Source organism: Trematomus bernacchii, unplaced genomic scaffold (assembly GCF_902827165.1).
Source record: "Trematomus bernacchii unplaced genomic scaffold, fTreBer1.1, whole genome shotgun sequence".
Taxonomy (NCBI): domain Eukaryota; kingdom Metazoa; phylum Chordata; class Actinopteri; order Perciformes; family Nototheniidae; genus Trematomus; species Trematomus bernacchii.
Window position 1 is genome coordinate 3665174 of NW_022987966.1, and position 130014 is coordinate 3795187.

The 130014-nt window shown below is 41.3% G+C and overlaps 2 protein-coding genes across 2 annotated transcripts; both read left to right on the forward strand.

The window, feature by feature from the left end:
- Positions 1–8402: 8402 nt before the first annotated feature.
- Positions 8403–114371, forward strand: fat3a (FAT atypical cadherin 3a). The gene is given in 31 exon segments (XM_034115808.1): positions 8403–11712; positions 31552–31875; positions 47511–47572; positions 55982–56296; positions 56832–57042; positions 59023–59091; positions 63392–63531; positions 71251–71526; positions 72975–73185; positions 73307–76035; positions 76151–77522; positions 81002–81198; positions 81413–81566; positions 82139–82372; positions 82974–83366; positions 88864–89078; positions 92590–92727; positions 95625–95768; positions 96554–96751; positions 97740–98541; positions 102063–102197; positions 102477–102631; positions 103337–103576; positions 104982–105228; positions 106267–106281; positions 106284–106419; positions 107239–107939; positions 108188–108301; positions 109334–109393; positions 110469–110504; positions 112763–114371. Coding segments are annotated over 31 exon segments (13965 nt in total). The 3' UTR covers positions 113395–114371.
- Positions 114372–118956: 4585 nt separating this feature from the next.
- Positions 118957–121298, forward strand: LOC117471056 (keratin-associated protein 5-1-like). The gene is made up of 3 exons (XM_034115834.1): positions 118957–119030; positions 119850–120439; positions 121021–121298. The coding sequence occupies exons 1-3, from the start codon at positions 118957–118959 to the stop codon at positions 121296–121298; spliced, it is 942 nt and encodes a 313-aa protein (XP_033971725.1).
- The last annotated feature ends 8716 nt before the right edge of the window (positions 121299–130014 follow it).

Here is a 130014-nt window from a genome sequence, read left to right on the forward strand (position 1 = left end):
TAATCATGGTGCAGCTGTACTCTCTGCTCTCTCATTTATTATACACGACCACTTGTTTTTGTCACCATTACTCCGGGGCTACATCCACCTGATAGCATATTAGGCGAGAGCTGTGTGTGCATGTTGTCCACTGTCAGTCTAATTAAGGAAGCGTCATTTTCATTTCCTTAGACCATAAAGGACGAAAAGCCATTATAAGACGTAGCGTTACATCCACAAACACATTGAGTACTAAGGCTTTACTTAGCTTAAATGGAGGAAAAAAGGCTCATTCTTCCCTGTTGTCTCTCTGGTACCAAGGAAGTTCAAAAAGCATTGCATTAGGTCCTGCAGAGCCTTTTTCTGTCAGAAAGGTGCTGGCAGGGTGCTGGGGAGAGCATCCTTCCATGGAAAACCCTCCTCGTGCTTATTTTATTGCTTTTATTTTGATATTTTGACTATGTGTCACAACGGTTGTGTGCCACTTGCAATGTCCTCATGGCTTTTACTATCTGTTTATGCCACTATATATTAGTTTGACATGGTTTTTTCACCATTACAACCCACCAAAAGAGTCTTGCTCTCACACTTTGATGAGCTAGTCAGCGCTCAATCTGCAACATCTAGTGTCCACCAAGGAAATCCGCTCAAACAAATTGGCCTTTTGGTCTTTGTTATAATAGTTTGAAAGATTCTCCACTCATTTAAAACATGTTTTTAAAAAGACGCTGGCACACAAGAAGAGGCACTTTGGGGACATAGGCCCATAGTAAGGTCCAATATTTTACACTAACACCAATATTCATTTTCAAGTTGTTGTATATTTCTCATTATGTCATATTGGCCAGTGTTTTTTTTTACATGAACACATTTTTCATAAGGATCTTTGATTATGTCATTAAATAATTATGACATTTGACAGTTGTAATATTAACTTAGCAGTGCTCTCTACAGCCAATCATATTGTGGGCGGTGGTGGCGAAGTCGATAGGGACTTGGCTTGGCAACTGGAAGGTCACCAGTTCGAGTCCCGGCAAGACCAAGTGCTACCGAGGTGTCCCTGAGCAAGGCACCGTTCCCTACACTGCTCCCCGGGCGCCGTCCACGGCAGCACACTGCTCCTAACACTAGGATGGGTCAAATGCAGAGGAACAATTTCGTTACATAGTACCTGTACTGTGAAATGACAATAAGAGCAATTTATTTTATTATTTATTATTTTTATTGGTAATGTCCATGTGTACAAAAGGCTTGGAATCATTTGGAAGTCTGTTCTATAGAATAACCAACCCAAAAGAAACATGGTGGACTAACATAAACAAAGCAAACCATTTCCCCATCATCTTTGAAATCCCTTCACAACCTGACATCTCTTCAACCTGAAAGACCAAGCTCTGTGAGACTCTGTGCCCTCTTATATCCATCTACTGCGGTGGTGAAATGCTCTGTAAATGCCCGAAAGAGCTGGCGGCCTTCTTAGTAATGGTCTCGTTTAATTTAATTGGTAATTATCCAAATGTGCAAGCACTAATGATGAGAGCAGATTTGAGGTGGCAGCATATGGGTTGGGTTATGCTGGAAAATAACTTATTTTAGGTGGGTTATCAGACACATTCATAGTGTTTTACTCTGATGTACACGTTAAAAGTGTTGGAAAAGTGTAAACAAGAGTCTTTTCCCTTATTCTGACATTGGAAAGGTGTAAGGGTTCCAACCATCCAACATGCTGTTGATGGTACCTTCAGGGATATCTGATATGACTTAATATGTTTATCTTAATCTGTACAATTAAAAACAACTTTTTATGACTCAATCTTCCCCTTACCTTTACATTTTTTGATTTTGCGGCTAAACATTATGGGTTGTTTCCGGACCCACTCCGATTCTGTGCTGGTTGTTGAGACTTCTCCCAAATTGCACCCAACTCTTCTGCTACTTTCTATATTGAACAATCAGGATTGTATTACTAAATATGCATAATGCACAACCATTCTATTTATTTGACTTTAAAGCAAAGTAAAGGCAGTAAAAAACTGAGTATGGGGTGGGAGCTATGCAACTATACTGAACATTACATTACATTACATTACATTGCATTTAGCTGACGCTTTTATCCAAAGCGACTTACAATAAGTGCATTCGACCAAGAAGATACAAACTTGAAGAAAACAGAATCATATAAGTACATCAGGTTTCATAGAGCCAAAACATTTCAGGTGCTATTCAACAGGCTTTAGATAAGCCAGTCCTTTATTAGTATATAAGTGCTTTGTTAGTAATTGTATTGCTCTAAGTGGAGTCGAAAGAGATGATTTTTAGTCTGCGCCGGAAGATGTGTAAGCTTTCTGCTGTCCTGATGTCAATGGGGAGCTCATTCCACCATTTTGGAGCCAGGATATCAAACCCACGTGTTTTTGCTGATGGGAACTTGGGTCCCCCTCGCAGTGCGGGTGCAGCGAGCCGTTTGGCTGATGCCGAGCGGAGTGCACGTGCTGGGGTGTATGGTTTAACCATGTCCTGGATGTAGGAAGGGCCAGATCCATTCACAGCATGGTACGCTAGTACCAGTGTCTTGAAGTGGATTCTAGCAGTTACTGGAAGCCAGTGAAGGGAGCGGAGTGAACTATAGTGTTATTGGCTGACATCCATGAATAACAGTACTTCTAATATCCCACAAACTAGGTGTGATTTAAAGATTTAGTAGGTATAATGTGAAATGAGAACAAGATAAATTAAGTACTGCAAATAAATTAAGCTTAAAGACTTGCAGAGACCAAACCATATCGAAAACAAATGTGCTACATCATTGCAAGAAGAAGCCGTTTAATGTCTTATGAATAAAGCATGGGTCCACAATTATGTGAAACTGAATGGGTTACAGGACATTTAATGTTATTGATACATCTTCCAAACCAATGCAATAATGTCCTTACATTTAGCACTGAGCTTTACAGTAACCATTATCTACCTATCTCTCCATAATACTACATTACACTTTCATTGAGCGTCCATCCAAAAAAGCGACTTACAATAAGTCCTTTCAACCATGAAGATCCAGACTCAATGAGCTAAACCATTGTAAGTGCTGCTGCATTATATTCAAGTGCTAAGTACACAAGTGAGACCTTTTATTTGATTTATTCTTTTTATTGGCCAAGGTGCAGTGGAAACAGGTGGATGTTCAATCTGCGATGGAAGATGTGTAAACTTTCTGCTGTCCTGATATAAATGGGGAGATTGTCCCCCCATCCTTAAGCCAGACACGGTTTTTGTGGTATTTCTGTCCCACATTTGTTATCAAGTGTACTAGTATTGCAAGTTACCATATCCTACTGCGGACACACACTTGTAAATAGATATGTACTAAATCAATTCAGTTATTGCTTTCTAACACCAACTATCATCTGTTGTCTGATGCATTTTTAAGCGATATCTTTTGAAATGGTAGCAGAAATGGATCATGGCTAAATGAGGTTCTCTGGCCCAATGGATGCCCTTCTGCTGATTGATGCGTTAACCGGAGTGGACAGCAGTGAATGTGGGCACCATTGTGCTGTATTTCTCTGTATGGGTGAGATAATGCACCCTCCCCATCTCTCTTCCTGGCTCTCCTCCTCCTGTCTTGTTGTGCTGTTTGTTTCCTCCTCCACCTCTCATGTTCTCCGTTTCAGCTCGTCTGCCAGTCTGCCTTTCTGTCTCTTGCTACTCTCCTTCCAGAAAGAGGACACTGTAATTATCACAGTAGGATAGAAAGCAGACCTAGTGTTTTGCTGCATAGAAGGATTTGGCGGTACGGCCTCTTAAGACAAATGAAATAAAAATAACTCAATTTGTGTTAGGAACTTCAATTTTGTAAAAGCATCAGGGCATACACCACACATGACAAGACAAACAAGGAGTTGGCAACGAAGAAGTGCAGCGTAAAACAAGGGCTTGACTAAAGCTTCACAATTCTTTCTTGGGTTGTGTATGATTCTGTGTCAGGTCATGGTGTTTATGCGTCAATCACATTTGACTTTCAACTCGTTCAGATCGAATGTGTATGTGAATCTCATCCCTTTTCCATCAATGCGATTTCAGGTTCGGTTCAGAGTTTGTGACCAATTGCAAACAAGTTTTCTGTTCTTCCACTGTAGAGGAATGCGTTCACGAACACTAGTTCGACTTGAGGCTGCAGCAAAGCAGCAACAGTTTGCGGCAACTGTAGACATTTGTGGCAGAATCAGTAGTGCCAAAATCACAATGTAGCAAGAAAGCGATTAAACACGATATATATAACCGCAATAATCACCACGCTTTCGTGTGGTATATTATTTATTATTCACCAAACAGTTGCGACATTGAGATATATATTATGTGTGATTATGTTTTCAATTAAACACGACACAAAACAAAGTATTATTTTGGTTTTATGGCTCTAAATCTTGTTATTGATTAGTCGGACTGGGTTCGGTGGCGAGGCTAACATCCATGTAATACAAGAGAAATGTTACATATTTAAATCCTTATTTATGGTGTTATGGTGCCAAACAGCCAATTAAAACTGAAGAACATATATATTTACAGTATGGGGTAATAAGCATCTGTCCAACTGTGAAACAAACCAGCCCGAACGAGGCACTAGAACCAAACTCATTTGAGTGGAAAAGGGGTTACAGTGATTTTATCTTCAGAGGACATTTCCTGTCAGTCAGCAGCATTTTCAACAAAGTCACCAGCCCCATCTGGAATCAGACATGAATATAGATATGAAGATAGATATTGTGGCAGGTGGATATTGTGCCCATTAACATTATTGGAGCTTCCCTACAGAGGTTTATTGTAATCGTGTTGTATTCACATGCTCTCTGTTAGCTGTGGGTCATTATGTTGGTGGCTAAAGAGCCGTTTTCAGCCTCCTGCTATACATTATTCTGCTGCATGTGTCAGCCCCTCACAAGGTGTATGCTGCTTCGTCAGCAGGTGAGCTGGTAGCTAAGAGAGAATAGCTGCTAACATATAGCTGTGTATTAGCAAGGTCAGAGCCAGCGGTGTGTCGGGGGTGTGGAGGCTGCCGGCTGCTGTTTGCCACACAATTCAAGGCCAATTAGCCTGCGATGAAAAGCTAATGAGAGGGTGTTTAGAGCTGACAGTAAGTAGGGCTTCTCTGTGGAGAATGATAGTGTTTTTGTGTGTCGCTTTCCCTTGTGGTGTGTGTGTGTCTGCGTGTGCAAACATTTAGCAGACACAGGCTTGTGGGGTTTCCTTGTATAGAACAACATGGCAATTATGCACTTAAGACACATTTAAATGATGTGAATTCCCAGGGATGCGACTGTCGAAAGAACATAACTTTTAGAGATACATTTAACAACACTTTAATTTGTCTGGAACCAAAAAGAGTGTCTATCATCACACCCTTGTAGTAGTATTGTATTGCTCAAACATTATTAAACCACATACAACTTTACTCCGAGTTATTATAGGCATCTTAAAGGTTCCAGTGACTCTGTATATGTCAGTTTGACTTAATTACCTCATTACACTCCACTTTTTCCCACCGTATAACATGGGGAATGTAAGAGAAATGTCAAGGACATTTCAGACAAAGACTTGGGTTTTTTATGAAATGTTATGTATTTAAAGTGTGGTATACATTTTGTGTTTGGCTTCATGTCGGTTAAAAGCTTATCATTTTTGTTTGATTATATGTATGTGTGTTGGACTGTATGTGTCCAGGAAGAATAGCCAGTGCTCATGCTAATGGAGATCCTATGATTTTGCTATTTTATGTTTGTTTCGTACAGTATCACTTCTCAGCTATATGCTATACCTTTTCTATAAATAGTTCAAAGATGAATTCAATAGTCTATCATTCATTTATTTCAAATGCGAACTAAACCCCCTCTCCAGAGCAAAGGAGCGCAACAAAATCAAGCATCAGGATTTGTAATGATGTGCAGCACAATGACAGTTTTCTATACACTCACACACATTTATAACACTATGGTGTGCTTTGAAAATGACAGGCAAACAAGAGAAAATATGATTTGGCCTAAAATATGCAATTATGCAAACAGTACTGGTGTCTACAATCCCACCAGAAATAACTCAATTAAGATTCAAAACATGTAAGTTACAAGTCACACAGACGCACACATTGGATTCAAACTGTAAAACATTTGCTGCAGAGTGTGATGTGGATAGATCCAGCTGCCCATGGCTTCTCTCTCTAGTAGATAGTCCTTGTGAACACTGTCTCTGATCTCAATTCTAGTATCTAAAGGGGAGAGCCACGTACCATGTACATGTGGTGCACGTCAACGTCACTGCACACTGCCCTACAACCAGCCCTCAGAGCAAACTGCTACATATGGGGACAGGAATAAACTCCGATGGCCACAAGTATGTGTTTGTTTGTGTTTGTATATGTGTGGTGTCAAACATAGCACAGAACACTTTTCCCAGACGCGTGTTTACGGTTCCTCCAAATTTGGAAGCCTCCCGGGTAATGTTGGATTGTATCAATTGAAAATAATAGCCGGCTAAATTCAATCTGCACAGTTGTAACAGCAGTGTTGCCGCAAGCTACTACAGTATAATGAGCATTTTCCAGACATATGCCATTTCTTCCAGCAAACACGTAATAAGAAGCACCATAAGGGAGTAGGTGGACTTTGACTTGTTGGTTTGAAGCAATCTTTAAGACTTAGCTCAAATACATTGTGGAGTACACAGTAGTCATTTGGCGGTTAAGGCTCTGATGTTAGGCCAATGGGGTTTTATGCAAACGTAACATCCACTACAAATACACATGAGACAAAGGGTGATCAAGTTTGATTTACCCACATCTGTTTATCAGGAAAACACAAAAAATGCAATGAATAAAGATATTTCTTCCTTAATATAAACCCCAATAATCTGGTAAATGTCCCAAAAAAAACATTTGTTCGAGATCTAATTAAAAACATAATGCCAGTCCCATTGCTCTAGAAATACACATTCTTTGCAGCACTTTTAAACCTTGGAGAGCATAAGATTTCTAGCAGTAGCCGTGGCTATAAAATGACTGACCCTAATGGAAATAAGAAACGGCTAGCACTCGAACAGTACCATCCTTTGCAGCATGGATATAAAGGCCAATGACCTCAATTATTTTCAATCCAAGACATATAGAGCATGTGTTATGTTTTTGATTGAATAGTGAAAAACTGAACAAAATCACAAAGTGGATTCAAAGGGTTAACGCAGTGTTTTTGCATCATTACTGTGCCTCCCCGCTGGCTCTAGATTTCCAAAGGAGAGTTGTACTAACCCAGATGACTGAAACTGCTCTCAGAGACTCCCAGCAGGAAAGTCCTCGAAACCCCCACAGTGCCAAAGCCCCACATCCACCCTCGCTGACTGAAGTTGACAATAAGATGACAGTTTAAGGTCAGACGAAAACTGAAGTGTTGTTTTTGGCATTTCACTGGTTTGGGTTCTAGCCTTTCTTCCCTGAATGACTGTTGAATTGCAGGCTCAGGCATCGGTTTGCATTGTTTCAGATACGGTGGTTTTTGGTCACACTTTCAGAGCCAAACTTTTTTTTATCTTCAGTTAGAGGTTAAGACTGGATCAGTTCCTGTTTGAAACAAAACAAGTGTGTACTCTTGCAGGAGCTGTGTGCATGTGATTGTAAAGTTGAAATGTGTAGATATCTTTCTTCACTTCAGCAGTGTGTTATTATCTGTGTACTCACACACAGTCTGCCTGTTCCCGCCCCATCCCTACGTGGTGGAAAGTGCAGAGTCATCAACATGTAGACCACTGTGGCCACAACATGGCTTTTACCGGATCAGGCTTTTCTCCCAAAGCCCAAAATGGCACATATTTGTGGCAGCTTACTTTCAGAACACATTTATTTTCTTCCTGAAAAAGAGAACACAATCTCAATACAGCAGCTACTTGAGTTCCATTTCAAAACCATAACTGGTTTGCGTCTCGAGATATTACATGGTTTTAAAACACAGGGCTGCAGTTTTCATGTATTTCAGGATACGGGTTATGATAGGGTCATGGTACGACGGCCCATCATTTTTCCCTTTGCACTTTCTTTTTAGTGTTTGTTTTGGTGATGTTACCCTGCTCTTCCTAGCCATACAATTATTTTGTTCCTTCTCAAACCACCGCTGGTTTTTCTGAAACTTGCAATTGACTGCTGACACTTATCTTAGTGTCCAGAGGCCACACAAGGATGATGTCAGCCTTCATTTTGGTTGCCTGGTAACTGTAGACCACCCCCCTCCCCCTCCCCCTCCCCTCCCTACTTCCAATCAATGTCGATAGTCCAATGGACAAGAAAAGGGTAAAATAAGTAGCCTGTTAATATGTTATGTCCTTCTCCCTGTTGCTAACCTTTTTCCCCCCTGTTTCTGTCTCCCTCAGGATGGACTGATGATGGGATGGATGTGAATATGGGCCAGAGGGCAGGCATGCGAGCCCCTCTCCTTGGCCTGGTCCTGTTGCTGCCGTTGCTGCTTTTCAAGCCACCACCCTGCTGCGGCCAGAATACCCAGGGGGGCCTTCAGGATGGACCTCACTTTGGCTTCACTCAGGCTGTCTACCACGCTATGGTTTACGAAAACTCAGCAGCACGCACCTATACCATGAGTAAAGTTAAAATGGGCATCCACCTGGCCCAGCGCTCCTGGGATGTGCGTTACAGAATCACTTCTGGTGATGACGAAGGGTTTTTCAAGGCAGAGGAGTATGTGCTGGGAGACTTCTGCTTCTTACGCATGAGGACTAAAGGTGGCAATGCAGCAATCTTGAACAGAGAGATTCAGGATAATTATGTATTGACGGTAAAGGCGTCTGTCAAGGGAGAACCCCTCCTTGAGACCTGGACTAAAGTCAGTATCCAGGTCATGGATATGAATGACTTGCGACCCCTGTTTTCACCCACCACTTACTCCGTCACTATTGCAGAAAGCACTCCTCTCAGGACTAGCATAGCACAAGTTACCGCCACAGATGCAGACATTGGCTCCAACGGGGAGTTTTACTATTTTTTCAAGGATAAAATGGAGCTGTTTGCCGTACACCCAACCAGTGGAGTGGTTTCTCTCAGTGGAACGCTCAATATTGATGAGCAGAACCGCTACGACTTAGAAATCCTAGCTGTGGACCGCGGCATGAAGCTCTATGGAAATAATGGGGTCAGCAGCACAGCCAAGCTTTTCGTCCACGTAGAGCGCGTGAATGAGCATGCCCCTGTCATGAGTGTTGTCACCCATAGCCCCTCGTGGCTTGATAAAAACCCTGTGTATGCCATGGTCACTGTTGAGGACCTAGATGAAGGTTTAAATGGGGAAGTAGACTCAGTGGTCATTGTTGGTGGAGATCCTTTAGAGCAGTTTTTCATAGAAAGGTTTGTGGAGGGTGAGTTTGCCATCAAGGCCTCTGAGTCAGTCAATTGGGAGACTTACCCTTATGGCTGTAACCTGACTTTGCAGGCTAAAGATAAAGGAGTCCCACAGAAGTTCTCTGCCGTCAAGGTTGTTCACATTATGGTCAAGAAACGGCAGACAGTGGAAGCTACTTTTGAGAAAGACTTGTACGATGTAAGCCTCAGTCAAATTTCACCACCAGGAACAACCGTAGAGGCTGTTAAAATCAAGCCAGAGCCCGATGATGCAGAATATATCCTGACACCTTCTGCAGACTCAGCCTTTTTTCAAATGAACACCCTAACAGGTGTAATCTCCACCACTCACTGGTTCACTCAGCTGACCCAGGATGCCTTTCATCTTGAGGTAATGGAGATAGATAGTGAGCTCAAAGTTAAAGTGAGGGTTAATATTGAGGATGCCAATGACAACACACCAACATTTGAGCAGTCTTCTTATGAGGTTTTGGTCAATGAAAGTGTACTAGTTGGGACCAATGTATTAACAGTCTCCGCAGTGGATGTGGATAAAGGAGAAAATGGATACATTACTTACAGCATTTCCAGCCTTCAGCCATTACCCTTCCAGATCAATCAGTTTTCTGGTATCATCAGCACCACTAAAGAGTTGGACTTTGAATCTTCATCAGAGAGCTATGTGTTTGTTGTCAGAGCCTCTGACTGGGGGTCCCCTTACAGGCGAGAGAGTGAAGTAAATGTAACGATCCACCTGGAAAATGTAAATGACAACCGGCCATTGTTTGAGAAGGTCGCATGCCAGGGGGTGATCTCCAGGGATTTCCCAGTGGGTGATGTGATAACCACAATGTCTGCCATTGATATCGATGAGTTGGAGCTAGTCAAATACAAGATCATTTCAGGGAATGAATGGGGTTACTTCGACCTCAACGCAGATTCAGGGGTCCTCTCATTGCAACATTCCCTCGACGCAGCCAGTCCAAAGAACGGTCTGTTTAACCTCAAAATAACTGCTACAGATGGCGAGAACTTTTCTGATCCTATGTTTGTTAACATCTCGGTATCTCATGGGAAATCTCCTCCCAAAAGTTTCAATTGCAGAGAGACAAGGGTAGCCCAAAAGTTAGCAGAAAAGTTACTCAAAAAGTCAAAAGCTAGCATGAAGCCCAAAATCGAGGAAGGATTTATTGACCTTTTCTCTGTCAATCGGCAAACACCCCAATTCGACAAAGCTTTTCCGACAGATATTGCTGTGCGGGAAGACCTAATGATAGGTTCCAGTGTTTTTAAGGTCAATGCATATGATGGGGACACAGGTTTCAATGGTCAGATTCTATTCTCTATTTCAGATGGAAACACTGACAACTGTTTCAACATCGACATGGAGACTGGCCTTATCAGTGTCTTCTTGCCTATGGACAGAGAAAAAAGGGATCGATATCTCCTCAACCTTACTATTTATGACCTTGGCCTGCCACAGAAAACTGCCTGGCGTTTGCTTACTGTTTACATTGAGGATGCTAATGATAATGCACCCCAATTTTTGCAAGAAGGAGGCTATACAATTGTCATACCTGAGAATACTGCTATAGGAACGGATGTCATCCAGGTTGAGGCCACTGACAAAGATCTTGGACCCAATGGGGAGATTGTGTACTCTGTTTTGTCCAGCACCACCCAGTTTGGTATCAACTCTACTAACGGGATAGTGTATGTTGCTGGCCAACTCGACAGGGAGTTTGTTCCGGTATTCAACCTAAAGATCGAGGCCCGGGACAAGGCAGAGAAAGGGAGCCAGAAGTTTTCAGCGATCACTTTAAAAGTAATATTAGAGGATGTGAATGACTGTCCCCCACTATTCATCCCCAATGTCTACAAAGCCAGGGCTCTAGAGGATCTTCCAGTAGGAACTGTTGTGGCCTGGTTAGACACCCAGGACCCAGATCTGGGGTTGGGAGGCCAGGTCCGTTACTCACTAGCCAACGATTATAATGAATGGTTTGAGGTAGACAGGGCCAGCGGGGCTATTCGACTGACAAAAGAGCTAGACTACGAGACTCGGCAGTTCTACAACCTTACTGTGAAGGCCAAAGACAAGGGAAGGCCTGTTTCTCTTCTTTCTGTCACCTCTGTGGAGGTAGAGGTCGTAGATGTGAACGAAAACCTCTATGCTCCATACTTTTCCCACTTTGCCTTGACGGTACCAGTTAAAGAGAATGCCCGGATTGGAACTACCTTACTTCAAGTCACAGCCGAAGATGAGGACACTGGCAGAGACGGAGAAATCCAGTACTCCATTCGTGATGGGAGTGGGCTTGGACGATTTGCCATTGATGAAGAGACAGGTACGTTCATTCTTTAAATGTCATATGAATCATGTTGTTAATAAGTATTGCACTGGGGTCGTCACATATATATGTGTTACATATGTGTACTTTTCTACATATGTGTACTCTTCTAACTGTAACAGTTGGATGTTAAGGTACTTGTTAGGTTTTTTTCTTTAAAGTAAGTCTCAAGGCTCTATGTCCAGAAAGGTGACACTCTGCACTTGACTGATATTATGTCAAAGATACATGTTCTAAATGTAGGGGTGCAATGGTCGATATGGTACAACATACAAAATATGCAGAACAATGCAATTCAAATTAAATATGACGTCATTATGGCTTATGGTTCAAATAAGCATTAATATATCTCAGCATAAAAAAAGCTTTTATTTATTTGAATCACTGATTTAGCACACAGCGAGCGTTCTTAGTGACCCAAATCAAACACATCAAAGATGTTGCAAAACAACAGGTGCATGCTGAGTCTCAGGAGCAGAGAGACAGAGTAGCTGAGTGGACTGGTGATGCTATGCATTGAGAATGAATGAGCAGAGAAAAACATCCTGAACTTGAGGTTCAATTTGCATAATGTGTGTAACTCAGTGAACAGGGAAGGATGCCCACATCGGCATTGCCTTGAAACCCAGCCTTTTGATTTAATGTGTGTATATTTGGGTTGTGTATTTGTGTGTGAAGTTAATATCATTTACACTTCTCCCTGTTGGCTGCCTTGGCCAAGCTTCATTTGGCTGTTAAAGTGGCAACACATTTATTTTCTTTAGTCTAATGCTTGTCTATGGCTCTATACCTTAATTTTAAGTCATAATGTGGTCAATAATAGTCCACGTTTTGTCTTGGTCTTTTCTGGTTAACTAACTTAAGTGAGAAAGGTGAACATACAGTATATTTATATTGGATAATCAGTTGTATTCACACTTGTTTCACTAGTTTATACATTGACATGTTAAATATAATTGCTCTTTATTTTGTACCTCAAGGGTGCTCTTTGATGGAATACTTCATTATAAAACATTATCACCACCATGTGGGAAAAGTGAAGCCAAAGCAGATTTGTTGTTTTGGCTTGAATTTTCCATGCCTTTACGTTGTGATCACTGGTTTTATATAGTGACTTTGGTGTTCATATGTTTAAAACTCTATACTATACCATATACACCATCCCACCAAACCAACAATCTTGCCTTACAAAAGACTACTTGCTAGACTATAGCAGCAGCACACTACATCCTGTTGCATCCACCTAGCCAAGTGTATCGCTGTGACACGTTCAAGTCATGGCCAGTGAAATTGACTGAAGACAAAATACCTAGCCACTCAACTCCCTCCCCCCCTCCCTCCCTTTTGCCAGCCCAGGCTGAATCCCTCACCTGTCCCCGATTGAAAGACTGAAGGTGGCCAATAGGAAATGTTTGACTTATTATATATCACACACACACACACACACACACACACACACACACACACACACACACACACACACACACACACACACACAGTCGTTAACCCAGCGTGGCTGTCCCAAGGTGATGAACAGGAGCAGAGTGGGGGGGGAGGATTTATGGCCCTTGTTAGGCTAGCCTTGGCAAGCCCCATAAATCAACCCCAAGCTGCTGAGAAACACTACAAACACAATTACGACTTAAAGATAATTACTCTGGCCTTCACACCCACTCATATGTACACACACTCACAAATGCACTCACACCCTGACCAGCTCTGTAAACCATAATGTTGAACATTTATGTTAATGAGGAGTCAAAACTTGTTAATAGGGGCGGGGCTTGGTAGGACAGGGTGGAGCAAGCAAGTGAAAACCACCATGGCACTGTGTGAAAGGCTACAATAGCTGTCAATCAGACAAACAATCCTCAACCTCAGTCAAAATGACCGATGATGTAACCACATCACATTTCACTTAAAATAATTGGACCTTGCATATTGGTAATACTCGCGCATATTAAAAAAGCTAGCAACATAACACTGATTGGTACTTAATTATGTGTATTTAGCCTGATATCCAAAGCAGACTGAGCACATTATAACTAAATCTCGGTAATTGATAGTCCTGCATACCAATGTAAGATTTGACTGGCTTCTATATAGTCTTGGCTGGTAGAATGTGCTTCTTCTTATTGGCCAGCTGAAAGAAAGATTGTTTAGAATTGTATACCTTCTGCAACGGGGAGGAAATGTAGTGAAGCATTGCCGTATGTGAAAACTTAAAGTGGACCTATCATGCTATATTTGAATAATATAGTGTAGGACCATACCTATATAAGCCATATTTATACTTTTTTTTTTTCAAAATACCAAACAGATCATGCATTTTAGCCATGCCTCATTTTGCTCAATTTTACATTTTTTAGCTCTGGGCAGATTCAGTGAGAACAGCACCATCTACTGGCCTGGCATATGTACTACAGCGTCTCCAGCGCTTTCGAACGGCAATGGCCGTGGCTGTCTCCTCCTGATTGGTGGAGTTGGCCCAATAGCCGTAGCGCCACTGTCCTGACGTCAGGAAAGTGTTCAAATCTGGATCAGTTTTTATCAGATCCATTGCAGCCCCTTTTTTAGAGATTTGGGTATGGAGGAAAATAGAGAGGGTTGTGTTTTCTGACACTTGGTGAGTTCCCTGGAACACCGGGGACACATATTCATGTATAAAAGACGTGCAAAAGTGCATTTTGCATGATAGGTCCCCTTTAAGGATGTTAAACACCAGAAGCACGGCAGGATTAAGACCTGCATTTGCCTCTTTATAAACTCTAGGCACTTTATTTTCCTAACCCCAAGTTGCCTATCCATAACCATACTGTAATTGCATTGCAACAGATACTGTAGAATGCAGACATTTAGATATATGCAATATTGGTGTACTTCTTGGATGATTTGATTTTGGCAGGAGATGATAGGATCTCTGGATGATCCCTTGGTCTGCATGCCTAGAAAGGAACGGGGAGATACAAATCTGTCATTCACAGTTTCTGTGATGTTTTTTGTCTGTGTAAGAATCACCACAGTTTTGCAGATGGTGATGAACAGGTCTCTGTGTGAGCCTTGAAAGTGCACAGGGTAGGTCTTGTCCAAGGATCGGCTATGGTTCTGGAGCTTTAATGGGTTGGTGGTTCGATCCCTAGCCCCAGAAGTCAATATGTCGATGTTAGGCAAAAACTCAAACGTAAATTGCTCCCAATGTGTAACGGTGTCTGATTGTGTGTGAACGTTAGTCTCCTTGTTAGGCACCTCTGTATGTTATCCGTGTGAACAGGTGAATGCTATCTTGGATATGTAAAAGCACTTTAAGGGGTTGCAAAGACTAGAAAAGCAATTTATAAATGCAGTCCATTTACTGTCCGTGTCAGAATCACCAAAGTATTGCCAAAGGTGATGGGCATGTCTTGGGTTAAGCACACAGGCGAAGTCTTGTCCAAGTTGTACAAGAACTGTCCAAGTGAGAATTACCACACAGCTTAGGTGGTGCCTTGACTTCCAGACGGCGCCATCTGCCTAAGTGTGATGCGTTCCTTAAGCTCTTGTGTTGTTGCGAATGGATACTGGGTACTATAGCAGTGGCAGCCAAGTTCAATATGCCATGGACCACTTGCAGGGATTTAAAGAAAGTGAACACTATTTGCAGCCGCAGAACAAATATCCCAGTGCCAGCCTCCAAACGGTTTAACTGCATCGATCGTCTTGCTGCGGATCCACCTGGTCCCCCCCGCCTTGAGCTGAAAACGTCTTTATTTGGTGTTGAAGTGTGTTTGCTCACTCGTGTAGGCGTTTTTTCTCTGATGTTTCGCAACCGAAAATAATGAGGTGGTGGGCGACTTAATGCTGTTGTTATGTGGGTTAATATAGATGTGTTGTAGTCTGCCAGTATCTTCTGTTACTGAATAGGCTTAACATTAGACACCCGCCTTTACTTCCCACACACAGATACACACACTTACCTTGAAAGACTAACCTTTCCATATTGTTCTCCTTCCCGCTGTGTTCAGCAGGAAGCTCTTCACATCAAGACTCTTAATCACAGTGTCACCTCTCCCTGGGAAGTGCCTGTGTTTTGGGAGAGAAGCAAAGGAACGAGAAGGAGCTGGAGGAGAATTTGTGGCTCCCAATTCTACAGTGATTCATTTCTAACAGGCAGGGAGGCCCGCAGCTTTGTTTTCCAACGAAAAGAGCATTGTGAAGAGCCTCAAATGTGCAGCAAGGAGTTAACATGGAGGCAGATAGATGTGGGCACACACACTCACACACACACACACACTCACACACACACACACACACACTCACACACACACACACAGACACAATGATTGAAATGCATTTGGTTGAAGATGTCAGTGAATGTAGCAGTCGTACTGCTCTTCAGTGAACTCTTTTCAGTGATGCCTGTGGAGGATTGATACATTTAAAAAAGACGGGTTCTTTATTATTTCATATACTGCCTGACTTACTGAATCCATGTCGACATTACATAATTAATTAAAATATTATAGGGACATTCTGTGAATATGCTATAAACTGTAAATAAAGTGACAACTGCACATAACAGCCCAGTGTTTGAAGAGTTCAATTATACAAACTCTTCAATAGGAGCCATCACTCTATTGAATTCAATTGTGTGGTTCAATTGACTGCACTGAGAGCACTGCCAAACATATCCCTCTTTTAATGGTCTACATTGTTATGAGCACTCCCAAAATGCAACTTGCCTGAAGGTGCTGGAGCATTGTGAGGTGCTCAGGGATGCCTTTTCACTTTTTGGCAGGTAAGGTCACTTCATTATAGTAATTAAAGGGAAGTGTTTAAAGTTTCCTGTCTTTATAGTCGAAAACAATCACTTTGCAGATTCATGTTAGGTATGCAAACACAATGTTATGGTTTTTGAGGATTCTAATGCAAGAAAAACCCTTGAAAACAATTGGAAAACCAAACCATGTTCCAAATTGATGTGTCTGAAAACAGCCTTCCTTCCAGCCAGAGCTTGTTTCTCAGTGTCAGCCAGTGAAAGGTTCTTTAAAGAGTGCAGCATGATGTTTGACCATCAGCACACACTAATCACACACTCTGAACATTACCCAGAGCTGCTCTCCTTCTGTTGCCATGATTAGTGAATTAATGACTGCATTTATCATAATTGCCATCTGAGAAGGAGTGTCTTTTTGAGTGCTCTGCTACAAAGAGTTGTCCGCTGGGATATGGCTAGGGCCTCTGCGTATTGTATTGTATTGTATTGTGAGTGTGTATTAAATCAAGAAAATGATTCCAAAATGTAGCCTTGGGATTAAAAATAACAACCGAAAACACACACTCACGTGGACTTTCTTGAAGATGGAGATGTTTAATGTCAGTAGTAGTTGCCATTGGTGATGCTGTAACTTTCTGACACTTTCTCCTCAGCCTTTGGCCATGGTGGGTGCTGCTTGACGCTAATATGGTTTAATGGGCTTGACACACAGTGGTGTCAAAAACGGATGAAACGGTCCTGTGGGAATGGGCAACAATTCTAGCAAAGAAATAAGAAAATAACCTGATTTGAAAACAACACATACCTGTACTGTATGCACTGTATATAGATGCCTGGGTATGCTCACCAGACTATGGCATATATAGGACACAAATAGAGGTTATGTTTGATAAATAGGTGAACGTTTAAGTTCCCAACGTCCAATAATAAATAGAAACACTGGATGTAATACCAGGGCGGATCACCAGAAATAAGATCAAGCACTCATGCATTTAGCTTTGATTTCCTCTGACTATCAGTTAAAACTATTATTATATTTAACCAGGAAGTGGCTTTCCTTTTTATTTTAACCAATGCTGTATATCTTCACTCCATCTCTTGCTTCTTTTGGGCTGAGGTTAGCCTGCCTGTGGAGAACAGGGCCGGGCCTCTGGCTGAACAAAACACACACACACACACACGCACACACACACACACACACACACACACACACACACACACACACACACACACACACACACACACACACACACACACACACACACACACACACACACACACACACACACACGCACACACACACACTCCTGCGCTGAGGAGAAACATAACATTGGTAATGATAGCATGTGGTTGCCCTCACTGCAGGGGCAGCCAACACATACGTACACTGGTCCCGGTGGTGTATAATTTCAGTGACAGAGCAATGCGGCTTGGAAAGCAATTAGGATTAAACCTGTGTGAAAAGCCTACACACCTCTTGCTCATCACAAAAGACACACACACACAAAACAAGCATGCATTCATACACACACACATTCAGAATGTATCGTCAACACTGCCCTACAACGCTGCGTCCTTACTTCACCCACAGAACAAACAATACTCACACACACACACACACACACACACACACACACACACACACACACACACACACACACACACACACACACACACACACACACACACACACACACGCTTATTATATCATTGTGTTCCTGCCATCAGACACAAACCTTCGGGTATGGTAATATGAATCAGGGAGCTTGAGACGTGTGTGTCCTAGTTTAGAGTTACATAACAAAATAACAAACTGTTGTGATTCCCCGTTGTACTCTGTGGACTCTAAACTCATTAAGTGTAAGATCTAATGAAGCAAGTATTTCGAGAGTAGCTCTGAGCTAAACAAAACAACATGGAAGATCTTTGACACAAATATCCTTTTTTTATTATGGAATATGGGTTGCTTTTTAAGGTCATCCTTTGATCGGTCTATTGGTGTGTTTAAGGAAAGGAAAGGGAGCACAGTTTCATGGAATCTGCTTCCTGTATGGTGGGTCCTTTTTATTAAGGATGTAGTAATCTACAGTATGTTATCTTTTTCTGCTTCCAGACTAAAAGAGCTGATTTCATTTAGAGTTATTTAGGCCCTGGTTTTCATCAACTATGACAGTGTTATCTTGACAACACATCACCGCTTGTGTAAAACAGACTAGCTTCGCCCCCATGCCTTTAATCCATCTACTTGAACTACTTTATAATGTTTGACATTGTTGTTTCACCATGAACACAAAGCGGAAGATTCTTGCTCTCACACTTTGTATGGATGAGCTCGTCACCCATCAGTTTGACATAGAACTCGAAGAAATGGGCTTTTAGGTGTTGTTGTTATGATTCTGAAACCCACTGCAAAAAAACAGCTACTCCTCCAAAGTCTCCAGTGACGCCATTAGCGCAATTCTGAAAATGTAAAAACATGTATTAAACTCGAAGCACTTGGAAGGCCACGCAAAATAAAGACAGAGCACTCAGAAGAAATCACCGGGTGCAGCGTTTTTTCATCAAGATGTCCGCCTACGACATGTGCTCTGAAATAATTTGAAACAATTAAAAGAACATGCTGGCACCCAAAGAAGTACTCTATGTGGATCCAGGCCCTTACAGACACCAATAGGTCTGGAAAATGCTTGCAGTCAATGTTGTTTAGGAAAGACGTGAAAATCCATGTCAGCAAACTAGTTTGAGTTACACATAATGAGCATCAAGGCCTATCAGATGCCCAACCCTGTTAGAATACTGGGAGACGTAAGAAGAGACATTTACCCACGGAGTGTTAACAAACTATTCTGATCTTAATTTGTCAGGTAAACAGGTCAAAATGCTGCGTTTACTTTAAAAAGTGACCTTTAAGGAAGGTGTTCTTGCACATTATTTCATTGGCTGCTGCTGCCATTTGGATGGATTCAGGGATATATACCACTCTCTGTCCCTCTCAGACCCTGAAGACGGACAGGTGTACTTTACCATCATCGTTAAAGGCTGTCTGTCAGCCTGAATCACAGGGGTTGGGGCTGGCCAGCTGGAAAGTAGCCAGGAATTGGCTAGCTGTGAAAACACGTTGTAAGGAGGCCTCAGAATAAAAAAATAAATGTAAAACAGGTTACCCCTATATTCCCAAATGATGTGCTGTGATTTCACTAATGCTAATGCTTCTACTTGCTGCTCTGCAAACAATCAATGTGCCCAGCCGATTGGACCCGTGCTCTAAAGCCGAGAGATCAGATGAAGGACAAAGGCTCATTTCTCTCCTGCTCCCCTCTTAAATGCTCTCTCTGTTGCTCTCCATCACTGTCAGTGTTAACACACACACTGCAGCCACTTTCATCTTTCATCTCATCCATTCTGATGGCCGCTCTAACGTCTATTAACTTTCTTCCACAAATGTGTGAGTTAGATTTTGTCAAGGCCATCTCAGTCTGCCTGTACTGGGAATTCATTCAGCCAGATGCTGTGTCTCAATTCTGACCTTTTCTTTATTACATTTCATGCTCTTAACACTTGGGCAGTGCGTACATTTTGACCGGGCAGTGTGAAATCAAAACGGTGGCTGTGGCATTATCTGAATGGACGATTCCGTTGTTAGCTCGTACGTTTTTTAACTAGTGAAAAAAACCCACATAAAACCTTTATTAATAATAATAATAATTTCAATTTGTATAGCGCCTTTCAAGAGACCCAAGGACGCGTATTGGTAGGGTTTTGTTCACTGGAGCAAGTACTTCTTTTCTCTGGTCGCCATGATGTGGGAGAACATCGGTTAGGAATCACAACCTTTCAATAGGAAGCCCAACAGGGAGCCCACGGTGCAAACAAGTCCCACAGGGGAGCTTATTACTCAGACATGGAGGTACTGGAGGGTATCTATGCTGCAGTGAGGTGGGGTCAGAGGTTAGAATCAGGTGCAGGGCAGATGTCTTATGCCCAGCGGTTATCAGGGTACCGACAAGGTGTTACCTTTTAAGCAGATAGGAAATGAAAGAGAAAGCTGGAACTGAAATAACAATGATTTCTTGGAATTTTAACAGAACTAGAAATATTTGAGGATATTTTTGGTTTCTTGCCATTTTATTTGTCAAGTTATCATTCTATAATGTTAAATTACAAGTATAGAATGTTGAGCTTACATTTTTTAATTATTGTGTTATAAATCTGGAATGTCAAATTAAAATTCTAGAATGTTGATTTTCATTTTTCAGAATGTAACATTTCTGTCATACTGAACAAACAAACTGTACATTCTGATTTGTACTTATGTCAAAGTACAAATCTTAGGATTTATATTAAAATTAGTTCCTTCCTTAATTACGAAATAAAACAATATTTCTGTTGAAGATAAAAGTGATAGTAGCACAGTGATATGACATGACTGTCGTTGTACTAATATATTTAGTTCTCTGAAAATGTTGATTATAATGACTGTATCAAGACTACAGGTAAACATGGAGGAAGCATTGAGTATGCAATAGCAGCATCCAAATTATAATTGCTAATGCGATCACATCATAAAACAGGAAGGCTTTTATTACCCCACCCTAACCCCCCCAGTAACCTGGCTGTCATAGAAGCCATTCAGGCATGGAGTGTTTACCTTCTCTTTGGGTCATGGTACATAGTCCCGTCTGTTAATCCTCCCCCAGGCTGCATCTCCTCTTTAAATGTAGCAAGAAGCACGTTGTACTAGAAAGCGACACAAAGCCAGACTGCAGCTCTACAATCTTCACAAACACACATCTGTTGGCAGGCGTGATGCCCCACATGTGTTTTGTTCCCTTACACAGCAATCACTTATTTTGGACTAACAATGCAAAAATGGTCTTGGCTCTACTTTGAAGAAACAAAAGCTAAAAAACCCGACCGAAGAGCTAAAAGATTCCGTTTCCGTTGTAGTCCTTTATCTCATGTTCATACTTTGTTACTGCCTCTACTCCACTGCTCTAAAACGCACTTAGCTCACTCTCTCTGTAAATCATCTGTCATATCATTAAATATCTCAGTGAGAAAGACATTTCCATTTTATTGCTTGGTCTTTTAATGACCCACCACTACAAATCACCATGGCAACAGCTAATTAAAATGAAAGCCACCAATCAGGTAATTAAGGTCAGGTAAAGGGGAATTAAAGTGTGTGTATGAAGGATTAAGTAATTCATGTGATTAAATTAGCTTTTTAATATATAAGCTTTCTTTAATGAATATAACTATTCAGTGACCTCCCTTTTGTGCATCAAGCCTAAAGGCAAACAGTCTTTTTACTGAAGTGAACATTGTGTTTTTGAACGCCAAACAGAATGGATTCAGACAGAATATCTGTTGGATTTTGGATGTTACATGTACACCTATCTTTCAATAAAATCTGACTTTTGGACTTAACACTTTTGGGTTATTAAACAAGTTTGGATGACACACTGTTTGGCATAATTACATTTTTGGTTTAGATATCGAATATCAAATGTCAATGTTATGAATGAGGTTTCCAACCATTAGGAACTGCCTAAAATACTCCTTACCGTTTCTCTGAGGAAAATAAACACATTTTAAGCATTGAATTGTGCCATATAGGATTTGGAAGTTAACTTCACATTTTATCTTAATGCAGCTTGTTCATGGTCACTAAATGTATGTTGTTTAACTAAACAAACCTCCAGTCATTGAACGTAATTGGGGTTTTCCGAATCTGCCAACATTATTGTCTAGCATTAGGGTTTTATATATTTCAATTTCCTATTGGTTTTTAGTTTTCAAAATGCATCCTGTTGTGAAATGGTTGAGTAAAGTTAGGTTAGGACTCAAACTCAACTCTCACACACGGATTAGTAAAGGTAAAGAATAATATGTTGGTTGTTGATCAAAATGGGGCCAATCCAGGCAACTAAGTGCAAACAGGTGTGAGCAGGAAGTTAGGCAAACAACTATAAAGGGTGGAAAGTTAGGATAACAAGGCGAAAAAGGCTCGGCAAGGTGGAATAGTCTATTATACACTATGGCAGAGAACAATAGCTAGAGGGCTTTAACATGTGATGAGGACATTGGGAGCAGGTGGGCAGGGGGTGTGTGGGGGTTAAGTGATGAGGAACACAATGGGTACTGGACCTGAAGGAGGTGCCAGGAGCATATATGCAGATAACAGATGTAAAAGGAGATCATTTCATTCATTTAACACTACCTTTAGATTACATTGTGCTGGGGCCAGGAACATATTTGCTTTTTATCTTCTTTGTGCTGAAACAATATGCTGAATTCTGGTCCTTGCAGAACATGCTCTTAGTAAGTGATGTTTTATTGGGTTAGCTTGGTTTTCTTTGTTTAGCTTAAATGGCGCTGGTACATGGTATGGGTTCTTCCCTCTGACACAAGCTACAGAGAGCACACTACAGATAAGATGTATCTTTGCATTTTGTAAACAGAATAGCCTGTGTATTTTACATTGGGGACGTATTCTGATCCTTACTTATGTAATTGTATACCTGTCAACCAAAGAGACAGCTTCACAATGTTTATTTACAGTAGTTGCTTTTTTCCAGAATATAGACCAATGGATGTATTACATTTTACCTGTGCGACTATCATTTTTCTTTTCACACGAGCTCGTATGTAGACAACACTCCTTCACAGTATAGTACAATGCCCTGAAGGGAGACTTTAAAGGTAAGGGGACTAAAGTCTCCAATGCTCAGTTAATGCCAGTAAGATTGTAATGTGATAAACTGCAGCAGCTCTGCAAACTGGACCGTTTTTGTATCTCCAGCAGAGATAAGGTAAATGACCCTGTCCAAAGGGTTCAAGGCTTTTAGCGTATATGCACCACTTCCCATTTGCCTCCATGGAATGAGTCCTAAACCCAGAAATGAGTTAGCAACTTAGCAATTCCAGTCTCCCACATCTCAAAGTCAATGTTTTTTTTAATAGTTTTGGATAGATTCCTTAATTAAGGGTTGTGGTTTAAACAAGCTTACTAGATTTTTATGTTTTGGTATACGACATAAAATACATTATTAATACCCCACCTGTGGGTGTCTTAAGCTTTTACATGTCTTAAAAACTATGGTGGCTAATAAGTGGTTAAATGAGACTACTAACAGCCTCACGCTGACACAAGTGCGCCTTTAGCTTAGCGGTGGTGACATGAAGTAATATGACTATCATGTAGTTTGTTATAAGCATTATTAGCTATTTACTTACCAATGGAGCCCTTAAGATGCTCACTGGACCTCTCTTTTGCACTGGGTTAGAGGCTTGACTAAACTAAATACACACAGCTATCCACAGGAGCGACTCTTTATAATGAACATTATCACAAATCAGGCCTTTTCACTACCAACATGCCCTTTCTTCAGTCCCTTTTTTTTAAAGGCTTAATTGTTATTCTTTCGTTGCTGCACCGTACATTTTTGCAGAGCACCAGGAGAAGAGACTTTTTCCTGTGCTAACCTTAACGTCACTCCCCTGCTGTTCCTCTCCCTCATGCTGATAGAGACATCTCCTCTCCCCACATTGTGGCCCAGCACTTTATCGCTCTCATGCTAGTAGACTAATGCGGTTTTTACCTGTGGGGTCTCAGGTGCTAATCCCTGCTCTTAGCTGAAGGGCTAGCTAAGGACTCATTATAGCGACAGGAGCCTGATAACGGCTTCCTGCTGCTCATTGCTCACTAATAGCCTCTCCACAATCTGACGCGGTTGACCCCCCTCACACCTACAGCCTTCCCTTTCCATGCAGCCAGTCGAGATTCACCCATTACCTTGCCTACCTCCACATAAGCAGGTGGCTATTTAACCTATTTTATTTGTTGAAGTTTGGTGGTGGAGCTCTGCTCTCACTTTGTGTGTCTTTCTCCTTCCCTTCTCTCTCTGTCTGCTCAGCGTCCCCTCTCCTCTGGCCTTTGCAGCATGATGAATGAGGTGGCATAAAGAGCTGACTGTGAAACAGGCTGAACCAATCCCTCTACAGCCTGAATGTTTGTCCTCATTGACTTTATTGTACTTCTGAGAATCCACAACACACACCAGCACAGGAGTGTAGAAAGGCTGAAATATTATCACAGTATAATCATATGAAGAGAGACACATACACTATAACATCTCAATTTGAATATGTCTACTATTACAGGCCAGACTGCCATGGAGTCTGTTGGCATGGATGGGCATGTTTGTTTAACGATGGCAACACGTTCCATGAGTTATGGAGTGTATTGTTACACTACACGTGTCATGGCCATCATATGACCTGATATTGGCTCTATGCTGTTTTCTTGCTAATGGAAGCGTTCTAGCTAGTGGTGCTTCCTCATTGCATGTTACTTAAGCTCCTGCTAGATCTGTGGCAGTGGGCACTGGATATAAAATGCACCGGACTCACTGATTGAATTTGACTAGATTACGTCATGTTGTGTACAAGAATACTGGATATTTCAGAGAGGCAGGAAGCAAGACATCCCATCTGTTCAGCACCAAGTCAGGGTATACTTAAAGTGCCTACTAGTCTGCAAGTCTAAAGGCCAACTCAGCAAAAGTGTACCACATAGTGTTCCTAAAGCTCAATGGTCAAACCATGGCACCAATTGTCATACAGTAATGGCCACTGGAAAACTGATTATGGGGGAATCAGATGGAAAACAAGCACTGGGAGTGACAGCTCACTAGATCTGTTACATTGTGTCTGTAAGTGGAAGACAACTAATCATAAAAATAGTCCATATTTATATATTTGTTCAGCACTTCAAAAGGTTCCAAATTGACTTAATGGTAAAAACAAAACAAAATGGTAAAAAGAGTAAAAGAAACAGTTTAAGCAATAAACAGTTAAATGACAGGCCGGCTGCAGCCCGGGTGGAGGGTTGTCTAATCAGAGGGTCAGCGGTTTGATCCCCGGCCCCTGCAGTCAACATGTTGATGTTTCCCTGGGCAAGACACTTGACCCAAATGAGTCCCAATGGCATGGCCAACGGTGTGTCGATGTTTATGTATGTTAGTCTCTTGAGCAGGTGGCACCTTGTGTGGCAGCCTCTGCCTCTATATCAATTAAATGGTGATTGCTGACTTCTAAAAAGAGCTTTGCGACTTTGCAAAGACTGGAAAAGCGCTCTATACTGCAAATACTGTCCATTTACCATTTACAACAATACCAGTAACGGTTACAGTATTAAAAACTCTGGAGCGCCTCATGATGTCTTCACATGTTGTGTTTCCAAAGTGTATTGCCTCTATACCAATCACGTAAAGTGATGACCAGTAGGAGCACAGAGTGCCCTTCAACCATAATCATGGAGTCATGGGAGACAGATGATGTTTTATTTAATTCCTGGGAACCTGTAACCATCAGGTCAGAAGCGTAAAACCAAATGAATAATTCCTGTGGGTGTGACGTCACTCTGCACACATTTGTATGCTTCTCACCTACTCTCTCAATCACTCACATATTGGGAAGGGAAAACGTTAATGATCCATTGGCCAAGAAGGTGGCGTCCAGTGATCATCATGACGTCTTCTACCCTTAAAAAACATCCCTAGTTATATACAGACATCTTGGATGTTGGTGCACCTGACTGTTCACCTTTGTACTATACCTCACAAATTGTAAAAACGGCGATATTGTTTTTGATCAAAGTCCGATGTCCATCATTTCCCTAAGCAAATCATAATCATTATGACTCGTTGATCAACTGTGAATCTGACACAGCCACCATCTGAAAAGACTTGTGAAGAGATTGAAAATATAAAGTGACATACTTAGGTCTTTGGTGTGTTGTTAGATTGAGAGGTGGATCTACCTGTCAATTTCACCATGTTGGGGATTGCTTGTTCAACACGTCACAATTGCACTGCCCCCTTTCTTAAATAGCGAAAAAATTGCACTGACAAATAGAAAGCTTCTTGTGTTGTCCAATACTTTGTTTCATGACCAGAAACCTATAGAACTTATGATGTTGACATCAGCCTCACCTCTACTTTGTGATGAGTGCTCTTTTATTAAATGAATGCTAGTGTAAGCAAAGTTAAGTAAAAAGGTAAATATTGGACTTCTGAAGAAAATCGTGTACATATCACCAAATTACAAACAGATTTTCTTTGTACGGCCTCACAGGGCTGCTAGCATGGCTTTGGAATTTCAGTAGTTTTGGTTCCTCATGGTGTTTTGTCGCAGTGGGAACCAGCTCTGTGGGTGAAAGCTATTACTTTCTAAACCACACCTTGTGTTTGAAGCTGACTTTCTCTGTGTCTGTAAACGTTTCCATGGCTATATTCTTCCTCCGTTGTCCTTTCCAGGTGTTCATATGTAGGTGTGTTTGCAGTGGGATCAGCCAAGCCCTTGACTTTTGGGGGCATTGTTTGACTCAATGTTTGAAGGTTTGTCAGCATTGCAGTTTCCTGTCCTTTCGGCTGAAGCAGTTGAATACTCTGTTTACAAACCAAACCCATGCATGTGACCTTTTCACAGTTTTTTTTCAGAAGAAAAGGCTTAGTTTGACTTGGTCAGCAGAGTAAAGTAAGCAAAATAAACTCTATGGTCATTTCTCAACTCTGCTGATAGCTCAGTTTATATAAAGACAAAAAACCAAGGAGAGTTGATGAGCCAGGCACACTGTTGGGTCAGCTAGGGCTGAACACCTTGGGAAAGGGGAAGATATCTCAAATATGAACAGAGTAATTCTACATAGCTCTGGAATTCCAGTAAATAACCCTAACCCTATCCCTAGCGCTTGAACATTTGCCATAATGTTTGAAATAATAATATGTTATTTTATGTGTCAAATAACTGATGCATCTTTGCTTGAATATGAGCATCTTCGGGGGCTTCCATGCCTAGATACTGCAGGAGAACTTTAGGTTAGGCTAGGCATCCTAGACCTCCTCTCTCCCACAATATATCATCACTGTGTTTAGAGCATTTATATACTTCCCGACAGTAGCTGTCTGATTTGATCAGATTATTCAACCTCTCCTGCACTTTTGCTATTGGTGACGCACCGTCCGTCATGTGGCCCTTTAAAGGAAGACGCCTTCAATGCTAGGTCATTGTCCCATTATATGCATTGGAAAGCCTATGAGAAAAATAATGGGTATGTTTTCCACTTCACTTCGCCTTAGCAAATTAATAGGCATCAGTGTTAAGGTATTTTATGATCCGTTCTCTATGTGACCTCGTCTGCATAATTGCAACTGTATATACAGTATATATTTTATGTAAGTTATAAACCAGACAGAATAAGCAAAAGTAGAGTAAAAGTAGCTCACAACTTGTTTTATTTTTTGAAAGCTCTCATCCTAACAAAGGTTGGAGACCCCTGTTATAGAACGATACATTTGACAATTTTAAGCTTGGCTTACCATTTTATTGGAGCGATGAGAACAGGTGGGGCTTGAAAAGGCCCACCTGTTCAAAGTGGGGAATGACAGAAAAGGTTTGAGAACCACTGCTGTAGAGGGTGATTGAACATTGACATCGACAGGAGTGTTTTTTGCCTTAAAAAGCCCATTATAGGTCCAATTGAAACAGTAACACAGACCATTTTATTGTCTGAACTAACACAGATAGAATGGCATCTCCGAACAGGTACACTCATCACTTCACGTGTACATTAACACATGCACAGTTTTAAAGAATTAGTGAAGCAAAGTACAGCAGATACGGTTAGGAACTTATTCGAAGTTCATTAAAGTCCGATTACAGAAACTACTCTTATGCTCACACACACACAAACTCAAACCACTCAGTATTTGCCTCCAACTTTAGCCGTGCAGTAGGTAAGAAATAAAAGACAGTGAATGCCTGTCTATTGAATTACAAGAGGCCTCCACTCCCTTGGATTAGTGCAAATGCTAATCACTGCCTTAATTAATCTTCCCCTAATTCCCAATTAAGCCCTAGACTCACTTTGTCTGGCTCGTTGAAATGCACTTCTCCAGATACCCAGCAGCCCTCAGGCCAGTCAGGCTCCAGAGCTCCTGCCTCACTGCAGCTAGAAACAAGAATTCAGGTATTACAAATGTCATTTTCTCAGAAATTCACTTTAAACTTCACTGTTTCGCTGTCTGTTTTCTTGGCAAGTTCATTTAAACCGTAACATTGTCTTGGATCCTTGTCAATAAATTATATTTTAATATACTGTAAATTAGAGACAGTGTAGAAGTCGGCCTGTGTTTGTTTTTCTAATGTCCTGCGTGTTCAGGTAACAGATCCAAGGCACTATTTATATTGGCATCAGACATGATATTTGTTGTGGTGTGTCCATAACAGATTTAGAACATGAAGTCCATTATTAACTTGAAAGCAGTGCAGTCGAGTCTGTGGACATGAATCACTTGGCTCGTAGCTCAAAGACTCTAACACACTCACCATATTTCCATTCTGTGTCACACAGCTTTCAGTGGTTTTGCTGCAGCAATGCAGCAGCTCGGCTTTGTTTCTGCTCTGAGCTGCGAGGCAGCCGATTGGTCGGTGAGGCACCCTCTGTCACTCCCAGCTCTCCAATGTGTTTTATGCCTAGCACTCCTGTGACATTTGTAGTTAATTCCACACTCTTAATTGGAAAGCAGGCTTGTAAGCAGGAGTTGGGCTATTAGAAGCAATGTGGTAGCATGGTGCAGAGCTATTAATGTAGTGCAGCAGAGGGTCCAGAAGAAGGCAGAGATGAATGAACGCAGAGGCAGAGAGAGCACAGCACAGGACAACTCTGAATTAATTACAGCTAACCTTGAACATTCAAATGTCCCACAGGACAGGAACAATGAGGCACGGTTCGTGTGTTTGTGTTTACGTGTGTGTGTGCTCATGTGTATCAGAACATACACTAAGAGGTAGAGAAATATAGTGTGTATCCTGACGGCCTGCCTCTACCACCCACTTTGAATGTTATCAGCAGATTGGATGGCTGTTATCAGTGGTAATCACTCCCATAGATATTGGTTATACACACACACAGACACCCACACACACACAGACACCCACACACACACACACACAAACACACCCATGTAGGTAGTAACGATAACGGGTCCCAAGGTGGGTAGAGGCAGTGTGTGTGTGTGTGTGTGTGTGTGTGTGTGTGTGTGTGTGTGTGTGTGTGTGTGTGTGTGTGTGTGTGTGTGTGTGTGTGTGTGTGTGTGTGTGTGTGTGTGTGTGTGTGTGTGTGTGTGTGTGTGTGTGTGTGTGTGTGTGTGTGTGTGTGTGTGTGTGTGTGTGTGTGTGTGTGTGTGTGTGTGTGTCAGCAGCACTCATGTGAAAGCCAATGAGAATGTGCATGGAAAACCCTCTATGATGAACCTAGGGTTAGGGTTAGACAATACAACAAGTACATTCTTCCGTCGGAGTTGGCTAATCAAGAGCACTCAACACAGTCAAACAGACCCCCCCCCCCACACACACACACACACACACACACACACACACACACACACACACACACACACACACACACACACACACACACAAGTAAACAAACTCGACACACACAAACCAGACACATACATGCAAACACTTCTTGCCACACTCCACATTGACCCAGACAAGCCATAGGAGAGCAGACACACATATGATGTGGGAGGTTGCAGTCAGTTTTGACTAGACTTTCCGCTGGTGAGGCATCACATTATTACATCACGTGTTAATATTATAACAGATAGCTTTTAGTCACACAGTTTTACAGGCTGTGGTCTGGCTGGGACTTCACTCACCCAGTCTGTTTTTTTAGTAAAGGTAATAGAGTGCTTTATCAGAATGTGTGGTGGGCTGCTCGCTATCTCTCAACACCACATTTACATCTTCATCATTTAGCCACCTCATCAGATCTCCACACATTGTCAGTTTGAGTATGTGTGTTAGAAATGATCTGTAACTTCAGAGTAAAAACAGATAAAGGGATTTCAAAATGAGACCTCCTGCTGTGCAGAATAATTGTTAGGTATTTATGATTATTCACGGTTAAGTGATCCACACAAAAATAAGTAACGGTTACAAGTGGGAAACATTAATTAGACTCTTTGGCTAGGCAATAAAGGATGCAAAGCAACAGGTTATAAACTATTATCAATAGCAGCAGAGAGACGATTAAGTATGACAGCAGGGTGATACTCACAACTTGTCCCTTAGTTACTTCACTGCAACTACAGCTCCTTTAGTTGTCCATCCATCCATCCATCTTCTCCCGCTTATCCGTGGTCGGGTCACGGAGGTATCAGTTCCAGCAGAGAGCCCCAAACGTTCCTTTCCCTGGCCTCATCAACCAGCTCTGACTGGGGGATCCCAAGGCGCTCCCAGGCCAGCCAAGAGATATAATCCCTCCACCTGGTCCTAGGTCTACCCCTCGGTCTCTTCCCAGCTGGACGTGCCTGGAACACCTCCATAGGGAGGCGCCCAGGTGGCATCCTTACTCGGTGCCCGAACCACCTCAACTGGCTCCTTTCGACGCTAAGGAGGAGCGGTTCAACTCCTTTAGTTGTACAGTAGACAAATCAAGGCGTTACAACTTACAACATACTAAAGCATTTAGAATGTACAACATCATTTCCTTAGAACACGTTTTTTCACATAATGTTTCACACATGGCAGGCAACCAATTGATTTTTTCTGTTCTTCTTTTGTTGAAGTCTTTTTATTGGTTTAACAATTCAGCTATTACAGTGTCAATCAATAAATGCAATGGGTGCAGAAATGGGAAAAAGTCAAGCAGATGATACAATGAAATGAAAAGATAATTACAAGGCAACCAATTCCCAAAAGAATCCTCTGGTTATTCACGTAGGAACTACTTTGTATCAAATAAAAAGTCCCTATAGAAACAGTTGACAGGGTGTTCTCTGGGATTTTTTAGAGCAAACAGAATATACCATTCAACAAAAAGGAATAGCTACTGTAATGCTGCAGTGAAAAACAGTCTAAACATGACTTTGCTTAGCAATGTTGTCTTTCACCTGGTGTGTTCTACAGCCAGTTCTCCAATGTCTCTCAGCCGTATCTGGATAATGAAACATTTAAAAGACTTAAATAATCTGAACACTAATTTTCTCTTTTTGTCTTTTTTCAACCAGGGGTGATCTACACCACCGACATGTTGGACCGCGAGACCAAGGACTCCTATTGGCTGACAGTGTATGCCAGCGACCACGGCGTTGTGCCTCAGTTCGCCACCATCGAGGTTTTTGTCCAGGTGGAAGATGTTAACGATAACGCGCCGCTGACCTCAGAGCCCCTATACCGGCCTTCAGTGCCCGAGAACTCTCCACGGGATGTTTCTGTGATCCAGATACAGGCCCAGGACCCCGACGCAACCCCCCCTGCTGCAGCTGACAGGCTCAACTATCGCATCGTCAGTGGCAACCCGCAGAACTTCTTCACCATCAACACCCGCACTGGTGAGTAACGGTGTGCATGTCACCCAGGAGATTGCTGTTTGTGTCAGTTTTTTTTCATGAAACTGTGTCTCAGGGCTTCTTAACATTTAACAACCTATTAATGTGTCATACCCACTTAACGGGAAGAAACTCAGCTAACTGACGATACGAACCATTTTTACCGAAACAAAACACAAGTTTCACAAGAAGCGTCTAAATGAGCCCTGAGCGAAAAAATGCTAACGCACTTAGCACAGAACCCACGGTATAAATACTTTATTACTTATCGGATCTGCACAAACAAGATATCAGCTATATAGCTGAGATTCCACATATTCTAGAGGTATAAGTATCATCACTGTGCGACCAAAACTCGCGGCAGCTGAGGCAAACCAGACATCACACAACGTAGCTTTACTGAGCCAAAACGGCAAATATGTCTTACCTTTGCTGTTTTTCTGATCAAAAGTTATGTTCAATGGCATTAAAACGATAAAAACGCTGCTGAAGGTTAATCCATAGGTTAATCCAATGTGTCTGTCACTTTGAAATGATTACTGATAATTCATCATCATATTTATGTCAATAACGGAGTTTTCATAGCTGCTATGATAGCTACGAGAGTGTATGACGGCTTCCGGTTTTGGGCATTCTGGCTACGCATCACTCATTCACCAATGGGTAATGTTTAGATGGATTTTAGGAACGTACCTCTCGATTCTATTGGCTCTAACGGTTAAAAAGAGGTGTCAATCATCAACATCGACCGATGGGTTCCAGAGATATGGAAAATGCACCCAAATGACCCAAGAAATTGTTTTTTTTTCTTCTAAATCTCTCTAAAAAGGTCAAATGTCACTTGTTTTGCATCAATCTTGATACAGGGTACTTATTAGATGTTATAGTTTGGATTCCTAAAGGTTTTAGTCTACTATCCCATCATTCAAGGGTGGTTTCACATAAGTAATGTTTTTTCTTTGGACGGACACTATAATTTACATTTTTTACTATGTTCAATCTGAATTTACTTTAAAATAAAATTGATTCTGACTTTTCTACATCCAACTCACAGGTTTATCATTGCTTTGAGAAAAAAGATTATTAATTTACCCCTTTTAGAAGTGAAGATATAGTCATTTGTTCTGGGAATGTCATTTTCGAGCCTGAGACCTGAAAAACAGGCTCAGGGCTTAACAGGTTAAAACAAAGTGAACTTCACTTATACTATTACCTTTCTTTTGTCAGGTAACCTACGTACTAAACTGACTCACATATTTTAACCATCACTACAATCTTTCCAAACCAAGTAGTTTCATAGTGTAAGTAAAACTACATAAACCCACTCATAAAGTTTATTTTGAAAACAGACTATGAGCATTTCAATAGTAGAAACTGTTTCCTTTGAACACATACAGTACATTTATTTTATGCCTCGAGCCGAAACCAATATGCTTTCCCTGGCACTTCCAGAAGTTTTGCTATGCGTACCCTTCGCGTCATAGTTTGAAGCGAAAGGAACCAGACCTAGCCCTTGGTATTTTATCATGAAGAAGTGAAGTGTTATGAGAAAACTGTGAAATCTTGAAAATTAGAAATTCTAGCATGATACTAAAACAGAAATGGACATGCACCAATAAGTTTGCAATCCAGGAACCAATTGGCTATTGGCGGAGGACGTCAAGCCTCCAGTAGCAACGAACAATCTTTTTAGTGTCCTGGGGTAGATTGTGGATATTCGGTCCAAGAGGTTCTCTTCGTTTGGCGTCCATTATTTACAGTCAAATTAGCAAATAAGATCTCAAGATCATAGCTGGAGCTTCGAGTCAATGTCTACGTCAGGATGTTTCATAAATAGCCAATTAAAAAGCTAATTTCTAGCTAATGAAAACGTACATAGTTGTCAGATGCATCTTACTGCTCTCCACACAGACAACAGACAAAAGTCTCTTCAACCTTAAATGGTCAATAATACTTGATGTACAAACAAAAACCAGAATGCTTCTTTTATCAAAATATTGCCCACAGAGTTGCAGTATTGGCAGATATATGTTCATAAAGACAAATACGTTTTTCATTGCCAATTTACACTTTAATGAGTGCTATAAAGAAGAAACAAACCTGATAAATACAAAAATAACATGAACAGATGGATAGACAGCTCAGAGCTGTTGTTCTACACTTTCACTTAAAGCATAGGGTTATGAAATAATAGCTAGCTCAGTTAGTATTCATCTCATTTGCACGTATGAACAGTCCTAAAGATGTCAGGACTCCAGCTCTAGTTTTCTGGGGTTTCTGACGTTTCCTCATTACTGGCATTCAGTTGTGTGATGATAACACTGCAGTGCATACATGTAATTATAGGGACTAAGAGCAGTGAGGGAAATTGTACAATAATAGCGTCTCTATAGTGTGTGTTGGATGAAGTAAAGGCAGGGTAGAGAAGGAGGAGAAGGCGGTTGCCGGGAGAAACAAAAACAGCTGCTGCATCGTCTGAACACACACATCCCCTCGCACGCTGCCTCACACAGTTTGTTCTGCAGATAAGGTGGAGAGAGGGGGAAATATAATTGGCTGCTGCTATATTTATCTTTTCTTTAGTCCAGATCTTCTTGCTTTGAATTTGATTCTTTTCCACCCATTTGTCTCAGGCTACTGCTCCTCTCTCTGCCTTTATTAAAGTGATTCTTGCACTTTGCTTTTTTCTATTGTCATCTCTTATCTCATCATGTCCTCTCTTTCTGTCATCCTCTCATGCGCTCTGCTTTACTCTGACTATCTCCCTTCTTCTCTTGATAGCTGTTTCCCGATGTTTATAGCTGCGAATCCGTCTCCTCTCTCTGTCTCAATGGCAGATGTTGAATATTTGATTTAGTCGTAATGAAACTTTGATGAGGGACTGCAGATCATCCATAAAGCCTGGAGCACTCTTCCTCTCTAACTGTCACGTTTGTTGTTAACTTCCTCTTTCCTTCTGCCTGATTGTCTCTCTTTAGCTCTCTGTTTATTCATGTTCACTTCTCCTCTAATTCTAATCCCATCTCTGTTACGGTGGGAACATAGAAACCCTCGACACAGTCCACTGGGATGTTATCAGGTTCGGATGGTTACTTAAAAAATGTATTCAGTTGCAATTACAATACAAAATATGTAATCAGGAACCTAATGAAAAAATAATGTTACCTGATTAATCTCATCAATATCAAATGAAATGCAAAAAAAAAAAGACCAATTTAAGTTTAAGGAACCCAAGATATTCTCTATCAAAATGTGTCACCTGCTCAGTGGTTTTTAAAAGGAAAACCTTAGTTTCACTAAGCAAATCCAGGAAGTAATATAGAGCAATAAAAAAGTGCACGACGTATAGTGCAGGAAAAAATATATAAATGAAATCTAAGCAAACACAAAATGCTCCAATTTAGTTTAATTAGTATGCACACTATTTTGAGAACACATGGGTTCTTTATTTTAAAATTCATGTAACATTACAATCCGGCTTTTAGCCCCATTTGTTAGAAATGTAACAACAATCTGATTACGTAACCAGTTGAGCCCCATGCCCCCGGTACCGGGGGGCAAAACGCAACATCTTGCAAGAAACAGCGTCTGAGGGCTTCTTAACATTTAACAAACTATGAATGTGTCATACCCACTTAACGGGAAGAAACTCAGCTATCAGACAGTATTAACAATTTTTAGCTAAATGAAACACAAGGGTCATATCAAGCCTCTGAATTAGCCCTGAGCGGAAAAATGCTAACGCACTTAGCACAGAACTCACGGTAAAATACCCTTATTACTTATCGGATCTGCACAAACCAGAAAGATAAGTATCATCACTGTGCGATCAGAACTCGCGACAGGGGAAGCAAACCCAGACATCACACAACGTAGCTTTACGGAGCAAACACGGGAGAAATGTCTTACCTTTTGCTGTTTCTGATCAAAAGTTGTGTTCAATGGCATTAAAACGATAAAGCTGAAGGTTAATCCAATGTGTCTGAAATGATTACTGATAATCCATCTTCATATTTATGTCAATAACGGAGTTTTCATATATAGCTGCTATGATAGCTACCAGAGTGTATGACAGCTTCCGGTTTTGGGCATTCTGGCTACGCATCACTCATTCACCAATGGGTAATGTTTAGATGGATTTTAGGAACTTCCCCTCGATTCTATTGGCTCTAACGGTTAAAAAGAGATGTCAATCATCAAAATCGACCGAGGGGGGCCATTTACTGTATATTGAAAATCCACCCAAATGACCCCAGAAGTGGGTTTTTTAACCCAAAGGTCAAATGTCACTTGTTTTGCATCAATCTTGATACAGGGTACTTATTATATGTTATAGTTTGGATTCCTAACGCTTTTAGTGTACTATCCCATCATTCAAGGGTGGTTTTCACTATAAGTAATGTTTTTTTTTTTTGGACAGACACTATGATTTACATTTTTTACTATGTTCAATCGGAATTTACTTTAAAATAAAAAAAAATCTATATTGATTCTGACTTTTCTACATCCAACTCACAGGTTTATCATTACTTTGAGAAAAAAGATTATTCATTTACCCCTTTTAGAAGTGAAGTTATAGTCATTTGTTCTGGGCATGTCATTTTCGAGCCTGAGATCTGAAAAACAGGCTCGGGGCTTAACGGGTTAAATGTAAGGGAATACTGTTACCTTTTTTTGTATTCTGTAATCCCGTTTGATGTAATCCGTTACTCCCCAAGCCTGGATGTTATGTCATTGTAGCTACAGCAGCTGTGGATATGATACCTCCTTTTACTAAGTTTTTCCATTTATTTAAGAAAAATAACACATTTTATTTTAATATCCTAGGGAAAATTCAGTTCCCCTCTATTTGGCACGGGAAGGCAGTTTTATTAACACCTTTCAACACAAGGCATTTCAAAGTGCTTTACAAAAATAAAAGACATTAAGAGCATTAAGAAATAGTGCTGCGGAAACACGTTATAAAATGGCATTTAAAAACAGTCGTTAAAAAGCAAAGAGAATAAAATAAGCATAAAACATGAATAACAAAGATATAAAATACATGAAAAAACCTGTCTATTAAAGCCTCCCCGAGACCTTTTTAAGTTTTCCAGAAACTTCCCTTTCTTTTTTAGATTCCCTGAATCTGGATTTTAATCACATTTTTTATACCAACTCTAATTATGCAGTTAGAGTTGAAATACACACATGAACAAGCAGGACCTTTACAATTTAGGCCCGAAATGCAAACCTGGATACACACATGCATTATCAAAGACGTGTTGGAGGGAAGGGATTAGCGTAGTTTGGCCCCCTTGAGCAGTTTGGGGGCTCAGTGCCTTGCTTAAAGGGCCCATGTCATGGCCATTTCCACTGATCATAATTACATTGTTGAGGTATACTAAAATAGATTTATACTGTGCAATTTTCCAAACTCACATTGGTTTCGCATACAGCATCTCTGTCAAGCATGTGTATTCAGCAGTATTCACTTTCTCCACTAAACGACTCGTTGGAGCTCTTGCCCCCCCCTCCCTGTGAGCCTAGTGTGCTCCGATTGGTCAGCTCGGCCACTCGTTCTGATTAGTCAACCACCAGAGAGGCTGCGCCCATGTCAGTGCTTTTCCCGGCTGCTCTCAGCGTAACATCAGTCTTATCATGGCGTCGGTACAGCGGTATATTTTATATACATATATATTTTTAACTGTTGTTATAGAAGAGTGTGACGGCCCCAGGGCCTTTGTCTTACGATGGGGTGGAGCTGAAGAGGCTAATCAGCACGATCACGGACACCTCCGGACACTACGGCCCCAGTCTCTCTCCAAAGCGGCTGCAGGAAGACTAACTCTGCGATCCTCTCAACCACCTATCTCTGCATTTATCACAATAAATGTGCCGTGGTTTTGTAAACTCGTGTATGTCTCCTTGTCTTTGTGGCCTACGAGCCGCTCATAACAAAGAGTAAGTTATTTTTACCCGTTATAAACTACTACTGTTTGATGAGAAATCAAATCATGGTTTGCTATATATGAATTCAGGGAAGAAAGGATAGGCCTACTAAGTATTTCCATTAAACTTTATTTTTAGAAATGTACAAAATGAACATAAATATACATATATACACGGTATATCATCCATTCCTCCTCCTCTTGCCTGCGCACAGCCGGTGCGGTGCGGTGCCTTTTAGCACCCTCAGTAGAATCCCTTCCCCGTCATGGATTGTCCGCCAGGATCTGGCTGGACGAAATCAAATGCAAATCACAAAATATTAGAGAAACTTAGTTGTTTTAGATTCGTTAGTAGTAGTTGTGTAATGAACAGCTTGCCTGCTAATATGCTAACCTAGCTTTGTTTACCTTGGTAGCTAACACGATATGAACGTTAGCTTGGAGGAAAGGCAACTATAATGCAGTGTAATAAAACTACTATGAACAAAAGCTAGTGGTTCATATTAGGCTAGCAATAACGTGTTTATAATTGCAATCGTATACGGGTATTCTGCTACCATACAATGTAACTTGCATGAATACATTGTTTTGCGCTAGCATACAGCTAGCCTCGTTAGCTACATGCAGTATATGTACGGTCACAATGTACGGTAAACCGGAGTATACTGTATGAGTATTCCGTGTGTGTGACTGCAGACATTCTCCTGCCATGACAAACATGTAAGGCCATCTGCTGACATTGTAGTTGATATATTTAAACGCTAGCAACGTAGCATCACAAAAATGTTTTTCTGACCAAAACTAGCTCAAGCTCCGTGTGTTAGATCGCTACGCCAGCTATAATGTAATTACGTTTCGCGACTGACCGGCAAATCACCCGCAGTATACTGTCAATAGGTATTTTGTGTGTGAATGCAGACATTCTCCTGCTATGAGATACATGTATGCAAGGCCATCTGCTGATATTAGAGTTGATATATGGAAACTCTAGCAACTTAGTTAGCACAGTTAGCACTGTGTCAATGGCTTAGCAGTCCAACACAGTTTACACATTTAAACAGTCTTGTTTGATAAATACACAAATAACAATGCAAACTTACAGGTTGTATACCCAGATCTTCCCCTGCTCCAAACGGTCCAAACAAGCTGTGCATATCCGGCCTCAAACTGGGCAATGTTTTGGAAGCTTTCGTCTGTGAAATGCCGGTTCTTCGAACCTCTGGAGGAGGAACACGCCGCTGCTGGTGTGGCCATAGCTCTTCGGGATTGGTCCATTTCGTTCCGGGTACCGCATGACATCAGGCGGTACCCGGAACTAAATGGAAGACTCAAATGGGCAGTGACGTATCTCCAACGAGGCGTTTTGGGGAGGTATTTTCTGTGTTAGAGTTTTACTCGCTACAGGGTGTACTTTGAGGGTTTTGACTCTGCACACCGTTTACATGCATAAAAACCTTCATAACACACAAGGGGACGGGTAATAACCGGAAAAGCATGACATGGGAGCTTTAAGGACACCCATGCAGTGTCTAGGATGTGAACTGGCACCTCTCCGACCCTGATTGACAATGTGACTCATATGTACTTTAAAGGTCCCATGTCATGCTTTTCTGGTTATTACCCGTCCCCTTGTGTGTTATGTAGCTTTGTATGCATGTAAACGGTCTGCAGAGTCACAACCCCTCAAAGTACACCCTGTAGCGAGTAAAACTCTAACACAGAAAAGACCTGTCTATGCTGCCCCAGAACGCCTCGTTGGGGATTTCTCTTTTTCCATTGTTTACTTCTTGGGTATAGTGACGTATTTCGGGTATAGTTACGTTACGTCCGCGGAGCCGTTACGTTTGGACCAATCCGCGCACTTCCTCACACACACACTCGGCGGGACGTTGCGAGGCTCGCAGCTGCGAGGAGCGGGACACTGTGAGCTGGCTCACTGGTGTGGGGTCGGCGAGACAGCGCGACACTGCGGAACTCAGCCTGGGCACACACACAAACTCCCAGCCAGGCTGCATGTGTGTGTGTGTGTGCCCAGGCTGAGTTCCACTAGGCTCACAGGGAGGGGGGGGCAGGAGCTCCAACAAGCCGTTTAGGACAGAGAGTGAATACACATACTATACAGAGATGCTGTATGAGAAACCAATGTGAGTTTGGAAAATTGCACAGTATACATTTATTTAGTATACCTCAACAATGGAATTATGATCAGTAGAAATGGCCATGACAGGGGACCTTTAAATTACTCACCAACCTTATCTTACATGGCGTCTAACGTCGACCTGCTGAATTTCCTTGATCGACTCATTAATGAATTTATATCTTCACTTCATTTATGAGCTGGTTAAGAAAAGATCGAGAATGCCAGGACTGTCAATCTTTGGTAGATCAAAGAACTGAAGGATTACTTATTTTCCCTAAGGATGTTCTTTTGCTTCCTGAACAAAAGGAGATATGGAAGTAACCATCATGTATTGCTAAAGGGTGAATCCCTAACATCCCAGACATCATTAGTGTGTATAGCAAAACATTAAAGAATATGAATTGAGTCCGTGGTGCCATCACTTTGCGTCATTGACCTTTATAAACCTCTGCCGTCTCCTCTCCCTGCATGTTTACTCTGTAAGTAAATTGTAGGTATTGTGGAAGCTTTAAGCCTTTCATTCATCACACAGGCTTCAGTAATCCTATCTATATGGTAATCAACACACAAACACACACATTGGCCGATGTGTACCATTGTTGTGTTCCGGTTGTGTTTTAGTATTCCCACCTCATCACCTCCTGTCATTTCTCTATACCCTACTTACCAGCTTCCTTTGTCCCTTCATGTCTTCTTCATGTGCTTCATATATTCCGTTTCCCCATGTTCTTAGCTAAATCCAATACAAATGTGGGATAGGGCGGTGCGATTAATCACATTTTATTTTCAATTAGGATTCTGGCTTCCAATGATCATGAAAAAAAGATAAGCCAGATAAACGATTTAGTACGCCACATTCCGTTTCTCAATGATCTCGTTATGTCTGTGTTATAAATCCAGCTGTCACCCTTTTTTGCCTTGTCACCACCATTGATCTCTTTAAAACCAACATGTTTAGTGTTAGATTGTTAAATATAGCACACAAATGATTACTAGAGCACAACATTCTTCATAGATATAGCCTGTTAACTTTACTTTTAAAGTGCACCAGAATGATGAATCTTGCCTTAAAGGGGCCATATTATGCTTTTGGGGGGCTCTCCCTTCCTTTTAGTGTGTTATATGCAATTTTGGGCATGTAAATGTTCTGCAAAGGGTAAAATCCCAAAGCTCCCTCCAGAGGGACTTTCTCTCCCACACACTCCCCCCCCTCCCTGAAACGCCTTCATTGGACTCCTTTGTTTACTCCTTGTTCTAACACTGGCTCTTCTATTGGCTAGTGCTCAAACACATTGTAAGTGATAGGCTAAGGGGTGGGGCATCTCTAAGCAGTTGACCAATCACAACAGATCTGGCCAGCTTTCAGAGCAGACTGGGCTCTGGTTTCAGACGAAGGGTGAAAAGAGGTGCTGCAGCACAGGCAGTATGAGAAAATAAAGAGCTTTCTGAACATTAAAGCATGGAGACATGTCCCAGGAGAGACAGGAAATACAATGATGAACCTGGAAAGGGGCATAAACGGGCCCCTTTAAAACGTCTTTCTGCATGCATGATCCCTCAACGAGCAATCATGCCAAATAATAGTTTTCTCAATATTGTTCACATCAATCTATAATGTTTATGATTCTGGACATTATTGACCATCCCTAATATGGCATTTAGTCTTTTGCTGTCAATATTCCAGCTACCATTTTTATATGTTTTATTTATGGGAGACCTGCATTAAATCAGCAGCTTAGCTGACCCAATTAAAGTAAAACATAATTGGAACCGGTAGGTCCCGCGTCGGGTCTTTGATGCAAAGACCTCTGCAAAATTCCAGAAAATAGCCAAATCTTCATGGAAATTTCATATGTATTCCTGACTCCTTGATAGGAATTCCTCTCTTCTCTCCGCCCTCCAGCTGGTCGCTAATTGAATCTCTTCAATCCTCTAGATGATTGGTATAATTAGCCAAGATATTCTGAATTAAATGTCCACTTATTCATTACTTATAGAGCTTTGAACTGCATTTAATGGCCTTCATCAGCAAATGGAGATTGCTCCATAATCACCATATGGCCTGAGTATATACAGAACCATGCTTACATGATAACAGGTGGTTGTATATTGGTGAAGTTGTTAACTCTTGTCAGATGTTCTCTGGTGACAAATGTCAATGTCCTCCTTCATCTTGAAGTTTTTTGATAATTTTTATTATTTTTCAGCAACATTTCTGAGGAGATTTCAAAGGTTTTTTATTTACCTTTACACAAAAACAATATATTAGTATTTCAGAATATTATTTTCCACAGTAAACTCATTGTCGTTCATAATCTTAATTTTCCTTGCCCCATCCAAATCTGCCAACATGTTCCACTATTGTATTATTATTTCCACAGTTTTGCTGATAGTCATGCATTCTTTTTGTCAAAGCTGTTTGATATTCACCTTATAATGCCTGATGACATATAGCTCAGTTTTATAAACTTGAATACACTACATTTTAGATCCTAAGGAGATTAAGTCATTGAGTGGTTGAGGTTTAAGCAGTTTTTCATTAGGCTTATTGAACAGTGTCAATCCAATGCATCCCAAATATGTCACTGTCTTTAACCCTTCTTCATAATGATTTCACTCTGTTTCCCCGTCTGTGGAATTCTGATAAACCGACTAGTATTATACTACACAACAGAATTTCTTTTTTTTGTGGTTACTTTGCAACAGCCAGGTGCCTATTGTGTAAGATGTAATCAGTCGTAACCACAGTGCATCTGGAGTATGTAATTGCCCTTTGACAATATGCGTCAGTCATATTAGAGAGTGCAGATGGAACACATACCTGCAGCCTTCAGATGGCTGTACAGAGAGTTAATCAACTGAAACTGAAGGCCCTCAGGCAGACTGCTGTGATGACAGATGTTAGGAACAATTTGGTATTCAAATATTCAACTTTACTTGATTTGTTCTGTACATTTAGATGTGTCTCCTGGTTGAAGGAGTAACCACATCATGAATTATGGGAGTTTTATAAAGGTTGCTGAAGGTCGGTCTAAACCAAATAGATGGATCAAAATAGCACATGCAGCCCTGGAACCCACAAGTACTATTTATATAGATGGAAAGTAAGGCCCTGTGTCCACATAGCATCTTTTTCTGGCAGGAAGGCGCTGGAAGGGCTTTTTTTAAATGTTTCTATGACAACGATAACTTGGCAACGTACAGTATCACCACTTTTATAAGACAAACCATCTTCATCCCATTGCCATTTATCTACCTATTTAATCTACTTTATATTTGTTCAACATTGCATTTTTCTCCATGAACACAAACCTGACTTGTGTTGCAAAAAAGATTAAATCAGAATCAGCATCAATCAAAAACCTATATCTGGTGTTTTTATTTTTCACCTCAAATGTATTTTTCCTACCACCCTTGCTTTCTTTTAGGAGCCATTATTTATTGTCACAGCCTTATTCACCTGCTGACTCAACACGTTTGTGCTGTGGTCAACACAATGGTTGACCCCAACGCAACCAACTATGTCTTAGCGTTAGCATGGCTACTCACTGCATTGTAAGCAAGAGGAACACAAAGTCACTCTGATTGGTGCCCTCCGACCATATGTTGATGTTGGAGTGTTTATGCCAGCAACCAGCACTGGAGACACATTTGCCAATCATCCCACTACCAAAAATAAATCAGGGCCCCTAGGAGTCTGGGCTATTGTGGTAGTTGCCTCCTTGACCCCGGTTTATAATACAAAACATACATTCAAAGTATAAATATGAAAAACGGCCGGACAGCTGGTGGACAGTTTGGATCGGAACTATATAAAAAACTTTGTAAGGACTGGTTTCAATTGTTGCTATATAAATACACTTTATTCATGTTTAAATTGCTCTTGACCATGAGTGGCACAGAGACAACATAATTGGCCTAACAGAGATGGAGGGGGGCATGGTGAAAATAGTCCATCCCATTCAAAACTATATTTGGACCCATGCACTTTCAGGCTTAACATGCAGAAGCTCTGAGTCTGAAAGGAGGATACAGGTGACGAGTAGCATGGGCCCAAATGGGATTAAGCAGGCAGAACATGTCCACAAAACAGCAAAGGTCACTAAAAGCAGGCAGTTAGATACACGGCTGGAAATAGGAGCTACTTTTCTACCGTTAAAATGCAAAGTCTGGAGAATAACTAAATGCTACAGGGTAAAGACATGTTGTCTTGAGGCGAGTGGCCAATAAACACACTAAGCAATGTTGGTAATAGCCGGGACTGAACTCGCCTACTTACAGTTTGAGGGCTAATGATTGGCATTTCTCTGCCGGAATTTCTAAAGATGATTGATTCTTCCTCCCTCTGATTTGCAACCAGTTTTGTGACAAGGGGTGAGGGGAGATGCTCATTTCCCACATAGCGATAGCACAGAGCTGGTTGTAAACCCTAACCCTAACCCAATCTGCTTAACCTAACCCTTTAACTCAGACCTGCCCACTTTGTATCAATTGATTTATCCTATGATTGTTGCCAAAAGTGTGGTTAGTGTGCTAATATGCAAATCAGGGGGTTACCGGTTCAATCCCATCCACTGCAGTCAACAAGTCAAAGCGTCCTTGAGCAACATATGTTCCACCAAATTGCTCCCCTTGGCATGTCTGCAGTATTGAAGTATATTTTTTGGACATGGACATGTTGACTCAGACATGGTATGTAAAATGTATGTATGTAATTGTGTGTGTTGCGGACATGATGCATATCAATATTGTCAAGTGTTGATTAGGCTCAAGTTAGACAAACGTAAATGCAGCCGCTTATCTTATCTTCAATAAAACATTTGGACCTTAATAACTCATAACATGCAATGATGCAACTCAACAATATGTAATGTTGATGGTGCTTTTTATTTAGGTTGCTGTCGGGGGGGCATTTTACAACAGATTATGTATGTGTGTAAGGCAAAGGAATGAACTTGTCTGAGTGTATTCTATTTCCGTGATGCATGTCTCTGTGTGTTGTAATAATGCACATTTGTGTCTCGGGGGCTTGAAGTATATATTAGTGTGTCATTCGCCGGATGTTAATATTGTGTGTGTGTAATGTTGTGGGTTTTGGGATGTGTGTACTGTATTGTCATCTGTGAGTTTGATGCTTTGACATAACAGCTATATACACAGAAAACGACAGTAGTTTAAAGGCTGAGTGTACGTGTGTTGTGTTAGTGTTGAGTGCTGTCACATTCCCTTCCTTGTTAAAGCTAATAAATTGGCACTAACAGATGCAGGAGCTGCCGTCAGCTGCTCCTGGCTTGTTAGCATGTCAGTCTGCGTGGCTAATGTAGCATAAAGCCCAGCAGTTGTGTTCTCATTAATCAATAGTGCTTTTCTCTTGATAGTCAAGAGTGCATTTATGACTAGAACAGTCCACAGCTTAGCAGTAAGTATAGAGTGTGTCAGTATTGATCAATGTTATCAACAGGTTGGACCCTGAATGTGATGCCTGGGGTCAAACTATGACAGACACAAGGGCCCAAGCCTTTATGGGGCCCAAAGTCAAATGTGTTGAGGGCCCCACTGCTGGAGGCCTGGCCATTTGCATTCAATGCGCATCATTCATTGTATTTCAAAGTGTTCCATTCTGCATCAAATGCTTTTGTTTAAAGTAGGAGGGGCACCAAAGGGAGTAGAAGAAGAAGATTCACGAGTAGCATAGGTTGGCAGTACTCATGTACGTTTGTAATCAGGAAGGCTTCACATGCCTGATGGAATTGATCAGTTCCAATATTGTGTTCAGCCTGCCCATTTATTTCAGCAACAAACTAAAGTTCTTACAGTGATCAACTCTGGAAATACGATTCCCGCTATATTTCTGATCAAGAAACAATTTGAAATCCACAAACCAAGCGACGGTACTACTGATATGTCAAACGTTTCACATTTTATGTCAAATATGGTTCACTTCTTTTTGTGTTTTTGGTTTATCTTTAGATGGAAGTATATTTTACTCATTATTTAGGGGCTCTGATATAAAATGATATAAACAGTTGTAACTTGTATTAATCAGAAGGGTTTCACTCCTAACCCAGACATCAGACACTTGTTCCCTGGAGAATCCCATCAGTGTTCTGGTTCTGCCCTGGGATCTCCTTTTTTGTTTGATGTGTCAGAAATATCAGAAAAGTTGTCCTGTTGTTCAGATGCTTGAACCACTACAACTTTTTAAATATGATGAAGAGTAGCTATACTTTAAACTCTTTCAGAATGCCTGATCTCCTGATATTGAACTCAGACAGCCTGGGCAGGAAACTAATTGTGACCGTTTGGCACGATCTCCTTCTATGACTCATTACCCAAAACTAAAGACCATAAGCAAGGGTTGGAATTTAGATTGGCCATAACAGCAATACAGGTGATGCAGCAACAATTCACCTGTCGCATTCCATCTCACCTTCAACCCCAAAAGCCACTTAAACCTTTTTACAAAGAACTGTGACTCACTCCCGACTCAAATTCTGAAATCAGCTGTTTTCATGAATCATACGATGGTGACAGACGTACTGTCATAGTATGTGTGTGTAAATGTGTTTATGAGTGTTGATTATCCCACCATTCCTAAAGTGCTGCGAGGCTCTGCAGAAAATTGTGAAAACCAAGCGCCCCCAGGAGGACTTTGGTTAGCGACTGCATTAAGCTATAAAGTGCAAATAGAAACACATTAAACAATTCAAAATAAAGCTGGGCCATGCCCACTAACAGCCACTAAGGGACATCTGTGTATTACTTCTTTCACGACACAGAGCACTTTGCTATGCCATTATGTTACCGGTGATAGAAAAAAGGATGTGTTAAACACATCGCAGGTGTATCTGTGTTGTACAGTACAGGTGTCTGGAGAGGCCAAAATGGGCCACCTTTTATGAAGACATCTCTTTGTGTCTCGGCCAGTCCAAACCTCCACTTGGTTCCAAAGTGTTCATCAAGCATGCACATTTAATGGAGCTTTGACTCTTTCATGTGAGTCTTTCCAGTAGCATTGCTACAGGCATGGACTAAATATAAAACCCAAGATTGATCCATTCATCATTTTGCCGTGGAATAGCCCCAACTTTTAAGTGCGAGGGCAAACGCATCTAAGACCTGATGCAGAAATGAAACTGATATCTATATTCTCTAGTTAAGTAACATGTAATGGTATTTCCCTTCTCCTGAATGGTTTCTTCCAACAGAATAATCTCTCCCTTCATCTAACCTCTCTCCCTTTTTTAAAGCCCTCTTTTTAGTTCAAGCAGCGAGGTAGACCTGTCACCACCTAACAGCCAGTCAGGGCCAACACCACATGATGTTGTGATCTTCGGAATACTAAATATTCACTTTGAATAATATTTCAAAATGTCATTAGTATCTCCTTCTGTTTCTTGCTCTCCCTTCTGTCATTACATGTAATTAGAAGGAACCATCGTGTCCGACACCCACAACTAATTACCATGTCACTTTGCTCATTTGGCTTACTGGCACCTCAGTGTGTGTGTGTGTGTGTGAGTGTGTGTCTCTTTTTTAATTGTTTCCTCTTCTGTTTTCTATCTCAGGTCTGATAACCACAACTTCAAGGAAACTGGACCGTGAACAACAAACAGAACATGTTTTAGAGGTGAGCAAATTGTGACGTGATGTGAGTCTGTGCACGCACTACATTCAACAACATCCAGTGGATATCTTATTGATAGTCTATGCGGATACTGGATATTCAATAGAACACTTTTTTTGTACTGACCATAGGTGTTGTGCTGCCGGAGGGCACAGGAAGATCACTCCGGGAAAAATGTTTTTGCTGTGAAAAAAGGGGCCGTACTAATTTTTTACATGCTAAAGTTCACTGTCCACGCACCTATTGTTAACATCGCAACCAGGGCAGCACAGCTGTGCCCAGAGTAAAACAATTGTTAAACCTTTTCAGCCGGAAAAAGGCTATTAAGATAAGATTAGATAGGACTTTATTTATCCCGAAGGAAATTGTTGTGCCAGAGTTACAAAAATACAATAAACTCAGCAGCATAATAATAAAACTGTACAACAGTGCAGTGAAAAGAGCAATTAAATAACTACAAGAAACATACACGGTCACATAATTAATGTCAAATACCGTGCAGTGGCGAGCAGTATTTAGTAATGCGGAAAAAAGCAGTGGCAGATACGTAATGTATACATGTATACGTATTATGCCTCCAATTGATGGAATATGAAGCAATAATCAAGCATCTGATGTGTTTCCGAGTGGTTATAATGCTTGATGTCATTTTAAGCAGATCTGCACGCTGGCATGGCACATCTCAGAGGCTGCAGGAATATCATTCTTTCTCCCTCACGTGCTGCAGGGATTTCATGACGTGGCGCTTGTTATTCTGTAAAGCAGCTGTGGGCAGCCAGTCCTCTAAGAAAACAAATACATTCGGTCAGTGATCAATGCAAACTGCTTTACTGATTGTCCTGCTGTGTCCATTCTGGCTGGAGAGTATTAAGTGACAGTGGTTACATTACTTTCCAAACCAGCCGCAACTGTGCATGCAGGCAAGCGTCACAGAAACAAATAGCCCTACGCCCCTGGTACTGACCACAATATATGATGTCACATATTGAAAGTTGGCATCTAATTGCGGTCGGACTTGCAGTCATCTTGACCTATTCTTTGATTCGGCAGTTACAGATTTTACCAAATTTGTGCTGTTATTTCTGTTACGTAATGTTCTCATAAGGATGCTTATGTTCAGACACGATTCAACATCTGATATTTTGTACATGTAAGTTCATTTATGCATGCATGACCTTTAACATTTCCCAAGAGTCTTAAAGGTCCCATGTCATGCTTTTCCGGTTATTACCCGTCCCCTGTGTGTTATGAAGCTTTGTATGCATGTAAACGGTCTGCAGAGTCACAAACCCTCAAAGTACACCCTGTAGCGAGTAAAACTCTAACACAGAAAAGACCTGTCTATGCTGCCCCAGAATGCCTCGTTGGACATTTCTCTTTTTCCATTGTTTTCTTCCTGGGTACAGTGACGTGCCCATACCCAAATGGACCCATTGGTCCAAATGGACCAATCCGTGGAGCCGTTACGTTACGTCCGCGGAGCCGTTACGACTTCCTCACACACACACACTCAATCTTTTCTCAGCTGCAGCTCCGCCGATTTCTCCTCCCTGAGACGGCGGGACGCGGCGAGGCTGTGAGTCTGTGTGTGAGCACACACACAAACTCCCAGCCAGGCTGCGGGTGTGTGTGTGTGCTCGGGCTGGTTTCGGGCTGGGTTTCGCTGTGTCTCGCTGTCTCGCAGACGGCCACTGGGCTCACAGGGAGGGGGGGGGGGGGGGGCAGGAGCTCCAACAAGCCGTTTAGGACAGAGAGTGAATACACATACTATACAGAGATGCTGTATGAGAAAGCAATGTGAGTTTGGAAAATTGCACAATATAAATCTATTCTAGTATACCTCAACAATGGAATCATGATCAGTAGAAATGGCCATGACATGGGACCTTTAAAGTCACAAGGAGTCAACAAACAGCCCCCCCCCCCTCAACCCCCAATCCTGAGGCTGCCAGGATTTAGATGAGATCAAATGGGCCCTCCCATCTTCTGTTCTTGTATAGAAATACACACACACACACACACACACACACACACACACACACACACACACACACACACACACACACACACACACACACACACACACACACACACACACACACACACACACACACACACAGTCCCCTCTGCTCTTCGCTGTCCTCAATGAGGTTTGCATTAGCTCGGTAATAGAGTCGGTGTGAACACGGTGTGCGTGCGGTGGTCTCTGTTGGACAATAATGGGAACCTGTCTCCACTCTGCTCTAGCGTGATTAGAGATAAATTGCGACACTGGCTTTCCCATGACTCATATAATCCAGTGTGTGTGTGTAGACTGTGTGCTTGTGTTGTGCATGCTGTTTGTGTATCTGTGTTTGTTGGCTGTGAGCAAACTGGGGACAAGCGACAAAAACATGGTACATTGCGCTTTCGTTTTAGCCTGGTTCGTGTTCACATTGACGAACAAAAAGGACTTAAGCGGGCACAAACCTGAGATTATTTTAAACTAACCTGACAGCTGTGGTTTGGAAGCACTAAGCACTTATCGTCATAGCGTCTTTTTCTGGCAGAAAGAAAGCTCAACATTCATAGGCAGCAACATCCAGGGATCTGGCATTGTATCTAACTATTTGGGCTACTTGAAATTAGTTTGACGTAATTTTTTCTCCATGAACACTACGGAAAATGTCTGACTGTTGCCGTGAGTTATAGTGGAAATCTTATGATCGGAAGGTCAGGGGTTCAATTCCCATTCCCTGAAGTCAATATGTCGATGTATCCTTGGGCAAGATGCTTTACTATCAGTTGCTCCCGATGGAATGGAAGTGTGTGAACATTAGTCTCCCTGAGCAGGGGACACCTTGTATGGCAGCCTCTGCCTCTGTATGAATGTGTGTGAATGGGCGAATGCGCTCTGAGAGGTCATTAAGACTGAAAAGCACTATATAACTGCAGTCCATTTACAAATTGCTCTCACACTTTGTATGAAGGAGCTTGTCACGGCTCAGTCTGACAGCCGGTCGATGATATTGTACGGAGATAAAAGCTCAACACTCATCGGCAGCCAAATCCAGTGACCGGCGGCCAATCTGCTTCCACAGACAAGTTTCTCGGGCCATGTTATGATGTTTCCCTCTGAAACAAAAAGCCATAGACAAATGTTTTGTACAATTTCTACAGTGACGTCACCTACGCGTCAATCTCCCCATTGGAAACAAATGTAAAAACTTGCTAACGCTCAGATAAAGATGCTTTGTGGAAACAGGCTCTGAGAGATGCTTGAGGCACTTCTTTAGGACTGGCTATGTCAGGAAGCTGAGCCAGAGTCGGGTTGATTACGGCAATACTGCGTCATTGTCTTTTTCAGTCATTTAAATATATTTTCTAACCCATTGCAGCCGCTGATTCTTTTGTATTGCCAGAAGCTTATTTTGATACGATATGCAGCAGGCTTAGCAAGAACTTGCAAACATTGTTTTTCTTTTACCACTTCATTTTCTTTTTGGCACTGTCACAACTGTTGGAGTTCTCCGAGGCTGAGCATGAAGCTGTGTAATGAAACATTGATTCGGCTCTTTCGGCTGAAACTGGGTTACAATAACGAATGGATTTAATGCCTGTTTTGTCTTGACTCCACTCTAGTGCCTTGCCATCAATTATCTGTGTTGATTTAATTGTATTCTTTGATTAATAAATTGAAAACTGATTTTGGCTCTGGTTTTTCACGGTCTCTGAAGATGCTATTTTAAGGAGCTGACACACAAAATACATGTTGTCGAGTGAAGGGCATCACTTGTTTTTTTAATACATAAAAGGTAGACACATTAATGTACACACACACACACACACACACACACACACACACACACACACACACACACACACACACACACACACACACACACTACCATAGTGCTAAGAGCTTTTAAAGAATAACATGTATACAGTATATCTATCTTCCTCCTCCTTTCTCCCATTTCCTATGATTATGTTTTCTCCGCCTGCTTGTCCTTCTATAGTCAGTAATCTTGTAAGCCAGGTTGGGGATAACTCTTTCTTCACAATCACTGCAGTTCCTCATGTCTGGCATTTTCTAAAATGACAGATGGTATTCGTAAATGAAGCCAGCCATGAGCACAGGGGAAATGAACTGCTGCTGTGTGGTGAATCAGTGACAAGCTGCAAAGTGATTGCACTTCGAGCTAAATTAATATAAATTTAGGACACAGACGAAAAGCATGCTTTGTAGCTTTCATTGGCTAGCTCCGCCTCTCAGTGATTACCTTCTTTATCATTTCAGAAGAACAAAAGCAGAAGTAGCTGTCTAAAGATAGGAAGACATATTTATACATTTTCATCATACTTGTCAGAAACGGACAGACAACAGAAGCAAATAGAGTGTGATTAGATTATATTTGTATTAGATTGCACTTTATTGTCCTTGCACAAGTACTGGGGAAATGAAATGCAGTTATCATCTTAGCAGAAGTGCAGAAAAAGCAGTAAAGTGTAGTGACTTTAACTTTTTGACCAACTAATGTCGTAAAGTCTCTGAGAACCACACAGTTGTGGGGCTTCAAATAAGCAAAACACTTGAAGTGCTAATGTTATTCATGTATTCATTTTGATCACATGAATTAAATATGATTTAAAATTAGCCAGTTGACTGGTGGAATGTATTAAAGTGCATGTACTCAAGGACTGTACTTAAGTACATTTTTGAGGGACTTTACTTCACAAGTATTTTCAATGTATTCTACTTTAAATTTCCCCTCGCAACATTTTGCATCAATATTGTTTTTATTTTTGTATTTGTACTGCATTTAACCCTGTAAAGCCCAAATATAGAAAAACATTAGAATGTATTTTTTGACCTTTCAGATGTTGTTGTAGAGAGCCTCTGGAGCAGAAATGAAAGAGTTTTCATATTGTTTACGTTTTGGTAAGTTTTTAGGTAAATGTTGTAATATTGCAACGTTGGCCTTAGGTGGGAGCAGAATTTCTGTATTTCTACTCACATTGTCTGAATAAATATATTGAACAACTAAGGGTTAATTTGCAGGATTGATTGCTTACTAAGCCCTATATCAGTATATAGCGTGAATAATAATCACACATCAGTCATATTTGTTATGAATAGTCATTTATTAAATAGTAATGCAATGGTAGTCCAAAAAACAGTTCATATTGTCGGAAAAGCAGAGACGGACATCACACTTGCTGCATTGTGTGTTTGTGTACCCTTTACTGCAGTCTCTGCAGCCTCCTCTCTTTGTCTTCACTGGAAAATGTGCCACTAGGTCCTTGCGTACATCCAGTGGAGGTTGTGATCTCTTGGATGGACTCCCATCACCTGAGGATGGTCTCTTCTGAGCATTCAACAGGCTCCAACACGTAGGTGCTGGGCTCCCCTTGCCTGAAGATGGTTGTCCTCTCTTGGGTGTTTTCAGAGGAGTTGTGTTCACCTGATTAGAACAGAATCAATCAAGATACATGTCGAATATACATTAAGATACAAGTCAAAAATATTACATACGGCAAATAGCAGAAATGCATTCTTACCAGGATGAGAGAGGAAGCTAGATCTGCCTGAAACTGTCTCCTGCTCAGGATCTCCTGCTTTGGCATCTTTAGAGCTCTGCACTCCCGCTTGTAGAGGAGCCAGGAGTTGATCACAGCAAGGAGGATGTGCCAGAAGATGCACACGTACCAGCGCCGGGACTTGATGGGAACTTGTATTTGGCCGTAAACGAGTCCAACAAATCCACACCTCCCATGTACTTGTTGTACGTAGCCACAATGGAAGGCCTCTCAACTTCTACCTAGGTTTTGTTGGCTTTGTCCCAGCGTTGAATTCTCTGCACATGGTCTGGTCCAGCAAAGGATGACACAAGTGTGACCGCTCTGCTGTCATACCATTTGACAGCACAGATGTTGTGGTTGGTCTCCACTCAGATGTCAAAGCTTCCTCTCCCTTTTTTCTTCAAGCTCTTCTCCTCTTCAAGGTTACAGTTGGGTAAGCGCACCTGCCTGGCTGTTCCCACCTAATGAATCCCACGATCAAGGAGCTTCATTACCAATGGACACGGGTGAAGTAGTTGTCTGCGTAGATCTTGTAGTTCTGACCTTCTGGAAGCGTGGAGGCAAGCTTCATTACAACATCACCTGACAATCCAAGTTCAGACTTGGCTCGTATCTAGGGATGCTCCTATCGATCGGCCGCCGATCGTTATCGGCCGATATTCACTCTCTGCCGATCGATCTGTGCTCTCTATAAAGGCCGATCAGGAGAGCCGATCACATGACGTAAAATACATGACACTTTTCTCTGTGCGTGGCAAAACAAGCTTGCCAAAATGGCTTCACCAGTCTGGCTTCACCAGTCTGGCAGTATTTTAAGGTGTCCGAAAAAATGACAATAAAATAGCGGTATGCAACTTGTGTGAGGCAGAGATCCTGCCTCTTGTTTGTGGAAGCGCCAGTAAATGAGCCCCATTAACTGAGTTTTAAACATCACTTTAAATGGAAGATCCCCATAGCCCCCACCCACTCGATCGGATCGGCCCCAAAATTGGCGATCGGAGCATCCCTACTCGTATCCCATTGACACTGCCTTGGTACACATCAAAGTCACAGTCATCATTCCAGAGATTACAGTTCTCACCCACACTTTGAACCCCCATGGGTGTGGCTTGCCTCACATGTATTGCTTGATGCTACTGAATTTCCCCTTGAAAGGAATCATCATCTCATCCACAGAGTTGTGTTCTTCTGGTACCACCTGCAGGCATTTCTCTCTGAATGTAAGCCAGGGTCTGAGTTTCCAGAGTTTGTCTTTCTTTTCCATCTCTGACTCTGTCAAGTTGTTTACAAAATGTAATGATGTCAACAGATATTGGAATCTGTTGCGTGCCATCACATCAGAAACAGGGGAATACCGTGTGTCTGTCTCACAATACATACGGCCAATCAGTTTCTCAATTCCCTTTGTATTTGTGTTGATGGATGTTCCATTCTTTTGAAAGCTGTACTCATTTGTGTTGGTTACCAAAGCCTGAATCATGTCTTCTGACACAAACTTCTGGAAGTACTCCAGTGGTGGGTGGAGGGAAATGACATCCTCTGTGGTATCTGGACCAGAAAAGTCAGTATTGGGACTGATTAAATCTTTTTTCAGCCAGTCACGGGGCTTGGTGGGTTTCTGTTGTTGGAAAAAAAACACTGACACATAATTATAAGTTATCCAGCAGCAGGATACAAAATAATTAAAATGATCTCCACTATGACCAGCTGTTATAGACACATTAAAGTAATAATCAATCATTATAATCCAGTAATTTAATATATATAATTTTGAAATGGGCCATTACCCACAACAGGCAACTTGAGTAAGATTTTGAATGCAGTACTTTTACTTGTAACAAAGTATTATTGCTACTTTTACTTAAAGTGGACCTATCATGCTATATTTTAATAATATAGTGTAGGACCATACCTATATAAGGCATATTTATACTTTTTTTTTTTCAAAATACCAAACAGATCATGCATTTTAGCCATGCCTCATTTTGCTCAATTTGACATTTTTTAGCTCTGGATTTGCAAGGGCTGATTCTGTGAGAACAGCACCACCTACAGGCCTGGCATATGTACTACAGGGTCTCCAGCGCTTTCGAATGGCAATGGCCGTGGCTGTCTCCTCCTGATTGGTGGAGTTGGCCCAATAGCCGTAGCGCCACTGTCCTGACGTCAGGACAGTGTTCAAATCTGGATCAGTTTTTATCAGATCCGTTGCAGCCCCTTTTTTAGAGATTTGGGTATGGAGGAAAATAGAGAGGGTTGTGTTTTCTGACACTTGGTGAGTTCCCTGGAACACCGGGGACACATATTCATGTATAAAAGACGTACAAAAGTGCATTTTGCATGATAGGTCCCCTTTAAATATAAGATATTCCACCTCTGTCCGTTGAACAATTGATTATTCATTGATTATTATTTACCAACACGCTAAGGTATTTGAGACACATCTGAAAGCAAAGGTGTTCTTACCGCCTCTGCTATCCTAGCCTCATCCTGGCTACATCCCACTTTGGCCAAATGGATGACGAACAGTTCTTCCCCTTGACATTGTTGCCAACATTTAAATTATTTTCAAGTTAAGGTTCTAGATAACAGTGCCCTTGATTTATCTTTCACAACTCCCAACGTCAGAAATGTTCTAATCACCACCTGGCTTTGACTGTACCATCAGATGGCCAAAGTCCAAATGTGCATAAGCGATAGCAGAGCTTTTAAAAGCACCGTTAAGTCCTCTGTTGGTTTAGTCTTTCAGAGGCCTTGGGTGCCTCCACTTTCACGTCTTCATATCCAATCCCTGAATTGAAACACATGTTCTGCGTGTGTATTTGTATTGAATCTTCACTTCCCCTGCAGGTGTTGGTGTCAGACGGGGGTCCAGGAGCCAGGCAGAGCACAGTGTGGGTGATGGTTCAGGTTCTGGATGAAAACGACAACAAGCCCACGTTTCCAGAGAAGGTCTACCAGGTGAAACTCCCAGAGAGAGAGCGCAGAAAGAAGGGCGAGGCCATCTATCGGGTGTTCGCCTACGACCGCGACGACGGGCCCAACAGCGACCTCTCCTACAGCATCGTGGACGGAAACGAGGACGGGAAGTTCTTCATCGACCCCAAGACTGCAGTGGTGTCTTCACGCAAGGCGTTCACTGCCGGGAGCTACGACATCCTGACTGTACGACAACCTTTAGCAGTTATTAGGAAAATGTCAGCTACATTACGAACAAAAGTTTGACTTAATATCTAAGTATCGATATTGTGGTTATGATCTCATTTCACCTAAGCAGACATTTCCAGAACTAGAATCGTTAGAATCAAAATACTTGAGTTATCCCAGTGGAAATGGGTTTTTGTGACGGTTGCTGATAAATAAAAAAATGTAAATATCAAATAAGAACATTTTAAAAATGAACTCAAGAAGTGAAAAAAAAGATTAAATAAGATAGACATTAATATAAAATGTCCAAAAAAATATCAAATAAAATAGAAATATAATAAATATAAACTCAAGAAGTTAAAATAAGAGTGTGCAAATAGAGGTTAAATAAAATAGACATTAATATAAAAGTAAAATGTGAAATAAAAGATCAAATATATTAGATTCAAAATATTTACATATAAGAAGTTAAATACATTTAATTCTTAGAAATGTTGATACTTCTTTATTTGTTGTTTCAATAAATGCTTCAATCTCTCTTCCTGCTATCCAGGTCAAAGTGACAGATAACGGGCGTCCTCAGAGGTCCTCCACGGCTCGCCTGCACATCGAGTGGATCCGTCGACCCCCCCCCTCCACAATCCCCTTGCTCTTCGATGAGCAGTTCTACAATTTCACCGTCATGGAGAATGACAAGGTGTCAGAGATTGTGGGCGTGGTCTCCCTGCAGCAGAGCTCCACCCTCGTGTGGTTTGACATCACAGGTAAACACCCCCCTGTAGGTGAGGGCGACCCTCTATCAGCCGGTGGAGAGCTGTGTGTAGTGTGAGGTAGGGCATGGTGTGTGTTGGTGTGTGTTTGAGGTGCAGCTCAGATACTGTGGCCTTGCTGCATGATCTGTTATGCTCTGCCCATCCCAGTCGCCATGGTGACAGCTTCTCCAGTTGTCCGGTCATGATATGGATTGAAATCGGGACTGAACAAAAGTATCTTCATGTCGTCCTGAATCTATTTTGAAGGGATGTTCCCTTTAAGGGATTTCGTCTTATTTATAAGTATATTACTCTATGACTCATTTAGTTCCTTTCATAATGTCTCTGCTTAGAGAACGCACGGGCTCTCGATACATTCAGACACATTTTAAAGCCACTGTGACATTCCCCTTTAAATGGGGAAATGCCCAACATGGCGCACTTAAATCCTTTGAATCCGTCAAAGTTCACTTTCACCCACTTGAAAAGGCTTAACAAGATTATGTCATGCCCAGTGCGCTAAGCTCAATTTTTTACGCATTATGTATGGTGACGATTCTGGGTTGTAAAAATGATTAAAGAATTCTAATAATCAGTACTTTTGATTATAATTCCATTAGTTTCTTTATATGTCAATATGTACACAGAGTTCCCCAGCCTTGATGCATGCACTGAGGGCTCTCTGGGCCCACATGATCAGTTAGGACTGCAGTCCCCACAATGCACCATCCATTTTTCCTTTTGTTGTCACTGAGCAGTGACGGTGGGTTTGTATCCAGCTGGAGATACCTTCTGGCTCATGCTTCAGGCTCTCCATTGCTCTATCTTTTCTCTCTTTCTCATGATGTCTCTGTCCGTCCCTCTCTCCTTCCCACTCCTTCACTTTAACTAGTATTAATGAGGCCAGCCACAACAGGAGAGAGACTGCATCATTACAATGTGTGTGCAAAAGCAACAATGCAATATGCAAAGTGACATTGTAAGTATTAATATGAAACAAATATTTATGTATACATTTGTAGTCATGCATAATAAATACATTCAAATAAATCATTCATATTAATGAATTGAATGTGAATAGAAAGCACATTTATAAATAATGTAAGCCATATGCACACTTATATAAGTGCAGTTTTAAGGCGCGTTGAAGAACAAGAGTATATGCATAATAGATGCATTAATCAAAAAAGTCTGATATTTTCATCATGATCCTGTGTCACAGTCATGTGTTGCATGTGTTATGTACAGGCTCAACGTAAAATCTATATATTACATTAATACAACAAATAGTTCAACGTATAATATGTAATATTTCCGCTTAGAACTATATCTGTTGTTGAGTTGTGTTATAACTTTCGTACCAATGTTTCCCTACATTTTTCAAAGCTAGAGTAATGTGAAACATTTGTAATCAAAGTAACGGTGTGCTTCATCGGGCCCCGATGAATCTGAAGCTATCAGTAAAACAAGCTAACGTTAGCCTTTAGCTCGTAGCCACTCAGTCCCGGGGAAACACTGCAAACAGACCAAAACATGTTGATAGCGATATATAAAGGGTTTTTACCAAAGGTCACTCTGTCTTAAGAGAAAACGAAAGAACATTTAATGTCCATAACATTTTTGATTTAAGACTTCATTCCTCAAAAATGTGCATAAGTGAAGTTAAACCCATCAGAAAAAAAGCATTTTTTAAATTGGCTAAAATGACAAATGTCCCTAATAAGTCATTAACCGTGTTGTTTTCCGTAGAATTCATCATAGCATTACATAGATAGAGGTTCACCTCCTTAAATCTTTCTCTGTCCTGTCTCCTCAGTCTGTCTCCTCATCTCCTCTGCTCTCCTCCTCCTCCTCCTCCTCCTCCTCCTCCTCCTCCTCCTCCTCCTCCTCCTCCTCCTCCTCCTCCTCCTCCTGTCCCTCTCCCTCGGGCCTGTCTGCCTCCCTGTCTCACCTTCTCTTTCCTCTTTCTCCTCAATGCTTCATGCCTGGAAGGTCCCAGGTCTTTTCGTGAGATGTTCTATATTCTGCAGAGCGCTTGTGGCAGAAACTGTTCCTCAGAAGGTATCTCGTTTCCTATTTCCTCTTCCCCTGTTAGCTGTCCTCTTTTTTCACTTCCTGTCCTTGTTTTCCACCATATTTTTTCATTTTCCCAGTCCTTTTATTCCGGCGCCCATCACCTCCCGTGCTTCCCATTGATGCTGCTGACATATAGAGTAAACTGTGTGTGTGTGTGTGTGTGTGTGTGTGTGTGTGTGTGTGTGTGTGTGTGTGTGTGTGTGTGTGTGTGTGTGTGTGTGTGTGTGTGTGTGTGTGTGTGTGTGTGTGTGTGTGTGTGTGTGTGTGTGTGTGTGTGTGTGTGTGTGTGTGTGTGTGTGTGGTGTGTGGGTGTGTGTGTGTGTGTGTGTGGGGGGGGTGGTTGTGTGTGTGTGTGTGTGTGTGTGTGACATTAATGGACTACATTTAAGCCAAGGTTCATTGGTGGGCAGAAAGGTTTGGTAAAAAGGTATCAGAACCTTTTTATCTGCTCCCATGGCAACAACCACCGGGGTTACCTGGGTGACAGCTCTGTCTAATGACCTGCTGTTAGCAGCACCTGTACACACACTCCTTATGGAATTAATGCATGCCTTCATGCAGCACTTTTTAAAGGCAGGTTCACAGGGGCACACTAATCTCCCACTCTCTGCTGACCCATTAGCTTAACTAATGGCTGCAATCCACTGTTGGGCAGCAGGTTTGGGACTGAAGAAAACAACACAGCCTCCAGCATCAAACACACAGCACTTAAACACCATCGTCAGCTGAAGCACCCGTCCGTTTAATCCACTCCAACTCTGAGATATGTGCCGAGATTGCACTCTGCTGACCCTAGTAAAAAGAAAAGTAAAAAATGCTGGGAAGTCATGTCCGATTCCGAGTGGTGTGTTGGATGTGTATAAATATAAGTGTAGCTCTTCTGTAAGACTGATAAACAACAAACTCTTCAAAAAAGTTGGTGTTGTCCTCAGGATTGGCTAGAGAGAAAGAGGAAGCAATATTTTCTAAGCAGCGTATCTGAGAAAAAAACGTTATAGATGGAAAGAATAGATGTGCACATACACAGAGAAATACACACACATTTTAAATGCAGAATACAAAGAGTACATATACAGACAGACTACGAAATATAGCACATACACCCACACAGACCACCCACACCTTAAAACACAATTACTCATTATTCTGTTGAAATTACAGAAGCTCTGAAAGGCATAAAACCTTCTGCTGATCCAACTGATTTTCTGTCCTGAGTTGATTTGACAGGTGAATAAAAACGTTTCACCAGGACAATATTTCTAATTTGTTCGATCTTTGCAAACTGGTGACAAGTGTTCTTTTGTTGCAATACTCATTCTGGCCACAAGAGGCTGAAGATTCAAGATTCAAGGCTTTATTGTCATATGCAAAGATTCTACAGTGTTTATATGGCAATGAAAAAGTCCTAGGCTCCTCCAACAATGCAACATGAATTGTTGGGACATACAACTGATCAAACCCATGAAAATGGTGCAAGAAATCGCAGAATAGAAATAAAATAGTGCAAAAGAATGTTGCAAGATGTGCAAGTAAATAAAATAAAAATTGAAATATTGCAAGAAGAGTCTACTGTGTATACACGTAAATGGATCATGATATTTGGATAAATTAGTAGCAAGATGAAAACACGTGAATGTTTATGGTACCACTATCCGATGTTGAAAAGTTTTCTTCGAGGCAAATATTGTTTCTCCATGCACTCTAAACATGAGTACATATAGTTTTCAGCAAGTCTTAAAAGTGATCCCAACACAACAAATATATAATTCACCTGCAAAAATCAACAAATGGTCTTTTCTCACTTGCCTTCCATACTCAAGCTGCCAACTGAATACAGAGCGTTCTGTAGTCATCTTAGTCCATCAGAAACCAATCTCCATCAAACTAAAACAAGAAGTGATTTATTCAACTTCAGACATGCCCCATTATCAACTTATTTATCAGAATCAGAAATCCTTTATTAGTCCCACAGCGGGGACGTTTACAGAGCTACAGCAAAAGTTGAATAGCAGGTTAATTACACATTAGTAATAAAATATAAATAAAGACAAAATAGTTCACAACCATGGCTCAAAGATGAGTAGCAGCAATTTAAGTAACCTAATTGACATAGATAGAATTTAAGTATTGTGACCTTAAAGGGCTTGGGACATTTATAAAAATAAGTATTTTCTTCATTAAAGTGATTGTAGCGCCGTACAATTGCAGATGTATACCTGTTATCGAGTAAAAGTATTTCATATTAAAGATGTCATCCATGATTACAGTGTTAACAGGAGCTGCTTACTGCTAGCTAATGTAGGTGCAAAAGTGTCTGCATGGATGACAGGACAGCAGCAGGGTGGAGGTTAACTCTGATCACACTACGTTATTACTAGCAGTGTGAGGTGAGACATCACCATGTTCAGTGGTGAGAAAAACTGTCCATCTGGACCAATGAGTATGAACTTGGCCTCAGACAGGCAGTGGAAACTAATTTTAGAACTGAACAGAGGCTTTTTTGCCTCCCCCTATTTTGCGGAGTGCAGGGTTTTTTTCTCTCTGTAATTTGGCCGTCAGCAGGCGGGAGGCTTTTTCCGGCCTCAGTAGGATTCTTGCCAGACCCTTTTCTTCTGTATGCCCTAAATAAGGATGATAAGGTTGGAGGGCTGACATGGCTGTTTGAAGCTGCCCGTCATGAATATGTTATGGTGCTCACAGAAACATGTCAACATTGCCACATGTACTCTTCTGTCTGTTTGAATACTGAGCAGTCCAAGGTCAAATAGTCTTTCTTGCTTAGGAAGGTTCCTAACAGAGTGAAAAGACTCCACCATGATAAAAGCTGTTCACATCATTTAGATGTTAGGAAAGGAGCTTTATTGTTTCCCTTGTTATCTCCATATGAAACACCGGACCATCCTTTAAGAAAGGAGAGGAGATAATGTTGTCCCACAATTCCTTGTGCCCACAACATTTTAACCTAACTTTTACTAACATGACCTACAAATGTTGAAAGCAAAACCTACAGATATTAAAATATACATATTTCTAAAGGATTCAAAGCCGATGTATTGTAATGTCCGGACATCAATTAGACGAGTGCAGACTAACCCATCGATCGAAGTGAACACCCATCAGACGCACACACACACACACACACACACACACACACACACACACACACACACACACACACACACACACACACACACTTTTAATTAAATGTGTCTGGTGAGATGAGTATTAATGCCTGATAACAAGCACAGCTCCACCTCAAGCACAGCTTATTCTATTCTACCATAGTACTGTGCCAATGGTAGTACAGTTGTAAGTATCTCTATCCTAATTGTGAGATACCTTTTTTTAATTAAAAAAATAACTCAATCAAGCATGAGACAAAATAACCTTTTATGTCACAATTATCCTGACCAACAATAACAATATTATTCCAAAAAATCTTCAGCATATGCTTAAAATTTATAAAATGATGTCATGTTAGCTAGGATTATGGTTGCTGTGTGGGATTAGGGTTTTTGGGTTTATAAGCATTTAAGCAAGGATGCACATGTAGAAATATATTGTATTTCATCATGTGTTTTAAAAAAAAAAGTAGTTCATTTCCCAACTGGTGTGTTTCCGCGCCTTGCTTTTCTTATTACAGTTATGGTAATTTGCACGGTTTACTCATTAACATTTCTATATTGGGTTGGGAGGATCCTTTGGCCTTTAGTGCAACAAGTGTGCAGTGTGCAAACAAACAAACACACACACACACACACACACACTCACACACACACACACACACACACACACACACACACACACACACACACACACACACACACACACACACACACACGCACACACAGATGGTCGCTTGCATGTCCAGTGCTAAAGCTTCATTGTGTTGCAGTGAACTTGTGCTTTTAAGTGTTTGTTTGCAGGAGTTTGGAGAGTTGGTTTGTGTGTGGACTTTGTGTGTGTATGTGTAACGGGTCAGGGGGGTTAACCCTGTCAGCAGCCATCCCTCCCTCATTTATATCATAACACACTCCCAAGGAAAATCAATGGAGAGTGTGTGGGCAGCAATGGTCTCCAGTCATGTGCAGTATGCAGAGCACCAAATTCACCCCTGTGCCATATTTAAAGTGAAGACGTTTCTGCACATGAATGAAAACCATCAGTCCATAAATAAAACTTTCTGTTGTGTGTATTCACATATTCATTCCACCAATGTGTATTGTCTGTATGATTGACACTTTGTGCACCTCCCTCCTCCTGTATGACCTTCCTCCCGGAGCAGGTGGGACCAGCGACAGTGTGTTTGACGTGGAGAAGGCTGCGGGCACCATCATCATCGCCAAGCCTCTGGATGCTGAGCAGCGCTCCTTCTACAACCTATCAGTGCAGGCCACAGACGGAACTAACACTGCGTACACACAGGTATGGAATTTATATCATCAACCTTTCAGGGATCAATATTAAGAACACTGACAACCAGATTGCGTTCCGTATGTTGGCAGTATGAAATTCATGACTTTAACATTAAAGAAGCCATCGTCTACTCCCGAAAGGTAATCGAGAGCTGGATTAAATTGCAGGAGGTATATCTTATTTTTGTCACCAAATAACAATGGTCAATGGACTGCATTTTGTATGAATGGACTGGATTTTATAAAGCGTTTTTTCCCGTCTTTGCAACCCCTCAAAGTGCTTTTACATATACAAGTTTACCCATTCACACAGTCATACAGAGATACCCCGCAATTTGGGTTTAGGTGTCTTGCCCAAGGACATATTGACATGTTGACAGCGTGGACTGGGGATCAAACCACGAAACTTTCGATTGAAGAATGACCATCAACCTCCTGAGCCACGGTGGCCTCAATGACTAGTTCTTGTTAAAAGAATCTTATAAGATCAGTAAAGAGTTGGCTAACGTAGCCAGGACCCTAAATGCATCATTCCACTCCATTACAAACTTCCTTCCCTGTTTTTTCACACCTTGCCCTCAATCCTCCGTTCCTCTTCAGCTCGTTTTGGACAGCCAGGAATTCCTCATGATCCCTAACCGTGACAGTCTTCGTCTTTCGGTCGGGAAGTGTTTTGATCTCCTTGTTAGTCCAAAGTTCGTTGTTTGGGAAGCAGCTGACTCTTTTAGAGGGTATAATGCTGTTGACCTCACAGAAACAGATGCAATTTAATATCCTCTTGGAACAATTCCCAGTTTATGACATGTAAACACTTTTGTAGAGTCTCCTTGGTGCCCTTAGACCAAACCTTCACAGTCTTTGTGCAGTCCTTGTTGCCTTACCAATGGATTGTAGGGGGCTTCCAGCTGTATCAGTTTTTGGTCTGTCTCCAAAAACATGGAGGGAAAACAAGCTGTTTGGCCCCTTCACATTGATATACAAGGGGTCCAGCATATTTGTGTAGGCTGACACAGAAGTCGGCATCGCAAGGGCTCCAGTGACTAAAAGCAATGGGGTTTTCCCAGTATATAGTTGGTGGCAATCACACGTTTATGATGCTTGCATTATTCATCGGGATAATCTCTACATCTTAACACCAATGTTATATTAGTTGAATAGTTGAAGCGTAAATCCAATTACCCCAAGTAAATAGCTAACGTTAGGCTTTATAGCAACTCCATGACTTCACTTTACTACCGCTAAGTTGAATGCGGCTAATGTTCGGCGCGATGACATTAAAAGTCTCATTCGCACGACTCTGTTAGAAGTTTGTCATGATTGTGATATGATTATGATTGAAGTCAACACAGATTCTGCGTTTAAAGTCCAGCTACTAAAAGATGTGGATGATGAAACTCGCGCTTGCCAAATCAGCAGATAGTGGACTATCGAACGCAACAATGGCGCACAAGAAGATAGTAAGGTCTCAAAGCTACTGCCTTCCCCTTGATATCAGGAGTGCAAATGCATTCCTTTACAATATATCAGTTGGAGTTAGCAGAGTGAACAAGACCTCCTCCTCCGCTCTGTTTCTCCCATCTGCCCATACCAGCATGAAGTTGGCTAGTTCAAGCAGGCTGTCTGGTATATTCCCATCAGCCATGTTTCTGTGAAGTGGAGCAAATTGAACCCTCTGTTAGCGGACTGGCCGCTCACCGAGGCAGCCAGCTCATCCATCTTGTTGGTCAGTGACCTCACGTTGGACATAATAGTCGAGGAAAGAAAAGTTCTCTATCCTTTCTCATCCTTTGCACCGGATCCACATCCTTCATTGGCTCCTCTGTCAGAGCTCCACCAACACATCCTGCCAATGAACACTACTTATAACCTTTGTTGACTGAATTGAGCCGACTTTGACCTAATCATTCAAACTAACTATTGAATTGAAAGGTTTGGATAGGTTGCTTCATAAGCCTGTCTAGGGGTACAAGAGCCTTTCGGAGTCTTTACTCTTCTACTAGGTATCTTCTTGGAGGACATTGTTTTTCCCTGTGCTTGTTGAACTTTATGATATCAAATGGAACTATTTAAATGATTGGCCTTCCTATCGGTAACTATAACACTGTACTGAAAAAAGTCATTGCAATTTGGAAACAAGCCAACTGTTTATTCGAAGTTACACTTATTTAAACAACGAAAATGTGGCTAATAATCCCTCATTTAGAAAAACAAAGGTAAGTACATGAGGTCAAAGTTAAAGAAAAAGGTGGTTTTGTAAACTGCATTGAAATGTAAACAAATTAATCTTACCATCCACCTTAATATTCTCATTTAAATAGCTTTAACTAAGACCCAAGAGGTAACAAAGAAAGAAATACACGTGTTCCCTACTGGATTAATTTACTAAATTGCAAAATTCTAGAGGGGTTGAATAATAAAAATAAATACATTAAAAGAAGAACAATCCTATTCAATGTGTTCATCTACAAAATGTCTATCATATGAAACCTATTTTGTTTTCTAGACACTGTGTCAGTGAGTTGCTGAAGCGACTGTGTAGTCATTGTCGTGACCATAGTCTGTGGTGTTGTAAAACTAGATTGCAGCTGTCAATAAAATCTAATGTTATCCTCACCTCTGTGACGCGGTGTCAAGATGTTCGCTTATGATTCTGAGGATTCCAACCCGTGTCTCTGGTTATAAAGCTTTTTTGTCGTTTTGCTTTTAATCCTGTTTATTAGAAGGATACATTCTTCACATACTGGCTTCTATATTTTTTCGCAGTTTCAGACACACTCCCTATTCAGATACAGAGACACACACACACACACACACACACACCTGTAAGATGGGAGGAAGGCTCCCAGATGGAGTGTCAGCATGGCGTATTGCCGCCAGGGAATGTCTCCACAGTTGAGCAACAGAAGGCCGACTGCTGCAGCAGGGTTTAAATTTAGACTCTTCGCCTGGCAGCACTCGACTCAACTCCTGTCTTCGTTTCCCTTCGCTTCTCTTTATGTTGTCTCTGGATAGGAATCAGAACAAATCTCAGAGTCCTTTTTCTGGATGTGTGTAAAGAGCACGTTGTCATTTTCCTCCTCCGCGAGGTCCTACTCCTGGTCCTGCTGCCATTTTGCACAGTACTTTGTAATACTTACAGAGCTCAGTATGTGTATGTTGGCAGGGATAGAGTGGGCACAGATGCTCAGTGGTTAACACTGTCACCTCACAGCAAGAAGGTCCTGGGTTTCAATGTAGCCCTTGATCTTTCGTTTTTGCAAAGGGTTTGGAACTTTCTACCTATATTTCTGTTGGTTTCTCCCACACCTAACGAATTGCAAGTTGAACGGCATATAAAGCACAAGTTGTACTTTGTGTGCTGTCATCTTAACTTAGAATCAGTTGCTAGAGAGTAAGGCAATAAAACACATTTTATTTTCAATAGATCCATGTCATGTGACCATGTAAATCCAAATGAAAAAAGAGAGAGAAACACATCTTTAAATTGGATTTGATTTTGTTTTTCTAATTAATGACAATACTCTATATTAAGTTTTTTACTTTTTAGCATATTTTCGAATAAAAAACAACAAGGTGGTCTAGATCAATTCAGCATTGTAATGATATGCTGTACGAGTAGAACACACCTCTTTTAAATGGATTTTAGTGTTCTTTATTTTATTTTATATGAATATTTTAGTGAAAATACAGATTAGTTTTTGCTTCAATTTTATTTGCCTGACGAGAAGGACAATCCTCATTCAAATTGGATTTTAGTATCTTTTATATTTTATATTAATAATCTATTGAAAATTCAGATTTTTTTTTCAATAGCTCTAATGTCATGTGACCAAGTCAGGTCATAGGGTTTTGCTCATTAAACATGCCATCCAAAAATGCCTGAAGGTCAACATATTATTACCTGTTTGAAATGGCCTCGAAGGCAGTGCAAATGATTAGCATTGTACCTTTCTCCTGAAACACCCTCCCTGTTGTCTCTCCAAGAACTCTGTGTCTTTCGATGTCTTTGTTGTGTTGACACGGTGAACTGAACAAATGCGGGTAATGGCGCACAGTTACAGACTGTCTCTCCTCAGGGGTGTTTATGGTGTGGCTGTTCACAAGAAAAGTAACACAAGAAATACTTGTTTGAAGAATGAGAAGGTTCAAACCTTACTCTGTCAACTCTGTACGCCTGTAAACTTTGGAAAGTGGGCGTAAGAGCAAAGTGTTTCACATGACTCGATCTGACAGGCCTTTGGTTTGAAGTGCACTGAACCCCATTTCAATAGCGTGATCTCAAAACCGTTTCCTGACCCGGGAGTACAGCTGTCCACTGCTTCCAACAACTCTAAAATGTGTTGTGGGAACCCATAGAGGAAGAAACTTGGAAAAAGAGAATCACTTGTGGTAAAAATGTGTCAAGTACAGAGATGGATTTTTTCTCATTAAGCCAATACAACGTAAACTCTACCTCTTAAGCCCTGAGCCTGTTTTTCAGGTCTCAGGCTCGAAAATGACATTCCCAGAACAAATGACTATATCTTCCCTTCTAAAAGGGGTACATTAATAATCTTTTTTCTCAAAGCAATGATAAATCTGTGAGTTGGATGCAGAAAAGTCAGAATCAATATAGATGTTTTTATTTTAAAGTAAATTCAGATTATAGTATTGATTATTCATAGTAAAAATTTTTTAATTATACACACATTTAAGTACTTATAGTGAAAACCACCCTTGAATGATGGGATAGTATACTGAAAGCTTTAGGAATCCAAACTATAACATATTATAAGTACCCTGTATCAAGATTGATGCAAAACAAGTGAAATGTGACCTTTTTAGAGAGATTTAGAAAATAAAACCCACTTCTGGGGTCATTTGGGTGCATTTTCCATATCTCTGGCCCCCCTCGGTCGATTTTGATGATTGACATCTCTTTTTAACCATTGGAGCCAATAGAATCGAGGGGAAGTTCCTAAAATCCATCTACAGTAAACATTACCCATTGGTGTATGAGTGATGCGTTGCCAGAATGCCCCGGAACCGAAAGCTGCGATACACTCTGGTGGCTTTCATTAGCAGCTAATATGAAATCTCCGTTTTTGACATAAAAATGGAATGATGGATTATCAGTAATCATTTCAAAGTGACAGACACATTGGATTAACCATTGGATTAACCTTCAGCAGCGTTTTTATCGTTTTAATGCCATTGAACACGACTTTTGATCAGAATAACAGCTAAGGTGAGACGATCTCCCGTGAATGCTACGTGTTGTGATGTCTGTGTTTGCTTCCCCTGTCGCGAGTTCTGATCGCTCAGTGTTGATACTAATACCTATAGAATCTGTGGAATCTCAGCTTTAATCTGATATCTTGTATGTGCATTTACGATAAGTAATAAGGGTATTTTTACCTTAAGTGCGTCAGCATTTTTTCGCTCAGGGCTCATTTAGACGCTTCTTGTGAGACTTGTGTTTTGTTTCGGTAAAAATGGTTCGTATTGTCAGTTAGCTGAGTTTCTTCCCGTTAAATGGGTATGACACATTAATAGGTTTTTAAATATTAAGAAGCCCTGAGACACAGTTTCGTGAAAAAACTTCCCGCAGGACCCGGATTAGGGTCCTCTCTGGTTTAACAGGTTAATAATCTACATGTATAATAATCTAGTTCTTATTTCATAGGTTTCTTTTTGACCAATTGAATAACTTGCCAAGTTCATTGCTGACATCTTCAAACATGGCAGCATTGCTAAAGAGAAATCAGAAGGATTAAGACTTCAGACTCTGCTCCAGCCTGCCTTCCTCCTCTCCTACCTGGCATGTTCTCTGCTGTCCCCAGCTAGACTGCAGCAGATCCTGACCTCTTCCCCCTGCTAAGTGCCTCACTGTAGCAGCAGCTTGTATCCTATTGTCCCTGGCTTCCAGCCCCGGCCCCTCACCTGAACCCACAGACACATTTCCACAGTTTGCATAATGCTAAACTCAGAGTTTCTGGACATTTCTGGTCAAGAGGTTTTTGTATCTCTTCCTTGAAGATTAGATTTGGGGTAATCTTATTTACCCAGGCAGTATTAAGCACCATGAAGTACCTTCAGGGCAAAAGTAAATCTACTCACACACTATACAGCAGCAATGCAGACCGGCTGACCACATCCAGCCAATTTCTGGCAATTGGTTTCAAATGAGAATAAAACCTGATCCAACTACTGCACCAGTACTGAAATGAAAGCTAGCAACAAATTACAAATGGCCTTTCAAGTATGCATAAAACATTAATGCAAATGTAACAATTAACAGTCCAGTATTTTGGATTTCTTTTTAATATAGTAAAAAAGTAACTGTAACTAAATATCTTTCAGTAATAAGCACAACCCTGGGCTTCACATTCTTGACCAAAGAGTTTAAAAAAAAAAAAGGCATTAAGAATCACATTTTCCACAATATGTCACCTTTTGAAAATCAATCTTAGCACCTGGCAATTACATCCTAATGGGGAAGGAAAGACTAAATGCCTAATATATTTAAATAATCAATTGTCAGATGTGTGCAATCATAAACTTTTATTTTCCTTCATGTTCTCTTTGCTTCATCATACTGCTACGGCGCAGCTTCTCCTCAGGGTTTTAATGAAATAAAATGTACTCTTGCTTTCATTTCCTTTTGTGTCTTTGCTCTTGGCCTCATGTCCTGTCGCTCTCTGCCTCTCTTCCTATTTTTCCTGACTCAAGCTGGGTTTCATCACCAGTCATCTGTGACTCAGGAACTTTCCATGAGTCATGACACGCAGCAACCCGAAACACTCTGCGTGACTCCTGTGCAATCTGCACCCTGGCACACTCTCAACTCTGCTCATGATTGCTCAGTTTACACTCTGATACATCACTGCATTAGCACAAACATAAGTGCAGTGATATGAGTGTTGTGAAGAAAGCTTGTTTTTTTTAACACTCATACAGTATGTGTCCTATAGTTAACCTCTCAAGCTATTTACATTGACTATATCATTGAATACACTAATGCAGCAATCCTATTAAAATACATAGATTTGTCTTAAATGTCTCTCGTATGAATGTTCAAAAAAGGGTAAAATAGTTGTTCAAAAATACCCTTTATGTCGCTCTTGGAGGGAAACACTTCAGCCCTCTTGATACAGCAAGAAAATCTCAAAGTTCTTGGATACCTATAATGACAGACCATACAAAAGCACAAGCCCAAGAAGAGAGATTATTCCAGTGGTTTCCTGCTGCTGTACAGAAATATCTGAATCCACTATCATGTCTGACAACAGACGTTTTTGATTAAACAATAATGGTGAAGAGATGCGGACAACTGAAGTTCCTGAGAACAGATTCCATAACCCTATCTCCTACAAATTCAGCGCTGCAGGAATGAGCACTAACTCCGTTGAGTTAGCATTTTAGCACTTTGGGGCTCCCTCATCTGGAAGTCAATGTTTTTCTTTAAATTAATGGTTGGTTAAATGCCCGAAAAAAGATCTTTGGTTCATACAAGCTTACGAGAGTTTTGTCCTCCCACCTAAAAATGTGCCACTGATGATTATATGAAGCATTTTCGTGTCTCAACAATTTGGTTGTTGGTGTACAACAAATTCGGTATTGTAATTAACATTAGGAGGAAATGTTTTGTAACATGGCAAAATGTTCCCTGCCAACATAAAATATTCATAACTCTGTTAATTATGTGTTTGCTCATTCCTCTCTTCAATTTCATTTCTCAATGTTCCAGGTTCACATCACCATTATGGACAACAACGACAACACTCCCATATTCTCCCAACCGACCTATGATGTCACTATTTCTGAAGACACGCCCCCTGACACTGAAGTGGTCCAGGTTCTGGCGTCGGACCGGGATGAGCATCACCAGCTGACCTACTCTCTGCAGAGCTCCATAGACCCCAGTAGCATGCGTCTGTTCCGCATCCACCCCAGCCTCGGTACTATCTACACCACCCAGAGGCTGGACCACGAGGCCTGCGCCCAGCACATCCTGACTGTCCTTGTAAGTGTTTGCCATTTACTTTTATTTAGGATCTCATGATAACAGCTGTGACTCTTTGAGCCATATTTTCCACTGAGAGGATCCAGTCTTGTCTGCATGCTTGTGTCAATAGAAATATGTTCTTATTTTAAGGTCATTCAGTCCTTGTTTAATTTATCATGCTGGTGGTTCCCAGACTATTTTGAGCAGCAGGCAATTAAAGGTACAAGCTGCAAGCTGTAATTATTTGTTTTGCTGCAGAATAGAGGTATGTTGGTACACAGAACTCATGATTTGATATTTATTTCCTTGGGCTCACAATTGAAATTTGTAGCAGTCAAAACAAACTTGAGGCATGAAATCAAACTTACATTTAAAAAGTATGTTTTGCATGTTCCAACATGTAGTCCTAATTGTATTGTAATTCAACAATATAAATATCAAGACATGGATGACTGAACTGAAGCAAGTTGCGTACTAAACTGAAGATCTTGGAGATCCAATGACCACACGGTTCGATGTTGTTATAATACTTGTATGATATTCAATACAGTATGTAAAGTTGACTCTTTAAACCTTAGTTCTTTCAATGGGCTTGAATTTGAGTAAAACAGCCAAAAGACACCAGTTCTGAAGCACTAAAGCACTTCTAGTTGGACCTGATACACTAACCCTACACCAGAATGGGGATCTGTTTTATTGACAAATATCTGGAGAGTGCAGTGATTTTTTTTATGTTTTACTATGGTGATGGAGAACACATTTTGATTTTCTTGCAACTTCAATAACCAAGGCCACGGGTCTGTGGTTATTATACTCTTATTAGTTATAAGTCTTGAGTGGATAGGACAAGAGAAGCGCTTTGAAAGAAGAAATTGTGTCTCATATGTAGAGCAGCGGGCGAGCCAGAAGCAATCTATAAGTCTGTGCTATCATTATATTTGAACTCATACATTTGCACGGAAGCTAATTAGCATGCGGTAGCAGTATGATTAGGCCTGCAAGATATTGGGAGAACTGAAATTGCAAACTGTTTTTCTGCAGTTTATATTGCATAATGGAAAAAAATAGGAATATTATTTTGAGGTTAAACGCATTCATCTTTAGTAAGGTTTACAGGGCTATTGCAAAGGTGCAGATTTCACTGTCAAAGCTAAAAGAATATATCTTTCAGCCCTAATCTACATGAATCAAAGGACAGGAGATTGGATACGTTTATACTGATTTGCTTATCAAACAGTAAGCCAACATTTTTAACAATGTGACATTTTGGGAAATGCATGTGGCAAAGGAAAATGTAATAGCGAAGGTTCTGGTGTTGTGATATTTTCAATGTTGTTTTTGTGTTTGTTTCATTTTGGACAATGATGTCACTGTGCACATTTGAAATTCTTAAGTTACATGATAATCAGATGGTACACTCTGTAGTGACCTCAAAGGATGCCTTTTTTTCTTTTTTTAATTCACAGGTAAAGGACCAAGAGTTCCCATACAGAAAGAACCTGGCTCGTGTGCTAGTAGAAGTGGAAGATATCAATGACCATGTACCAATCTTTACCAGTGCGCTTTATGAAGGCTCAGTCTACGAGTCAGCAGCAGTGGGATCAGCTGTGGTTCAGATTACAGCCCTGGACAAAGACAAGGGCGAGAATGCAGAGCTACACTACTCCATTGAAGCAGGTACGCACCTCTGAAAGCAAAATACTTGCTCTTGTACTTTGATTTTTTTGTAATACTTTTTAAATAATTACCCTACCTATTAACCACTACATTGATACAACTGTTTTTGATTTTCCAACAGGAAACACTGGAAATGCTTTCCATATTGAACCAGTTCTGGGCATAATCACTGTTGCACGGGACTTGGACTTGTCCAGCATAGGCCATTATGTTCTTACCATCAGAGTCACTGACAATGGCTCTCCTCCCCTGTCCACCACCACTATAGTGCGCATAGCTGTCACTCTCTCTGATAATGCCGGACCAAAGTTCCCCCAGCCTGAATACCATGCTGAAATCACAGAAAACGCTGTGGTTGGGACCTCTGTCAACACAGTCAGTGCAGTCAGCCAGTCCACCCTCACTTATGACATAAAGAAGGGCAACGCAGATCGTGTCTTTCAGATAAATCAGTACAGTGGAGTGATTACTACTCAAAAGACTCTAGACTATGAGACTACAGCATCTTACACCTTGATAGTCCAGGCTACAAACATGGCTGGCATGGCCTCCAATGCTACTCTGTTGATCCAGGTAGTGGATGAGAATGATAACCCACCAGTTTTCCAGCAGCTTCACTATCATGGCAGCATCAGCGAGGCAGCACCAGTCAACAGCGTGGTCCTGAACTCAGACGATTCACCTCTCGTAATTAAGGCCACTGATACTGACCACAACCAAAATGCGCTTTTGGTCTACCAGATTGTCGAGGACACTGCAAAAATGTTCTTCACAGTGGATTCTGGGACTGGGTCCATCAGAACAATCGCTAATCTAGACCATGAGACATTTGCCACCTTCCACTTCCATGTCCATGTGAGGGACAATGGCAGGCCACAGTTGACAGCAGACAGTCCAACAGAGGTCACAATACAAGTCATTGACACAAATGATTCACCACCTCGCTTTACCCAGAATGCCTATGAGACAGTACTGTTACTTCCCACCTATGTGGGAGTGGAAGCTCTGCAGGTTTCAGCCATAGACCCAGACAAAGATGTCCCTTCAGAGCTCACCTACTCTCTGACTGATGGCGTGCTGGAGCACTTTGCCATCAAACCTTCCAGTGGAGTCATCACAGTCAAAAACAACAACTTCTCCAAAGAACGTTTTCGCTTCAGTGTCAAAGTTTCCGATGGGACATTTTCCAGCACATCTTTAGTTACCATTCTGGTCCGAGAGGCTCTGGACTCTGGTCTCAGCTTCTCTCAGAGCCTTTACTCTTCATCTATTCAAGAGAATGAATCTAATATCACCAAAGTGGCTGTTGTCAACGCTGTGGGAAACCGTCTAAACGAACCATTGAAGTACACCTTGTTAAATGCTGGGACAAGTTTCATAATTCGTCCAACTTCTGGTGTGATCCAAACCACAGGTATACCCTTTGACCGTGAAGAACAAGAGTTCTATGAACTGGTCGTTGAGGCCAGAAGGGAGCACGACCGTCTGCACGTGGCAAGGGTTATGGTCAGAGTCCAAGTTGAGGACATAAATGATAATTCCCCTGTGTTTGTTGGACTTCCTTATTATGCAGCTGTTCAAGTAGAAGCTGAGCCAGGATCACCCATTTTCAGGGTCATGGCGGTAGATGGGGACAAAGGCATTAATGGAGAGGTGTCTTACTATCTAAAGGACAGCCATGGTCACTTTGATATCAACCAGCTGACAGGTGGTCTAAGCCTCAAGAGGGCTTTTGAGTCTGACCTGTCTAATATGGAATATCAGATGGTGATATATGCCAGAGATGGTGGTTATCCACCCCTCTCATCTACCATAGAGTTCCCCATCACAGTTGTCAACAAAGCCATGCCTGTCTTTGACAAACCATTTTATTCTGTTTCTGTGAACGAGGATGTTGCTGTGCAGACACCTATTCTCGGCATCAATGCAACTAGTCCTGAAGGTCAAAGCATCATCTACACCATAGTTGATGGAGACCCATCTTTACAGTTTGACATTGGTTTTGATACTGGAGTCATAAGCGTCATCCACTCTTTGGACTACGAAGCAGCATCGTTTTATCATCTGACCATCAGAGCCACAGATTATCTGACCGGTGCCCGTGCTGAGGTGGCTGTAAATGTGGTTGTCCAGGATGTAAACGATAACCTACCAATCTTCCAAAAAATGTCCTACAGGGTCATTTTGTCGGAAACAGCCATGATTGGAACTCCAGCACTTCAAGTTATTGCCGCTGACAAAGACTCAGATAAAAACAATGCTGTTCGTTACCAGATCTTCTCAGATGTGCACAACAGAACAGACTACTTTCATATTGATAGCAGCAGTGGATTAATCCTGACAGCGCGTATGCTGGACCATGAACTCGTCCAGAAGTATGACTTCATTGTCAGGGCCACTGATAATGGCTTCCCCCCATTGAGTAGTGAAGTATCAGTCATAGTTGTAGTTAATGACATGAACGACAATCCACCCGTTTTCAATCAGCTACTCTATGAGGCATATGTGAATGAGTTAGCACCCAGGGGTCACTTTGTAACCTGTGTCCAGGCCTCAGATGCCGACAGCTCTGATTTTGACAAGTTGGAATACAGCATTTTGTCAGGAAATGAAAGAATGAACTTTATGATGGACAAAAAAACAGGAGTCATCACATTGTCCAGCCACCTTAAGCAAAGAATGGAGCCTGCCTACAGCCTCAACGTTTCAGTGTCTGATGGGGTGTTCACCAGCACCGCACAGGTTCATGTCAAGGTGTTGGGGGCCAACCTGTTTAGTCCTGTGTTTGGACAGAACATGTACGAGGCAGAGTTAAGAGAAAATTCTGCTGTGGGAACCAAAGTTATACAAGTAAGTGTTATTGAAATTATTTTAGACATTTTATTTTCAATTGTATAGTGGAACAATACTAACATATAAGTGTAATTCTAAAATACTCATCTCTGCATTGACTTTTTCATTGCAGGTAAAGGCAACAGACGCAGATCCTGGAGTGTTTGGTCACATCACTTTTTCATTTGTAAATGATGTGGGAAACGACCAATTTAACATTGATGCAAATGGCCAGATCACCACTGTAGAAAAGCTTGACCGTGAGGACCCAGCCAATAAGGACATTGTTTTGACAGTGGCAGCCCAGGACTCAGGAGGACGTGTCTCTTACTGTACAGTACACGTTACTCTGTTGGATGATAATGATAATGTTCCTCGCTTCCGTGCTACCGAGTACCGAGCTTCAGTGAAATCTAATGTAGCTAAAGGGTTTATGGTGACACAAATTCAGGCTTATGATTCTGATGATGGCACGAATGCCAAAGTAACATATTCACTTTACAGTGAGGCCCATGTCCCTGTGGTAGACATTTTGGAGATAGACCCAGACAATGGATGGATGGTGACTAAAGGCAGCTTCAGCCACTTGAGGAACTCCGTTTTATCTTTTTTTGTGAAGGCAGTTGATGGAGGTAATCCAGTACGGCACTCTTTAGTGTCTGTCTACATCCATGTTCTTTCTCCAGAGGCCTTCATTCCTTCCTTTAGCCAACATCAATACTTATTTAGCCTACCAGAGGACACCCCCATAGGTTCAGCCATAGGGACGGTGCACCTTAACACTTCTCCTGGACATGCCTTGCTCTCAGCTACCTTTGCCCTGGTCAACGGAGAGACAGGCGAAAACAACCAAGATGGGATGTTTGTGGTGGAAAAGGATACAGGTGTGATCAAGCTTGATAAACCCTTGGACCATGAGGTGATAAAAGGTTACCATTTCAAAGTCACTGCCATTGTACAACAGGCTAAGCTGGATTCTGTCACTTCTGTTGATATTGAAATCAAAGTCTTAGATCTAAATGACAACAAACCAGCTTTTGAAGCCAATTCATATGAGGCCACAGTTATGGAGGGAATGACAATTGGAACCAGAATCATTCAAGTCCAAGCATTAGACCCAGACTCAGGGGCAAATGGCCAGGTAACATATAGTCTTGGGACATTAATCCAGTCAGAAGCGGAATCAGACGCATTGGTTGGAACCTTTAGCATTGACAGTAACACAGGCTGGATCTCCACACGCAAGGACCTGGACCACGAGACGAATCCATCCTACACATTCACAGTGATTGCCTCTGACCTTGGGGAGACCTTATCTCTTTCCAGTACAATCACTGTGACCGTAGCAGTATCAGACATCAATGACAATCCGCCCATGTTCCTGGAGCAACGCTACTTTGGTTCAGTTCAGGAGAGCGACCCGCCAGGCCAGGTGGTGGCTGTGCTGAACACCAGAGATGATGACAGCTCTGCTGTTAACCGTCAAGTCAGCTACCACATCACTGGTGAGTACCAATGCCTAAATGTCTGTCATTGCATTGAAAGCATATGAGCAGACAAAGATGTTGATATTTAATGATTCTACATATCCCAGGATCATACCTCATTAAGTGTTTGTTTTTATTTTTATCCCATCTAAGGCCATTGTTTTGGTTTGTTACTTCTTACTTTCCACATTATCTTTGCATGATCCTTTTGTGTAGTTAACATTAGGAACAGTTTGTTTTTAAGTAAACGTTTGTTAAAGTGTGGTTGGTTAAGGTTAGAAAGGTTGAATGCTAATTGCAGTTCATTGAAGCAATAAAAACCTGATTTAGTTAAGAAACTCTGACCCTGTAAATACGCCTCCTTCACCCAGAACGCCACAACCTTCATTTAGGATTTAGGCACATGACAGGCGGGTGCAAAAGCATCCAACACGGACTGAATTTGTTGGGATACTGGGCTGTGTATCGTGGCTCATCTGTCTGCAATCTAAAATGGCTGAATTGTGTTTTCTTGCTGTCTTGGCCAAGTGGTTTACCCAAGCTACAGTATCAGACTTGTTGAGTGAGAAACAGGAAATATGTGATGATATTTTCATGGCGTATTAGCATTAAACAGCCTGTGACATTTACCCAGTTGCAGTTCTCTAGAGTCAATGAAGTAGTAAATAGAGTAGATTTAAAAACTGCAGCACATGTAATGAAAGCTGCTTTAACCATGTTGAATTTTATCTTTTGCATTTTGAATAGATATGGAGATCAGTTGTTTTACATACAGACACACAGAAGTAATAAAAGAGCAGGTAAATTGTGAAAATGCAGTAATAATCTGGAAAGTGATCAAAAGACTGCCTTAGTTAATTTGCTGGCTGCTCATTGACATGCCAGGCAGCTTTAATGGAGTGAGGCCTTCCCAGGAGACTAAGACAGAGGACTACCTTGCCAACAGGAGATAGAGAGCTAATGAATGATTTTTAATAGGAAGGAATCCTTCCCCTAATGGCATTGTAATAAGTATCAGACAGACAGCTCTAGTGAATGATAGACATGTGAGTGATGTGACCTTATAGATGATAGCTAAAGAGGAGGGAGGCAAGGAGGAATGAGCTGCTCTGAAGTGCAGGGAGAGAAAGAAATGGTGTATATATATATATAAATATATATATAGATAACAGATATGTCCGTAAAACTAAGCGAATAAGCCTTCAAAGAATACTGACGAACGTGACCTTTTTTACTTTAAAGAGAGTACCAATTCATGTTCTTCAATATTAGAGTGCCAAAGCAAATCAAGACAGAATGTAGAGACACACTCATATTTGCTATGAAACGAATGCCTCATTCTCAGTTTCATTTATAGTGATAATGATACTGACAGATGGGAATATATTTGATTTGAATTTTGCAATCACCTGCTCTCTTTTCACAGTGTTATACATTACGCTAGATTTATTATGGGCTCAGCAGTTCCCTTGGTGATTTCACACCTTCATGGAAATCAAGAAAGTGTGAAAGACAGACAAAATCCCATTGCTTGGTACGGAGGTTGCACTTTAGGACAACATTAATATTTTTATATTACTCTTTTTATTTAACAAATTAGGAATATTGTAAACACTGCTGGTATACACTGCTCTAAGTGTTAGCATGTTTGATCTGTTTCCATTCACCATACAACAGTGGAACAATGCAAACACACCCTTTTAGTCTCATACACAACCATTTATATTTCTGTTGTAGCTGACCAGGAACCTGCCAACAGTTTTTCAAGCTTTTGCCCTCGCCATAGTGTCACTGATTCAAATGCCAATTAGCCTGCTGTGCTAACATTAGCATATTATGCTAGCACTGTGCAGGTAAAAGTTTCCCTGCGGAACTTCACTTGTGGTTTTTGGTTTTGCATTATGTAAATCAATCTTAGTTGTTTGTATGTACATACACAATTCAGCATTTAACCATCCACACACATTCATACAGAGGCAGAGACATTCACACACCGTTGGTCATGCCATCTGGAGCAATTTGGGTTAAGTATCATGCCTAGGGACACATTGACACGTTTACTGCAGGTCAGGCTGGGAATCACAACACCATCACGACTGGTAGACGACCACATTCACCCTCACAGCCACAGCTGCCCCAGCGTAATGTGATGATATCACATATGCCACAGCAACCCAGTCTCACAGCATTTCGTGTTATAGTCATGAAATTAATTTAATCTATTGATTCGTGTTCACCAACACGATTTTCGCATTTTTTTTCGTGTCACACAGAACGATTTTAAATGCAATGTATTTCTATTGGTAGTGTGTTTCGTGCCTGCACCACGTCTTTTTGTCCGGTCGGGTCTTGGAATACCAGAAGCTGTGTGGTTCATAAAAACATTTTCTTACTCAATATCTTACCCTAAGCCTAACCCTTTTATTTTAAATTGTATAATGTCGGAATTTGTTTGCCGTCCGCGAGGAAAATAAATGTGGCAAAGATTCTCAAAATACTGAAATCTGTATTTTTTGTCATCTTTTTTTCCTTCTAATTTGTTATTATTTACATTGCTTTTAAAATCGTTCTGTGTGACACGAAAATAATTGTGAAATCGTGTTGGTGAACACAAATCAATAGATTAATTTTGTGACTATAACACGAAATGCTGTGAGACTGTGTTGGCCACAGAGAGGATTAGATACTAACAGCACACAGCTGTGTATTCGGGTTCTCTTTCACACCTGTGGTTGTCAGGCTTAAAGAAGAAAAAGAAACATGGTTTCCTTTTTGCTCTAGCCTTGCAAACAAACCAATGGGAAAGAACAAGCTTTAATATGGATTAGGAGGTCGTTTTTCACTTGATTTCATTAAGCCTTTAAAATCCTTTATAGTCTGTCAAACAAATGTGACCGTCAGTTGATCATCTTTTTAATTGCCACTGTAATAGATATACAACACTTTGTTTTTTCACTGTTCACACTCTTCTTTCTTAACCCATTGGTCTGTGAGAGAGGACAGAGCTGCCTAGAGATCGATGTGTGGAGGATTGTGCTTCTTCGGCTTGACAGTCCAGTTAAATGGGTCAGCAGCCCCCAGTGCTCCTATAAATCCTCAGTTTTATTGTCTAACCTTTATCCACTGCTGCAACATTCATTTCCCTGTACTGTTCACATAAAGCAGCCACTATTATTAATTGCATAAAATATGTTTTTTTTTACTTCAAGAGTGCAGTGGGTCAACACATTGTCTCTACAGTTAATGTTTGTACTTTAATATTGGCTTTATGTGAAGCCATTTGCCTAGTTTACCTATAGGTGTGTTTAGAATAAGAGAAACACCATAGGCCTGCAATACAACAGAGGTGTGGCCTGAAGCCACATGACTTGGACTTGAGTGATGACTCATTACTTCACCAATTTGTATAAAGCCTTGTGATAAACTCCATGTTGACAGTCATACCTGAAATGTTTTCACTGATCCTGTGTTTGTGTGCTCTTGTGCATGATCTCCAGGTGGAAACTATCGTGGTGTGTTTGCACTGGGTCTGGTTCAGGGTGAATGGAAGATGTATGTGAAGTGGCCCCTGGACAGGGAGGAACGCAACCTCTACATCATCAATGTCACTGCTAGCGATGGACTCTTTGTTTCCCAGGCAACGGTGGAGGTGACAGTGATAGACACCAATGACAATAGCCCCATCTGTAACCAGGTGAGGAATAAATTACCATTCAGTCGAATTACAAGGATGGTTAAAGACAGTGGCATGGGGCAGGAAGCTTGAGATGCTTTGCCAGTGTCCCACATTTGTTTTACTTAGCTAATTGTAAGTGTGTGTGTGTGTGTGTGTGTGTGTGTGTGTGTGTGTGTGTGTGTGTGTGTGTGTGTGTGTGTGTGTGTGTGTGTGTGTGTGTGTGTGTGTGTAGGCTGTATACACTGCCTCTGTTCCAGAAGACCTCCCAGTCAACAGTGTGCTGCTGAAGGTTGGGGCTACAGATGCAGATGTAGGCATCAGTTCCTGGATCCAGTACTCCTTACATGGTCCTGGATCCCAGGACTTCATCATGGACCCAGACACCGGTACTAAGCATGGCTTTGAAAACATACCCATACTTTTATTTTGGAACAACACTTAATACATAGTCTTTCTTACACTGAACTTGCATCAGTTGTAACTAGCCTCAGTCCGATATTGAGTTAAAAGGGATAATATGCATGACTTCAGGGTAATTCAAGAATCATCAACACGTCGGTTTTTCTTTCGCTAATTACTAAATAAAGCAATAATGTTGATATAAACAAGATTTTAATGATTTCAAAATAACGCAAAGCATCGGCTGGAACTGCAGCAATCGTGATGTAACTTAACAACACTAATCGAGGTCTTCTCCCTCGTACCTGCCCAAGTTTGTTCACATTTTCTTTTCCATTAACCAGCCTTTAAACTATCCCTAGCAACAGTTTGCTATCAAAAGAGAGCAGATCACTAGTTCAGAATCGAGTTTTCAACTAAGCTGCCGTGTAATAACCTTAAATAAGAATAATAATATTACGTTGCTTACACAGTTAACCACACATGTTATCTGTGGTGCAATTGTGTTGCACACTGTCATGGCTCTAAATGTGTCACCGGTTGTTTCTAACCTGTCTAGGTGAGGTCAAGTCATCTACGACTCTCGACCATGAGATGACACCCTACTACCGGCTTGTTGCCCAGGCAACTGATGGTGGTGGGCGATGGTGCCGTGCTGAGGTGCATCTGGACGTTACTGATGTGAATGACAACCCGCCCATCTTTACGTCGACACACTACACCGCCAGCGTGTACGAAGATACCGCCCCCAAAGCCCTGCTCACCCGCATCCAGGCCATAGACCCTGATGAAGGTGATACTGTTGTACTACTGCTTCAAATGCTACTATGCTTTTTAATAAAAAGAAATAAACCCTTGCATTAATCTTGAAGAGCAGATGTCAAATGAGGAAGATACAATTTAAAAGTTATTAATGATGGAAGCAAAAGCAGAGGCAGGTACAAAGACAAAGAGCCTAGAGGAGTAAAAAGTCAAACAAATGAACAAGGAACAGAGAAATAGGTGAAAATAAATACCTAAAATACAGTTCAAGTTAACCGTATATTGTATGACAACTCTGTGTCTGTGTAGTCTTGACTAAATTAAATTCACAAATGGGAACAACCAAGGGTTGCACTTGGTTGTTCACAGGAAATTTGACAGAGATAGGTGTGGGAGGAATGAAAAAAGCGAGCCTAACACAGAAGTTCAAAACACAGACTAAAATCACTACGATTGTGTGGGATTGTCATATTTTCTTTGTGTGCGGTAGAGACATTTGGGATTTTAGCCTTTGTAGACCTTATTCATGGACAAAAACCTATTCAACACACTGCGGGAAAGCAAAAATCCCAAAAGCAGAATAGTCCCCCTTCAATTCTTACTGTACTGACATTCCTCCTCTGGCTCTGCAGCAGGTCCCGGTCGTATGGTGGCGTACTCCCTGTCTGAGTCTGCAGGAGGCTCCTTCTCTATCGATAAGTCCTCTGGCATTGTGGTCCTTGAACGCATTTTGGACCGGGAGGTTCAACCAGCCTATCAGATAGTAGTCCACGCGTCTGACCAGGGTTCACCACTGCCCCTCTCCTCATTGGTCAACGTCACCATCACTGTGCTGGACATCAACGACAACCCGCCTGTGTTTGAGCGCCGTGATCAGCTGGCAACAGTGCCCGAGGACGTGGGAGTGGGGACGGAGGTTCTGAGGGTCTACGCTGCCAGCAAGGACATCGGGACCAACGCTGAGATCACTTACAGTATCCGATCAGGCAACGAGCACGGGAAGTTCCACATCCACCCACTCACTGGTCAGTATGCTAAACATATCTCTGCAGTAGTAATCCCATTTTTGTTTATTCTTAATGTTCTTTTCCACATTTCACTGCTTTTTTCATATTGTCATGAACACTGCAATCTGTCCATTTTAGAATTGAAGAAAGTGAAATGGTCATTCACAAATGAGATTCATTCAAGTTGCTTATTAAACCTATGATTTATTAATCGTTGGGCGTTTAAGTCTAAATACAGTTTATTCTCTGTTTCCTGAAGTTTGATGCAAGCATCTGGGAATATTTGAAATAATGAAACTGGTTAAAGTCCAAGTGTGCAAGTATGTGGTGGTTTTAGAACTGTCTTTACTTCATCCAAAGCTTATCCTTTCAGTATTTTCAAAATAGAGATCCATGTGTTCATGACGCAAACTGCTAATCACTTCTCTGGGGTCACAAAGAACAGCTGTTGGCATCAGTCTTTAATTGTCAGATGACTTCAGGATCATAAAATACAGATTATATTAATGTCTCTGTTCGCGGCTTGTTTATGTGGATGATGTGGAAGTCATACCCAACCCATCAAACTGTAAGAACACTGAAGGAGTGTCAGTGTGATCTTCACGGGTAGCAGGTTTATGGCAGGGGTGTTAAAACTCAAATACACAGTGGGCCAAAATAAAAAAATGGGTACTAGTCGAGGGCCGGACTGAATGAACTTATTGCACATATTAAACCTGGAACTAACAAAGCTTAAATGATTGCCTATAAAAACAACATTAAACATTAAATAATCAGTTGCATTCATTTCTTATGGCTCTATCTGCAGCTTTTCCAGAGTCATTTCTTATGATTACATTTTTCCACAGGCCAACAACAGCTTCAACAAAACTATTTCCCTCAAAGAAAAAAACAAACATGCCCAAGAAAAAAAGTGCAGAAGGAAACATCCATGTAAACTCAGCTTGCTGCTCTGTGATGCTAGTTCAAGCCAGATACTTGGCATCTCATCTTGGGTGCAAGTTCATCAATGTTTGGGGTCAGGCTCTGAGCGGAGGAGATCCTCAGGATTGAGTGAAGGTGTGCGTGCAATATACCGGCGGGCCAGATCTAATAGTAATTAGAAATTATTATTAAATCCACCAAGGGCCTGATTTGGCCCCCGGGCCTTGAGTTTGACACATGTGCTCTATGGCAAAGAAAGAACCCCCACTTAAATCCTGGAGTTATTTTCAGTAAAATGGTTTATTGAACTACAAAACATATCGTACACTAACGAAAGGGCTAGCAAAAACTGTAGACCATCTTTCGATAGGATCAAATCGCCTTCTTCTGGCATCCTTCATCAGACCACACCCATCTTTCAACTCAGCCTTCATAGATTGGTGCAGGAATAATCCCTAAAAACCAATGAGTCAGCATTTTAGCACAGCCGGATTATCTGTCTCGGCGCATTTCCACCATGGCGCGGTTTAAGCGTGCCGTGCCGTGCCGGGCCCGTTTTTGGTTGCGTTTCCACTATGTCGTGATTTAATTGTAATACACGTTTCAAAATGATGCCGAAGTAACAACATACTGATACTGGTTAGTAAAAACCATGAATTAATGCTGTGACGAGTCTGCAGACAGACGGCAGGGGAAAAACCTTTTAAACTGCGCGTTGTCTAAATGGAGATTGGCTAAGCTAACGCAGTATATGCTCCGACCGTCCACACTCACAACAACGGCCTATACAGACATAAATAAACCAGCGACTGCACTCGCCATGACACAGGCAGTCTGTGGTTTGTACTTGTTTAACTTTTGTCTAGTTTCTGAACATATATGAGGAGCTGTGAGCTCTGAGGGCTAACAGCTAACGGCTGATGTTGGTTTTCTGGGGTTCTCTGAAGATCACGTCACGGCTCCGCTTACACTGCGTTACTATAGATACTACCCCAGTTCCTAAACTGTAATGGAAGCGCAGCATAAAGTGAGCCAGTCCTAACAAGGCATAACGAGGCCTAGCCATACCGAGCGAGGCCGAGCGAGGCTGTGTAGTGGAAATGCGCCATAAGTCGTTATGTTTTGTTTTACGAAATGAAATACGTAGAAAATACTTTTTTGATGCCCAATCTGGCCAGCGGCGTAACATGTTGGAGCCAATAGCCCACCTAGTTAAGACCATCCTCATGTTCCAGCTGGGCCACAGTAGTGGTGGTCAGAAACTCCTGTTCTTTAATATCCTTCGAGCCCTGTGCTGATAACTCTTCTAACCGATCACTGTTTCGTTGGTACTGATAATGTTCTAGGGTTTGGTTTAAATCCCTCGCTGCCTGTCTGGAAGCTTTCTATTGCTCCTCATTCAATGTTAATAAGAACTTCACTGAGCCATTTTGCCTTTCTCAAGTTGCCATGAGAAACACAGGCATTTCAGCTTTTTCGGTATTGGTTAGGAAGACTTTTCAGACTTCATTACTGGAATGATCTGCCAAAAGGAAGAGACAAAATGTGTTGATGACAAGTATCTTAAATCCGGTGGTGATCGCAGAGGGGGTTTGCGCTCATTAGAGTGCTGAGCGTCAAAGAATACTTGACTTTCTTGGGAGAGCAATGACAGGGTCTTTTTTTGTTTCTCATCTTGGATTTATATTTGACTTTAGCTTTCCCTTGAGAGATTTAATGTGAACAAGTCAATGCTTTAGTGTGCCCCACAACTCATAAAGGTCTGTCAGTTTCGCGAAAAAGAAAGTGGATCTTTATAGGTTTAATATTAATGTCATCTCTCTGCAGAGCGTATATCTTTTTTCTTTTGCCTTCGGCAGCTTTAACCTTTTTGCATCTTAACAGAAAGGAGAACTTCACTAAGATGTAAGATGTCATATTAAGTAAGGCCATAATGTCATTCAAGTTCAGCCTTAAACGTTTCAAACCTTTTCTAGGAATGTGTGAATTGGAATGAAACAAGTTGACTGTCTATTTTTGTATTCATGTAGCATAGGATCTCCAGTCCATGACTAACCATAGTTAGCTTCCACACTTATTAAGTTATCACCAAAACACCAGACAGCTTTTCTGTACAGAGAGCTGAATAATCTAAATGGTCTTTGTGCAAAACCAGGGTTAATCATGTACCTCTCTTTTAGAATAATACTGGGAAAAGGAGGCTGCTGGAAGTTCAGACTGATGTTGTATAATACAGAAGGTTTATTGAAAAGCTTGACAAAGAAAAACAGAAGATGAACAACACAAGCTAACACAAGAATGCATTAACATTGAATGCCACCATCAAATCTGCAAAAGTCTCCTTGCGTCTGCGTAACTGATTCTTACCCCTAGATTCCACCAGGTCCGTCTGCGCCGCGTTACGGCTGCGCCGCGGTTTTGGTCCGGCCTCCTCCGGCGTCATACCCTACCAGGCGCGTTTCAGAAGCCTTTCAGAAGCGGAGAGTCTTGCCTGCCGGCTCGCAGTTTTTGTTGATTTGGGCATATTTCCTGGACAGGCTACTTTGTACAGACAAAGTTAATAATAACTGTAATATTCCAGTTATAAACGACATGAATCAAAGATGTGTTGCTGTATTTTAGTGGTAAAAAAAATGCATTCATCATCATAATTATTCTATATGTATAATTTACACAGTGCCTGTAAACCGGAGGAGAACGCTGGCATTTCTCCTCCTACTTGAAAGACTACGGAGGGATAGGGTCTGCACAATTAGTTTGTGTGTGTGTATATATATAGGTCTATATAGCTCTGAACGTTCCACTTCCTGCCTGCCCGACCTTACGTTACGGCTGCGCCGCGACAAAAATAGGATTCGATCCTAATTTTAGAAAAGCCCTGCGCCGAGCCGCTTCTGGGACGCGTCTGAGCCGTAACGCGCCGCGTGTGGTGGAATAGCACCCGTTGACTAGAGTGGCCGCGATCACCTTGAGCACCGCGGCACAGCCGTAACGCGTCCGTAACGCGTCCGTAACGCGTCCGTAACGCGTCCGTAACGCGTCCGTAACGCGCCGCAGACGGACCCGGTGGAATCTAGGGGTAAGACTGGTCATAAACCTAACTACCTCTAATGAAACATGGCTAGATTAAAAAAAAACAAAAGCACAACTTAAAGATTGAGATACTCCAAAAGTAAAAAAGCGTTCTAACTGACTGGTTTTTGACTAACGTAGGAGCTGAGCCTAATACTTAACCTGTTAAGCCCCAAAGCCCTCCGTCGGCGGGTCTTTTTTTAATTTTTTTTTATTTTAATCTTTGGATGGAATGAATACCTATGGTGATAATGCAATGTAATACATCATTTTTATAGTCTGGTACCTGAAAAAGGTCAAATGGCACTGATGGAACCAGATGTACCCAAATGTGCCGAAAGCTTATTCCGCCTGGAACTTATTTTTGCTAAATCTCTCTAAAAAGGACAAATTTAACTTGTTTTGCCTCAATCTTGATACAGGGTACTTATTATATGTTATAGTTTGGATTCCTAAAGCTTTTAGTCTACCATCCCATCATTCAAGGGTGGTTTTCACTATAAGTAATGTTTTTTCTTTAGGCGGAGGTAAGAATTTACCTTTTTTTACTATGTTCCATCTGAATTTACTCTGACTGAGAAAAATCTATATTGATTCTGACACTTCTACATCCAACTCACATATGTAACCTTGCTTTGATAAAAGAAAGTATTCATATAACCCTTTTAGAAGTGAAGTTGTAGTCATTTGTTTTGGGCATGTCATTTTCGAGCCTGAAACCTGAAAAACAGGCTCGGGGCTTAACAGGTTAAGCTACCGAGGTGTTTTAACTCGCGGGAGTCACCATGTGAATAACATACCGTTTCTTGTGTGTCTTCAATGAAGAATCGGCAGGCTCATTTGCGGTTGTAGCATAATGCAATCCATTTATTTTCTCATCATGTATAGCATATCAGTTAAAGGGGCTCGATTAAGCTTTTTGGTGTCTTCCCTTTCCTATAGTGTTATACTGGATGGGTTTTTGTGCATGTAAATGGTCTGCAAAGGCTAAAATCCCAAAGTTCCTTCCAGAGGGAGTGTCTCTCCCAAACACTGCCACCCAGCCTGAAACGCGGGAATAGGGGGTTAAAAGCCATATGCCATACTGGGGTCAGACACAACAAATAATCTGATAGGACACTACTAGATACCTGTGCCTTAGGACATAGACCCCTCTGGCACACACAGGAAATGACAGACAATAGTGACAGATTGAACCTAAACATGACCCTTCATTAATATGGCTCTTCCATGGACGTCACAGCTGTTCTTATCTGCCTGGTGTAACCTAAGGTTAAATGCTTAAATGATTGCTAAGATGAATAGGACATTCTTTTATTGTAATAAATGTATAGAAATAAAATTAGTTTTAAAATGACTTAACTGTTTGAACCAGGACCTTCAGTATTTGGATGAAGTAGCTAGTGATAAATAAGGTGCATCAGATTTTGTAGTTACAGCTGTCAGAGACATGACATGACAACTAATGTTTTTTCACTAAAGCATCTTTCTGTGTCTTCTCTCTCCTCACCTTGCTCAGGTGCCATTTTAGTGGCCCAGCCTCTGGACTATGAGACCTGCAGGGACTACTTCCTGACCGTGGAGGCTCGTGATGGCGGCACACCACCGCTTAGCGCCATCACAACAGTGAACATAAACCTGACAGATGTCAACGACAACGCACCGATGTTCAGCCGTGAGCTGTACACTGCAGTGGTGTCTGAGGACGCTACCACCGGAGAGTCTGTGGTCCAGGTGGGTTCCAGTCCTGCATGCTTCCCTTTTCAGGTTATCTTTAGCATGTATTGGCGATATGTCCTGGAATATGATTGGAAATTCAGGAGGATACATTGTAACGTTTGAAAGGACCTTCTGACCTTTTCTTTAGCACCAATAAATAGTTCTCTTTTTGCAAAAGGAATATAAAACAGCTGAAAGGCTTTTGGCATCACATATAATATTGCATCACACTCTTGCAAAACAACGTTTCATTAACGTTTTCCATTTATGAGGTAGGTGCTTCCTTGAATGTGATAGAAAAATCAATTTTACAATCTCACATTCTGGAAATCCATCTTTCAATGTCCTCTCAAGTATTTTAAATGTTATTACAACTGGCGACTGGTTTCAAACTCATACTATAACATATTACTGTCATTAATTTTCACTGAATTCTACGTAGATTTTCAGTTTTGGTCACTTTACATTTTGGAGGATGGACATTTCCATATACACCTCTCCATGAGCTTTTCTCCTGCACCTTATGCAAATGAACACACAAGTCAGACGAGTGGTGGCGAAGTCCATAGGGACTTGGCTTGGCAAGACCAAGTGCTACCGAGGTGTCCCTGAGCAAGGCACCGTTCCCTACACTGCTCCCCGGGCGCCGTACATAATAATGGCAGCCCACTGCTCCTAACACTAGGATGGGTCAAATGCAGAGAAACCGTTTTGTTACTAGTACCTGTACAATACAAGTAAGAATGGCTTGTACAGTAGTAGCCTTGAAAAATGTGGCAACACTTGAAAGGGAATGTGTTTGTGTGTGCGAGCGCGCCTCTATATTCTCATGCTTTTTCAGTAGATGGTGGTGTACAGTGCATCAGGGTGGATGTCATGGCCTTCAAGATTGCTCCCTCTGAGAGTGAAATAATGGCTGTGTGGGGGGCTTTCATCAGCTCCACCACCTAGATGTTGGCAATTATTGAGTTGCTGACGTTAACTGGCCTCCGAGGGATTGATAGGATTTAGTGGTTCAAGCTTTTATTTGGTGAGCTTCACAGAGAGAACAGGTGGTGAGCATGCAGCCCTGAGACAATTTTCACTTGTTAAATAGACTCATACTTTTTACAGAAATTGCGGCTTTGCATATTTGCTTTGTTCCTATACAAGTGCAAACAAATAGAAAAGTCTATCCAATAGAGAAAGGTTGGTACTTGTCACAGGTCCAGAATATTTTTAAATGAACGTTCACCATAGACACTGCAGTTGTTAATACCATTCATTATTTTTAAATAGGTTTCATTTGGAAAGCAATGAGTTTATCGACTGATTATGTAAGGAAGAATGTGCAGTGAGTCGGTCATGAAAGCAACAAATCTTCCAACAGCTTGATCAATCGCTCATTACATGGCAACTCACTGAACCAATCAATAATTGGTTATAATAATAACATATTGATTTTAACATGATTTCATTGATTTAAAAATGAAAGCTTTGCTTCCGTTCAGAACAAATTATCGGTTCTATTGCATAGCAACCGCTGGAACTGTGATAGCAATAAAATGATGGCAGCACTGATCACATTTTTTCTGTAACTGTCCGAGCCTGTTTCCATTTCCTTTTCCATGAACCAGTGTTTGATCACTGCCAGAGCCCATACTGTGTCCCTTTAGTGATTACTTCCTGTTGGTTTCTTCTGCCGATGTCTCTGTCCTCATGCTCTCTGAGTCTGGGTTACTGTTCTCTGTTACTTATTGAACTGGGGATATTTCAGCCGTCATGAATCCAAAGGCTCATGCTTTCCACAAATATAAAAATGTTCAAATATTCAAAAAGTATTCCTTGGTGTTTTCTGATCGATTAACCAAAACGAACATGTTTTTTTGGCCAGAGCTGATGTTAAATTGACCGGACTTATTTCTGCAGATTAATATGACTGTACACGGTCCCTTGATCAGAGCGTCCTCAGCAATGCTCTGAAACTGAAAATGAGCAATGCCCAAACTGACCAATCAGAATCCAGTATTCAATTAAGCTGTGATATAAATAAAGGATAATGTGCATGCGGTCAACAATGGAAAAAGACTGGACTTCTTTCTGCAGATTGATATGACTGTACAGCAGCGGTGTGTTAGCAAGTATTAACAACCTCTGAAAGGTCCAAAATGAACCAATCAGAATTGAGTATTCAATTAAGCCGTGTAATATTAGGCAGGTGAACTGACCAGTTAAACATTTATATATATTATAATGATATAACTAATTTCTTAAAATGTGTTGTTTTTGCTTCTAAAAATTATCTGAGGTTTAGTTAAACATATTTTCTGTAACTGATACCTTGAAATGTATCGAAACTCACTTTGGTGCCAGCAGATTAATATTGTAAATTAATTAATTTAATTCAGATCATAGAAATACTTGTTTTTTTATCATAAATATATAGCAACTCTTACAGTTGTAGCTGTAAAATTAAAAAAGGACTAGTTCAGTTTTTTAAAAGCCGAATGTATGAGTCCTGAACATCACTACTGACCATTTCCCAAAGACTAGCTCAGTGTTTTTTATTTTATATGTATTTTCCCAGCATTCCTGGCAGCCAACAGACATATTTACTTCTGTTTGTGTCACGCCAATCAATTTACTTTATGATTACCAAAAATGTAGCATTGGCAAAAGAATAAAGGTGACTAAATGGATCAGACACTTCAACATGTTTCCTCTCCCTGTTATCTGGTTATCATAATGTTCGCACATGAATCACATCTGGATCATAATAAAACACAAGTCAACAGTGCAGAAGGTTTTGGAAAATTGCCAACTTTGAGTGAAACAACACAGTATTTTCAGAAAATGGGTTAAATCATCCATAATTAATGTAACAGAGCAGCTTCAATCGGCACTGAAATACACTTTAATATGTGTGAAATGTATCTAATCATGAATTGTAATAGGAATCATCAAAATGCACTGCTTATTTGTGAAGGCTATATTAATAAACCAATCTTCCAAAGCAAAGCAGCTGGTAAACTCTCTTTAAACTCTCGGAATACTGTGCAGCTGTTATCTGGCTAGTCTGATATATAATATGTAATGTATTACATTTTATGTGTACAAATATAGTCTTTTTTAACAGTTCAATCATGGAAAAATCCTTCAGAACAGAGAAGGCTAATATTTGATTAAAAGTGTTTTATCCAGCAGAGTACAGGGACAAATCGAAATGTTTGACTTACCCAGGCATATTGAAGTGTGTGTGTGTGTGTGTGTGTGTGTGTGTGTGTGTGTGTGTGTGTGTGTGTGTGTGTGTGTGTGTGTGTGTGGTGTGTGTGTGTGTGTGTGTGTGTGTGTGTGTGTGTGTGTGTGTGTGTGTGTGTGTGTGTGTGTGTGTGTGTGTGTGTGTGGTCATCATTTATGTAAGTATTTCCAAGGCACACCTTATGATCATGTACAAATGTTTCTGATGCGTGTGTGTGTGTGTGTGTGTGTGTGTGTGTGTGTGTGTGTGTGTGTGTGTGTGTGTGTGTGTGTGTGTGTGTGTTTTCAGCTGGTGGCAGAGGACGTTGACAGTCAGCTGAATGGAGCCATCCTTTACTCCATCATCAGTGGAGACCGAGACAACCAGTTCTTCATGGACCCGCTCCGTGGGGTCATCAAGGTCAACAAGCCACTGGACCGTGAGACAGTAAGGACACCAGACACACACAGAAACACACAGAAACACACAGAAACACATAGAAACACACACGCACTGTTTTGAAGCTCATTCTTAAAATAACTATGGAAAGGATTCACTCAGCATCACTACCTTAGCACTAAACCGACTCAACAGAATTAAAAGCTTCAAAAAACACCTAAATGCCATATATCTGTTGTTATGTAACTGTTTTTGCTCATACAGCTTGTTAACACCATAGTTTCTTTTGGCCTTTTTGCATGTTTTTTCCAGCATTTATTAGATGTAATCTGCAGCCGGAAAGCTGACAAGTCACTTCTTTTAATAGTAATAGGATGAGCAATTTGCTAGCCTTCTAATCAAATATGTATATTTATCAACCTGGAACTGGAACCACCAGAATTGAAGGTAGGCTATATGGAAATGATTGCATCGCTCCAGGATTAATGATCACACTTTTCATGGACTATTTCAGCTCCTAGCAAACTCAAAATCCACTCAAAATCTAGAAACTATTTAAACAGATTATTATCTCACGCCTCATGTTTCTGGTTAATTGCTACAGTCCTGATATTATGAGAGCTGCTGGATTATGATCTCCTATGGGCAGCCATCTTTTATTTATTGGGGAAACAGAGTTGAAATGGTGAGATAGAGGGGATGATGCGCGTCGTCAACGGTCCCGTGTGGGATCTGAACACCAGACTGAGCCCCAGTTAATGAACCACCAGCCTTAACTTAAGTAAAAGTAATACCACACTTTAGTAATACTCTGCATATTCTCATATGCAGGATAGCTACAGTGTAGTTTTGGCAATGTCCCAGGCTCTTCAATGCAACATAAATATTTATAAGACATATAACAGTTATATGTCTTATAACATTTATAAGACATATAACAGTTCTTCTTTTGCTTGAAGAAACAGCAATACAAATAAAATAAGTGTAATAAGTGCAAGAGAGTTTGCAAGTTACATATACGTTAACTATATGTAAAATAGCATAAGATAAGCTAAAACATAATGTATACCTGCAGTGGAATACAAAACTGCTTATTGTAAAAATAAAGTGGAGCTGTAAACAGATGAATGCTATAAACATATCAAGATCTCAGGAGTCTAGCAGTCTTGTGGCATGTGGAATAAAACTGTCCCTGAGTCTGGTGGTTTTCCACCACTGGCCATCAGCTCTACCTCAGTCAGCTATACGGCGGCCATCTTTAATGTAAAGAGGGAGCCTGCTGGCAGCTGATGGGCTCACTGGGAGATGTTCTGCTGTGAGACGGATCCCTGACCAGATGGCAACTAATCACTCTTCAACAGGAAGCGCATGCAGCAAGCAGCTCTGAATATGAGCTCTTTAATTTGCAGCAGGAAAAAAGATGGAAGGCACGAACCCCCCTGCTTGCCTTCCCCCACACCCCCCTCTCCTCTGAGCTGTTTCCCACTCTTTTTCTTTCTCCTTCATCTTTCCTCGTCTCCTTCTCCTCCACAAAACTTCAGAAATGTTCACATTGCTATCATAAAGTATTCAAGAGTGCAGCCCGTGAGCGCGCTCAGTAAGAGGGTGCAGGGAAGTGTGGGGGATCAAAGCTTTTGGCTGATGAAAGGGTGTTTGGGTTTATCACACAGAGAGCAGCAGCTTCCTCTGTGTGCAATGCTGATGTGTCCGTCCATGTGTGTGTGCATTACAACTTATATGGGTGTTTACATGTGGTCTCATTTCCATACTGTTTTTTCTTCTCCCCCTCTCTCTGTAAAGCAGGTCATAGTTGTTTACTAACGTTTTTTTCTCACATGTCTCAGGCAGCAGGATATTGTGTTGCTGCTGCCTTTGCATTTCTTCTTAGTGTGCTTCATTAGCTCTTTACTATAAAGCAATATGGAAAAATGGAAAAGATGTCCTTCTGCGAGTTTAGGGAACACTGAGCAGCATGCCAGGGTAACTAGGTGTGGGAACTTCTCAGCCTTCCTTCAGACAACCACATCGAAAAGCGCTTCTATAATATGAAAGCTTTGATCCAGTGAGTCATGTCAGAGCGCTTTGGAAGGATCAAAGGCAGCGAACCAATCAGGAAGCTTCCACTCTGCCACTCAGTCATTTTGTTTGACACTTAGCCAAGTGATTGTAGACTGGCAATGAAAAGTCATTTTTGATTAGCATCTGTTAATATTGCCTTATTTCAATCTGTGTTCTCTGTATCCTATTATCCCTGAGAAAATATAATCACTACTTTGGGCTAAATTGCACCTCTTTTTTTTCTGGAAACTTTCACAATCTAATCAGGCAAGTTAGAAAAACTAGCTGACCAAATGTCAGAGCTAACGGCTAATACGATTTTATAAGAACTGATAAATGAATTGGCAAAAAAGTGAAAAAAGGCCAAAAGTGGTGCTGGATTTGGCCTATTATAGGAACAGAGTGGCAACTTCAACCAAAGAAATTCAGTTTGGACCAATGTTTCAAGGGGTTAGGGCCTACATTTAAGATCCATAGTCAAAGAACATCATTAGGGCATGTTATCCACTTGAAAGGTCTAAAAGGAAGACTATAAGAAGATTTCATGAGAAGATTTCATGAGCACTGCAATACCTTTATATTTGAACAAACCTTTGCCTATCATCTAGTGCCACCCTGAGGACAAAATGTACATTTTCACCAGGCTGTAATAATAGTAGAATAATCTTCCTGTGGATGTTCAGCACTTTTTCAATGTGTTATGCAAGGAAAAAAACATCCACTTAGCCTTGGTGGGAATTTCCTCAAAAATGAGCAGAAACTGTGATGGTTGGTATATTTTAATCCAGTCCAGAAATCCGAACATTTCTTCAGTCTTACATGTGCTATGTTCATAATGTTATGATTTTTAGATATATTTATATCTGCCATTTTGTTTTTCCTTCTAGGTTCCCAGCTACTCGCTGGCCATCAGAGCTTTGGATAGTGGAATCCCCCCCATGTCCTCCACCGTGATGGTCAATATAGACATCTCTGACATCAATGACAACCTGCCCACCTTCTCCCCGGCCAACCTCACTACTGTCATACAGGTACACCGCCCCCTGACGTGATAATGACTTAAAGGGGCCCTATTATGCTCATTTGTAGGTTCATATTAGTATTTTGTGCCTCTACTGTGACATGTTTCCATGCTTTAATGTTCAAAAACCTCCTTATTTTTTTCTCATACTGCCTGTGCTGCAGCACCTCTTTTCACCCTCTGTCTGAAACCAGAGCCCAGTCTGCTCTGATTGGTTAGCTGGCCGGCTCTGTTAGGATTGATCAACCGCGTAGATATGTGTCGGAAATGTCCCGCCCCTTAGCGTACAATGAGTGCTAGCCAATAGAAGTGCAAGTCTAACATAGTGATGTCATGATGTTACAGAAGTAAACAAAAGAGTCCAGTTGAGGAGTTTCTCGCAGGGGAGAGAGGACTATGTGATTGTTGCCGTTCCAGACCATTTACATGCATAAATACCTATATAACACACTAAAGGGAGGAAAAAAGGGTCTCTTTAAGTTACAGCTTTTAATTAAAAAAAGGGTTGGTTTTCCTGGACAATCATTGGGTAAAGTGCAGGCCATGCCTTTAGGATTTCCTGAGGGGACTGATTAAAGATCTCTACAGGGATAGGCTGGCTAAATTCCCAATCCCAATGTTTCAGTTATATGTCCAGGAGCTCAAATCTATGGCTTTTTCAAAGAACTGAAAATGAAATGACTATTCAGTTCTCTATAAAAAAACATCATCATATTTAAACAATCATCATAATGTGATCATGCATAATATATACCCAAACAGGTCGGTTTTCTAATACTGTGTTCCCTCCACCAGGAAAACAAGCCAATCAGCACCAGCATATTGCAGCTGTCCGTCATCGATCAGGACTCCTCCCACAATGGCCCGCCCTTCGACTTCCGCATCCTGTCAGGAAACGAAGGCGGGGAGTTCGTGCTGGAGAAAGATGGAACGCTGTTGGCCAACCAAGTGTTCAGGAGGGACCTGGCAACGGAATACGCTATTCTGATTCAGGTGGAGACAAACTGCTGTTTAATGGTGGATTTAGAATAAGAGGATAGCTTTTTAGCCTCTCAAATACAGTGTAGTCACTAGTCACTAATCCTAACACCTGTGTTTCACCTACAGTATAAGCATTGAAATAATAGACACACTGGTCCGTCAGTTTAGAAAAAGACTTCAGTCATGGTTGGTTGAGGAGCTTCTTCAGACCTTCTTTGGTTATAATAGTAGTAATAACTTAAATAATCTACTCAAGCAATATTAAAATCTATGCTGCATTCAATTAAATTACTATTAAATTGACTGCGCACTTAACAGAGTAAATTTAACTTGTCAACCCGCCTCTGCAAATGAGTGCTGTGATCTGCGTTAATGCACTTCCTAACTTTGTGAATGTGATGAGACGAGTGATGTTAGCACTGTCTCACAGCAAGAGCTTTCGAATCCTGCGTTGGATTTTTATTTAAATGCTCCGGAGTCCAAAGGCATGCAGGTTAGGTTTATTGCTGTCTCTTGTAGGTGTGAATGTGAGCGTGACAGATTGTCTCTATGTGTAAACTGATTGTTTAGTTACCTGTCCAGCAGTGGCCTTTTGCCCAATAGAGTGCCACAGTGACGCGTCCTAAAACCCGGAAGTAAGCTGCGCATGGGTTCCTTCGACAAAAAAGCAATGCAATTTCTCCATAGGATTTTGGAAAATAGCTGGAAATAAGGTCTGTGGTTGACACACATTTAAGAGACGGATCACGTTTTGTTCAGTCGGATAATCTCCACATGTCTACCCTACTTTTATAATTTTCTAATCATAAATCTAATCGATAGATTTATGATCGATAGGATTGGCTGCTTGTAAAGAATAAGTGGTTACATGTAGTATATCAATGTGCAGAATGTAGAGAAAAGATGTCAACAAATAGACATGTTACCAAGACATTGTACTGTTTTTGATTCATTTCCTTATCTAATTTTCTTTTCTGTCCCTGGTTGTCCCTCCTCTCAGGTGACGGACTCGGGGAAGCCCCGCCTCTCCTCCTCCTCCATGCTGAAGGTCAGGGTGATTGAGGAGAGTCTTCACCGGCCAGTTGCGTTGCCCCTGGAAGTTCATATCGTCACTATGGAGGACGAGTTTCCTGGCGGTGTGATTGGCCAGCTGCACGCCACCGACGCTGACCCTTACGATGCGCTGACCTTTGGCCACGCCCCCCCAGCCCAGCGCAGTCTCTTCAAGATCAGTCCTCGTGACGGCAAGATCATCGCCCTGGGGGGCTTGGATGCAGGCAGGTACTCCCTCAATGCCAGCGTTAGTGACGGCCGCTTCGCTGTGCCTGTGCCCGTGAGCGTGCACGTGGAGCAGGCGACACCAGAGATGCTGCGTGAGGCGGTGACCGTGCGCTTTGAGAGTGTGTCACCACAGGACTTTGTGGCGCTGCACCTGAAGAGCGTGCTGAAGGTTCTGCAGCAGGCCGCCGCCTCGCAGCAGCAGGACAAGCTACACCTGCTCAGCCTGCAGCCTGTCGGGGGGACCCAACAACTGGACATGCTTGTTGCTGTGGAAACAGAAGCAGGCGGGTACTACAAGGCAGCTTACCTCACCCAGAAACTCAGTGCCTCACGTCGGCAGCTGGAGGAGGTCCTCAGAGTGTCGGCTATCCTGGATAAGAACTGCTCGGGCCTGGAGTGTCGCGGCGCGCAGTGCGAACAGACCATCATCCTGGACTCACACAACCTGGCTACATACAGCACGCCGCGGGTCAGCTTCGTTTCACCACGCTTCCATCGGACTTCACGCTGCACCTGCAATGGTAAGTGATTTAATGTGGAAATTGTGTCCAGGTGTCAAATTCTAATTCTGTAAGTTGTTCAAAAAGTAGGAAAATCCTGCCTGGAGCAGAGCCTCAACAGTCTGTTGTTTGGCTTCCAACATTATTTCCCATTAGCCCTTTGCAGGCTAAATGTTGCAGCCTTAACAGAAGAGGCAAGGTCATGGGTTGCAGGACACAGAGAGTGTGATTACTGACTGTGGCAGGTGTCAGGACAGTGGTAGCGGCAGCAGTCATCTAACACCCGTCAACAAACTACTGAGCTAAATGCCACTTCAATCAAGACACTGTTCTCTCAACTAGACTCGCTGTCAACTAGAATGGGGCCACATTTCCTGTGCATGGTTTGCTGTTCCACTGTTTGATGGATATTGAAAAGTCACTTTATCCTTTTTGTTTTTCATTCATTTAAATAATTATTTCAACCATAGAGGTTATGATTTTGCCCGTTTAAAACAAAAAAGGAACAGCAATACCTACTTAGCTGATTAGCTTTCTGTAATAGCAGCAGGACAGAGAAGACAGAACGAAGACAGTAGAGGTTAGGCCTAAAATCTGGGGGAAATACTTTAGAAGTGAGCATTGCTGTAAGTAATTGTTTTTAGCCTCATTGATATCATTACATTTGCTACAGTTTCGATTTTGTATACCAAATGCAGTGGTGATTTCACAGTGAGCTATTAGAATATGTCGTGCTTTAGGTTTATAGAATGATCATTGCAAGGCATTACGTTTTAAAAAGTACAGGGGCTAGCCCAACGTGAATACAAAGCAGTGCAATCAGCATAATATCAGATGGTCCATACCACACAACCCCGTCTCACGGCATTTCGTGTTATAGTCACAACATTTAATCTATTGATTCGTGTTCACCAACACGATTTTCCCCTTTTTTTCGTGTCACACAGAACGATTTTAAAAGCAATGTATTTCTATTGGTAGTGTGTTTCCTGCCTGCACCACGTCTTTTTGTCCGGTCGGGTCTTGAAAGACCAGAAGCTGTGTGGTTCATAAAACCATTTTCTTACTCAATATCAACCCACGATTATTGTTTTTATTTTAAATCGTATAATGTCTGACTTTTTTTGCCGTCCGCGAGGAAAATAAATGGGGCTCAGAGCCTCAGAATACTGAAATCTGTATTTTTTCAATCTTTCTTTCCTTCTAATTTGTTATTCTTTTCTAAATAACACACTGTTATTTACTCAACAATAACACACAATTATCCTTGTTTTTATTTATTTGTTCAATTCTATAATCTCTGGCTTTTTTGGCGTCCGTCAGGAACTGAATTTCAAAATAAAATAACCGGAAACAGATACACACCCACTGAACTGATTACCCAAGATCCTCAGCTATGGTTTAAGCTCGGTGATTGGATTGTTTAGTGCAAAGTTAATACACGTTGGGATATGGTGTTAATGCGATATGAAATCCGAAAAACATTTAAAAGAAAATAATACTTTAATCCGAGTGTGCTTGCTTTTGCCGTTCGAGTCCAGTTTTGGATAATCTGCCGTGGTTTCGTTCCATTTCAAAGAGCTGTCTGACGCTCGGCGTAACCTTGGCACACTGCCACTCCAACATCCAATCCCAGAGCTTGAAGATTAATCACAGGGTTTTTCAAGCAAAGGGACTGTAGTCCCAAACGATAGCTGAGGATTATGGGTAGTGTAGTGTCTTCGGCCATCCTAAACTCCGAAATGTTTTTTGGATTTCATATCGCATTAACACCATATCCCAACGTGCATTGCGGCTAAAACATCCAATCACCGAGCTTCAACCATAGCTGAGGATCTTGGGTAATCAGTTCAGTGGGTGAGTATCACAATGATGCTCGAAATGTCCCATAGGCGTACGTCTGTTTCCAGTTATTTTATTTTGAAATTCAGTTCCTGACAGACGCCAAAAAATCCAGAGATTATGGAATTAAACAAATAAATAAAAACAAGGATAATTGTGTGTTATTGTTGAGTAAATAACAGTGTGTTATTTAGAAAAGAATAACAAATTAGAAGGAAAGAAAGATTGAGAAAATACAGATTTCAGTATTCTGAGGCTCTGAGCCCCATTTATTTTCCTCGCGGACGGCAAAAAAAGTCCGACATTATACGATTAAAATAAAAACAATAATCGTGGCTTGATATTGAGTTAGAAAATGTTTTTACGAACCACACAGCTTCTGGTCTTCCAAGACCCGACCGGACAAAAAGACGTGGTGCAGGCAGGAAACACACTACCAATAGAAATACATTGCTTTTAAAATCGTTCTGTGTGACACGAAAAAAAGGGGAAAATCGTGTTGGTGAACACGAATCAATAGATTAAATGTCGAGACTATAACACGAAATGCCGTGAGACTGGGTTGTACCACATCTGCAGGTGCTTTGGATGACTACATAGTTAAAAGTTAGTTAAGCTTCCTCAGGCTGCATACAAAGAGCTACGAACAGGCCTTTCTCTGCAAAGGAAAAGCTCATAAACAGCACCCTTTAGGGAGTCTTTGGTGAAAGACAATCATCATGTGACTGATGGGCATAGCCAAGCTAGCGCTAATGCTAGCAAGCTACACCCTGCTCTGATTGCCTTCTTACACTACAAGTACCAGCATTGTTATAAGGATACAAAAAGCATTAAAGAGTTTCAAAGTTGCTAAGTTGTCTCTGAACGGTAGGGTGGGCTGTTTTTTACCAGAATCAGAGGTGACTGTAAAGCCTCCTGGTTGTCAGGGTCAGAGTCAGGCATTCGGCTGAAGAACATACACACTTTATACACACTTTATGCCTTAAGATGTTAGATTGTATGTTTATATTTACATTATCCCTTGACTCGAATTAGGAAAAGCGGTAGACATGAAACTTGGCATGTTTTCTATGCGGCACAATGTGTAACCCAAGCGTCCTTTCATGGGTCAAGTTGCGTATCAGGTGTTATGTAATTGCATTTTCTGCATGAATTCCACTTGTAATATAAGCATATGTCACTTAAAAGGGCCATGACATTTTCCTCCAAGTATAATTATGTAATAGGGTATTGCAAATAGTAATGACATGGTAATGATTGAATTATAGTTGTAATATAGTTATAGCCACAACATATGTATCATGTCATTCCAGGATAAGAAACATTTCACCTCTCACATTCAGTGCTCTAATTTGTATATTTGCACATAATACAGAAAAGGGTTTGACACCATATGAGTCACTGACACTCAAACATAGAACATAGAAAGAAAAGGGATTTGGAAATCCGCAAAAGGATAACTAATGTGTTTAAACTGACTGCCTGATGGATATACCTTAAATAATGCTTTCAGTTATGGAAATGGTTCACATATAACATTCATCTCAGTTTGTAATTCCATTTGTTCATGAGCGCTGATTTTAAGATCACCATCAAACATTTTAAATAGAAAACTATACATTTATTTTATATATATATTCTATTCCTCATTGTAGTCTGATGAGTGTGTTTTCTATCTTTCCTTGTGTGTGTGTGTGCAGATGCCAGCTGTGCCGTTCTGTCAGAACAGTGTGAGGAGCAGCCGTGTCCTGCAGACATGCAGTGTGTTTCAGTGGAGGCCACCAGAGGGCGCTACGCATGCCAGTGTCCACCGGGCAAACTGGGGGAGTGTGCAGGTGTGTGTGTTTGAGAGAAAAAAAGGGACTAAACACCTATAATCCTCTAGTCTATGTTGATGTTTTTGATGTATAACACAATGTCATGTATATATACTTGTGCATAGCTCTGGAATGTCATTGATTAATCTGTGTGTGTGTGTGTGTGTGTGTGTGTGTGTGTGTGTGTGTGTGTGTGTGTGTGTGTGTGTGTGTGTGTGTGTGTGTGTGTGTGTGTGTGTGTGTGTGTGTGTGTGTGTGTGTGTGTGTGTGTGTGTGTGTGTGTGTGTGTGGGTACAGGCCATTCGTCTCTAAGTTTCTCAGGTAACAGCTACATCAAGTACAGACTGGCTGAACGGCTGCAGACGGAACTGAAGCTCAGCCTCCGGATCAGAACTCTGCAGAGCAAAGGAATCATCATGTACACACACACTGAGCCCTGCACCGTGCTCAAGGTACATACTCCAAAACACACACACAAACACACACACAAACACACACACACACACACACACACACACACACACACACACACACATACAAACAACAAGGTGTTGGTCTATGCTCTGGCAGACACTTTTTTTTAAACACAACCCGATTTAAGGAGATCAAGGAAAACATCTTTGAATTTGTTGGTACTGTATGCACCTTGATAACACTAATATATTTGTAATCAAGTTAAATTATAATAATTATTAGGAAAACATTTTAGTTAGACAGTTGTTCTAACTGTTTAAGAATTTGAAGATAATTATTTGTATCCATATTATGATAATTTCTTCTTTGGTGTTGTATTAATCAGACATTTCTGTTATTTTTCACACACTCTAGTCACTAGAGAAAAATAACAGAAATGATACACTAGAGTCTAGTGTATCATTGCTAGTTAGTATCAAATATACACTTTCCATGAAAATGATCCTAACAAGGGATTGGAACTGTTTGTAGAGTTTGATAGAAGATGGTTTTCATTTAGTGTGTTGCCTGATTAGATATTATTTCCAATATTAATGTGTGTGTGTGTGTGTGTGTGTGTGTGTGTGTGTGTGTGTGTGTGTGTGTGTGTGTGTGTGTGTGTGTGTGTGTGTGTGTGTGTGTGTGTGTGTGTGTGTGTGTGTGTGTGTGTGTGTGTGTGTGTACGTGTACGTGTGTGTGGACAGTTGGAGGAGGGGAAGCTGTGGTTCCAGCTGGCCTGTGGTGAAGGTGGAGGTGGTGACAGTGCTGACATGTTGGGTATCTCCGGTCGTCGTATCAACGATGGCAGCTGGCACACGGTGGCGCTGGAGCTCAATCGTAACTTCAGCAGCCTGGCCCTGGACGACAGCTACGTTGAGCGGCGCCGCGGACCGCCATTCATACAACCATTGGCTCCGGACAGAACCATCTACTTCGGAGCAATGGTCAGTCCATAAGTTATCTGGAGGGGTTAAATGATAACACAATGGCAGCCATGTTAGGGCTCCTCAGATTAATGTTTAACATGTTTCTTTACTATCGCGCTGCCTTATATGACCTGCATCCGGGTTTAAAGAATGCTAGCTAAAAATTGAATGTAGTTTTTCTAAAATGCCCATATATTTGTGATGAATGTTTGTGAAATGCTACACTGCACACAGTCTATTCCAATGTGTCATGTTAGTTATGGGTGCAAAACAATATAGTGGTGCGGGAATGAGTTCTTAAACCCGGAAATGAGTTAGCATTTGACTACTTCTGGTTTCCTTCTTCGAAGTCTATTATTTTTTAACGTGTTTTTGGTTAGAAATAGGCTCTGTGCTAAACACAAGCTTAAGAGTTTATCATGTGTTGTTCTAAAATACATCAGTAAAGACCCAACTTGTGAATGCCTTAAGCTTGTGTCATAAAAACAGCAGTTCCTAATAAGTTACTAGGTACCTGCACTTCTGAGTGGAATCTAAGATTTCTGAATTTAGAATCAGAATCAGAAACGGGTTTATTGCCAGGTAGGTTCACACATACGAGGAATTTGACTTGATGTCATAAAATATAAAACAAAGAATCTCCATATAAAACAAGAAATCTAATATAAAACAAAAAATCTTTAAGGACACTGTAATAAAATATAGTTAAATAGCAATAAAATAAAGCAGTAATTCCCCATGTTTAAATCTGACTACTGTTAGTGCAATTAATGGCTTACCAACTTTAAATGTTAACAGAGAGAGAGAGAGAGATCAATAAAACACAAACACACATATGGTTGAGATTAATTATTATTCAGTTGCGCAACAACAATAATAATATTGGAGTACATCACCTTCTGCCACAGCAGCCAATCGTGGAAATGCCCCACGAGTACAACAGACAGCAGATATAGGTTTTCTAAATGATGCACCCACATTTTCCTAAACATGTTTAACGCACGAACATAGATTAGTTGATATGTTAATATGTTCCAGATGTCAAAAGGTCATCATCTCATGACGTCTTTAGGAGTAATTCATATCTTATCAGGATATGAATTTCCCAATTAACAAACTATATATACGTTTGCACATGACCACATAACATTTTCCTTACATGAACTAACAAACTAACTGTATTATAAAATCTAATCAGCGCCTTTGTACTTCCTCTGACATTGGGTCAATTTACTTAACGTGGGTACATCTGCTGATAATTGCGGCAATGGAGCCTCTCTGACCTGTGTTACCTTAATAAATAAGCGAGAAATACGCTGTATAAGGAATCTGCCATAACACTACTCTTAGGAAAAAACATAAATATTGACTTCTTCCTGTCTTTGTAAGTTCATATAGTAATTTCTGCCCCTTCTCTCCTCAGGTGCAGCACCCTAACTCTCGCAGCCTGGTGGACTCACAGAAGGACCCGCGGGTGCTCGAAGGCTTCCAGGGCTGCCTGGACTCGGTCACGCTGAACAACAACGAGCTGCCGCTGCAGAACAAACGCTCTCGATACGCAGAGGTGGTGGGACTGACAGAGCTGAAGCTGGGCTGCATCCTTTACCCTGACGCCTGCCTGCAGCAGCCCTGTCGCAACGGAGCAACCTGCACCAGCCTGCCTTCCGGTGGTGAGTAACAGGAAGTGCAGCTAACTCACACTGGAGGTCCTGAAAGGGATAAAAACTGTTCAGTGAATTGAAAATACTTGGTTGATGTCACTTAGAGATGTCTTAGCCCTTAGCATATCCTGTACAATGTGTTGGAGCAGTAGCCAATAGAAGCATGAGTGTTACATAGTGATGTCACTATGTTACAGGAGTAAACAAAGGAGTCCAATAGAGGCATTTCAGGCTCTGGCATGGATTTTAGCCTTTGCAGACCATTTACAGGCACAACAACACTATATAACACACTACAGAGAAGGGAAAACCCCAAAAAGCATATTAAGTTGCACTTTTTAGTTTAAAAAAGGTTTGCTTTACTGGACAATGGTTGTGTGCTAAACTATATAACACACTAAGGGAAAGGGGAAACCCAAAAGCTTTAAATAATCATTTGGGACTCAAATAATGAACCAAGATTCAAGAGATATTCGTGAAATAGTTGCTGACGGTTGAAATACCCACAACCTTGAGGGTGAAGTGAATGCACCAGCTTCTGTGTTAGCAGAGTGTGTGTGATGGTGCGAGGCTACAGAACCATTAGGCTTCACTGAACACAGCTGTAAGACCTTCCTCACGCAACATGTTACTCATTTACACCATAATGAGCAAAGCATCCTGGGAATTGTCGCAGCCCACTGTTGTCATTTACACAGCGCTGTGGAAAGGTTAGTGTGTGTCTCTGGTGTATTGTGTACACACAATAAAAATGCAAATTCCCCAGCGTATTCTCGTGTGTATTGGTGATTTGTGTGTGTGTGTGTGTGTGTGTGTGTGTGTGTGTGTGTGTGTGTGTGTGTGTGTGTGTGTGTGTGTGTGTGTGTGTGTGTGTGTGTGTGTGTGTGTGTGTGTGTGTGTGTGTGTGTGTGTGTGTGTGTGTGTGTGTGTGTGTGTGTGTTTGTAGGTCTTTATTATGCTGTGTGGATGTACTCATGTGATTTCCCAGAGGTGTGTGTCTGTGCTCTGCATTCTTAATGAAGTGTATCTGCCTGTCTGTGTGCGCAGGGTTCTCATGCAGCTGTAACCCCAGTACACCGGAGGGCGCTGTGAGATGGAGATCACGGCGTGTGTTCCCAACCCGTGTCAAAACGGCGGAGTGTGTAAACCCATCGGTAACGCCTTCTTCTGCAGCTGCAGGAGAGGCTTCAAGGGCCTGATGTGAGTCTAAACACACACAATCCTGTAAACATTTATTTGTTACACGACTCTAGCAGTCTCTCCATTGAGTGGTGCAGGAATGATTCCTTTAACCTGGTAATAAGTTAGCATTTCACCACATCCTGTTCGCTCGTTTCAGGGTCAATGGTCCTTGAACGTGTTTTTGGTTATGAAATAAGATCAATGGTTAAGACAAGTTTAAGAGATACATTTAGTTAAATCATTAAATCATCAAGAAAATCGTTAAAGATTATCTTGCGTGCGTGCGTGCGTGCGTGCGTGCGTGCGTGTTCATTTATCATTTCTACATTGTGCTTTTAATGGGCATTTAAAACAACAACTCAAGGACCTTTAAGTGTACTATTTTCAGTCAATATTTAATAACCAACATTTAAAAAAGATTCAATGAAAATAAACAAAAAAACAAACATGTATTGACTGCAGTTGCTGTTCCTGACCACAACAAGGCAGCATTAAATTAAAGTTCAACATATTGCCCTCTGCTTTTCATCTTCTTCAAACACAATACTTAACCGTCAAAGTAAAGTAAAGAAATATAATGATCTTATCTTTAGCTTCCAGCGTACACTCTCTTTGAATTTGTAAGAAGCCAAATGGCTCTGGCACAGCAGATTGATCATATTAAAGACAAAGGGATAGTGCTGGCATAGGGACTACTTCTGCAATCTATCCAGTGCATTTACTCTGTCACTCACAATGCGATCCATCTGGGAGCAGGTCATTGATCTGTCAGAAGTTATTTGTATTTGTAAATTCACACCTTTCCTTTTTCCTGTTTCCTCCATCCTCATCCTGCAGGTGTGAGGAAGATGTGAACGAATGTGACCGCAGCAATCTGGAGGGTGAGTGTGAGAATGGCGGCGTCTGCGTCAACACTTACGGATCCTTCTACTGTAACTGCACGGCGGGCTTTGTGGGCCAGCGCTGCGGCCTGCGACCCGTGGTGGTCCCCGACATGCAGGCAGGTCACACCGTGGTCGGTAAAGAGGAGCTGATCGGAATCGCCGTGGTGCTTTTTGTCATCGTCACCCTCATCATCCTCTTCATCGCTTTCCGCAAGAAGGTTTTTCAGAAGAACTACTCGCGGAACAACCTGTCTCTGGTCCAGGACCCGGCTACTGCAGCGCTCCTCAACAAGGCCAACGGTGTTCAGTTTAAGACCCTTCACTGCACACCAGGGGACCCCCTCAACCTGTACTCAGAGCCCACCGTGCTGGGAGTGGGCGGGATGATGTGTCCTCCACAGGTCCCTGTGAGGCCCATGGCATACACGCCCTGTTTCCAAGGAGACCCGCGGTCCACGCTGGAGAAGATGGTGGATGGGCGCGGTGTGGAGCATACGGAGATGAGCACCTTTCACCCCGAGTCCCCAAGGATCCTGTCGGGAACCACCAGGAGGGGGGTGGTGGTGTGCAGTGTGGCCCCCAACCTGCCGCCAGTGTCCCCCTGCCGCTCAGACTGCGATTCCCTATGCAAGAGCCCATGGGACAGTGATGAGGGTGAGTCTGTGTGTGTTTACTTCCTGCCAAAGTAAGTGGTGTTTGTTAACGTTAATGAGTTCATTCTATATGGATAAATAAGTAACCTAGAGATGCTGTACTGGTCCTTTTGTGCTAGGGTTAGGGTTGGGGTTTGGGTTAGGGTTATCAAACTTTTATAAACAAAAGATCAACAATAGAGCAACCCAATTAGTTTTTTGTCTTTGTTTTGGAATGTGTCCCTCCTGACCCCTGACCTCTCCCTACAGGAAAGATGGTTGACATGGCAGAAGAAGTAACGTGTTTCTCAGGGAGCAACAAAGGCAGCAACTCAGAGGTCCAATCCCTGAACTCCTTCCAGTCTGACTCCTGTGATGATAATGGTAAGACACGCCACTTGCACTAGCCAATAATTTAGAAATTAGTTTTTAGGATAATCAGAATACCAGAAAAAATGTAATTTCAATATTCTCATAGTCATGCCTCAGGTAAAATAAGAAACATAGGGCACCCCTATTGGGGTAATTATATACGTGTCTCTTCCATCTGTCATTTATCAAAGTTGTTTTTTAAATCATACAAATTGTTTTTTTGTGATTGCAACTACTGGTAAGGCTCGAAGATTAGCAAAATCCAAAATATGTTGTCAATCATGTGCAACTGTTAACAATTGTGATCATATGCATTCAGTCAGGTATGTATGCATGTATTATCAATTTTGAATTGCTGTACAATAATGCAGGAATGCATTCCAAAAGTTTCCAAATACTTTCTTACATGTGTTCATGATTTTAGGGTCACTGAAAGCATTCTTGAAGAAGCTCAGGGGTTTTCATTGCTTCACACTGTGGTGGTCTTCGTGCTGGAGCTGTTTTTGTTGTCATTTTCATTGCATCATGCTGATTTTATTTGCAACCCATGAAATTAATTGATTTTAATTGTTTCAGAATGATCAAAATATATCGTTTTGGTTTCCAAAATGATGACATTATTTACTGATTTAATCATCAATGATTAAATGTTTGAGTTGTGCTGCAGCCATATTAAAATTGATGCCATTTTCATTGCTTTGCTTGTTTAAGTCTGACTGGTGTACCAGATAAGGAAGTCCCTAAAAGGAAAAGCAGTATAGTGTAGTGTTTTTGGTTTTATGCTTACACATTGCTTTATTTGTGAAGTTAATTTTCTTTTTTTTGGCAGTCATTTCTGATTTATTTGTTTCAATAAAAATGTTGCAAATTGCCCCCGAACATCAAAATCTCGACAAGAAGTCTTGAGTGTGCCTGAGGCAGACCAGGTAGCCCTCTCTGCAGAAAGGACTGGCAGCAGCGGGCAGCCATAAGCAACGCCATAACGAACATTTTTGACTTTGGATAACTGTATTTACAAATCTCCTCCTTCTTTCCCTCCACAAGCCTCCATAGTGACGGTCATTCGACTGGTGAATGATGCAGTCGACACAATCGAAAGTGAAGGTACCATGTCTCATCCCCTTTGTATCTCTCCTCTCTCTTTTCTCTTATCCCAGTCTGGTATTTGCAGTAACTCTTCAGTTTTATACCCAAGCTAAATGCTCTCCCTGTGTGTTACATACTGTACCATTCAGTTGGACACTGTTCATGAACTAGCTGAAAGATGATTATTTTCCCCTTCCTCACACATTCTCAAGTCAGGGTTAGTTAGTGTGACCTACTTCAGGGTTAGTTAGTGTGACCTACTTCAGGGTTAGTTAGTGTGACCTACTTCAGGGTTAGTTAGTGTGACCTACTTCAGGGTTAGTTAGTGTGACCTACTTCAGGGTTAGTTAGTGTGACCTACTTCAGGGTTAGTTAGTGTGACCTACTTCAGGGTTAGTTAGTGTGACCTACTTTATAAAGCAGTGGTGGCTAACCACATTCCACTGATCACCTCAGTAGGTGATTTTACAAATGAGTTCCTCCATTTTACTCGGCTGTTTGGTTGGAATAAAAAGTGCTCATGATCATGAGAGTTGTAGATGATTGGTAGAAAAAAACAGGTCATAGGCCGTGTCTCAATGTTCATGTTTCTACTGTGTGTACTTAGATTTGCTGTACATCCCTAGACCATCCCAATGCTAGGTATGGCAAAATACAATGCACTAATGTATGTGTACCTGAATGGTAAACTAATCAACGCTCAAAAAGTTCAGTATGGAACACTCAATGGTCGCCATCTTGGCTATGTTATGTGTTGTTGGCTAGCTAGTTAACAACATAGAAAGTACAGCAGTTAAGTGCCCGAATTGAGACACAGCAAGAGTTTTATACTAAGTAAAATGAGGATGAGAGATAAGGGAATGTTGGGAAGCAGAGGTGAGATTTAACATAATCAGGACCCTGTTAACCAGGCTCTTTATATCAAGAATTTATAGTGAGTCAAATTATAAAAGAAATCACATTAGACAGACTGACATTTCTCCCATAGAACACCCACCCCTTAGTCGTATTCCACACGAGTACATTCAGAACAGCACACACTCACTACCCAATGCTAAAGGCTTCTGTGTTATGTTGTTCTTCTACCTGACAGTGTCAGTAATGGACCATGGTCAAACCTACAACAGAGGTGACTACCAGACCCTCTCCCTTTACCCCTCCCCCTCTATGTATCTATCTATCTCTCTCTCTATCTATCTCTCTCTCTATCTCTCTCTCTATCTATCTCTCTCTCTATCTCTCTATCCATCTATCTATCTATATATATATATATCTATCTATCTATCTATCTATCTATCTATCTATCTATCTATCTATCTATCTATCTATCTATCTATCTATCTATCTATCTATCTATCTGCAGCGGGTAGACAAAATAATAATCAGAAAAGAATGCTGCTTTAAAAAAAAAATCATATTGCCATATATCAATTAGCATAATAATGATGTCCTGGATGTTTGAGGAGCTATTATATTAGCAGCTATTTGACCTGCTGCTTTAATTATGATTAAACCATAAATCGCTATAAATCGAAATATCCCCTCTCAAGACACCAACTGGCTCCATGCATACACACACACGCCATTTACTGGTGCCTTTGGCCAACATCATTCTAAAAGTAGACTATTCAAATAATAACAATATAGTGATAGTCAATATCAGACTGTCTTGACAGTGCTGACTGTTCTGTCCAGCTAAGAGAGCTATACTGTCTCGCTCTGGCATGGTAGCAGTTTAATTGCATTAGTTCATAACATTACATGTAAATTAGCTGTTGCTTATATCCAATGAATAAATGCTGTTGATGCGATACACATTATTACCAATGGTTTCACACTTTTCTGCTGGTCATTGGTCGAGAGTAGTGTGTTGAACAATGTAGTTATTCACCAGCTAAAGGCAGGGAAGAAGAATACATTTAGCTGGTGAACATGAATTGAAATCATGCAGATTTATTTTAAATGGCAAATGTTTATTACTAACACATTAGAGCCATAACCTCCCTATGTTGTGTTGGAAATTGGCTTAACTACACCTGAACCAGACCACCAATAGCATACCAAAAAATCAAATCTTGAATCATCACTGTTTTATCTCCAAGTTATTTGATCTTGAACCCTCAATTTTTTTTTGTCTACCCGCAATATCTTTCTACCTCTGTGTATACCCAGCTGTACTTTAGTATTTCTGTCATTGGTACATTTCTCTGCTCATCCCCTTCCCGAGTTGGAGGTTTGTGTGCGTATATGTGATTTGATGTGACTCCCGACCCCTCCAACAACTCATTGTGCTGTGCTAAATTAGCAGCCCAGTGCAGTCCCCCCCCTTCCTGACAATTTGATTGCCTGCCATTCTCACCTCACTGCATCCACCATGTTCCTTTTTTTGGATTTTTATCTCCAGCCCAGTGATGTTACTGTACCAGTTGTTGCGTGATGAAGTTTTCACAGCCTCTTCCCATGGTTTGTGTTCTGCTTTGATGCATGGATGTGTTCTTGTTTGATTTGTCATTGCTTTACTCACCCTGTTTTGCTCTTGAATGAACTTGTACTCAGTTAAATGTATCTGCAGAGTTTTTGGTAGATTATCCTTTTGTTCTGAGAAACCTCTGTGATGAGCATCATCATCCATGCTATGCCAGTAGATTGTTGGCTCAAGTGCTCATTACAAAAACCTTAGCAACGGTCCCATTTCAGACTCCCACCCATTGAGTTTCTATTGGGTAAACCCTTACTAAGGGCTCTGCCAAATGTGATCAACATTGCAGCTTAGTTTAGCTTGAAGCTAGAGGAGACAACCAATGAATATAGTGTAAAACCGTACAATCTCAAAATAATCCATATCCTTTCATTTTTGTATTCTTCATTCTGCCATTGGCTGTTGTTCGTAGTCCAGACATTTTCATCACAAACTTACAGTGACACTGTTCAAATTTGGGTCATTTGAGTACAGACATATTGTCTAGAGCCAACAAACCAAAGACAATGCATGGTTTTGCATCACTTTGCTACATTGACCAAGAGGAAAATCTACCAGATATTTGATGTACCCTTCTAACATCCAGAATGTGTTTTTTGATCCCGCAATAAGGCTTGAGTGCTGCAAATCTTCATGAAGCTCAGCATGCTGTGACATCTGTGATCCCTACACTCAAAGGCTCTTGTTGTGCATGTCAAATACCCTTAAAGATCTAAAAAGTTTTCTGTCCAGGATGTGCTTTGTCTTGAACCTGAGCTTCCACCACTCTGTGTATTGCACTGTGTATAATGTGCCTGGTGCATACTAAGGCATGTCTGCTGCAAAGCTCTTCATTGTGGAAACTAGTTTGATGTTGTCTTGTTTCACAGACCAGATTGTTCCTAACCATCTCTCCTTCTACTGTTCAGCATACCATTGGGACACATCGGACTGGATGCCTAACACCAGGCTATCAGACATTGAAGAGGTGCCGGGCTATGAAGCACCCCCCAGCAGCGACGCAGCATGCTCAGCCCCACGCCTCGGAGGAAGCACCCGTGAACTTGAATCAGACTATTACCTAGGGGGCTATGACATTGACAGCGACTACCCCCCTCCCCACGAAGAAGAGTTCTTGAGTCTAGACCAGCTGCCACCTCCGCTGCCCACAGGTGAGGAATACCCTGAGGCCTACACGCCGCTGCCCACCAACCCCCCAGTCTCCAAGGAGAGCACCCTGAGTTCTGGCAGCGCTGGGCATCAGCAAGCCAGGCCAAACTTCCACCCCAGCCAATACCTGCCTCCCCACCAGCTGCCCCTTGGAGAGGCCTCCCATGGGGACCTCAGCACTCCAATGAGTGGGGTAACCCCAGGAAATGGGGACACTGATGACTCTGTGTCGCTAAACATGCGACTGTCCGTTGGTGCATCGTCAACCTCGGACATGTCGGCCCCCGGCGGGCTGGATGACTCTGAACATGGCAGTGACTTTGACAGTATGGACGAGCTTCGTCGAGGCGTTACCATCATCACTGACTCACAGCAACAGACTGAGGTGTGATTGGTCAGTAAACAAAGGCTATGGGATCTATAATGGACCAGAAGGAGCATAACATTGGAAGAAATGGAAGGAAATGCACAAGTGGAGGTTATTGCAGGAAGAAATGCTTTGTCATTAATGCTTGGTACTTCTTTAGCTATAACAATGACCTTAAATCTAAACAAATTTCAACTGTTTTAAGTACTATCCTTTGGAAGTGTTGAGTTTGACCATAAACAACACACTCACTGTGTGTTGTCAGCTTAGTCTCCGCTGTGCAGAACAATCAGAAGTGTCCTTCCTGCTCCAATAGGGAGTCACTTGTAATGTGAAAAGAATGGGGTAGAGAATGTGAATGAGAAAGACTAATCCAAAAGAGATGGAAATGTACAGATGCGGTAGAGAAGATAAGAGAGAAAGAGAAGGGACAATCATGTAAGTAAAAGGGTTGTTTTTTTCCCTGCTCCTTCAAAGAAGCCAATTGGACCACTACTTTCTGAAAAGAAATACAAAATAATTACACAAATGCCCGTTTCTTTTTTTCCTCCGGGGATTTGTAAACTTTGTAGTGCTCCGAACTTGTACAGACTTTGTAAAATAGTATGCCCTTACTGGTGAGTACGTCTGAAGCAATGTATCAGCCACATGACGAAGAGCCATTTATTTGTTTTAATGTGGAATGTGCTTGCTCTTTGCCCCAAAATGTTTTTTCCGCCATCAAGTCATGAGATTTCTGCCATGGTTTCTCATCATTCTAAAATGTTTAAAATGTTTAATGTATCATTCAACTTCCAGCTTTATTTCATCTGGTGCGGAAGCCAAGAGCTGCTATAGTTGCTGATGTAATAAACTATAAATAAATCACAAACTGATAATTATACCCACAGTTAAAGGTGGGGTAGGTAATTTTGGAGAAACCAGCTCGAGTGCGCTAGAATTTGAAAATACAAAACCGGAAAAAATCTGCCACTTCCTTACAGAGCCCCTCCTCCAACACACATGAACGCGCACATGACCAATGAGGGCACGAGATAAGTTTGTGCACAGATGGAAGGCTGACAGGCAGGTAGGCCATCCAATCATTTTAGCCGGCCCGGCTAAAATGATTGGTCGTGCTTTTTACAGTACTACGGCTTCCACAGATGACATTTTTTAATGGATTTTTTGTCAAAGCACTTAAGATATTCATTGCTATCGGGATGTTAAGAGCATTCCATGGAATATAACAAAAAGTGTATCTCGAGCCGGTTTCTCAAACTTACCTACCCTACCTTTAAGACACCGTTTCTACATGTAGTCTTTAAAGACTATTCTTTTTGGATAAATAATTTCCTCTAATATTACCCCCAACTTAGTTTAAGGACATCAGGACTTAACATGTTGTTCTGTTCTCTCAATACATTTCAGCTGCTGTTAATAAGAACAGCAGTAAAACGACCTTTGTCGTTCTACATGACTATGATGTACACCTGTATGAATATGTTACTATTAAGCTGGTAGCCACAGGGCTGATGAGTGAGCTAGTTATTGCAAACAATGAATGAAGCAGCTGATGCCAAACAACTATAGCGTGACCTCAGGGTTTGGCCTGAACTAACGCTATGCTCCATTTGGTGGACTATTAATTATAACAAAGCCTTTTTTATTGTCATATTTTAGGTGAAGAATCCTCACCCACAACTGAATAGAATGCCATGATCTAAATGTGATCATGAGAAAATGTATCTGAAATAATTATATTAGCAACCGCAGCCACTCTTTGCAACAGTCATTTCTTATCTGCTACTGTAGAGTTAAACATCTTTGGCACAAATAATCAAAAGCGCCAGCCGACCATATTCTTGTTTCTTTGATCTGTTTCATATCAAAGCATTATTCCAAATATCCATGCGGAACAGACACATTTTAGCGGCACTGCATTCCAGTTTTGTCTGTTACTTTGTAGCATCTTCACCATGTCTCTAGACAGAAGTCGAACCTTATCCCGGCCCTAATGGCTTAGTTCCCATGCGGCCTCGTGGACAGACAGCACATGAAACTGCTTCAGATCGTCACTGTATTGTACTCTAATCTGCCTGATCCACTCGGGCATGCAGCTCCTTTGTTCTTTGTAACAGATGTATGTGTTTAAATCTCTGTACATTGTAAATAGCTAGGTTGTTAAAATGCAGATTTTGTAGATACACAATCCTAAACTTCCTTTGAGTTTTTTCTTTGTTCGACTGTTTGATGTGAATGTGGACACTAAGACTGTGGAATATCAATTATTTTCACATCATTCCTGCCCTTTCACTGACGGACTGAATGCCATTTCAATATTATAGATGAGTTTTGCACAGTATTAAATCCAGAAAATATTAGTTTTCTTACTTTTGTTTGTTTTATGTTAATGAGGGAATCGTTTTTGTATATTTCTTTCATCTGGAATGTTTCAATGAATTTCTAATGTTCAAAGACATTAGGCAGTGTCAACAATATGTCCCCTATCTGCAGACATTGTGTGTACAAAGTGAGTGCTTTTTTTTACTTTTTATTTCAATGCAGTGCAGACAATAAAAAGGTTCTTGCGCAACATGTCACCTGTCCTAGAATCTGAAAAAAATACACCCGCAAATCATCACAGCTGCTTACACTCCTCATATTGGGGCTAGGGTTAGGGTTACCTTGTGGTAATACTTTGCGTTGTGCAGACTCCCACATCTAACATCCTTAATAAGAATCACAAAGCATCATCATTCACCTACTCCTGTTTTCCAAACCACCGAAGATCAATGTTGTCCTGTCGCACAATGGGTAATATCAAGTTAAAGAGCTGTGAAGCACAATGGTTACAAACCCTTTTCTATCATTGAGTCAAGTGACGACCCTTGACTATTGTTAGGTGACATATTGTGTGGATATTTCATATTATATTATATGCATTACAATAACAGCGCCAGTACACATGAAGAACTCAAGAACTATAATAATAATAACTTTATTTATACAGCACTTTTCAAAACAAAGTCCCAAAGTTCTTAACTAGATTAAGAACAGGCCGTCCAGGCTGCAACAAAGCATGCGGTCATAATTCCCCAAACCCACCCAACTAAAATATACAGCTTTTCAACCATAGCAGCAGTAATACAAAAAAAGAAAGTAAAACAAATAGAACATGGTTGTCGAGTAAAACTGAGTGTTGTCATCATTGGTTAAAAGCTTGAATAAAAAGGTGAGTTTTAAGAAGGGATTTAAAAGATGTCACTGAGTCTGCCACCCTCCGATTCTCAGGCAGGGAGTTCCAGAGCTCTGACGGAGAACGATCGGTCACCCTTTGTTGTTAGCCTGGTTATGGGAGCAGCCAGCAGAGCCCCTCCCGAGGATCTGAGATTGTGCACATGTAGGACGTAAAATATTTTTAGGGTAAAGGGGAGATTGTTTTTTTCAATCAGGGGCGTTTCGAGACACTCTGGGGACCCCAGGCAGAAGAGACCTGGCCCCCAACACATCCAGCACCACCCCCCCCCAACTGAAATTACGAAACTGAAATGATGAAGCTTTTGACAGCGCGCTACTATGACATGTCATTGCAGTGTCTTCTACATGGCAAGAAATGAAAGGGGGTTTCATGTTGTCGTTGCTGAGGACCAATGTAATCGACCTTCTTTGGGGTATTTCCTTGCCTGTTGGCAAGCGGCGCCTCTGTTTTCAATATAAGAATAGGACTACAAAAGTCATTATGATCATTACAATATCTGCTGATGACTTAGCTTTATTGCAGAGATTTTACAAATACACCTGAACTACATTTAAGCCGCTCTGGATAAAAGTGGCAGCTAAATATTATGTAATGCAGCATGCAAGATATTACTTCCGTGTGCACTGCATTCTCCACAAAGACAAAATAGGTTATATTAAGTTTTGTATTCATGACATTTTCCAATCATTGGCAAAAAACAATATTTTCCCCATATGTGTTTTTAATTGTCCAACTGCATTTCCTTGAAATTGTAAGATATAATAATAACAACAGCCACCATTCCTGCACTGTCAACCAAGGGTGGACCCTCAACCCTTACAGCACTTTTACCTCTACCTGTTTGATTTCAACCCTGACTAAAGCAACAAATTAAATTATAATAATCATTGTGTTGCTATCCTGCAGAAATGGCAGTGAGTCAGGGGGCTCAAGCAGTAGCAGGGTTGGTGGTTCGATCCCCAGCCCTTGCAGCCAACATGTTGACGTGGCAGGATACCTAACCCCACATTGCTCCCGTAGGCAAGTCTTTATATAAACGCTAAGTCATTCTGTATGTGTCATGACTGAACATCCACACTTCTCTCCTGAAAAGTCTTCCAAACCAGATTGTCCGTGCAACATTACAGTTCTGAATGTCCATTTTAGGTTCAACAACATCAAAAAGAACAACCAAAAATAGCATAATTTAACATATTCTGTTGAGTAAACTTTAATTACTTTTTGAGGTAACACATTATTGAAATAAAAATGTTCTGTTGAGTAAACTTTAATTACTTTTTGAGGTAACACATTATTGAAATAAAAATGCATACATGCCGTTAGACATGCCACAAACGCAAAGAATAATGAGTTTAATTCACTATTTCAATGGAAGACCTCACATGAAGCCCTTGATATACTGTAAACGGCAATAGGATCGAGTGTCAACAGTCATTTAAAATGTGTTCTTGCTGCTCATACCAGGTCTATTAATACACGACTGAAACTAATACAGTATAAATTGTTGATGCGAACATATGTGAACCCGTTTGATTTACACGGATACAACAAAAATATATCAGATATATGCACAAAATGCACAGAATCAAGGGGAACATTGGTTCACTGTATTTGGCAGTGCAGACAGATGAATGTGTTCTGGGAAGAGGTACGAGGTACAATAGAGAAAATCATTTCAAAGCAGATTTGACTGGATCCAAAGTGTTTTCTGTTGGGTATATATAAAGCATAAATATAGTAAACATGAGCGATCATTCATAGACCTCAGCTTGCTCTACGCCAAAACCTGTATTGCATTTTTTGGACAAAGGCTCACAGCCCAAGCATCACTCATTGGTTGGGACTGATGCTGTCAGGCCTCCCATTGGAGAAGATATCCTAGATATTAAGAGCTAGACAGCAAGTATTTGAGATGGTATGGAAGCTCTTCATGGATTATGTGAAGGATCTAAATGTATCTAATGTTCAAGAGGATGAATAGATGTATTGCCGGCACAGTTTCCGAGATTCTTTTCTGCATAATGTTTTCAAAGTATTGCCTTGTATAATACAGATGAAGCATGTTTGTTGATATTTCATTTTTTTATTATTGTTATATAACAATTAAAAGAAAAACATTGTGGGAAAGAAAAACACTGGAAATATCTTTACTTGAATAAAGTGTGCAAAGCACCTTTTTATCCAAAGAAAGCTACATTTAAAAAAAATACCTCCCCTGATTTAAAAAACTGAAAACAAAATCTGATGTCCTACCTTAATAAAAGGCAAGAAATAGAAGTATGAATGTGCCATTAAAGGGATGGCCACGCCTTACACAGAGGTGTAAAGACAATACTCATGCAATCATGTACGTCTTTGTTCAGAGACGGATGTCCTCCTACCTGCTTTGTGTGGATATAAAAGCTGCCGTCCGTCCATTGTAGGACATCAAACAGCAAACAACTTACTGAACAGGTGGAATCAGAGAGCATCACAACATCTGTCGCTGCAGGGAAGACAAGTCAACAGCAGACAAAATCAGTAAGTCATTTAATGGTGAATATTTTAAGGATTTAAATCAATGCAAGTTTAGTTTTACAATATAATGAAATGTAACAATATTCATAATAATAATATAATACAAAATCACTTGTTGCCATGACAATCTTCCTTGCTCGTGTATTTTTTTCTGCTACATTTTTGTGTGTTGTTAATTGTTTGTTTCATTGTTGTGTGCGTACAGCTGAATTGTATGGTTTGAACTAAAACGTAAAAATAATGCTAACAATCTATTCCAGAAACTGTGTATGGTAAAAACAAAAACAATAACTTTGGTAGAGTTGTAGCGTTTCACAGTAAAAAAGTTAGCATTTACAACTAATAGAGTATTTCTGTCTCAAATGTTAGTCTTTGAAAAAATACAATTATTTTAGTACATGCTGAGTTACACTGCATCTTTGTAATTTGTAATTTTATAAGTATGCTTATTGAAAGCAATACGTAAAAAAAAACATTTCGTTTCATGCATTTCTTTGTAAAAACAATACACGGTTGTTGTTACTGAACCCATACTAACAAAAATATATGTTTATTTTATTTGAGCAATCAGGATTCCTAAAAAGATGATGAAGATCTGTGTCATCCTTCTTCTTTGCCTTAGTAAGTTTAATAAATCAGATGCAATACACAATGAGTCATACATGCTGAATGAAAATCTGAATGTTATACTGAGCCATCAATAACACTGCACCAACCACAGCTGCACCAACCACGGCGTCCTCAGCCCCAACAGTAACTACTGTGGCCCCTGCAGCAACTACTGTGGCCCAAGCACCAACCACGGCGGCCCCGGGAGAAACCACAGCATCCCCAGCCCCAACAGTAACTACTGTGGCCCCTGCAGCAATTACTGCAGCCCCAGCTGCAATGACAGCGGCCCCTGCAGCAACCACAGCGGCCCCAATACCAACCACAGCTGCACCAACCACAGCGGCCCCAGGAGCAACCACAGGGTCCCCAGACCCAACAGTAACTACTGTGGCCCCTGCAGCAACTACTGCGGCCCCAGCTGCAATGACAGCGGCCCCAATACCAAAGACAGCGGCCCCTGCAGCAACTACTGTTGTACCAGCCCCAGCAGTATCTACTGCGGCACCTGCAGCAACTACTGCTGCCCCTGCAGCAACTACTGCGGCCCCAGCAGCAGCCACAGCCGCCCTAACCACAGTGGGCCCTGCAACAACCACAGTTGTCCCAGCCCCAGCAGTAACTACTGCGGCCCCTGCAGCAACTATAACAGCAACTACTGTGGCCCTTGCAGCAACTACTGTGGCCCAGAGTCCTGCACGGGTCTGATTTTCAAGACCCGCTCCCGCGACGCGCAATACCGAACCCGCCCCGCTACCCGCACATATTGCCAATTAGTTCCGCAACCCGACCCGACCCGTCGGCACAAGATCCGCAACCCGACCCGAACCCGCATATATATGAGCAGAGAAAACGTGCAAATATTAACACACGCAGTTGCATATTTGTCTCAAAAAGCGTGGGATGTTGGTTATTTTCTCCATCTAGGATGACACCAAAAGCCTCCCAGACGTTGGATTTCGCTCTTGAGGAAGTGTTATTGAAAATCCTGTATTGTCCGCTAGAGAGCTTCACCTCAGCCATTTCGAATGTGGCGCGCTCAGCAGCAGATTGATGCGCTGCAGAGGTTATGATTATGCGCGGTCCCGCGGGGGAGAGGTCGGGGGATTTAAACATTAAACTAAATTATTATTATTTTAATATATTTATTATGCAACACCCGCGACCCGACCCGCATCATCTTTGTTTTACCCAGAACCGAACCCGGAAAAAAGCGTTTGAAAAAATACCACCCGCGAATCACTTTTTTTGCGGGTCACCCGTCGGGTACCCGCCCGATGCAGGACTCTGCTGTGGCCCATGCACCAACCACTGCAGCCCCAGCTGCAATGACAGCGGCCCCAATACCAACCACAGCTGCCCCAGCAGCAACCACAGTTGTCCCAGCCCCAGCAGTATCTACTATGGCCCATGCACCAACCACTGCAGCCCCAGCTGCAAAGACAGCGGCCCCAATACCAACCACAACGGCCCCTGCACCGACCACAGTGGCCCCAGCACCTACCACAGCAGCCCCTGCAGCAACCACAGCTGCCCCTGCAACAACCACAGCGGCCCCTAAAGCAACCACAGCGGCCCCTAAAGCAACCACAGTGACCCCTGCACCAACCACAGCGGCCCCTGCAGCAACTATAGTTGTCCCAGCCCCAGCAGTAACTACTGTGGCCCCTGCAGCAACTACTGTGGCCCCAGCAGCTAACACAGCGGCCTCAGCACCAACCACAGCGGCCTCAGTGCCGATCACGGTGGCCCCTGCAGCGGCCACAATACCTACTACAGATGCCCCTGCAGCAAACACAGCCGCCCCAGTACCGACCACAGCGCCCCCTGCAGCAACTACTGCGACCCCAGCTGCAATGACAGGGACCCCAATACCGACCACAGCGGCCCCTGAACCAACCACAGCTGCACCAACCACAGCGGGCCCTGCAGCAACCACAGTTGTCCCAGCCCCAGCAGTAACTACTGCGTTCCCTTCAGCAACTACTGTGGCCCCTGCAGCAATTACTGCGGCCCCTGCAGCAACTACTGTGACCCCAGCAGCAACCCCAGCAGTAACTATTGCGGCCCCTGCAGCAACTATGGCACCCCCAGCAGCAATCACAATGGCCTCAGCACCAACCACAGCAGCCCCAGTACTGGTCACAGTTGCCCCTGCACTGACCACAGCGGTCCCAATACCGACTACAGCTTCCCCAATACCGACCACAGTGGCCCCTGTACCAACCACAGCAGCACCGACATCAGTGACCCCTACACCAACCACAGCGGCCCCTGCACCAACCATAGTTGTCCCAGCCACTGCACCAACCACAGCAGCACCAACCACAGTGACCCCTGCATCAACAATAGCGGCCCCTGCAGAAACCACAGTTGTCCCAGCCCCAGAAGTAACTAATGTGGCCCCTTCAGCAACAACAGCGACCACAGCGGCCATTGCGGCCCTTTCAGTGGCTACTGCGGACCCATTACCAACCACAGCGGCCCCTCCAACAACCGCGGCCCCTGCACCAACGACAGTGGCCCAAGTACCTACCAGAGTGGCCCCTGGACCAACAGTGGTCCCAGCAGCAACAATACCGGCCCTTGAAGAGCGGGGAACGTTCTCACAACTTTGGCTAACATCACATTACATGTCACTTGTTAGACGCTTTTATCCAAAGCGACTTACATACTCAATACTGTGGGCAATCCCCACAGGAGCAATTTAGGGTGAAGTGTCTTGCTCAGGGACACAACGACATGCTGACTGCAGTGGGGTTTGAACCTGTGACCCCCCTGATCCGAACACCAACGCCCAATCCACTGCACCACACGCCTCCCCATATTACCTACAGGTTCTAATAATGTTTTAAAGAAACGTTTTAATCTGATGTTCAAAGAACCTTTTTAGGATGTTTATTATTTCAAATAATGTTCCTATAAGGTTTAAGGTTAACTAAGACATAACGTTTTAACTGCAACATTCAGAGGATGTTTTGAGGATGTTATTAAGGCCTGAGATGACGGAACGTTTTTTTATAAAACGTTCCTTTAATGTGATATGTTAACCAAGGTGGAACATTTTGCCTACAACATTCTAAGGATGTTTTTTGGATGTTGTTGGGATAACTCATTAAAGATGTTCTTTATAAAACGTTCCCTCAATGTTACATGATAACAAATGAAGAACATTCTCCAAGAAACATTCTGAAAATGTTTTCAGGATGTTATTCTTTTTTTATAAAACGTTCCTGTGATGGCAAATATTAACATGGTCATGTCAGATTTATTTCTAGAGCGCTTTAAAAAACAAACTTGTTGCATTTGTTTGAAAAGGATGTTTTAAAAAAATCTGATGTCACCATATCTTCCTTTTGAAAAAAACAAACAAGCACGTAATTCATGATAAGCTGTAAGCAGATATTGCATGTTTGCGGTGGCATGTGTGAGTTCCCAGCTAGAAATGTTTGTTACCATTCATTGTTCTAGGAATGTTTTCAGCGGGACGTTTTATTTTGGTTCCCAGAATGTTCTTCTGAAACGTAGGATAACGTTCTCTAAAAACATTCTTGAAATGTTTGGTGATAACCTTCTTAAGATGTGTTTGATAACCTTCTTAAGATGTTTTTGATAACCTTCTTAAGATGTGTTTGATAACCTTCTTAAGATGTTTTTGATAACCTTCTTAAGATGTTTTTGATAACATTGTTAGAACATTATGCCTTACTGTTCTTAAAACGTTTTCAGCGGGACGTTTTATTTTGGTTCCCAGAATGTTCTTCTGAAAGGTAGGATAACGTTCTCTAAAAACATTCTTAAAATGTTTGGTGATAACTTTCTTAAGATGTATGAGCGCATTGAGACAATGAATAGGACGTATAAAAACGAATTTGCATGCCAATATTCACTCACATGCACTTATAATCACACTAAGGTATGTAGGCCCACAGTATTCTTAATATCATATGTGTAAAATATCAGAAAATAATCACACTTTTTTCTGACTATAAAGGTTGTGTCTCGTATGTAGGTTCTAATTGTTGGATAAGCTATCTGGGTGTGTGTGGTTTGTGAGGGCTGTGTATAAACAGTGTCCGCTGTTTATGCATATTGGATAAAAATCGTTATTGCACCCTTTAGATTTGAGACCGACAGACATACTGTATAGAAGAACGGACCGACTGTCACTGCCCATCCGTGAAACCCCTGTTAGTGTTTGTATGTGGAGGGAGGCGTGTGGTGTAGTGGGTTGTGCGTTGGTGTTCGGATCAGCAGGTCACAGGTTCAAACCCCACTGCAGTCAGCATGTCATTGTGTCCCTGGGCAAGACACTTCACCCCAAATTGCTCCTGTGGGGATTGCCCACAGTATTGAGTATGTAAGTCGCTTTGGATAAAAGCGTCTAACAGGTGACATGTCATGTATGTGTTTGTTTCTACTGTGTGTCTCTCTCTCTCTCTCTCCCCCCCCCCCCCCCTGCCTGCTGGTCTGCTCTACACGGCTGGGAGCAATCTCCAATCAACCACACCTGCAACCTGCTCATCAGCCACACTATGAAAGCCTGCAGCCTGCACTCATTCCCTGCCGGATTGTTGCCGTGAACGGATTGTTGCCGTGAACGGTTTGTCGTGTGCCGCTCTAGCTTTTTACCAGCATATTCTTTGACAACTTTGCCTGCTTTTGCCTCACACTCATGTTGGTGTCTCTCCCAGGAGGAATCCAAGGCCTTCCACACTCCCAAGACCAGCCAGGCCTCTCTACCCACCCTGGAACAACTGTTTCCCACTTCCGCCATAACCAACCTCCACTCCCAGCTCCCCTTTTCTAATAAACAAATGTTACTTTCACCAGCTGATTCCGAGTCTGATTCTGGGTCCCCTCCAGTACATGTGACACTGACAGTGGGTGTTTCTCAATCGCAAATACTTTAGAGCCTTTTCAACAGAACCTATTGACTTTTGTGATACTGATATAAACATTCAAGCCCAAGGGATCGAGAACATAGTGAAAGGAAAACACAAACCTTTTTTTGTAGGCAGAACAATAATACAAAACAAAATAAATACACCGTGGCTTCATTGGGAGTAATGGATTACATGATTACATCAGGATAGACATGACATCTATTGTACGTCTGTCCGTCCTGGGAGAGGGATCCTCCTCTGTCGCTCTCCTCGAGGTTTCTTACAATTTCCCCCAATAACTGTGGGGTTTCTATGGGAGTTTTTCCTTGTCCGATGTGAGGGTCTAAGGACAGAGGGTGTTGTATATATATTCTGTACAAGCTGTAAAGTCCACTGAGACAACCGTAAAATGTGTGATATTGGGCTAAATAAATAAACTTTGATTGATTGATACAACAAAAAGGTAACTGTATTCCCTTACAGTTATATAAAAAAAATATGTAATCAGATTACTGGTACATTTTCACAAAAGGGGAATAACTAGAGGATTACAATGTTACAAAAGATTTTGAAAATAAATAACTATATATTACGAAGCTAATGCACACGTATTATTTCACTACTCTCAAAAATGTAGCTATGGTGAAACTATTGTATTATTGTGGACTTTAGTTTTAAACTTGTTTTCACTGGGTGTAAATTATATTGTTTCTTTTACTCTTATCTGTGCAGCTCAACAAGTGCACCTCTGTGTACATTCCACATACTGGCCCCAGTAATAAATAAAACCCCAGTCAGTGTTTGTTGCCAGAAGAACAGCTGCATTGGAATAGCTAGAAGAAAATCGAACCAATTCTGACGGTTAATATTGAGAAAAAACACATACCTGCGTTACACATTGTAGATGACATTGTTATTGTTCTGATATTGCAAAGTGTGTCACCGAAAGTTGCATTTGAACATTAACGGAAAAATGCATGATTTATTTCCTGGATGGCAGCTCTGATATCTGGTGAGCATTGAGCAAAATTAGGGAGAGTAAAATGATTTGGGGCAATGGCTCCTTGTAGGATCTTCCAAAGCAAAGATAGCGTGGCGTACTGAATTAACTGGGACACAACTCAACCCTTTATCCAGTGAGTTACATATCACAGTCCTCTATATACAGAGCAGAGAAACCACAATAATTAATACTTTAGGTTTCACCAAATGGTATTGCTTTCTTTCTATTTTTATAGTCATTATAAACTGAAAAGTAAAATAAATGAATGGAATTTAGCAGGGTCCAATAAGCAACCTGGATTTTATAGAACAAATCTGAAAAAGATTCAGAAATAAAAGAAAGTGAATTAATTCAAATTATCAATGTGATATATGATTTTTTTTTAAACTCTGGTGTTTTCAACTTTTACATGGCCCAGGTTTTCATTGGAGAAATTGATCCGATTCCTGACAATGACAAAGTAGCATAGATCCTTCTAATTGCTGTTAATGGCTTTCGTGATACCTAAGTAATGCATTCTTCACAATGTGTAAATTAGTTTAGCATTCCTTTAATCTTCCTTATTAGTCTTGTTTTTGCTTTAAACGTGCAGGCAGCCAATTGGGTGTAGTTTCTGATCCAGTCCAGCAGATGGAGACAATAAGGCTACGTGCATATATCTAAAACAGACCCCAACCCTTAAGTATGCACTTGTGCACTTCTTTACAAAGAAGGTAAATAATAAGATGGTGTGGTAGGCACAATTAAGATGGCATGGTCGGTCAAGTCTTGGTTTAAATATCCTTCTGTATGAGACCCAAAAGAGACAGTTAGATGTAGATTAAGTAATAACTGCTGAGTAACTGGATAGAGTGTGAGCAGTTTCCACACAGATAAATAATCACTAGCAGCCACAATTGTTGTTTATCCTGTATTCAAAACGTTGTGTCCATTAGATGTCATGATAAGGTGCTGCAGAAATAAGTCCTGAATCTGGAATTGATTTTAGCCCTTCCAGTTTACATCATCTCGAATTCAATGTTTTTTTCACTGGTGAATGTCTGAAGCTTTAACAATCAAGTGACAAAGTGTAGCTATAAAGGTGCGTCAATATGTGGAAACTATCCAAAATAGCTTATTTCCCGCTAGAGTCCGAAAGCCAATGCTAAATTCCAATTTGCTTGTTGTCAAGCAACGTCAGATTTGGCCTACACAATTCACTTGGCTCCATGTTCAACCTACAGAACAGTGGTGACAATCAGAGGTTGATGTTTTAGGTTACCTCTTTATATTTCAGAGGGTAATGCTTTAAACCGCCCTGTGGGGAATTTCTTTGTTCTACTTTTTTGAACATGCACACCCAAACACACATACACAGACAATAAGTTAACATACTTAATAACACAGAAAGGATGTTTTCAAGGTTAAACACTTGCACATTTCATTTCACCCTGGCATCACTACATGTACTCCAGGTGATGTTATCAGAGTGATTTACGGAGATGGCACCTTGTGTATAGCATTATCACTCGATCAATACTGTACATTATCATACATTTTCTTTCCTGAATTCATCTAGATTGAGTGTATTAGACATTGAACAAGTCTTTGATACCAAGCTGATCAAGTGATAATGCATTATACATTCATAGGATCTAAGTTTTTTCGAGGACTTTGCTATGTGCTCAGACAGTCAGAGTTTCATTGATCCAACCTCAAATCATTTCTCTCAAGACAAATTTAAAAAGTGAAGCAAGAGACACATTTTTAAAGTATCTCAAACCTACTTACAGAAAAGTGGAGGAATCGTCCACTCCTCAGTTCTGCATATTTCATTTAACATAGCTTTTAGACTTTAAAGCCTCTGTTTATATCTTGTCTTTTATAGGGTAAATGAACTCTCTGCGGGGTGTTTAAAGGACTGCTTGCAAACAGATCAGAACTAGTGATCACCAGCAGTGGAAGAACTTGATTAAAAGTAGCAAGCTAAAGTAATAATCCTGCATGGAAAAGTACAAAAGTGTAAGCATTAAAATTTGAGGTAAGAACATTAAAAGTAAACATTTCGGAGAGTGTCCCACTTCAAAATAATACAAAAATGAGTAAAATAGTAAAGTCTAATAAGATTATCTTGATTGTTGCTTATTTAGTCAAAAACATGTATTGTTATAGAGCAGTGGCACAAACAGAAACAAAGGTCTGACCCGCCGTACTCTGCCTCTGATTGCTTAACAGTCATGGGTGCATTTTTAAATAGTCACTACGATAGCCGGAACGCCTGGCACAAACTTCTACATTTGGGGAGCTGTTGGAATGTAGCATTCGGTCAGTCAGAGCTCCACACTCCTGGAGCAGCAGAAAGTACTTTGAACACTCCATCACAGCTATAGGCCTTTGGGGCATTGAGTGTTTGATTACAGGGAGACAGACTGGAAGATAAATAGGCTGTCAGTACAATGGGGCATTTTCGGACTTTTGTTTTCTGAACAATGGGCTTTAGCAACAATGGGCAGTCCCTATAGAACTAAACTTTTGATTTGAAGCCAGGGGCTTTAGGCCTTGCACAATGCTTGCATTCTATCTTATAACTCAAAACAATGCACAGAAAGTTGTGATGTTTACTTAATGTTATAATAGTACTTTCAAGTAGTTCTAAAACTCATGTGTCTCATGTTTGCTCCATCTATCTATATATTATAATATCATTATAATATACTGGGCTTTTACGTCATATTTTGCTTTGATTTAGGTCAAGACGATATGACAGTGTGCAGAGTGCAGCAGAGAGGTAGACAGGGTGCAGGTCTAAGCAGCTCTGTAATTCACTGACACTCATGTTTGCTTTTTTGTTTGATGCCACTAATGAGGTCTTTTGAGTGTCTGTTGGTACTGGCTTGCCAGCACCACTCACTTCATTTAGTGGGAATGCTGATACAGCATTCCCCTGCTTTTCCAAGCCTTTTTACTTTCTTTTCTTCTCTCATCACACATTCAAGCCCCCAGTGTTCATGTATCAATTCAATCTAAATTCTTCACTTTCTTCTTACACATTACACATTTCAGCATAGAGCATTCCCACTAGCAATTTCTTCAGGAATTGCATTCTCTAGTTAGAGATGTTCTTTCATCAAGGCTGTGATTGTTTTTTCTCTGAGCCGCCAAACATCCACTCTAATATTGGAACATTAAACTTTTAATTAAGAATGACTTTGCTAAAAAGCAAACATTGAGCCATCATGAAAATGTAATGCCGAGTTATAACATTAGTGTTAAAGGTAGGGTAGGTAAGAATGGAGAAATCAGCTGGAGTGCGCTAGAATTTGAAAGTACGCAGCCGAAAGAAATCTGCCTCTTCCTTCAGACTTCCTTTCAGAGCCCCTCCTCCAACACACACGAACGCGCACATGACCAATGAGGGCACGAGATAAGTTTGTGCACGAGATGGAAGGCTGACAGGCAGGTAGGCCATCCAATTATTTTAGCCGGGCCGGCTAAAATAATTGGTCGTGCTTTTTACAGCACCACGGCTTCCACAGATGAAATGTTTTAATGTATTTATTGTCAAAGCATTTAATGTATTCATTGCTATCGGGAGCATTCCATGGAACATAACAAAAAGTGTTTCTGAAGTGAATTACCTACCCTACCTTTAACAGGGACTTTTAACATTTTATGGTGGTTGTTGGAAAGTCTATTGTTTTCATACTTTCATTTATTTTTATTAAAAGATGGATTTACTTGCATTTATATGGAGCCTTTATAGACTTCAAACAAATCAAAGTTATTTTTATAATATAAATTATTGTACTTGTATAGCACTTACAATTTTCCCAAATTACAGTTTTGAACGTCTTGATGTAACCGTTGTAATCATTAGTTTTTAATTCAAATGTTCCAGCATTTCTGTGCAGCTGAAAGCAAACTTTATCTGCCCTTGTTGTATTCTTCATCACAGCTCAGCTGCTAACTATACATTCAAACTTAAACTCTGCTCAAGCTCATAGCTCTCTCCCTTTCTTTTAGTGACATAATTGCTAAATCCACAGTTGTAGGAACATGTACACAAACACACTTACAGTTTAAACCACACATTTTAACTTGTTTTGGAATTTGGTATTAAAATGTAACATTTATAAGTAGGCAAAATTCCTACTCTACAACTCAAGTGATTCAATAAGCATTACGTCGATACAATTTTCTGTTTACTTTGTGAACTTTAGGATGCAGGAATTACCACAGAAAGGAGGTACGAACCAGCAACAGGAGCACCTCTGCCAAATTCTGTAAAGGCTGAGCTAAATTAGTATTTTTTTAGTATGTCTTTTTCTTTCAATTTTTTGGGTAGAAATCATATCCCATCATCATGCATATGAAATTCCATAACTCAATCTTGGTAGGTTTTTGGTCCT

What these genes read in the sequence shown, in the direction of transcription:
- LOC117471056 (XM_034115834.1), top strand. Translation starts at nt 118,957, where the DNA reads ATGTACGTCTTTGTTCAGAGACGGATGTCCTCCTACCTGCTTTGTGTG. An exon ending in AAAGCTGCCGTCCGTCCATT is followed by an intron (nt 119,031 to 119,849) that starts GTAGGACATCAA and finishes CACCAACCACAG; the next exon opens with CTGCACCAACCACGGCGTCC. An exon ending in TGGCCCAGAGTCCTGCACGG is followed by an intron (nt 120,440 to 121,020) that starts GTCTGATTTTCA and finishes CGCCCGATGCAG; the next exon opens with GACTCTGCTGTGGCCCATGC.